The sequence below is a fragment of the Loxodonta africana genome, chromosome 17 (genome assembly GCF_030014295.1).
Source record: "Loxodonta africana isolate mLoxAfr1 chromosome 17, mLoxAfr1.hap2, whole genome shotgun sequence".
Classification (NCBI taxonomy): Eukaryota; Metazoa; Chordata; class Mammalia; order Proboscidea; family Elephantidae; genus Loxodonta; species Loxodonta africana.
Window position 1 is genome coordinate 59,478,077 of NC_087358.1, and position 140,316 is coordinate 59,618,392.

Consider the following 140,316-nt stretch of genomic DNA (forward strand, 5'->3'; position numbering starts at 1 on the left):
AAGATAAATTGCACTACATCAAAATGAAAGACTGTTGTGAAGAAAGGACATTTTTGAAAAAAAAAAGCACAATGCACATTCTACTCCAGTGCACATGGTTCATTCTCCAGGAGAGACCACATCTTAGGTTACAAAGCAAGTCTTGATAGATTTAAAAAGATTGAAATCATACAAAGTATTTTCTCTGACCACAGGGAAGCAAAGCTAGAAATCAATAACAGAAAAAAAAAAAAGAAAACCTGGAAAATACACGTGATTAAACTACCAATGGGTGAAGGAAGAAATCAAAAGAGAAATCACAAATTTCTTAGAGTCAAATGAAAGCACAACATACCAAAACTTATGGGATGCAGTGAAGGCAGTACCTGGAGGGAAACTTACAGCAATAAAATACCTACATGAAAAAGAAGAAAAACCTCAAATTAACAGCCTACCTCAACAACTACAGGAACTAGAAACAAAAGAGCAAACTAAACCTAAACCTGTCAGAAGAAAGGAAATAACAAAGGTCAGAGCATAAATAAATAAAAGAGAAAACAGAAAAACAGAGAGAATAAATAAAACCAGAAGTTGGTTCTTTGAAAAGACCAATAAAATTGACAAACCTTTAGCTAGGCTGACAAAGATACAAATAACCAAAATAAAAAATGAAAGAGGTGATATTACAAATGACCCAATAGAAATAAAAAGAATTATGATGGAATATTGTGAACAACTATATGGCAAAAACTGGATAACACAGATGAAATGGACAAATTCTTAGAAGCACACAACCTACCCAAACTGACTTGAGAGAAAATAGTCTCAACAGACCCATAACAAGTGAAGAGATCAAATCAGTGATTAAAAAATCTCCCAACAAAAAAAGTCCTTGACCAGATGGCTTCACTGGGGAATTCTACCAAACATTTAGAGAAGAATTGACACCAATACTATTTAAACTCTTCCAAAAGATAGAGAAGGAAGTAATACTCCCTAATTCATTCTATGAAGCAAACATAACCCTGATACCCAAACCAAACAGATACCACAAGAAAAGAACAACAACCAAAACTACAGGCGAGTATCTCCTATGAATACAGATGCAAAAATCCTCAACAAAATACTAGTGAACAGAATCCAACAACATATTAAAGAAATCATACACCATGACCAAGTGGGATTTATTCCAGAAATGCAAGGATGGTTCAGCATTAGAAAATCAATCAATGTCATACACCACATCCATAGAACAAAAGAAAAGAACCCCATGCCCATCTCTATGGATGCAGAAAAAACATTTGATAAAATCCAACGCCCTTTCTTGATGAAAATTCTCAAGAATATTGGAGTGGAAGGAAAATTCCTCAATATAATTCAGGGCACATATGAAAAGCCAACGGCCAACATTATACTTAATGCAGAAAGACTGAGAACTTCCCCCCTTGAAATCAGAAACAAGACAAGGGTGATCACTCTCACCACTTCTGTTCAATATTGTATCAGAAGTTCTAGCCAGAGCAATAAGACAAGAAAAAAGAAATAAAAGGTATCCAAACCAGAAAAGAAGATTCTCTCTCTGCACAGATGATATAATCCCATACATAGTAAATCCCAAAAAGTCCACAAGAAAAGTTCTAGACCTAATAGATGAATTTAGCACAGTTGCAGGGTATAAGCTCAACAAAAAAATCAGTTGGATTTCTATGCAACAGTGATGAGAAATCTGAAAGGAAAATTAGAGAAACAATTCCATTTATAATAACATCTAAGAGAATAAAATACCTAGGAATAAATCTCACCAGGGACGTGAAGGACTTACACAATAAAACTAATGAAACACTGCTGTAGGAGATTCAAGAAGACTTAACTAAATGGAAGGATGTTCCATGTTCATGGATTGGAGAACTTAATATTGTTAAGATGTCAATACTACCTAAAGCAATCTATAGATTCAATCCAATTCCAATCAAAATTCTAACAGTCTTCTTTACAGAAATGGAAAAACCAATCCTCAACTTTGTATGGAAGGGACAAAAACCCAAATCCATTGCTGTCAAGTCAATTCTAACTCATAGCAACCCTACGGGACAGAGTAGAACTGCACCACAGGGTTTCCAAGGAGTGCCTGGTGGATTCGAACTGCCAACCTTTTGGTTAGCAGCCATAGCACTTAACCACTACACCACCAGTGTTTCCATATGGAAGGCAAGAAGACCCAAATAGCTAAAAAATGTTGAAAGAGAAGAACAAAGTAGGAGGACTCACACTTCCTGATTTTTTTTTTAATTAACTTTTATTGAGCTTCAAGTGAACGTTTACAAATCAAGTCAAACTGTCACATATAAGTTTATATACACCTTACTCTGTACTCCCACTTGCTCTCCCCCTAATGAGTCAGCCCTTCCAGTCTCTCCTTTCCTGACAATTTTGCCAGCTTCCAACTCTCTCTATCCTCCCATCCCCCCTCCAGACAGGAGATGCCAACACAGTCTCAAGTGTCCACCTGATACAAATAGCTCACTCTTCATCAGCATCTCTCTTCTACCCACTGTCCAGTCCCTTCCATGTCTGATGAGTTGTCTTCGGGAATGGTTCCTGTCCTGGGCCAACATAAGGTTTGGGGACCATGACCACCGGGATTCCTCTAGTCTCAGTCAGACCATTAAGTATGGTCTTTTTGTGAGAATTTGGGGTCTGCATCCCACTGATCTCCTGCTCCCTCAGGGGTTCTCTGTTGTGCTCCCTGTCAGGGCAGTCATCGGTTGTGACTGGGCACCAACTAGTTCTTCTGGTCTCAGGATGATGTAGGTCTCTGGTTCATGTGGCCCTTTCTGTCTCTTGGGCTCTTAGTTATCGTGTGACCTTGGTGTCACACTTCCTGATTTTTAAACATACTATACAGTTACAGTAATCAAAACAGACTGGTTCTGGTATAACAATAACTACATAGACCAGTGGAATAGAATTGAGAGTTCAGAAATAAATCCACACATCTATGTCAGATGATTTTTGACAAGGTTGCAAAGTCCATTTGATGGGGAAAGAAGAGTACATTCAATAAATGGTGCTGGGAAAATTGGATTTCACAGGCAAAAAAATGAAACAGAATCCATGCTTCACACCATACACAAAAACAAATTCAAAATGAATTAACTATGTATGCAAATTAAAACGATAAAATTCTTTTAGAAAAAACAGGGGCAACACTGTCAGGCCTAGCTTTCAACAATGGATTATTTAATTTAATAACAAAAGCAGAAACAGCAAGAGACAAAATACATAAATGAGACCTCGTAAAAATTAGAAACTTGTTCACCAAAAGACTTGGCAAAAAAAGTGAAAAGACAAGCTACCGATTGGGAGAATATCTTCAGAAACCACATATCTGACAAGAATCTAATAGGCAAAATATATATAAAACTACAACAACTTAACAACAAAAAGACAACCCAATCATAAAATGGGCAAAAGACTTGAACAGACAGTTCACCAAAGAGAACATTCATATGGCCACCAAACACATGAAAAGATATTCAACATAACAGCCATTAGAGAGATGCAAATCAAAACCACAATGAGATACCATTTCACTCCCACTAGGATGGAAACCCTGGTGGTACAGTGGCTAAGAGCTACGGCTGCTAACCAAAAGGTCAGCAGTTCAAATCCACCAGGTGCTCCTTGGAAACTCTATGGGGCAGTTCTACTCTGTCCTATTAGGTCGCCATAGTTGGAATCCACTTGATGGCAACAGGAGGATGGCTAAGCTTAAAAAAGCAAACAAACAGAAAATAACAAATGTTGACAAGGATGTGGCGAAATTGGAACCCTTATCCATTGCTGGTGGGAACACAAAATGGTACAGCTGTTGTCGAAAACAGTGTGATGGTTCCTCAAAAAACTAAAAATAAGACTACCATTAAAAAAAAAACCCCGTTGCTGTCAAGTCACTTGGGACACATAGTGACCCTATAGTCCAGAGTAGAACTGACGCATAGGGTTTCCAAGGAGCGGCTGGTGGGTTCGCACTGCCAGCCTTCTGGTTAGCAGCCGAACGCTTAACCACTGGGCAACCAGGGCTCCAGAACTACTGTATAACACAGCAATTCCACTCCTACGCATATTCCCAAAAGTCTTGAAAGCAGAAACTCAAAAAGAGAACTGTACGCCAATGTTTATTACAGCACTATTCGCAATAGCCACAAGATGGAAACAACCTAAATGCCCATCAACAGATGAGTGGATAAACAAAATGTGGCACATACATACAGTGGAATACCACTCAGCTAGTAGGAGAAATGAAGTCTTGATACATGCTACGGCATGGATGGAGCTTGAAAATACCATGCTGAGTAAAATAAACCAGTCACAGAAGGACAAATATTGACCTCAATTATGGAAAAAGACAAGTATAGAGACCAAAGTTTATAAGTAGTTACCAGGGGTAGAACGGAGCAGGAAAAGGGGAATCAACAGTGATGGAAATGTTGCATTGATTAAGGGTAGGGTTGCACAGCCATTTATTGTAACTGCTGTCACTAAGTTGTAAAAAGTTGAATTGGCAAAAAAAAGAACACCATCAAGAAAGTGAAAAGAAACCTTCGGCCATTTTCTGCTAAGGATTTAGAAAATGTCTATTCAAGTACTTTGCCCATTGTATGATTGGGCTGTTTATATTTTTGTTGTTGAGTTATAGTTCTGTATATAATCTGTATACTAAATCCTTAGCAGATAATGGCCGTAGGACATTTCTCCAAAGAAATGTCATATGAAAAAATAGCTCAACACATTAGTCATTAGGGGAATGCAAATCAAAGCCACAATGAGATACCACTTCATACCCACTAGGATGGTTATGATCAGGAAAATGGAAAACAACAAGTGTTGGTGAGGATGTGGAGAAATTTGAACGCTCATCCATTATTGGTGGAAATGTAAAATGGTGCTGCCGCTGTGGAAAACAGTTAGGCAGTTCCTCAAAGAGTCAAAGAATTACCACATGACTCAGCAATTCCACTCCTAGGTATACACCCAAAAGCCTTTAAAGCAGGGACTCAAACAGCTACTTGTACACCAAGGTGCAGCATGATTCACAATATCATTGCAGCATGATTCACAATATCCAAAAGGTGAAAACAGCCTGAATTTCCATTAACAAATGAATGGATAAATAAATATGGCATATACATACAATAGACTACTACTCAGCCATGAAGAAAACTGAAATTCTGATACAGGCTACAATATGGATGATGCTTGAAAACATTATGCTAAATAAAATAAGCCAAACACAAAAGGACAAATAATACATGATCCCATTTACATGAAGTAGCTAGACTAGATGTCAATAAAGACAAAAAGTGCATTTGTGGTTACCAGGGGCTGAGGGGAGGAAAATTGGGAATTATTGCCTAATGGGTATAGAATTTCTGTTTGGGGTGAAAAATGATAGTTGCAAAAATAAAAATAAAAAATATATTTAAAAACCACAAAAAGCCTCCTTTTACCCACTAGGAGGGCTAAAAAAAAAAAAAAAAAAAGACAGATAAAGCAAGTATTGGTATGGAGAAACCGGAAACCTTATACATTGCCGAAGGAGCTCTGGTGGCACAGTGGTTAAGCATTTGGCTACTAACCTAAAGGCTGACAGTTCAAATTCATCATCGCTCTGGGGGAGAAAGTTGTAGCAATCTGCTTGCATAAAGAGTACAACTTTGGAAACCTTATGAAGCAGTTCTATTCTGTCCTATAGGGTCATTGTGTGTTGGTATCCACGCCACGGCACACCACAAGAACAATACACATTGCTGGTGGGGTTATAAAATGGTGTAGCCACAGCAGAGAACAGTTGGCAGTTCCTCAAAACTTAAACATTAAGTTACCATGTGAACTGGCAACTCCACTCCTACGTATACAGCTAAAAAAAAAAAAAAGAAAGGCCACGAGAAACTTGTACAGAATGTTCACAGCAGCATAATTCAGGGGAGTCAAAGAATGAAAAAACAAAAAAACCTTGTATGTCCCTCAATTGATGGGTGGATAAATAAATTGTGGCATATCCATACATCAGAATAGTATTTAGCCATAAAAATGAATGATATACTAATACATGCCATAACGTAGATGAACCTTGAAAAAAATTATGCTAAGTGAAAGAAGTCAGACACAAAAGACTGTATATTGTATGATTCCATTTATATGAAATGTCCATAGAGACAGTAGATTAGTGGTTGCCTAGGTCTAGGGGGACGGGGAGCTGCTGGGGGATGTGGGGAGTGACTGCTGATGGGTACGTGGTTTCATGTTGGGGTGATGAAAATGCTTTAAAACTGATTGGGTGATGGCTTTTCAACTTTGTGAATACACAAAAAATACTGAATTGTACACTTTAAGTCAGAGAATTGTATGGTATGTGAATTGTATCTCAATAAATCTTTTAAAAATACATAGGATTACAAGCAAAACAATTGTTTTGAAATAGTTACGAGTATTTTTAAAAGTATAAAATAGTATTATATGTGCTTCTTTATATGTTAAATAAGATCTAGAAGGGGATCAAATGACTACCATAATTTCAAAAAACTATGAACATAACTGATATTTTGAGATATTTGCAATAAATGCCATGAGATATTAAAATATTTACCATTTCTAGTGGTAATAAAATCACAGGTACTGTCAATACTATTGTGGTTCATTGCCAACGTTCATAAAAGGAAATATTAAGTTTTAGTTACAGGTTAGTGAAAGTAAAGATACAATTTTTTCCCATCTGATTTCTCAAATCCTCTGATTTTTACCCACAAACACTATGGGAGTCTGCAGACCCCACAGTAGTAGTACCTGAATTAGAAAGGAAACCCGTAATAAGGTTAATATGGAAGCCCAAGCCTGTGGTGGTGATTCCGGCTAAATTATAGGGGGATCTGGTGGTGCACTGGTTAAAGCGCTAGACTGCTAACAAACAAAGGTTAGCAGTTTGAATCCACTAGATGCTCCACAAAGAAAGATGTGGCAGGGAGTCTGCTTCCATAAAGATGACAGCCTTGAGAATCTGCTGGGGCGGGTCTAGCCTGTCCTATAGAGTTGGCAATGGGTTAATAGGTAGTAGGATTGAGAAGAGTGGGTAAATTATAGCCATACTTTGGGAGCAGAGTCTATATGATTCAGCAATTGAGCGGATGTGTGCAGTAAAGGAGATGGAGTAAATGATGCTGCCTGGGCTCCTGCTTGTGTAACGGAGTGGCCAGTGAGCCATTCATGGAGACAGGAAATGTGGAAGGAGCAGCAGCTTGAGGCAAGCGAAATTGCAGGAAAGTGAAGAGTTCCATTTGGAACGCGTTTACTATGAGGTATATTTATGGGACATGAGTGAAATAGCCAGTAGAAAATTGCATATATGGTTCTGGAGCTCAGAAGAAAAGGATAGAGTAGAGATACAGATTTGGGAGTCATCAAACCAGAACGGGATGCAGTGGCACAGGAAGCACATGTAGGGATGGAAGACGGCCAAAATTAGAAGCTAAGGCACCTGCAATGTTTAAGGGAAGCGGCAGAGGTCTAGGAAGCTGCAAAGATGACAGGTGGAGCAGTCAGAGAAGTAGGAGGAAAACCAAGAGAGTTATTGGATTCCTAGCACCAAACAGACTCAGGACACACGTAAAAAATTACACACTAAGTTTATATACTAAAGACATTTTTTCACTCAAGCAACTACAAAACAAGGCCAGGCAGTTGCTGATGTTCTGAAAGATAAAATAAGGAAAAAGAGAGGACACGTTTAATTACTTTAATTGGGTGCATTACAATTTCTTCCTTCTACTTAATAAATTAAAAAATGTCTTTTCTTGGAGTTAAGGGTAGAGTATAGAATTTCTCAAGGATTTCACAGGCCAAAGATGTGCATGTAAACTATTTTGTACACTTCAGTGTTTTATTTGCTCCAGCAAATTAACAGACCAACTAAAAGAAAAATTCCAAAATACGTGAGTAATTGGATTACTCAGAGAAAATTGCTGTGAAATTATAAGACAATGTATTATTAATAGGGAGTCCCTGGCTACTGTAAATGGTTAATGCACTTGGCTATTAACTGTTATAACCTAAAGGCTGGCGATCTGAGTCTACCTAGAAGTGCCTCAGAAGAAAGGCCTGATGATCTACTTCAGAAAAATCAGCCATTGAAAACCCTATTGTCTTGGTTATCTAGTGCTGCTGTAACAGAAATACCACAAGCAGATGGCTTTAACAAACAGAAAATTATTTTCTCACAGTTTAGGAGGCTAGAAGTCTGAATTCAGGATGCTGGCTCAAGGAGAAGACTTCCTGTCTCCTCCAGCTCAGAGGAAGGTCCTTGTTTATTTGAGCTTCTGCTCCTGGGCAATCTTCATGTGGCTTGGCATCTCCCTTCCCCCATCTCTGTTTCTACTCTGTTTCTAGATCGCTTGTTTAAACTCTTTTATATCTCAAAAGAGATCGACTCAAGACACACACTATACTAATCACTTCTCATTAACATAACAAAGACAACGCATTCCCAAATGGGATTATAACTACAGGCATAGAGGTTAGGATTTGCAGCACATATTTTGGGGGAACATAATTCAACCCATAACGTTCCACCCTTTGGCCCCACAAAATACATGTCCTTCCTACATGCAAAGCACATTCACTCCATCACATCATAGCAAAAGTCTTAAATCAACTCCAAGTCCAAAATCTCATCTTCTGAATCATCTAAATCAAACGTGGGTGAAGCTTTAGGCATATTCCATCCTGGGGCAAAATTTTTGTTCATCTATGAACCTGTGAAATCCAGAATACAGGTTATCTGCTTCCAAAGCACGATGGTGGAACAGGCACAAGGTAGACATTTTCATTACAAATGGGAGAAATTAGAGGGAAGGAAGGAGTAACAGGCACCAAGCAAATCCAAAACCCAGCAGAACATATTATATTAGCTCTCAAGCCTTGAAAATAATCCTCTCTTCTCTGAGATCATCTAGGCAATGGCCCTGCCCTCCAGACTCTGGATGTTGGCCATGCTTTCTGGATTCTGGGTGGAGGCCTCTTGGCTGTGAGCTTCAGCTCTGCCTTCCAGGCCCATTGGGATGGCAACTCTGCTCCCTTAGCTTTGGACAGCCCCATTCTCCTAGTCCATCCAAGTGGCGACCCCACCCCCTCAGCCCCAGCAATCCCTGTTGTTTTGCCTCTTGGTCATGACAGCCCTGCCCTCTCAGCTTTGGGGAGCAGCTCTGGAATTTATGAACAGCAGGCCTACATCTGGAACTGAGTTGATGAAGAGCTGTCTCTTTGAAACCTAGGAGGCCCTGGCCCCACCCTTTGAAACCCAGCAGGCTGTGCTTTCACCCTTTGAAATCGAGGCAGTCCTGCTTCCCGTGCTCCCTCCAACAGCCTGCTGACCTCCAAGCTGCTCCAGGGATGATCCTTTTCTTTTCTTGGAGGACAGCAGATGCAGAGAATTCCAAGAGGCAGATAGCATTCTTTCCTTTTGTTCTTTCTCTATCGTCTATGGTGTAAGCTGATAGGTTTTCTGCCATGGTAGTTGGTTAGATTCATCAGTCACAGGCTTAATCTCTTTAACAAAAGATTGTGTAGCCGCGTCTCTGGTGAACATTCTAGGACATGTGTCCTTAGTTTGTACAACAGAATTTTCCAAATTTTGTGTGACCGGACACTGATTCTCCCCTGGCACAACCTTCCACTTCACTGGGCCACCTTCAATTTTTAACAACAGACAGATATCTAGGTTTAGCTGTCTCAAAGGTTTAACATCTGAACTATTGTTGTGTATCATTCCATGCTTGTATAAAAGAAAAAAAAGTATGAAGATTTGTAAAGGTCTAGAATGAAGTTCTTACAAACATATAAATTAAGATAATTCATGGGTTCTGGTACCAAAATCTTTAATCTTGAGACTATCCTCTATACTGCCCTGCCTATCTTACTCTTTGTCTTCTTGGCATCACGCCCATGATATATTATCTGAATGTACTGAGGCAGTTTCTGCTTTTATAATGCCAAACAAAGCCCAGGAAGTGAGCTAATTGTGATATAACTTCTTTTAGACAACATCGTGGGACAGTTTACTGGTGGATATTGCAACCATGTGCATGAGAAAAGCATTCAGAGCTGCACAAAGGAAGGGTGTAATGAAGTATTTATGATAGGCTACACCTTGGAACTGAGCTCTTGTATGGTGGTGACTATCCCCAGTACCTATGGCTAAAGCTACAGAAGAGAAAATGCGTATAATCTACAAGTAAGATCCCCAGAGGCTAGCTACCATTACACAGTCGACACTGACTTTTTTCCCAGCTACATTCATGGCTAGGTGAATGGCCCAGATAAACTGTCTTATTGAACTCATAATAATGAGTTTTCTATGATAACTAAGTTTTTTTATTTTTTATTTTTTATTTTTTATGATGACTAATCCAGTTTAATAAAACCCTTCTCAATAAAAAAAAAAAATTTTTTTTTTCTCAATACCTGCTCCTAAAATGTGAGTTGGGGGAGGGGAGCAGGAAGTGCCAGATTTCAAATCTTTTCAGAGATAACCTCAATTTTTGTAAGACTACCATCATTTGGTAATTTAACTTGAAAGTTAAGCAACAGGCAAGGAGAAGAAAAAGAGTAAGTATTTAGGCTGTAGCAGAGCTCTGCAGAGTTCTTTGTTTTGCAGTGATTATCTTTCAAAACCTCCTTGCCAACTTGGACAAAAAAATCAACTGAATTCATTGGTGCTGTGGAAAGGTGGGGAAATTTGGAGGAAATATGAAAGTCTTGTTAGTGGAGATGCGTGCCATGCTGCCTTTCCCTCCCCTCCCCCCAGCTTTTGTTGGCTTGAACAGATTTGTGTTTCCTTTCTAAATCTCTGCCATCTTCATAAAAGATAACTGAAAACCTCTTTCAATGCTCCTTCTGTATTGTGAGAAATGTGATTTATAATGGAATCATTATCCCATAGTTGAAAATATGGTTTAGTCTTCTGGGAAAACATACGCATCAGAATGAACTTGTAGCTCTGGAGGCCAGTGGTTGCTATAACAACCAGAAAAAAATGATGTAATAACAGCTCTTCCTCAAAGCTGGAGAACTCGCTAAATGATCAGAGTTGTAAATGCAGATGCTTGTCATATAAAAGCAGCAAACACATTCATTTATTTCTTCGTTCCTTGGGCACTGACTGCATATATGGCACTATGCTAGGAACTGATGAAAAAGAGAGGCGTGGGTCCTCCCGTGTTGGGAGAGTACGTTCTAGGGAAAGAGACAAACACTAAAGTGTAAAACAAATCAATAAACTGAATAATTCTGGCATGTGAGAAGGGCCCTGTCGTCGTTACTTGCTGTCAAGTCAGTCCTGACTCATGGCAATCCTATGTGTGCAGAGTGGAGCTGTTCCATAGGATTTTCCAGGCTGTGCCCTTTCAGAAGCAGATTGCCAGGCCTGTCTTCCAAGGCAGCTCTGGGTAGGTTCAAACCGCCAACATTTCTGCTAGCAGTCAAGCACTTAATCATTTGCACCATCCAGGGACTCCAAGAAGGGCCCCTACTGGAAAAAAATCGGGCGTGATCCTGACCTAGCAGCGAAGTGCTGCTCCACTTTAGAATATGGAGGAGAACCTGGTCATAGCATATATCATACATACATGCTGTCTTTCAGCTTTTAATAAAGTGAAGGAATGAAGAGTGAAATCTTAAAGTCTTTATGAAAATAATTGAAGAAAAAAACACGGAACTGCTAACTGAAGCATTATATATTTTTTGCTGACAGAGTTTAACATATACGATTTCCAGAATTCCCCTTGACGTGGGTTTCATACGAAAATAATGAAACTTGCTGATCTTAGAAAATAAGAGTTGTGTGTTTTAATAATGAGTATTGTTTCATACCAGCTTTATTTGTGATAGCAAAAACTGGAAACAACTCAAATGTCTTTCATTGGGCAAATGGTTAAACAAACTGGTATATACACACTTCATAGTGTATGTGGTATACACATACTATAGTGTGTGTGTATATAATGTATAGCAAAACATATATATATATACAACATATAGCAATAAAAAGGAAATTGTTCTTTAAATAATAGTTTTATTGGAATATAATTCATATACCATAAAGTTCACCTGTTTAGAGTATAAAATTCAGTGGTTTTTAGTACATTCACTATACAAAAACTGGTTAAGATATCTAAGCTCCTTAGAGATTTGTGCAACCATCATCACTAATTCTGGAACATTGTCATCACCTGCAAAAGAAACCTCATCCCTATTAGTAGTGGTTGCCACTTCCACTTAATGCTCCATTCACCCCATCCTCTGGACCTAGACTACAATGAATCTATTCTCTGTCTATATGGGTGTGATCGTTAAGTTTGTGTGTCTACTCGGCTGGCCATGATTCTCAGTGGTTTGGCAGTTATGATGTAGTTTGGCAGTTTTATAATGATGTGATCACCTCCATGATGAGATTTGATATAATGTGATCACCTACTTGATGGGATCTGCTGTGAGTAGCCAGTCAGTTGAAAGGAAGTATCCTTGGGGGTGTGACCTGCATCCAATATAAGTGGACTTTCTGGCAAGGCCCATGGGCTTTTGCTTGCGCTGGATCCTGCAGCTGGCTCCTGTTTGTCTGGTCTCTGGTTCTTGGGACTTGAGCTAGCAGCTTACCTACCATTTTGCCTGCTGATCTTGGGATTCATCAGTTTTTGCAGCCTGTGAGCCAGGGCCCTGCTGTCTGACTTGCTGATCTTAGTTCACCAGCTCCTACAACTGTATGAATCAGCAGAAGCCTCCAGCCTGACCCACATTCCATCCTCTACAACCACATGAGCCATTTCCTTATTATGCTTTACTGGTTTTGCTTCTATAGAGAATCCAGCCTAAGACAATGGGTTTGCCTATTCTGGATAGTCCATATAAATGGAATCATGCAATATATGGCCTTCTGTGTCTGAGTTCTTTAACTTAGCATGATTTTTCAAGGTTCATCCATGTTTTAGCATGATGTATCAACACTCCCTTCCTTTTATGGCTAAATACTATTCCATTGCATGGATATGCAGTGAAACCTGTGAGAGCTGAAACTCGACAGGTCTATCTTTTTTTTTTTCTGTGTCTCAAAATTCTTCCACTTTTGACAGGTGCAGCCTTACCACTTTTCTCTCTGTATAAGTGGAAAATATTTGAGTTTTCTGCTTTACATAGGTTTCCACCTTACATAGTTTCCGGCTTTTGCAGTTTTTACTGCGTGACATTTTGTTTATCCATTTATCAGTTGATGGACATTTGGGCAGTTTCTATTTTGGGGTTATTATGAATGATGCTGTTATGAACATTTGTTTACTAGTTTTTACGTGGACATATGTTTTCAATATCTAAGAGTGAAATTGCTGGGTCCCATGAAACCATGACCCTAAACCTCCAAACCAAGAAACTAAATCCTATGAGGTGTGTGGTTGTACATAAGCAACCTCAGCAGCTACTTTTTTTTTTTGGTCACTGTTGTAAATATGTCTATCACACAAGTTTTGCCAATCCAACTTTTTGTAGGTGTACAACTTAATGACAGCACTTACAATAATCACCTGCAACCCTACCCTTAATCAATGTAATTTTTCCACCACTGTAAACCAAACTCAGTACACCCTAAGCAAGAATCCTCACTTTTCCCTTCCCTTCTGTCCCTGGTAACCACTAATAAACTTTGATCTCTATACATTTACCTTATTTTTTATATAAGCGAGGTCAAACAATATCTGTCCTTTTGTAACCGACTTATTTCCCTCAGTGTAATGTCTTCAAGCTCCATCTATATTGTAGCATGTGTCATGACTTTGCTTCTCCCATTGGCTGAGTAGTATTCCACTGTATGTATGTATGTACCACATTTTGTTTATCCATTCAGCTGTTGATAAGCATTTCAGTTGTTTCTACTTTTGGCTATGGTGAGTAGAATGTGCACAGATTTTAGGTTTAAATTTAGATTGCATTTTGAAATAAAATATGACATGATTGTATCTTTAAATTAGTATTATAACACTATGGAAATTGATTCAGATTTAGAAACTATTTTATTGTTCCTCAAACATTCATTGAACTCATATTCAATGAGTAACAGAACAGAAAATTTGGGAAAGCACATTTTATTATTCGACATGTTTAATATCATAACCATGAATTTAAATATAAAAATAATTTGACATTTATTCAATTTTTTTAATGTTCTGATTGAGATTACTAAATCTGAAATGAAATGGTAAAAATATACTAAAAACACAAATACTATAAATACTAAATTTAATACTAAAAAATAAGTATGATATAATCCTAAAAAATAATGTTATGTGTTTTAATATACATAAACCTTCAAAACCCACTGCCGTCGAGGCGATACATAAGAACTTATAATTTGATCACTGGAAATTTTGGTGGGTTCTATTTTGAAATAAAACAATATTTATTCATTTCCTTTCTCAACTGTCCTAAATTTATTTTGCTTCAAGTCTGGGCCTCTCTTTATTCAGAGTTCCGAGTAAGGGGTCCAGAAATTCCAGACTCAGTACCCTAAGGTGTATCAGAACTCAATTGGAGGACAAAATAAATCTCAAGCAGGATAATGGTGATTTTACTTTCCAAGTCCTATGTTTGAGATCTTTATCTCAAACACACTGGAAAAATGGTATAGATTCCATCATAAATGCTATTCAGGGTACAAGAGGGTATACTAGAATGCCATGCTTTAGGAGACAGAAAACATAGTTCTAATTCAAGTTTTACTAATAACCTAGGGACCCTAGATAAATCATTTAAAGTTCTTTGAGTTTAAATAAGAAAACTGGGCTCTGATATTCTATGATTCTAATTGATGAAAGAACCAAGAATCAACTTATGACCAAGAACAAAACATAGAAATTAAAAACATTTAAGGATTTTTTTTAAAAAAAATAGAAATTTCAGTAATATATCTTATACTGATAATATCTAGGCTATGCACAGCTCTACTTCACAATGATACTTCCAGTATTAACTTTTTTTTTTTTTTAAATAACATATTTTCGGTGAAAGTTTACACAGCAAATTAGGCTCCCGTTTAACAATTTCTACACAAACTGTTCAGTGACATTGGTTACATTTTTCACAATGTGTCAGCATTCTCATTATTTCCATTTTGGTTGTTCTGTTTTCTGTAATCTAATTTCCCTGCCCCCTTACCGTCTCATGTTTGCTTCAGAGTTGACCATTTGGTCTCATATAGCTGATTTTTTAAAGGAGCACAGTACTCATGGATAGTATTCTTTAAGAGCCAGTCTGCTATTTAGTTAAAAGGTGACCTCAGGGGATAGTTTCAGTTCAAGGTTTAAAGGGTATCTCAGAGTGGTAGTCTGTGGGAGTCCTCTAGTTTCAACTGGTCCAGTAAGACCAGACTTTTTAAAAATTTGAATTTTGTTCCACGTTTTTCTCCCATTCCATCAGGATGCATCTGTTGTGGTCCTGATCAGAATGGTTGGTAGTGGTAGCCAGGCACCATCTCGTTCTTCTGGTCTCAGGGTTAAAGAGGCCATGGTTCGTGTAGACTATTAGTCCTGTAGAATAGTTTCTTCCCTGAATCTTTGGTTTTCTTCTTTATCTTTTACTCTGGATGAGTAAAAATACTCTGGATGAGTAGAGACCAATAATTGTATCTTGGATGGTGGCTAGCAAGCTTTTAAGACCCCAGACACTACGCACAAAACTAAGATGTAGACTACAAGTCCAACACCAATTCCTGACAAAAACCCTCAATAAAATAGGTATACAAGAGAAATTCCTCAACATAGTAAAGGGCATCTATACAAACCAACAGCCAACATCATTCTTAATGGAAAGAGGCTGAAAACATTCCCCTTGAAAACAGGAATAAGACAAGGGTGCCCTTTATCACCACTCCTATTTAACATTGTGCTGTAAGTCCTAGCTAGAGCAACAAGGCAAGAAAAAGAAAGGCATCCAAATTGGTAAGGAAGAAGTAAAACTGTCCCTGTTTGCGGATAATATGATACCATACATAGAAAACCCAAAAGACTCCATGAGAAAACTCCTGGAATGACTGGAATAGAAAGATTCAGTGGAGTAGCACGATACAAGATAAACATACAAAAATCAGTTGGATTCCTATACACTGATAAAGAGAATGATGAAAAGGAAATCAGGAAAACAATACCATTTATAATAGCCCCTAAAAAAAAATAAATAAATAATACTTAGGAATAAATCTAACCAGGGATGTAAAAGACCTGCACAAAAAAAATTACAAAACACTACTGCAAGAAACCAAAAGAGATGTACATAAATGGAAAAACATACCATGCTCATGGATAGGTAGACTTAACATTGTGAAAATGACAATTCTACCCAAGCAATCTACAAATGCAATGCAATCCCAGCCCAAATACCAACAACATTCTTTAAAGAGATGGAAAAACGAATCATTAACTTTATATGGAAAGGGAAAGGGCCCTGGATAAGTAAAGCACTACTGAAGAAGAAAAATAAAGTAGGAGGACTTCCACTACCTGACCTCAGAACCTACTATACAACTACAGTAGTCAATACAGCTTGGCACTGGTACAATGACAACCACATTGACCAATGGAACAGAATTGAGAACCCAGATGTAAATCCATCCACCTACAGTCACCTGATCTTCTCAAGGGTCCAAAGTCCATCATAGGGTGAAAAGTCAGTCTTTTTAACAAATGGTGCTGGCAAAACTAGATGTCCATCTGTAAAAAAATGAAACAGGACCCATACCTCACACCATACACAAAAACTAATTCAAAACGGATCAAAGACCTAAGCATAAAACCAAAAATTATAAAGATCATAGAAGAAAAGATAGGATCAACACTAAAGGCCCTAATACATGGCATTAACAGTATACAAACCACAACCAACAACACACAAACTCCAGAAGATAAGCTAGATTACTGGGATTTTCTAAAAATTAAACATGCGCATCAAAAGACTTCATCAAAAGAGTAAAAAGAGAACCTACAGACTGGGAAAATAATTATGGCTATGACAAACCCGACAAAGTTCTAATCTCTGAAATCTACAGGAAAATCCAACACCTCTACAACAAAAAGACAAATAATCCAATTAAAAAATGGGCAAAGGAAATGAACAAACACTTCACCAAAGAAGACATTCAAATGGCTAACACACATGAGGAAATGCTCTTGATCGCTACCCATTAGAGAAATGCAAATCAAAACCACACTGAGATACCATCTCACCCCAGCATTACTGGCAGGAATCAAAAAACAGAAAATAACAAATGTTGGTGAGGCTGCTGGGAGATTGGAACTCTTATGCACTGCTGGTTGGAATGCAAAATGATACAACCATTTTGGAAAATGATATGGCACTTCCTTGGAAAGCTAGAAAGAGAAATACCATATGATCCTGCAATCCACTCCTATGAATATATCCTAGAGAAATAAGAGCCATCACACGAATAGACATGTGCACACCATGGTCATTGCAGCATTGTTCATAATAGCAAAAAGATGGAAACAACCTAGATGCCCATCAACAGATAAATGGATAAACAAACTATGGTACATACACACAACAGAGTACTATGCAACAATAAAGAACAATGATGAATCTGCGAGGCATCTCACAACATGAATGAATCTGGCGGGTCTTATGCTGAGTGAAATCCGTCAATCACAAAAGGACAAATACTGTATGAGACCACTACTATAAAAGGTCGTGAAAAGGCTTACACACGAAAAGAAACAATGTTTGATGGTTATGAGGGAGGGGAGGGGTGGGGATGGAAAAACACTTAATAGATATGTGGAAACTTCGGTGAAGGGTAAGACAGTATACAATACTGGGGAAGCCCGCACAACTTGTAAAAGGCAAGGTCATGGAAACTCCACAGACACATCCAAACTCCCTGAGGGACCCAATTGCTGGGCTGAGGGCTATGGGTCCATGGTCTCAGGAAACATCTAACTCAATTGGCATAACAGAGTTTATAAAGGAAATGTTCTACATCCTGCTTTGGTGAGTAGCATCTGGGGTCTTAAAAGCCTGTGAGCAGCCATCTAAGATACTCCACTGGTCTCATCTCATCTGGAGGAAGGGAGAATGAAAAAAACTAAAGACAGGCAAGATTAGTCCAAAGGACTAATGGACCAGAACTACCACAGCCTCCACCAGAAACTGAGTCCAGTACAACTAAATGGTGCCTGACTACCAACACCAACTTCTCTGACAGGGATCACAACAAAGGGTACCAGGCAGAGCTGGAAAAAAATGTAGAACAAAATTCTAACTCACAAAAAAAGACCAGACCCTACTGGCCTGACAGAGACTGGAGAAAACCCTGAGAGTATGGCCTCCACGCACCCTTTTAGCTCAGTAATGAAGTTAACTCCTGAAGTTCACCCTTCATCCAAAGATTAGACAGGCCCATAAAACAAAATGAGACTAAAGGGGACACTGGGCCAGCAGCAAGGACTAGAAGTCAGCAGGGGACAGGAAAGCTGGTAATAGAAAACCCAAGGTCAAGAAGGGAGAGTGTTCACATGTCATGGTGTTGGTAACCAATGTCACAAAGCAATATGTGTACTAACTGTTTAATGAGAAGCTAGTTTGTTTTGTAAACCTTCCTTTAAAAAAAAAGTGTCATTTTTTCTTGCGTATGTCTTAGTGACATCATTTACCTTGATCAAGCTGTGCACACCTCACCCACATTCGTTGTTACCTTTGCCACCACCAAAAAATAACAGGTGTCTACTTTTTTTTTTTTACTATTTAGAGAGTGATTTCTGTTCTCCTCCACCCACTCATCCCTTGTAACCACCAGTGAACATTGGTTTCTGTGTGTATCCAGTCTTAAATGTTTTTGCAACTGTTCAAGGCATTTTGATTGGCATTATGAGAGATACAAAGATGAAGGAGACTTTATCACCTCTGCTCTCATGATGCTCACCAGTTAGCAGGTCACCTTCTCAAGCCCTCTTCCCCACACTGCTCCATTTCTTTCAGCAGAAAACCTTGTCTCCTAATTCCAAGAGAGAATTAAGGTTAGAGGTATAAACTACCACAAGTTTAAAGTCATACCTAGTAACTCATCTCCCTCTACGTTATTCTCTCCTTCTTCCTCCAATTTTGGAAGAACAGAGATTCTGGCTCCCATCCCAGTATAATTCTGCCTCTTGTGCCCATGGTCTATCCCTCCCTTTCCCTGAGTTTGTTCTAGGTCCAGACCTGTCTCATTATTCTTTCTAGTGGCTTCTTGCCTGAAGCCTAGTAAAGTGTTCAAGACTCTAACCATAAAATAACAGCAACAACAAAACTAAAAGACAAAACCTAGATCTTCTCTCCCTCCCTTGTGGAGAACAACCCGTGCTTGCTGTTGCCACTTTCTCATATCTCACCATGTTAAAAAAAACCATGTTAGGGAAGTTAAATTACCGTTGAAACTGTGCCAATTATCTTGTGGATGTCCAACATTCTGGATTTGACTAACTGCTTCTTCATAGTGTTTTTAATTCATCCTTCTAGCCACTGTGTTCCCTGTAAAGTGGATGTTAGTTCTAATGACTTAATTAGATTGAGGTCAATGTTTATGGCAAGATATTTCTTTATAAGAATATGAGGTTTCTTTTTGTTATCATGTCTCAAGAAGGGCTGTGGAGCTTGAATTTGCCTGTGACTTTTAGAGGTGGTCGAGCCCATATTTGGCATGTGGCTAACCAAAGCTTCATCCCATTTACTCTAATCCATTCCTACCAGGCTTCTGCCCCCAAACAATTGTTCAGCTTAAAATTCTTAGCAAAATTCCACCAATCACCTTCTGCCTGCCAAATTAAATTTCTGTAATGTGACATGGTTTACCACACCCTGAGAGTGATATGGCATAGTGATTAAGAGCTCGGCTCCTGGGCAAAATGTTAGCGGTTTGAATCCACCAGCTGCTCCTTGGAAACCCTATGGGGCAATTCTGCTCTGTCCTATAGGGTCTCTATGAGTTGGAATGATGCCACAGCAACGGGTTTGGTTGTGTTAGTGAGTTGATTACCGCCGTGGGAAACTGAGGTTCAATCCAGCAGGGGATCCTCTGAGGATCCATATAGAATGTATTTCAGAATTGTTCCCTTTGAAGGTTGGAACACTGATGCACTTATCCACCACCTCCCACGCTCTATTGCTTAAGCATGAACTGGCGACATTAACTTCCCCCTAAACTCCTGGGCTGTGGTTGCAGAAGCATTGCCCAAGAGAGCAACTACACCTTCAGAGAAAGTCCTGAGGCCAAAAGCCAAGCAGGTGGCCTGTTAGCATGTTTGGAGAGTGTCCATCACAGCTGCAGCTGACATCAGAGGTGGGACAAGGGGCTGTGATGTTGAGTCCCCAAATCTACTCTGCCTCTCATAGCCCCCAGTGCAGTGAACAACAGCACTATCCACCTAGTCACTTGTTAAAAAAGTTAGACTACTAATTGCTCCAGTCCATTCCCTTCTTCCTTTTAGTAACAGTGAAACCTTCTGGCGGGATAGGATGAGTGAGCAAAGCTGGTAGGTTCCCAGAGGAGAAGGAGAGGGAATTAGAGAAGAGTTTAGGGGTTTTAGGGAGAGGATCCGGGACTTTGGAGGCTTAATTTCTGCCACTTCTGGAATGAGGTGGGAAATAGCTGGGCTGATAGGACTTAATGGCAGAGGATGCAAGGAGTATTCGTGTGTATGTTTGTGTGTGTGCGTGTATGTGTGTGTGTGTTAAAGGTGCTGAGGGTTACAGTTGTTTGTAGAAAATCATTATTCAGCATGATATGAAATGTAAATGTTGGCTGTGAATTTTTTGTGGGGAAAAGTTTACAGGGAGATTTGAAATGACTGTCATAGCAATGGCACTCGCATGGTGTTGTGAAATGCCTGTATCTGAGTACAGGGTGTCTAAATATGTCTATACTAAAATATATTACTTTATTAGTCTACTTAGCAATAGAATCCCCTGAATTTTAGCCAAACTAAAGCTAGTGACAGTATTTCCCAGTCTACCTTGAAACCGTATGTGGTAATATTACATTCTCACTAATAGAATTCAAGCAGAAGTGATACAAAAGCCCTTTAAAATAGAACTTTTTGCCCTCCATTTCCTCTCTTTCCCTTTTTCTTAAGGCTGAAATAGAGATACAATTCTGGTGAACTTGCTTTGCCCACGAGGATGACAACTTAATAGGGCTTGGGGGAAAAAAGATGAAGGAAACTGGGCCATGAATGATCTCATAGGGCAGAACCATCCTGCCAACACTTGACTGCTCCTTCTGGACTGAATGCAGAGAAACAAGTCTCTATGTTATCGTATTTTGGGTTTCTTTGGTATAGAAGCTTGGCCTATATCCTAACTAATGCAACACCCAAGCAAGAAACTTGGGAACCAGCCTACATTCCTTCCTTTCTTATACTCCCCAGAGCTCACTCACACCCCAAACATACAATTAGAGGTCCAGATCAATCTCTTTAACCTCCCTTTGTATCTATTCCTTCCTTATCGAGCCCCCAACTGCTGCCTCTCTTGAAGTCCACATCATCTGTCACTGTCTGGAGGCTATTTTACCCAGCCACCCTTGCAGCTAGGCGTGGCCATGTGGACTAGAACTTTAACTGTTCTCCTTGCCCCCACCATCTTGTACTGTGAATATATCCAGCAGAGGGATCTCAATAAGACATAAACTCAGTCATGTCGAATCGCCACTTAAAAATTCTCAGTGACTTCATGCTGTATGTAAATAGTTCACACACTTTGGCATGGCACACAAGGCCTTCAAGATCTGATGCCTACCAATTTTCCAGCTTTGCCCACCCCAAGCTTCTCCTCATATCCTAGGATCAAGACACATTAAATTACATGCTGTATCCTGAATATGCCCACCTTTGGAACCCTGTTGTCTCCATAGAGTCAGACACTTTATTGATCTTATCTCCCTCCCAGAGATATTATAAAATACTGCCTCTTTTCACTGGGGTTTCTAAGCTGGTAAGATGTGGGTCTTGGGAGTTCTGGCAATCATTCTGCCCGCCATTTCATAAAATTTAACTTGAGAGATGGTGTGTCAGATTGCTATTTAAAATTTAGTGACATGTCTTCTTCATTCTACAAGAAAAAAAAATTGCTGTCTAGTCAATTCCAACTCATGGCAACCCCATGTGTGTCAGAGTAGAACTATGCTCTATGGGGTTTTCAATGGCTGATTTTTTGGAAGTAGATCACCAGGCCTTTCTTCCAAGGTGCCTCTGGGGACTTGAACCTCCACCTTTTGGTTAGCAGCCAAGCATGTTAACCACTTGCACCACTAAGAGACTCCATTCTACTAGAAGGAACCACTGAATTTTAACTGGATATATGGTGATACAAAATAAAGACTACCACTCCCAACCACCCTTGCAGCTAGGTGTGGTCGTGTGGTTAAGATCTGACAATGTTATGTGACCAGGAATGATATACACAACTTCCCTTACAGGGTCATGCCCTACCCTTCCCCTTTCTCTCTTCGTAATAGCTGGAATATGGGCATGATGATGAACCAGCTTAGACCATGTGAGCTAGGGCAATACCCTAAAAATAGCAAAACACAAAAATAGTAAAGCCTGGGTCTCAGATGACTTTCTAGATCAGGGCTGACATACCAGATTGGACTTCATATGAGAGAGAAACTTGTACCTTACTTAAACAACTAGTGGGTCCCTGTACATATAACCACACCTAGATCATATCTAATACATAAAGTGAGAGAATGCTATTGCTCCATGATATCATCTCTGTACAAAGAAAGCTCTGAGGACATTCAGGCTCTGGATCACATGGTGCGTGAAATGAGAAACATTGTGTGTTTTTCAGATACAGTAAGCAAAAAAAAAATTTTTTTCCTTAAGTTGATCTAAGATTCTGTTGTTTGCAGCTGAGCATCCTGGTTCTTCTCTCTCTTTAGAGCGCAAACATATCCATTTTGGAAGATGTTGCCTTTCATTTACATAAAGTCTTGTTTGCTAGTTTTCCCAGAATTAAGGAATTGTTTGCCCTAAAAGAAATTCCCGATAGAGATATGGTGGTTCTAAGAAGCTAAAATTGCCTTGTAGGTGAGAATGTAAAAGGTTTACTCCACTGGAGAAAGGTGACCCCCTTCCCCATTAACTAGGCTGTTTTAGGAGAAAATAGCTCTGATATGGAAGGAATGGTATGCAGTAGCGTGTTTCCTATTCACACTCTGCCTTGGACCGCGTTGAGTCCACAAGGTTAGAGATGTGAAAAATGGAAGGTGATGAAATAGATCCAGGTGACAAAACAGTCCGAAGTCCAAGAAAGGGCGCCCTTCTCCATTCTGCACGAAACCTACCGCTTCTTTAGTCCTCTTCCATACCAGAAGGTTTGCCAGCTTCTGTGAACGAACCTTTATGATTTTTTTGCCATTAAAAAACGGTCTGTATATATTTAGCCCTCTTTTCAATTCTAAAATAGCTTACCAATGAATTCTCTTGGGGTTGCTAGCTAAAGCCACATTTTCTATAATCTTGCCTCCTAATACTTTCCTGTTTATCATATTTAAATGTTCTTTTAATGTTAGTTGGAATGACAAAAAGGGTGTTGAAGATTTTAAGCAGATATAGGAAAGACACTTGATGAGAGGACAGAGGCAAGTAAAGCACCTAAAAAGTCAGCAACATAAAATGATTCCAAGAGTTCAAACTCAAAGCAGAATGTACATGTCTCATTCAATGATAATCAGACTTTTGGATTTCAAAGACCAGTAAATTTTCTTTTAGAGGACAAACATAGGGTTCCACCTTTTTACATTTCCAATTTATGAACGTTAAATCAAACAAACACAAATGAATACTTAGTTTTACATCTCATTGTATTTTCCCACTTCAGCACAATATCAGGCAAAGGATCCTGGTTTAAAGAGCGTGAATAGCAAATTGACTGTTTTTATTGACAATATTTTAAATACGTTCCTTGTGGATAGATATTCTTTTCCAACCACCTGTCTACCTGTTCATTATGAGATAAAAAACTTTGGCTGCTTAGACATATTTCTAATAAATAGCTGTGTCAGCGATGTGAAACGTATTTTGCTTTATGACTTGATATGTACACAGCATTCTTGGATATATCACTTTTATTTATATAATGCTTAATTTTTCAAAGTTTTCATATACATTAGCTCATTCAATTGACTCCTTTAGATCATTCAAGTTATTTAAAATATTCTCATGTTAATCACCATGAGGAAGTTTAAGTTTCAGAAATAAAATGTCAACTTGGCCTTTCTTCTGAGGTAGGCATTTTCACATCCCTTTCAGATGGTGAATGTACGTATGTGTATCTTTATCTCAGTTTTAGGAATGGCATAACATTATGTACTCTACCCTTGACAACATTTGAGCTATGTGCCTTATGAAAAAATGCTAATTCCTTTTATAGACATGTTCTTGGGACTGTGTCACAGGTGTTCTTTTCCTGGGTATGTGGATGAACTTCAGAAGTGCCATGACACCATTTGAAATTATGAAAATACGAACATGTGCCTTTTTCTGGAGGTATGGATCAAAAGCTTTGTCAGATTCTCAATACAATCCAGGTATGAAAACAGAAAAAACGCTGTTGAACTAAAGGAAATAGAAGGGAACTTGGAGTCTGTTAGTGTCCTCCCAAAATTCATGTCCACCCAGAACCTCAGAATGTGCCCTTATTTGAGAACAGGGTCTTTGGAGATATAATCAGTTAAGAATCTCGAGATGAAATCATTCTGGATTTAGGGCAGGCCCTAAATCCAATGACTAGAGTCCTTGTAAAGAGAAAAGGTCATGTGAAGACGAAGGCTATGCCCCCGCCTCAAACCAAGGGACACCAGAGGCCCTCACACTAGATGCAAATTTTAAAAAGTTAATTGCTAAATTGCTCTTTTATTTTATCCTTTTGGAAACACCGATGCCATTTATCCTTTGAATTTCGGGTATCTGAAATAATTTGCGTTCTCTGAGCTTTTTAGAATATAGGCACATATATATAAAAGACAGTAATGGTCATTTTAAATCTTACAAATAGTAGTCCTGTAAGCCATATTGAGCATTTGCTAAAAGATGTGATTAACTGGAAAACTGAGACAAGGGTGCTTTCCTGTCAATTAGGAATTTCAACACTACCTAGTTGTGTCATTCACTGACTAAGCAGAAACACTGAATTAAGAAGTCAGGAGGCCTGGGTTCTAGTGCCAATTTTATTTGCAACTAACCACATACAAATCTCTTACCTATAAAATAATGGTTAACATCTACTCCAATTCACAAAAACGTAAATTATGAAAACTGTAAAAACAAAATGCTTCCCAAGAAAAACCTCATGGTAAATGAAGATATTACTACTATTTACTTTTGGCTTTAACTCAAAGGCTGAAAATGACAAATGGGAGAATTTGTCTTTCATAAATTAGCTGCATACCTTAATTCTGCAGATGGATGATCTGGTTGAGATAAGCATTGTCTTATATTTCAACTTTATAAAACAAAAAGCTATCAACAAGAAATTACTGATGAAAAAGTTGGCCAAGAAAATTACACTATCGAGAAATAGCTATGTTAAAAGCAGTGCTTATAACATCCTGATATCAAATGGGACAAAATTTAGTTTTAGGCCACTAAAGCATGTTTGCCCTTTTGAAAGAACACATCGATAGGGCAAGCATATCATTTCACTAAAAGTAATGTTAAACAGGAACGTCCTGTAGATTCTTCTAAAGGCCAATCAGAATGGCTAAGAAAACATTGTTTTTCCTTATCTTTTTCTCTCTCTCCCTCTTTTTTTTGTCCTCTGACATTTCATTAAAAAATTCAGTTCCCCATACCAGAGCACACTCCTCTGTACTCTGCCAGAGTGAAAGAAATGATAGCATTCTGTCACTAGAGAACAATCATACACGAGGGATTAGCGTGTTATCAAAAAAGAAAAAGATTCAGGAAGATCATTCTAAATGGGAATAGAAAAATTAATACACTATAAGCATCTGGCCATTTATCATGTATATGTATCAGGCCAACCATATGTATTACAAGCCTTCAAAAGGTAAGCACCTGTATTTTCCTGTACCTAACAATGTCAGTTTTGTGCAATTTAGTCTCTATTCTGGACTTTCCCTTACATTATGGTGACTCCTCCCCCCCAACCCCCGCCAAAAAACACTGGACCATGATTCACATAAAAACACGGAACAGATACAAATGCCATAATAAAATAACCATGTATACCACTTCTTAGGGAAATATTTTAGAGGAAACATACTTTCACAGTTGGCCCCAAATGCCATCATTCACTTATGTTCTTTAACTGTCAACTTTTAATACAAAAATACCTTAAAGCTGATAATTAAGAACATTTACAGGGACTTCCAAAACTGACAGAATATTTCAATGCTATACACAGCTTAAAGTTTTAAGGTTTTTTGCTGGCACTTGATTTCATAGTTGATAGACACAATGACTACTGATCTCAATAAAATACTGTTTTTAGCTTATACATATTTTCAAAATCCCGTAGTACCTCACAAAAACAGTAAAGAACAAACCACATTCTAATCAAGAGTCCTCTAAGATGAGCACCAAAACTATAGTCAAAAGGTTTTAGGAAAGCAAAGCTTTTAGTCAAGGCGTGACCAATTGATAAAAATTTACCTTACCCAATATGTCCAATGAAAAAAAGGATCATTACTCTGATTCAATAAAACATCTATCAGGTATAGATCAAAAATATGAACCTATAAAACTTGTTCCTTTTTTTTTTTTTTTTTTGGTTTAGAAGGGTTTTTAAATGATTGGTGACATTATCAGAATGGCTTTTTTTTAAGATAGAAAATAGAGATCATTTAGCAAATGCACATTTTATATTCCAAATTAAAACTGGAATTTCTTTCAAACAGTGAAATCCTGATTTTTTAAAAATCTTCCATGAGCTAGTAAGGCCATTCTGTACATTATCAAAATGAAATCACTATTCAATAATCTTAACGCACATATCCACTTTTTTTTTTCTCTGCAAAGGGGAGGAGAGCCAAACAAAAACTTAACAAATTATGTTTAACTTAAATATACATTTTTAAAAAAACAACTAGTTTAAAATTTTGGAAATCTACTGCTTTCATTATTGTGAAGGAAAATACATACCTTCAAAACCCTACCTAGCAATTCGTAGTCCAGTAAGTTTTCTATTATAAAAATTCAAATAAAAAGTTACTTTGCTTGCACCACTGAACAGAATTTTAAAATGAACGGACTAAACTAGGATAATTAAATTATAAACATGCTAATTAATCAAAATAATCCACTGGTACTTTAACAATGAAAAAAATCTCCAAGCATTTTAATCGATTATAGAGTTTAGTTTTTTCATAGAACTTTTACTATTTTAATTTTGGACTTTTAGCACGGTAAATTATTAAATAGGCTGATTTCATGAACTGTTTAAATTTTGTAACTTTAAGTTAGTATTTCAAAATATTACCCTTTCTAAACCAAATCTGTGGTCTTACTCAAATTTTTTTTTTTTTTTAGGAAAAAGAAGGCTCTTTTTAAGATACATTCCAGAGCAGTAGAAACGCCTTAGTATTATTTACAATGAACCCTGCTGATCCTGTGCATTTCGCTGAGGCGCTACTTGCACCCAGACTTCATCATCAGAAAAAGAACTTGAGCTTCCTGACTCAGAGTCCAGCTCACTAAATCCATCTAAGTCCCACTCAGTACTAGACTCACTCCGTGCATCATCTTCCTCAGTGATGAAACTCTGACCAGGTTCAAGGCAGGAAGGATACACACGAGCACAGAGGCAAATAAACCCAGAGTCAAACTGCAAGAGGCCTAACATGGTACCGATGTTAATCCACTGGTCTTCTCTGGTATCATATTCATACACAGTCACCCTGTTCTTTTTCCACTGTGGAGTGGTCGAGGTGATGAGCAGCAATTTTTGGCCATGATTGACAATCTGATAGTTGTGGGTCTCTGAGTCCAAGGGAATATTACTAATACGCCTCCATTCTCCCCTGGCTGGGTTGTAGACCTTCATGACCGGGATGTCACAGATACAATAGATCTCATCATTGAAGACACAGGCTTCCTGAAAGTCACTACGTTTAAGAGAAGCACAGTTCAGCCACATATTGTGGCTAGGATCATAGCAGAGCATGCGTTTACTATTTACAGCATAAAGATAGTTCTGAACCACTATTAGTTCAAAGGAATAGAAGGAATGGGGTACAGGAGCCACCAGAGCCCACTGGTTCCTCTGAACACTATAGCATTCCACTTCCTTCAATTTAACACCAGTAACAGGATCTCGTCCACCCAAAATGTAAATGTAGCCATTGAGGTATGCCACATCCATGCCCTCACGACACAGCAAGCGGTCTGCAAGTTGCTGCCAACTATTCTGGGCCGGTTTATATACCCAGAGGTCTTTCCTGGGCTGGGCAGCTAGATAGATGTCATGGTCTGGAGAGACACAGACAGCTGAGGAGGTGATGGTCTTAGTGTGAGCCAGGCTGGTCAAAGGTGAAGGCATTGTGTAAATGTCCCCTGAGTATGGGTCATAGCAGAGAAAAGGATCTCTGGGGTGTCCAAAGAAAATCACCATCTCCTTGGCACACATACCCATCCTCTGGGGTGGATTTTCTGCTGAAGATACAATAGAGCCGGTGCTGCTGTTTGGTGTGGGCACCACAGTCTTGTACATCGTATCACCATAGCGCATTTGTAGGGCCCCTTCAATAACGTCCAGACAATGCTTCTTCACAATGGGCTTGGTCAGCAGCCCTTCCAGGTAGTCCTGATCCTTTTCAGTGAAGTGTGTCCAACGGACACACTTGAAAACTTCTGCAGCGCTGGGACCACGCTCTTTGGGAGCAGCCTCCAGCCACTGAACAGCCACATGGCACACAGTCCGCTCACTCTCTATGTCCAGACTATCCAAGCGCAGGACAGCCAGCAGCTGGGCCAGGGTCAGATCTGCCAGAGTCTCCTCCCGATTTGAACCCATTCTACTGAGCTGCTTGAAGTTGTGAGCTATAAAGGACTGGGCCTGAGACCGCAACTTGTGATGGTCGAAGGCGTCTGCGAACTTCAGGATGGCGGTGCAATTGGTCAGGTCGAGGCGACGGGCTAAGAAGGAGGCGCAGGCTTCCCGCACATACTCGAGCTGAAGCATGTCAGAGGCCGCATAGAGGCGCTGCACGTTGGCCTCGCTCAGCGCCACGCGGCCCGTGTAGCAGTAGTCAACCAACACCTCGAAGGACTCGGCGTCCACATCGTGCATGGTCACACTCGCCTGCTGGCTCTCGTACATGCCGCCCGTGAACATACTCTTGAAGTATGGGCACGCGGCGGCCAAGACGTTGCGGTTGCAGGAGAAAAGGCGACCCGTGCCAGGCCCACTACCAGGTGTCACCACCTCGATGGTTACGTCGCATAGCAGACGCGCGTCGTAGAAAGACTTGAGCTGTGCCAGCAGAGCTGCTGAATGGGCCGAGTCCTTCAGCTCCTCTGGGCCGGTGAAAAATGCCGAAACCGAGGGTTTGGAAATCCTCTTGGGCCGTCTCCCGCCGCGGGGGCTAGCGAGGCGGCGAGAGCGCGGGGCTTCCTCCCGGGACTGCATGGTGGAGATGGCGGCGTACTGAGGGCGAGAACGATCGCAGCCAGCGGGCTCTGGCTCCTCCTCACCCTCCTCTCGCTGACGTTATTTGCCGGGCCCCAGAAGAGACTGCGGCACGGGCCGCACTTAGTGAAGTCAGCCCTACACCGCGGAGCTCCCTCGATTTATCGCTTAGACAGTGCCTGACTCACCCTCTTTCAGTTTCACGCCCTTTGGCCACCTCAGCACGCCCTCACAGGACCCGCCGGATAGAGCCGAAAGAGCCGCCACTGCCGCGCTGGCAACACCGGTAGACACCCAGGAGAACTACCTCTCCCAGGGTGCCTCTCGCGCCCCGAGGCATGCTGGGGCCATTCAGACCCAAGGGAAGGGCCTGACGGACAGGAGCCGCTTTGCATGTTGGGAGTAGTAGTTTGAGTAATATCGCGAGATTTCTAGGAGTTAAACTGGTTTAAAAGGCTGTCAGAATTACTGGCAATTTTCCTCGATTTCATGGTTAAGAATATTGACCTTGCAGATCAGATTAGACGCTCCTTACTAATCTTCATAAAACTGTTTCCTCTTCCTAAAATGGATATTTCATATGGTTGTATGAGGCCTGAACGAGACACCTTGCATCGTGCGTAGGGCGCTTTATTAAATATTTGATAAGTAGAATAATACAGTGCTTATTCAATGCTTAACATATAAATATTCCATAAATGTTAGCTCTTATTTTAGAATTTATTAAAAATGAGGCACACACTCATTTGAAATTGTGAGTTTTTAAGAAAAAAGCTTGCATATTTCTGCAAAGGAATCCATTCCGGTTTTAAATATTGCATCTTTTGGATAGTTCAGAAGGGTATGACAATAGTTTAAATATTACACAATATCTGTAGGGTCTTTTAGATGTTCTTGAGACTATGTGGAGGTCCTATAAAACAACATTTATGGATGGCCTCAAATATGCAAATCAGCCATAAATACCTGATTTGGTCTCATCAGATCAACATTTTATCTCGTGGAAAGAAAGAGTATTTTCATTAAGCTCTTAATATGAATGTTTTCAAATTGTCTAATACAGCTCCTTTCACTGCTACTCCACAAATCAACTGAAGGTTCTGGAATTGTATTTATTAAGCAGTTTTAGAGTTTTAAATACAAATATTTCAACAAACAGATCTTGTAATGTACCTTACACCTTGTCAGTTCTACACGTCCTAACATTCCTTGACTTAATACAGTTTAGTCTATGTACAATCGTGTTTTATACATGCACTGATCAACATTGTTAAATCATCAACATAAACACTGCTAAGTCATTGATGGTTAAGTTCTTTGTATCTTCCCTTACTGTGTTGTCTGGCATAGATTACCTTTCACAGAGTCCAAAATATTAGTAGGCTCTATGCCCTAAGGTCTAGAACAGTGCTGTTCCATAGAACTTTCTGCGATGATGGAGATATTTTCTAAATATATAATGTATATTTACATGTTAATATTTATAAGTATTTTATATTTATACCAATAAGGTAGCTACGAGCCACACATAGCCCTTGAGTACTTGATGTATGGCAAGTGCAACCTAGGAACTTAAGCATTTTAAATTTTAGCAACACCACATTGGCACCAATGCAATTTGATGGGGGATAGAAAGTCTTTTCAACAAATGGTGCTTGAACAACTGGATCAGTATATTTAAAAAAAAAAGTAACCTTCGACTGCAATATTTCACTATAATTAATTTGAGATAGATCTTAGTAAACAGAGAAGTAAAAATTATACAGCTTCTGAAAGAAAATATGGGAGACTTTCTCTGTGATCTTGGAATAGGCAGAGATTTCTTAGGACACAAAAAAACACTAATTGTAAAAGAAAAAATGATAAAACAAAACAAAAACCAAACACACTGCCTTTGAGTCGATTCTGACTCATAAAGACCCTATAGGACAGGGTGGAACTGCCCCATAGGGTTTCCAAGGCTGTAAATCTTTACGGAAGCAGACTGTCAAATCTTTCTCTGGTGGGGCAGCTGGTGGATTCCAACGACTGACCTTTTGACTAGCGCTTAACCACTGCGCCACCAGGGATCCTTAGCGTAATACTTCTCAGAAATAAAAAGGAAACAATCTTTGATCTGCACAATAATGTGGATGAGTCTCAAAAATATTTTTATTATGAGCAAGAGAAACCAGACGCGCCAGAGTACATATTGTATGACAATTTATGTGATGTTCCAGAAAAAAGAAAATAAACTATGGTGAACAAAAATCATGACAGAGGCTGCCACTGTTAGGGGATAAGGGTGATGGGTTGCTGGGCTGATTGAAAAGGAACATGAGAAAGCTTTCAGGGATCCTGGAAATGTTCTTTTCTTGATTGGGCTGCTGGTTACACAGGTGTATACAGTTTGCCGAACTCTTTGAACTCTACACTTAAGATCGGTACATTTTAATGTTAAACATATCTCAATTAAAAAATATATACAGCATCAATTTGGGGAGAATTTTTGTTGGTGTATATTTTACTTTTGCTTAATCTTTTCTGATGTATATTATTAGGGTGATTACGAATTTAATACCAACATTGTTCTTCATAAAGCAAGTAACAGTAGTTTCTTGTGCACATGGTGATTAAAGGGTTAAACAGTGGTGCTACTAGGGTTGTTGTCACCCAGTGCGCTAACTCATGGTGTCACCCCTCCATGCTGATTATCACAATATTGTAGCTAAAACACCAGAAAAATTGACAAAATCAGCAACTATTAAAAACACCAGCAGGAACAAAAACAACACCATGTGATTGTAGTGTAGGCAAAAACCATGTGATTTGAAGCACCATTGTAATTAGGTAGTAATGACAAATCTGATCTGAATGTATTGGAAGGTTCAAAAAATAAACTAGCGTACACTTTTAGACTTGTGGGTATATTGATCCATGTAAACTGGGCTTATGGAAAAATGTTTTTGTTGTTATAACCAACTACAGAGATATTTTTATAAAAAATAAATTTCTGCTGAAACAGCACAAAAAAAATAGTCATTTTGGTGTCACCCCCCGTCACTGGGTGAGGTCCACACCCCCCACAGCCCCCTAATGATGCCACTGGGGTTAAAAGAAATAATAAGTGAAAATTACTTAGAGAGTGCCTGCACACAATAAATGCTTAGCAAATGGTTTCTATTATTACGATTACACATACAATCATAATTCACTATATATATGACTCCACCCTATTTCCTGTGAAGCCACCAAATACAGCTCTAGAAGCCTTATTCACTAAACTGTTGTCTAGGGTATTTGAATATTTTGGCTTAGCTCTTACCTTCCGCCTCTCAAATTTTTAACTCTAAATATCTACTTGTTTCCCTTCCTTTCTGTGCACAGAAATAAAACTCTGCTCCAGGAATAGGGAGAATGTGTGATTCTGTTCTAACAGATTCTAGAGCAAGGGCTGTAAGTGATCTAGAGATAGTCTACAAAATCCCATCTAAATTGAATAGTCTGATTATCTGAATATGGAATCCTTAATACCTCCCCAGACCTATGAATGGCATACATTAAATCCTATACCACAGATAAAAAAAACGCAAAAACATAGAGATATTAAAATGGTAGATTATATATTTAAAAGGTTATGTATATTGATGTGTGTCATTGCTTCTGGAAACCCTGGTGGGGTAGTGGTTAAGAGTTCAGCTGCTAACCAAAAGGTTGGCAGTTTGAATCCACCAGGTGCTCCTTGGAAACCCTATGGGTAGCTCTACTCGGTCCACTATGAATCCGAATCGACTCGATGGAGACAGGTTTGGTTTGGTTTTGTTCATTGTCTCTACAGACATTGATATCTACTGATTAACAACCTTACTAAATGTATAGTGAAGTTTTCCCTTCAGTGTTCTATTGCAGATGACATTGGCAGTGATACAAAATCTTGTTTTCATATTCGATAACATATCTGAAAAAATACCAAATAATTAATATATGGGTTTAAATAGGAAAGTGTTACAATATCCTAAATTCATTTGATGAAACCTTGTTTATTTAGTTGTACATGTGAATCCATTGGTTTGGAGTGATCAACATCTAAACTAGACATGAACACTTATGACTAAATATGTCTTTCCTATCTGACCTCAGCTGGGGCCTTCTCTATTGACTCTTATCAAACATATACCTGTGGAACCTTACCTTAAATACATCCACCAACTTGCAGCCCTCCCCCTTTACTTCTTTTGAGTTAGGATTTCCATCTTTAAGAGGATGAGAGTATTGGGAAAAAGAAGGTGAGAAAGAGCCTGTTGATTCTATGTATATCATAGAAAATATATTCAATGATGCCCATATTTCAGAGACTTAGTCTTCTGGAAAAGACCAATCTTGAACCCAGGTTGGTCTGAGCAAGGATTATATATAAGTTACGATTCAATGCAGAAAAGGTAAATATGAATGATAGAGAAGAGTTTTTCCTGTCATAGACAGGATAAGAGAAAATGAAGACTAATGGAAGCATACGTGTAGGAGAATAAAATTAATTTATGTTTGCAGGAAGATAGTAAACTCCAACTGAGAACTTGTGTATTGACACTACTGCCTGACTAAAGTATATACTAGCTAACCACCCCATAGAAGTAAGAGGTGAGCTACATTTGAAAGCCCTAAATGCGAAGGATCTCCCAAAAAGTCACGAAAGTGATAAATTCTAACAGTAATTTTTTTATACTATTAATTTTTTTTTAATAATCTGATATTCAACTAGAGCCCTGGTGGTGCAGTGGTTAAGAGTTCAGCTGCTATCCAAAAGGTCGGTAGTTCATATCCACCAGCTGCAACTTGGAAACCCTGTGGGGCAGTTCTACACTGTCCAATGGGATCACAATGAGTTGGAAGTGACTTGATGGAAATGGATTTGGTTTGGTTTGGTTTGATATTCAAACAGAGTGTAGAATCTGTTCACTCCTTTTTTTCTATATTCAAACCGACTCTGCACTGACTTTAGTGACTGGCTACCACAAAAGTTTTTATGGGTCTCTTCTCCTTCTACTGGAAAATGGATAGTCAGTGGGCAACCCCTAGTGAGTGGGCATTATTTAGTGGCTGCTGTTGTTGTTAAGTGCCGTTGAGTCAGTTCCGACTTATAGTAACCCCATGTACAACAGAACTAAACTCTGCCTGGTCCTGTGCCATCTTCATAATCATTGCTATGTTTAAGCCCATTGTTGCAGCCACTGTGTCAATCGATCCTGTTGATGGTCTTACTGTTTCGCTGACCATCTATCTGCTTTACCAAGCATGATGTCCTCCTCCAGAGACTGATCCCTCCTGATAACATGTAAATTACATGAAATGAAGTCTCACCATCCTTGCTTCTAAGGAGCATTCTGGATGTACTTTTTACAAGACAGATTTGTTTGTTCTTTTGGCAGTCAGTGATAAGTTCAGTATTCTTCGCCAACACCATAATTCAAAGGCATCAATTCTTCAATCTTTCTAACTTATTGTCCAGCTTTCGCATGCATATGAGGCAACTGAAAATACCATGCTTGGGTCAAAGACACCTTAGTCTTCAAGGTGACTTCTTTGCTTTTTAACACTTTAAAGGGTCTTTTGCAGAAGATTTACCCAATACATCGTTTGATTTCTTGACTGTTTCTTCCATGGACATTGATTGTGGATCCAAGGAAAATGAAATCAATCTTTTCTCTGTTTATCATGATGTTGATTATTGGTCTGGTTGTGAGGATTTTTGTTTTACGTTAAGGTATAATCCATACTTAAGGCTGTAGTCTTTGATCTTCATCAGCAAGTGCTTCAAGTCCTCTTTATTTTCAACAAGCAAGGTTGTATCATCTGCATATCACAGGTTGTTCATACTCCTTCCTCCAATCCTGATAGCATTCTTCTTTATATAGTCCAGCTTCTCAAATTATTTGCTCCGTACACAGATTAAAACCCCCACATGTCTGTCAGTTTGTCATAATGTGGGGGCTTGCGTGTTGCTGTGATGCTGGAAGCTATGCCACCAGTATTCAGATACCAGCAGGGTCACCCATGGAAGACAAGTTTCAGCTGAGCTTCCAGACTAAGACAGACTAGGAAGAAGGACCCGGCAGTGGACTTTATTATTATTATTATTGTGCTTTAAGTGAAAGTTTACAAATCAAGTCAGTCTGTCACAGAAAAACTTAAATACACCTTGCTACATACTCCCAATTACTCTCCTCCTAATGAGACAGCCCGCTCCCTCCCTCCACTCACTCTTTTCGTGTCCATTTTGCCAGCTTCTAACTCCCTCTACCCCCTCATCTCCCTTCCAGGTAGGAGATGCCAACATAGTCTCAAGTGTCCACCTAATCCAAGAAGCTCGCTCCTCACCAGCATCCCTCTCCAATCCATTGTCCAGTCCAATACATATCTGACGATTTGGGTTCGGGAATGATTCCTGTCCTGGGCCAACAGAAGGTCTGAGGACCATGACCACCGGGGTCCTTCTAGTCTCAGTCAGACCATTAAGTCTGGTCTTTTTATGAGAATTTGGGGTCTGCATCTCACTTTATTATTTTAATTTTTTCTTTTTTATCCCACTGCTCTCCTGCTCCCTCAGAGGTTTCTGTTGTGTTCCCTGTCAGGGCAGTCATCGGTTGTAGCCAGGCACCATCTAGTTGTCCTAGTTTCAGGCTGACGTAGCCTCTGGTTCATGTGGCCCTTTCTGTCTCTTGGGTTCGTAATTATCTTGTGTGCTTGGAGTTCTTCATTCTCCTTTGATCCAGGTGTGTTGAGACCAAACGATGCATCTTAGATGGCCGCTTGCTAGCGTTTAACACCCCAGACACCACACTTCAAAGTAGGATGCAGAATGTTTTCTTAATAGATTTTATTATGCCAATTGACTTAGATGTCCCCTGAAACCATGGTCACCAAACCCCTGCCCCTGCTATGCTGGCCTTTGAAGCATTCAGTTTATTAAGGAAACGTCTTTGCTTTTAGTTTAGTCCAGTTGTGCTGACCTCCCCTGTATTGTGTATTGTCTTTCCCTTCACCTAAAGTAGTTCTTATCTACTATCTAACTAGTGAATACACCTCTCCCACTCTCCCTCCCTCCCCCACCTTGCAACCACAAAAGAATGTTTTCTTCTCAGTTTAAACTATTTCTCCAGTACTTATAATAGTGGTCTTACACAATATTTGTCCTTTTGCAACTGAATAATTTCACTCAGCATAATGCCTTCCAGGTTCCTCCATGTTTTGAAATGTGTCACAGATTCCTTACTGTTCTTTATTAATGCGTAGTATTCCTTGGTGTGAATATACCATAATTTACTTATCCATTCATCTGTTGATGGGCACCTTGGTTGCCTCCATCTTTTTCCTATTGTAAACAGTGCTGCAATAAACATGAGTGTGCATATATCTGTTCGTGTAAAGGCTCTTATTTCTCTAGGATATATTCTGAAGAGTGGGATTGCTGGATCATATGGTAGTTCTATTTCTAGCTTTTTAAGGAAGCGCCAAATCTATTTCCAAAGTGGTTGTACCGTTTGACATTCCCACCAGCAGTGTATAAGTGTTCCAGTCTCTCCACAACCTCTCCAACATTTACTATTTTGTGTTTTTTGGATTAAGGCTGGCCTTGTTGGAGTGAGATGAAATCTCATCGCAGTTTTGATTTGCATTTCTCTAATGGCTAGTGATCGTGAGCATTTCCTCATATATCTGTTAGCTACCTGAATGTCTTCTTTAGTGAAATGTCTGTTCATATCTTTTGCCCATTTTCTAATTGGGTTCTTTGTCTTTTTGTAGTTGAGGTTTTGCAGTATCATGTAGATTTTAGAGATAAGGCTCTGACTGGAAATGTCACAGCTAAAAACCTTTTCCCAGTCTGTAGGTCGTCTTTTTACTCTTTTGGTGAAGTCTTTGGATGAGCATAGGTGTTTGATTTTTAGGAGCTCCCAGTTATCTAGTTTTCCTTCTGCATTCTTAATAATGTTTTATATGCCATGTATTAGGACTCCTAACGTTGTCCCTATTTTTTCTTCCATGATCTTTATCGTTTTAGATTTTCTATTTAGATTTTTGATCCACTTTGAGCTCGTTTTTGTGCATGGAGTGAGGTATGGGTCTTGTTTCATTTTTTTGCAGATGGATATCCAGTTATGCCAGCATCATTTGTTAAAAAGACTGTCTTTTCCCCATTTAACTGTTTTGGGGCCTTTGTCAAATATCAACTGCTCAAATGTGAATGGATTTATGTCTGGATTCTCAATTCTGTTCCACAGGTCTATGTATCTGTTGTTGTACCAGTACCAGGCTGTTTTGACTACTGTGGCAGTATAATAGGTTCTAAAATCAGGTAGAGTAAGGCCTCCCACTTTGTTCTTCTTTTTCAGTAATGCTTTACTTATCTGGGGCCTCTTTCCCTTCCAAATGAAGTTGGTAATTTGTTTCTCCATCTCATTAAAGAATGTGGTTGGAATTTGGATTGGAATTGCATTAAATGTATAGATCACTTTTAGTAGAACAGACATTTTTATAATGTTAAGTCTTCCTATCCATGAGCAAGGTACTTTTTTCCACTTATTTAAGTCTCCTTTGGTTTCTTGCAGAAGCTTATTGTAGTTTTCTTTGTATAAGTCTTTTACATCTCTGATAAGATTTATTCGTAAGTATTTTATCTTCTTGGGGCCTACTGTAAATGGTATCAGTGTTCTTTTTCTTGGTGTAGAGGGATCTGATTTTTGTATGTTGGTCTTGTATCCCAAAACTCTCCTGAACTCTTCTATTAGTTTCAGTAGTTTTCTTGAGGATTCCTTAAGAGTTTTCTGTGTATAAAACCATGACGTCTGCAAACAGAGATAATTTTACTTCTTCCTTGCCAATCTGGATGCCCTTTATTTCTTTGTCTAGCCTAATTGCTCTGGCTAGGACTTCCAGCACAATGTTGAATAAGAGCAGTGATAAAGGGCATCTTCGTCTGGTTCCCGTTCTCAAGGGAAATGCTTTCAGGGTCTCTTCATTGAGCATGACATTGGTTGTTGGCTTTGTATAAAAAAAAAAAAAAAATGCCCTTTATTATGTTGAGGAATTTCCCTTCTATTCCTATTTTGCTGAGAGTTTTTATCATGAATGGTTGTTGAACTTTGTCAAATGCCTTTTCTGCATCAATTGATAAAATCATGTGATTCTTGTCTTTTGTTTATGTGATAAAAAAAGATGGATTACATTAATTGTTTTTCTAATGTTGAACCATACCTGCATAAAAATGTTGAACCATACCTGCATACCTGGTATGAATCCCACTTGGTCATGGTGAATTAGTTTTTTGATATGTTGTTGAATTCTATTGGCTAGAATTTTGTTGAGGATTTTTGCATCTAAGTTCATGAGGTATATAGGTCTGTAATTTTCTTTTTTTGTGATGTCTTTACCTGGTTTTGGTATCAGGGATATGGCGGCTTCATAGAATGAATTTGGGACTATTCCATCCATTTCTATGCTCTGAAATACCTATAGTAATAGTGGTGTTAACTCTTCTCTGAAAGTTTGGTAGAACTCTGCAGTGAAGCCGTCCAGACCAGGGCTTTTTTTTTGTTGGGAGTTTTTTTGATTACCTTTTCAATCTCTTCTATCGTTATGGGTCTATTTAGTTGTTCTACCTCTGTTTGTGTTAGTTTAGGTAAGTACTGTGTTTCTAGAATCCATCCATTTCTTCTAGGTTTTCAAATTTGTTAGATTACAATTTTTCATAGTTATCTGATCTGATTCTTTTCATTTCAGTTGGGTGTGTTGTAATATCGCCCATCTCATTTCTTATTTGGGTTATTTGCTTCCTCTCCTGTTTTTCTTTACCAGTTTGGCCACTGGTTTATCAATTTTGTTGATTTTTTCAAAGAACCAGCTTTTGGTCTTGTTAATTCTTTCAATTGTTTTTCTGTTTTGTATTTCACCCTAATTTTTATTATTTGTTTTCTTCTGGTTCCTGAGGGTTTCCTTTGTTGCTCTTTATTTGTTCAAGTTGTAGTAATAATTCTTTGATTTTAGCCCTTTCCTCTTTTTGTATGTGTGCATTTATTGATATAAGTTGACCTCTGAGCACTGCTTTTGCTGTGTCCCAAAGTTTCTGATAGGAAGTGTTTTCATTCTCATTGGATTCTATGAATTTCTTTATTCCATCCTTAATGTCTTCTATAATTCAGTCTTTTTTGAGCAGGGTATTGTTAAGTTTCCAAGTGTTTGATTTCTTTTCCCTGCTTTTCCTGTTATTGATTTCCACTTTTACGGCCTTATGGTCAGAGAAGATGCTTTGTAATATTTCAATACTTTGGATTCTTCTAAGGCTTGCTTGATGACCTAATATGTGGTATATTCTTGAGAATGTTCCATGTGCACTAGAAAAGAAAGTATACTTGGTTGTTTTTGGGTGGAGTGTTCTGTATATGTCTGTGAGGTCAAGTTGGTTGATTGTGGCATTTAGATCTTCTGTGTCTTTATTGAGCTTCTTTCTGGATGTCCTGTCCTTCACCGAAAGTGGTGTGTTGAAGTCTCCTACTATTATTGTGGAGCTGTCTATCTTGCTTTTCAATGCTGATAGAGTTTGTTTTATGTATCTTGCAGCCCTGTCATTGGGTGCATAAATATTTAATATGGTTATATCTTCTTGGTGTATTGTCCCTTTAATCATTATATAGTGTCCTTCCTTATCTTTTATGATGGATTTAACTTTAAAGTCTATTTTGTCAGAAATTAATATTGCTACTCCTGCTTGTTTTTGATTGTTGTTTGCTTGATATATTTTTTTCCATCCTTTGAGTTTTAGTTTGTGTCTCTAAGTCTAAGGTGTGTCTCTTGTAGGCAGCATATACATGGATCGTGTGTTTTAATCCATTCTGCCACTCTTTGTCTCTTCATAGGTGCATTTAGTCCATTTACATTCAGTGTAATTATGGATAGGTATGAATTTAGTGCTATCATTTTTATGTCTTTATTGTGTTGTTGACAGTTTCTTTTTCCCACTTAATTTTTTGTGCTGAGTAGCTTATCTTTATGTATTATCCTTTCCTCATATTTGTTGTTGATTTTGTTTCCACTGAGTCTCTATTTTTTTCTTGTATTTTATTTTGATGAGTACGATTGTTTGTCTCCTTTGTGGTTACCTTATTATTTTCCCCTATTTTTCTAAATTTAAACCTAACTTTTGTTTCTTTGTATCGCCATATCTTCCTCTCCATAAGGAAGATCTATGATTACATTTCTTAGTCCCTCTTTGTTGTTTTAATGTTGTCTTCTTTTATATAATAACATCGCTGTTATCCTGTTTTGAGCATTTTTTTTTTTTATAACCTTGCTTTGTTTTTTTGATTGCCCTGTCTGGGTTGACTTCTGATTGCTCTGCCCAGTATTCTAGTCTTGGGTTGACACCTGATATTATTGATTTTCTAACCAAAGAACTCCCTTTAGTATTTCTTGTAGTTTTGGTTTGGTTTTTACGAATTCCCTAAACTTCTGTTTATCTGGAAATGTCCTAATTTCACCTTCATATTTAAGAGACAGTTTTGTTGGATATATGATTCTTGGTTTGCAATTTTTTTCCTTCAATTTTATAAATATGTCGTTCCATTGCCTTCTTGCCTCGTGGTTCCTGTGAGTTTATCCTTCTTGGCTCTCCTTTGTAAGTGACTTTTCATTTATCCCTAGCTGCCCTTAAAATTCTCTCTTTATCTTTGGTTTTGGCAAGTTTGATTACAATATGTCTTGGTGACATTCTTTTAACATCTACCTTACGTGGAGTTTGATGAGCATCTTGGATAGATATCTTCTCATCTTTCACGATAACGGGGAAGTTTCTGCCAACAAATCTTCAACAATTCTCTCTGTATTTTCTGTTATCCCTCCTTGTTCTTGTACTCCTATCACTCGTAGGTTATTTCTCTTGATAACGTCCACATGATTCTTAAGTTTTCTTCATTTTTTAAAATTCTTTTATCTGATTTTTCTTCAAATATATTAGTGCCCAGTGATTTATCTTTGAGTTCAGAAATTCTGGCTTCTATTGCTCAGTTCTGCTTCTGACTTTCTACTGAGTTGTCTACTTCTGTAATTTTATTGTTAATATTCTGAATTTCTGATTGCTGTCTGTGTATGGATTTTTCCAGCTTATTAAATTTTTCATATGTTTCTGAATAATCTTTCTAATTTCTTCAATTGCTTTATCTGTGTGTTCCTTGGCTTGTTTTGCGTATTGCCTCATTTCCTTCCTGATGTCTTGAAGGGTTCCGTATATTAATCTTTTGTATTCTGGCTCCGGTAATTCCAGGAATGCACTTTCATCTAGAAGATCCCTGGATCCTTTGTTCTGAGAGCTTTTTGAGGTGATCATGGTCTGTTTCTTTATGTGACTTGATATTGACTGTTGTCTCTGAGCCATCTATAGGTTATTGCACTAGTTTATGCTTCCTTACTGTGGCATAGCTTCTTGCTTTGTTTTGTTTTGACATACACAAATGGGTTTATTGAGCAAGCTAGCTTGATTATTTTCACCTTTGGAGCTCTGACGTCTTATCCCAGATGGCTAGAGCTGTTATCAGGTATATTAATCTAGAAGTCTGTTCACTTTTCTTGTATGAATTCAGCTCAGGTGTCCAGGAAGCTGATCATCAAGTATGTGGTACAGGGTCTGTCCTACAGTCTCAGAGGGGCAGGGGTGATTGGTAGATGTACCGGTATCTGATTGCAGCGGGTGGTTATGCTCTGAACAAGGCAGGGGGCTGAGAACCGACCCCCAAGTATCTCTGAGGGAAGCGCCTCCCTGTTCCCTAGAGCATGCTGGTGGTGGGTTCTGCAGACGGACCATGGGCAACCAAAGTTTTTGGTTGTAAGGACTGGGAGGTATCAAGTATCCTTGGACCCATGTCGCGGGTGGCCTGGTGACCTGAGTGGAGCTACCAGTCCTTAGGTCCCTGATTTGGGTAGGTGAGGACCTCGTTTAATAGGCAAAGCAATGTCAAACATGAAACACCCACCTCTCCACTGCACAGCTGCAGCAGTTGGAATCTGCCAACAAGGGCTTTTTCTCCCAAAATAGGCCCACACAGGTACATGCAGAAGGGAAAGCTGCTCAAAGTCCACGGACTGTTTATGCCTGGACAGGGGTCACTTCTATTTTAAGCTCCCCCAGGATGAGGAGCTCGCAAGTTATGTTTTCCCTCAAGTGTAAATTTTTTTCCTTCTCCAACTTCAGGAGAATGGCTCTGGATGCTCAACAGGGCCTACCTCAGGCCCAGGGAATTCAGCCACTGAAGCCAGCTTGGGGGTGGGAGGGTGTGATGAAATATACGCAAGTATTTAGCTTTTGCCAAGAGCACCATTCTTCTCTGGTTCTGGAGGTGTGAATAGGCTTTGAGGCTGGCTGCATCTCCCTGAGGAAACTGCGGCCAAACGCTAGTAGCAGCCCACCGCTGCCATTCCGGGAATGGTGCCTGAGGGCTTCCCGTGATTCAGGTCTGGTAACTCCTCTCGCTTCTGAATGATCACTTCCTCGCTTTGCCCCTCAGTTCGTTTTCTAAGACTGCCTCTGTAGCTCAGGGCTCCCAGATTGTCACAAATATATTCATTTCACTTGTTTTTTCAGGTTGTTGTAAAGAAGGCTTGCCAGAAGCGTCTGTGTATTCCACCATCTTGGCTCCACCTCCGGCAGTCTACTTCTGAAAAGCGTTAACCAGTGAAAACCTTATGAATAGCAGTGGAACATTGTCTGATATAGTGCCGGAAGATAAGCCCCCCAGGTTGGAAGGCTCTCAAAAGATGAATGCGGAAAAGCTGCCTCCTCAAAGCAGAGTCGACCTTAATGATGTGGATGGAGTAAAGCTTTCAGAACCTTCATTTGCTGATGTGGCGTCACTCAAAATGAGAAGAAACAGCTGCAAACATCCATTAATAATTGGAACCTGGAATGTATGAAGTATGAATCTAGGAAAATTGGAAATCATCAAAATGAAATGGAATGCATAAACATCGAAATCCTAGGCATCAGTGAGCTGAAATGGACTGGTATTGGCCATTTTGAATCAGACAATCATATAGTCTACTATGCTGGGAATGACAACTTGAAGAGGAATGGTGTTGCATTCATCGTCGAAAAGAATGTTTCAAGATCTATCCTGAAGTACAACACTGTCAGTGACAGGATAATATTCATACACCTACAAGGAAGAGCAGTTAATATGACTATTATTCAAATTAACGTACAAACCACTAGGGCCAAAGATGAAGAAATAGAAGATTTTTATCAGCTGCTGCAGTCCAAAATTGATCGAACACGCAATCAAGATGCATTGATAATCCCTGGCGACTGGAAAGCGAAAGTTGGAAACAAAGAAGGATCAGTAGTTAGAAAATATGGCCTTGGTGAAAGAAACAACGCCGGAGATCAAATGATAGAATCTTGCAAGACCAACGACTTCTTCATTGCAAATACCTTCTTTCACCAACATAAATGGCAACTATACACATGGACCTCGCCAGATGAAACACACAGAAACGAAACTGACTACATCTGTGTAGAGAGACGATGGAAAAGCTCCATATCATCAGTCAGAACAAGGCCAGGGGCCAACTGTGGGACAGACCATCAATTGCTCATATGCAAGTTCAAGCTGAAAGTGAAGAAAATCAGAGCAAGTCCATGAAAGCCAAAATATGACCTTGAGTACATCCCACCTGAATTTAGAGACCATCTGAAGAAGAGATTTGACGCACTGAACACTAGTGACCGAAGACCAGACGAGTTGTGGAATGACATCAAGGACATCATCCATGAAGAAAAGCAAGAGGTCATTGAAAAGACAGAAAAGACCAAGATGGATGTCAGGGCAGACTCTGAAACTTGCTCTCGAACATCGAGCAGCTAAAGCAAAAGGAAGAATTGATGAAGTAAAAGAACTGAACAGAAGATTTCAAAGGGCGTCTTGAGAAGACAAAGTAAAGTATTATAATGACATGTGCAAAGAGCTGGAGATGGAAAGCCAAAAGGGAAGAACACGCTCAGCATTTCTCAAGCTGAAAGAACTGAAGAAAATTCAAGCCTCAAGTTGCAATAGTGAAGGATTCTATGCGGAAAATATTAAACAACGCAGGAAGCATCAAAAGAAGATGGAAGGAATACACAGAGTCATTATACCAAAAAGAATTAGTCAATGTTCAACCATTTCAAGAGGTGGCACATGATCAGGAACTGAAGGTACTGAAGGAAGAAGTCCAAGCTGCTCTGAAGGCATTGGCGAAAAACAAGGCTCCAGGAATTGATGGAATATCAATTGAGATGTTTCAACAAACAGATGCAGTGCTGGAGGTGCTCACTCGTCTATGCCAAGAAATATGGAAGACAGCTTCCTGGCGAACTGACTGGAAGAGATCCATATTTATGCCTATTCCCAAGAAAGGTGATCCAACTGAACGTGGAAATTATAGAACAATATCATTAATATCATACGCAAGCAAAATTTTACTGAAGAGCATTCAAAAAACAGCTGCAGCAGTATTCAGGCCGGGAACTGCCAGAAATTCAGGCCGGATTCAGAAGAGGACGCAGAACCAGGGATATCACTGCTGATGTCAGATGGATCCTGGCTGAAGGCAGAGAATACCAGAAAGATGTTTACCTGTGTTTTATTGACCATGGAAAGGCATTCGACTGTGTGGATCATAACAAATTATGGATGACATTGGACAAGAATGCGAATTACAGAACACTTAATTGTGCTCATAAGGAAACTTTACATAGACCAAGAGGCAGTTGTTCGGATAGAACAAGGGGATACTGATTGGTTTAAAGTCAGGAAAGTTGTGCGTCAGGGTTGTATTCTTTCAACATACCTATTCCATCTGTATGCTGAGCAAATAATATGAGAAGCTGGACTATTTGAAGAAGAACAGGGCATCAGGATTGGAGGAAGACTCATTAAGAACCTGCATTATGCAGATGACACAACCTTGCTTGCTCAAAGTGAAGAGGACTTGAAGCACTTACTAACGAAGATCAAAGAACACAGCCTTCAGTATGGCTTGCATCTCAACATAAGGAAAACAAAAATCCTCACAACTGGACCAATGAGCAACATCATGATAAACAGAGAAAAGATTGAAGTTGTCAAGGATTTCATTTTACTTGGATCCACAATCAACAGCCATGGAAGCAGCAGTCAAGAAATCAAAAGACGCATTGCATTGGGTAAATCTGCTGCAAAGGACCTCTTCAAAGTGTTGAAGAGCAAAGATGTCACCTTGAAGACCAAGGTGCACCTGACCCAAGCCATGGTATTTTCAATTGCATCATATGCATTTGAAAGCTGGACAATGAATAAGGAAGACTGAAGAAGAATTGATTTCTTTGAATTGCAGTGTTGCTGAAGAATATTGAATATACCATGGATTGCCAAAAGAATGAACAAATCTGTCTTAGAAGAAGTACAACCAGAATGCTCCATAGAAGCAAGGATGGCGAGACTGAGTTTTACATACCTTGGACATGCTGTCAGGAGGGATCAGTTCCTGGAGAAGGACATCATGCTTGGCAGAGTACAGGGTCATGGAAAAGAGGAAGACCCTCAATGAGGTGGATTGACACAGTGGCTCAAGAGTACAACGATTGTAAGGATGGCTCAGGACCGGGCAGTGTTTCGTTCTGTTGTGCATGGGGTTGCTATGAGTCGGAACCAACTCGACGGCACCTAACAACAACAAGAACAACATACAGATTGAATAAGTGTGGTGAAAGGATACAAAACTGATGCACACCTCTCCTGCCTTTAAACCATGCAGTATCCCCTTGTTCTGTTCCAACAACTGCCTCTTGGTCTAAGTACAGGTTCCCCATGAGCACAATTAATTTTTCTGGAATTCCCATTCTTCAAAATGTGATCCACAATTTGTTATGATCAATACAGTCGAATGCTTTTGCAGAGTCAATAAAACACAGGTAAACATCTTTCTGATATTCTCTGCTTTCAGCCAAGATCCACTTGACACCAACAATGATATCCCTCCTTCCACGTCCTCTTCTGAATCTGGCTTGAATTTCTGGCAGTTCCCTATTGATGTACTGCTGCAACTATTTTTGAATTATTTTCAGCATAATTTTACTTGTATGTGATAGTAATGATATTGTTCAATAATTTCCACATTCTGTTGGATCACCTTTCTTTGGAATAGGAACATCTATGGATTTCTTCCAGGTAGCTGTCTTCCAAATTTCTTGGCATAAATGAGTGAGTGCTTCTAGTATTGCATTCATTTGTTGAAACATCTCAATTTTGCAAAACCAATAACTGACTCATTGGATATATCTTTTTTCAGCAATATAAACAGCAACTATACACGTGGACCTTCCCACTTGGAATACGCAGGAATCAAACTGACTACATCTGTGGAAAAAGACAATGGAGAAGTTCAATATCATCAGCTGGAACAAGGCCAGGGGCGGGCTGTGAAACAGACCATCTGTTCATATGCAACTTCAAGTAGAAGCTGAAGAAAATTAAAACAAGTCCACAAGAGCCAAAACATGACCTTGAATATATACCACCTGAATTTAGAGATTATCTCAAGAATAGATTTGACACATTGAACACTGATGACTGTAGACCAAATTGGGGGATGACATCAAGGACATCATACATGAAGAAAGCAAAAGGTTATTAAAAAGACAGGAAAAAAAAAAAAAAGATCAAAATGTATATCAGAAGGAACTCTGAAACATGCTCTTGAACGCAGAGTAGCAACAGTGTAAGGAAGAAATGATGAAAAGAGCTGAACAGAAGATTTCAAAGGGAGTCTTGAGAAGAAAAAGTATTATAATGAAATGTGCAAAGACCTGGAGTTAGAAAACCAAAAGGGAAGAACATGGTTGGCATTCCTCCAGCTAAAAGAACTGATGAAAAACTCCAAGCCTCTAGTTGCAATATTGAAGGGTTCTATGGGAAAAAATTGAACAACACAGAAAGCATCAAAAGCAGATGGAAGGAATACACAGTCACTATACCAAAAAAAACTAGTCAATGTTTGACCATTTCTGGAGGTAGCATATAATCAATAACTAATGATACTTGTCTTAGTTATCTAGTGCTGCTATAACAGTAATCCACAAGTAGATGGCTTTAACAAACAGAAGTTTATTCTCTCACAGTCTAGAAGGCTAGAAGTCCAGATTCAGGGTGCCAGCTCCAGGGGAAGGCTTTTGTCAGCTCTGGAGAAAGGTCTTTACCATCTATCTTTCCCTGGTCTAGGAGCTTCTCAGAGCAGGGACTCTGGGTTCAAAGGACTGGCTCTGTACCAGGCACTACTTTCTTGGTGCTGTGAGGACCCTATGTCTCTCTGCTCACTTCTCTCTTTTATGTCTCAAAAGAGATTGACTCAAGATACAATCTAACCTTGTACATTGAGTCTTGCCTCATTAACATAACCACCTTTAATCCTGCCTCATTAACTTCATAGAGGTAGGATTTACAATACACAGGAAAATCACATCAGATGACAAAATGGTGGACAATCACACAATATTGAAAATCATGGCTGTTTTAGTCATCTAGTGCTGCTGTAACAGAAATACCACAAGTGGGTGGCTTTAACAAAGAGAAATTTATTCTCTCACTGTCTAGTATGCTAGAAGTCCAAATTCAGGGCATCAGTTCTAGGCAAAGGCCTTCTGTCTCTGTCGGCTCTGGAAGAAGGTCCTTGTCATCAATATTCTCTCAGTCTGTGAGCATCTAGTGCAGGAACCGCAGGTCCAGACCTCTGTTCCTGATGCTGCTCTCCTGGTGGCATGAGGTTCCCATGTCTCTCTGCTCACTTCACTCTTTTATTTCTCACAAAAGATTGGCTCAAGACACCATGTAATCTTGTAGATCTCATCAATATAACTACTGCTAATCCATTTTATTATATCATAGAGATAAGATTTATAACACATAGGGAAATCACATCAGATGACAAAATGGTAGACAATCATACAACGGAATCATGACCTAGCCAAGTTGACAGACATTTTTTGGGGATAGAACTCAATCCATGACAATGGCCTAGTCAAACTGACACACATTTTTGGGAGACACAATTCAATCCATTAACAGTACTGAAGGAATAAGTCCAAGCTGAACTGAAGGCATTGGTGAAAAACAAGGCTCCAAGGATTGATGGAATATATAGCAGCAGACAACCTATTTCAAGGACCCCTGGTGGCATAGTGGTTAAGTGCTCAGCTGCTACCCGAAAGATCAGTGGTTCAAACCTACCATCCACTGGGCGGGAGAGAGATGTAGTAGTTTGTTTCTATATTTACAGCCTTGGAAACTCTATGGGGCAATTCTACTCAATCCCATAGGGTCGCTATGAGTCAGAATAGACTAACAGACAATAGATTTGGTTTTTTTGGTTTCACCTGTTTCAAACCTATCACATACTTTCAGACATAATTCATTTTAACTTTTTATTGACTGTCAATAGTAGTTTGTTGATCTTACGTTCCCTGACTCTAATTCAAATTTAATTTTAAAATACTTCTAAAGTATATATTGGAAATAAAGTTTGTTGTTTCTTGATATTCTAAAGGTGTTGTGCATATGAAGCAATAAACTTTGGCTTGCAGAATTTTTACAACAACCCTAATATATCTTTGGCTTATATGTTCATTTCCCAAAATTTTCTACTAACAGTTAAAAGATGCCAAGTTTATCTTTGTACCTTGGGAGACTAATAGTCTAGGTGAAAGAAGTGAGATAGTGAATTTAATTGAATCCCTTTGTATGAAAATAAAGTGTATAACAACTGATCTTATTCATTAATTGAATAATAGATCCTCTAGATCCTTGGTACTCCAAGTGTTGTTGTGGACCAGCAGTATCCATCGACACCTGGAATCTAGTTAGAAATGTAGAATCACAGGCTCCAGACCTCCTGAATCAAAATTTGCATTATAACATGATCCCCAGATTTGTGTGTATACTGAAATTTAAGAAAAACTGTCCTAGATTTTTGTAGGTTTATAACTCCTCATTTAATTGTTTTGACCTTTTTTTTTCTTTCTTCATACAATGTATGTGTTTTTAAGAAAAGCCAAAGCTAGTGAAAGGCGGAAGGTCAAAGGCCTCCATAGTTAATACCACTGGGCAGTGGTAGGAGTTTAACTGGGTACTTTAAGGGGTCCCTCACATTGGCTAAAGAAATTTTCCCTTTTTCATTTTATTGTTCTTGAAAATATACACAGTAAAACATATCAACAATTTCTACATGTACAGTTCAGTGACAATGACTACATTTTTCAAATTGTATAACTATTCTCACCCTCCTTTTCCAAATTGTTCCTCCTCCATTAACATAAACTCACTGCCCCCTAAGCTTAGTGTCTGACCTTACAGGTTGCTATTGTCAATTTGATCCCATATACGCAGTTCTTTAAAAGAGCACAATGCTCAAAGCAAACATTCTTCACTAATTAAGCTAACCTAAACCCACCATCACCTATTGTTTTTTTTTTCTGGTTCCAACCCCTGCTGAGAATTTGCATTTCTAACAAGTTCCCTGATAAGAATGTGCATTTTCATCCCAGATATAAAAGGGGATTCTTAACGTGTAACTTCCTGGGAGCTTGTTAGAAATGCAAATTCTCAGCAGAATTTCAAATGGGAAGAACCTGGTTTGAAAACCTGGTTTAAAGATGACTTCAAGGGTTATTTTTAGTTTAAGGTTAAGTATTTTTTTTTTTATTATCTCAGGGCAATAATTTCAGGGGTTCATCCAGCCTCAATGGCTCCAGAAAGTCTGGATTTCATGAGCATTTTAAATTCCATTGTACATTTCTCCCCCTTTTGATCAGGATTCTTCTAATGGGTTCTTTGATCAAAATGTTCAGTAATAGTAGCCAGGCACCATCCAGGTCTACTGAGTACTTTCTCTTTTGTGTTCTTTCACTGTTAGACTCTTTCCTTCCTTGGCATGTATAGAATGTTAACACTAATCACTAAGTGAATGAATGATAATAAACTAAAGCCCCTTTCTCTTGCTTTCCCTTTTACAATTGCTTACTTTTTTAAATTAATAATTCTGTTTTGCAGAAATCATGATTTGCTGTTTAAGTATTACTGTTCTTTTGAGGAAAAGAAAGCAAAATTTTTAAAATGACATGTGATCTCTTACCTGATGCCCTGTTTCACACGTTTAATATTCGTATTTCCTGGAATAAATGTTCCTGTTATGTACAATGACTGAGAATGATCATAGTTCCTGTGTTTGTAACACTTACATCCTAATTTCTTATTAAATTCAAAGTTTTCTTGAATTAAATCAGATTTTCCAGAGACAATAATTATTCCTTAGGGCAAGGCCTACCCCCAGGGAAATGATAATAGTATTGATTCAAATACGATTAAATTATCTCTCAACTTTGAAAAAGTGGGAAGAACAAAGGAAAGCTTTCTTTACAGAATGCCAGCTAATAAATACAGAAAGAATGAAAGAATTAGAACGTCATCATTTTGTAATCCCCATGTAACGGAGCAAAGCAAGATTCATTCATTAATGGATGCTAAATCCATGAAATAAAAGGTCATTAGGTGTGTTAATTATGTATTACTGTGTAACAAAATACCTCAACATTTAGCAGCTGAAAACAACAAGCATTAATTCACATGAGGGTCAGGTATCTGAGAGCAGCATAGATGGGTGCCTCTTGTTCAAGGTCTTTCCTAAAATTATAGTTAAGCTGTTGCCCAGGGCTGCAGTTTTCATAAGACATGACTAGAGCTGACTTACTTCCAAACTCAGTCATGAGGTTGTTGGCAGGCTTCAGTACCTAGAGAAGGATGTTGAACCGAGAGCCTCAGTTTTATCACACTATGTTGGCCATCCCATGGAGTTGCTCACAGCAACCTAGCTTTCGTCTTTCTCTCAGTGAAAATGGTCTGTGAGGAGAGAAAAGAGATGGAGCCAGAAGCCATAGTCTTTTCATAACCTAACACCAGACTTAACATCCCACCACTTCTGTCCTATGTTTGTTGGGAATAAGTCCAGTGCACATTCAAGGGCAGGAGAGTACACAAGTGCATGAACGCCAGGAACAGGAATCACTGGGGTCATCTCGGAGGCTACCTATCACATTGAGGCATAAAATGTTTATACGACGCCAAAAGCATTATCCCACAAACATACTAATTAGTAAGGAGAAAATGCACCATTACAATGCAGTTATGTTTGTGATCAAACTTAACATCATTAGTAATGGGACTTCTCAACATTATGTGTTTCTAGGTGTGACACAATACAAACTGTACAGTGTCATCTATGAAATAGTCTTGCCCAATGTTTAACCTGAATTTAATTAATCTTTAGGTTTAACTTTAGTTTATAGCACACTGAAGGCGTGGATGAAAGTTACCAACACCATGAGGCAGCAGCCACACAAATCCAGAATGTAGGCTATCCTTCAAAACAACTTTGCTGGACTCTTCAAAAAGCCAGTATCACGTGGGAAAAAAGGTAGAGGGTTTATCTAGAAACTGAAGAGCCAACCAAATGCAATGTGTGAATCTTGATTGGCCCTGGACTGGACAAAACAAGCAACAGTTAAAAAGGTATTTGGGAACAACTGAAGAAATTCTAGTAAGAAATAGCCTTTTAATATTATGTAATTTCAGATTTTACTAGGTATGATAAGCAAATTATGATGTTCTAGGAGAACGTCCTTATTCTTAGGGGATGCATACTGAAATATTTTGGAGTAAAGTGTCATGAAGTCTGTAACTAACTTTAAACAGCTCAACGAGAATCTATCAAATAAAAAAACAAATCCTGATTTAGTAAGGAGGCTATTCAAAAGGAGTACCGCAGAGGGCAGGGAGAGAGAGACTACTCCAACAGGGACAATGCTCTGATGGGAAGATCAGCAATCATCTTAAAACTTAGGAGTAAAGGCTTTTTCTTTTATAAAGACAAGCGTAAACAAGGTTAGAAAGGACCAGGTGTGGGGAAGTGGGATGAAAGTGTGGCGTGATCCGATAGTAGAGAAGTATTTTACACGGAGGCCTATTCTCCAGGACGGGTCCTTAAGGAGGGCTAGTCCATTGGCTCAGCTGAGGGTGGGCTGTCAGGGGCCTGGGGAAGGGAAGAAGCCTAACCAAAGTTTAGTTATCAAGCATTTTGTTCACATTGATTGACCAGGAAAACCAATTCAGCTTATCGTTTATGAGGCAAAGACCTCATCACAGGTTAACAAGGGGGCATCCATGAGTCTTCTCTAACTTGTGTGGGGACAGGTGGCTCCTGGCAGTAAGCTGTTTTCTGGAACACAAAGGATGGCGATGGTGGGGAGAGTTCTTAACTATCAATGCTTTCTAGGGTCACAGGACTCAGGTAAAATTCAACATTGTCACACCACACAGGTGTGTGTGTGTAGAGCGAATAAATGTGGTAAAATGTTAACAGTAGTTAAATCTAGCGCTCACTGAACTTACATTTTTTAATTTTTTAAAATAACTTTTCAGTATGCTTGAAAATTTTCAAAATAAAACTTTGGGAAAAAATGTCTTTACCTTCAAATAATGCCATTTCAGCTAGTCTTTCCTGGCATACTCCTTTTTTTACTCAAGAAACTTTCCCAGAACAATTACTAAATACATCATGCCACTTGGCATTACAATTTATGATTTATGTTTGGCTCTTTCACTCAACTGGAAGTTCCTTAACGTAAGGACTGTTTTATAAATCACTGCACAAAACTTACTACAGTGAGTTACTTACCTTAGACCACCTGTTGATGCTCATTAAGCCAAAGAACAATAAGAAATAGAAGCCACACAGAGTTTACTTTAAATATTGGTTTGTAATTTACATGGTACAGAATTCATTCAGCTTTCAAAGAAATTTATAATCTTTTTCCTGGGGATGTTCACTGTTACTGAGGGGCTCAAATTCTTCCCAATTTGTATTTATGTGTTACTTAAAAGTAGAACTTAAAGTCCTAACTTTGACATGATAAATAATACTTTGTCTTTAAGTAAAGGCTTTATAAAAAAACTTTATAACCTTAAATCACTAAATTTTACATTTTCCTGAACTGAAAAATTTTTTAATTTATTAAAAAAACATTTGCCACACTGCGGGTGGAAATGTAAAATGGTACAACCACTTTGGAAATCGATTTGGCACTTTCTTAAAAAGCTAGAAATAGAACTACCATACGACCCAGCAATCCCACTCCTCGGAATATATCCTAGAGAAATAAAAGCCTTTACATGAACAGATATATGCACACCCATGTTTACTGCAGCACTGTTTACAACAGCAAAAAGACTGAACCAACCAAGATCCTCATCAACTGATGAATGGATAAATAAATTATGGTATATCTACACAATGGAATGGTATGCACTGATAAAGAACAGTGATGAATCTGTGAAACATTTTATAACATGGAGAAACCTGGAAGGCATTATGCTGAGTGAAATTAGTCAGTTGCAAAAAGACAAATATTGTATAAGACCACTATTACAAGATCTTGAGAAATAGTTTAAACTGAGAAGAACAAACTCTTTTGTGGTTATGGGTGGGGGAGGGAAGGAGGGTGGGAGAGGGGTATTTACTAAACAGATACTAGACAAGAACTACTTTGGGTGAAGGGAAGCACAACACTCAACACAGTGGAGGTCAGCACAATTGGCTAAACCAAAGCAAAGCAGTGTCCTGAATAAACTGAATGCTTCGAAGGTCAGCGAGGCAGGGGCAGGGGTTTGGGGACCACAGTTTCAGGGGAAATCTAAGTCAATTGGCATAATAAAACCTATTAAGAAAACATTCTGCATCTCACTTTGAAGAGTGGCGTCTGGGGTCTTAAATGCTAGCAAGTGGCCATCTAAGATGCATCAGTGGGTCTCAACCCACCTGGATCAAAGGAAAATGAAGAACACCAAGAACACAAGATAACAATGAGCCCAAGAGACAGAAAGGGCTACATGAACCAGAGGCTACATCATCTTGAGACCAGGAGAATGAGATGATGCCCAGCCACAACCAATGACTGCCCTGACAGGGAACACAACACAGAACCCCTGAGGAAGCAGGAGACCAGTGAGCCGCAGACCCCAAATTCTCATAAAAAGACCAGACTTAATGGTTTGACTGAGACTGGAAGGACCCCAGTGATCATGGCCTCCAGACCTTCTGTTGGCCCACTACAGGAACCATCCCCAAAGCCAGCTCATCAGACATGGATTGGACTGGACAATGGGCTGGAGAGGGATCCTGCTGAGGCGTGAGCTACCTGGATTGGCTGGACACTTGAGACAATGTTGGCATCTCCTGCCTGGAGGGGAGATGCAAGGATAGAGGGGCTTAGAAGCTGGCAAAATGGTCACAGAGAGAGTGGAAGGAGGGAGCGGGCTGTCTCATGCGGGGGCTGAAGTAATTGGGAGTATGTAGCAAGTTGTGTACAGGTTTTTGTGTGAGAGACTCTCTTGATTTGTAAACTGTCACTTAAAGCACAATAAAAATTATTTTAAAAAAAGGAAAAAGAAAAACACACACACACACACAAAAAACAGTTGCCATCGGGTTGACTCCAACTCCCGGACACCCTATGTATGTCAGGGTAGAACTGTTCTCCAGTGTTTTCAGAAGCTGATTTTTTGAAGCTGACTGCTGGGCTGGGCCTTTCTTCTAAGGCGCCTCTAGGCGAACTCTAACCACCAGCTTTTCAGTTAGCAGCCGAGGACATTAACCGTTTACACCATCCAGGGACTTTTTATACGGCTAAGAAAAGGCATATAAAGAGATCAAGTGATCTATTCTAACACCTATAACCAATTCTCAATACTTTCTCTTTTTAATGATGCATGCTTGTTTTCTACTTGAAGAGCTGGATTGCGCCTTACAGGAAACCTAAAATAAACTTTTAGATTAAGAAATGTGACTCGATTCATTAAAAAATATTTGTAAGTACTATGGACTTTTGGAAACCCTGGTGTAGTGGTTAAGTGCTACGGCCACTAACCAAAAGGTCAGCAGTTTTAATCCGCCAGCCGTTCCTTGGAAACTCTACAGGGCAGTTCTACTCTGTCCTACAGGGTCGGTATGAGTCGGAATCGACTCGACGGCAGTGGGAGTGGGTGCACTTTTAGCTGTACTTTATGAAAATTCATTAAGATTTCCACGCCTCAGTCTTCTTCTTGATCTAGGTCCATTTCATTTACAATAAATAATAAATCAGCATTTATTTTGCTGATTTAAGGTTTTTATCCAAAAATTCAGCCATGGCTTCTTCATCTGCTGATTGAAGCAGTCTCTGAATTAGCTGATCCAGGGCCTTCTCACCACACAGAAATTCCTGATAAAAGACAGAGGTATTATGAAAATCTGGTTACTAGAAATAAATGACAAACAAAGCAAAGAGTTACGTGTATTTACTTCATTTCCTTATGTTGTTGTGTGTCACTGAGTCGATTCCCACTCATAGCAGTCCTACATGACAGGGTAGAACTGCCTCATGGGGTTTCCCAGGCTGTAATCTTTACAGGAGCAGATCACCAGGTATTTTCTCCCATGGAGCTGCTGGTGGGTTTGAACTGCTGACCTTTCAGTTAGCAACTGAGCTCTAATGCAACTGAAATCCCTCCTCTTGCAGAAAACTTTCTAGTCCACACTAAATCTATTCTTTCTTTAAACTCCTATAATATTTACTGTGTTTACCATTCATGAATTACCCTTCAAAATTTTAAACTTTTTTGAGATAAAATTTACACACAATAAAATGAACAACTTTTAATCATCCACTTCGATGAGTTTTGACAAATATATACCCCTGCATAATCAGAATCCTAATCATGATGTGGGATATTCCCATCCCCAGAAGGTTCCCTCGTGGCCTTTTGCAGTCAGTTTCCCTCAGTCCAGGCAACCACTGATCTGTTTTCATCACTATCGTTTTACCTGTCCCAGAATACTATCTAAATAGTGTCATACAGTGTGTATTCTTTTGTGCGTAGCTTGAACGATAGAAGCCATGCCTGGACTGATGGAAACTGACTGCAAAAGGCCACGAGGGAACCTTCTGGGGATGGGAATATCCCACACCATGATTAGGATTCTGTTTATGCAGGGGTATGTATTTGTGACTCATTCATGTTTTTGCACGTACCAGTAATTTTAGTTTGTTCCTTTTTATTACTGAGTAGGATCCTACTATAAGGATATACCACAATTTATCCGTTCACCTATTTATGATCATTTGGCTTGTTTCCCATTTTTTGACTGATTCTTTTTTTTAAGTCAGGTTTTTTGGAGTATAATTTGCATATATTAAAACTCATCTTTTTTGGTGTAGTTCTGAGTTCTGACAAATGCATACAGTCATGTAACCAATGAACAGTCTGGACATCTCCTGAATCAAACTGTCACTTATATTTCTATTTATCACTGAACACACAGTTGTTTCCATAATCTGACTCTTAGCTTTGTGTATCTTTAGATCTGTCACGGTCATTTTCACCACAGGGGTTTAAATAAACATTGTTCCTTTGCCCTTGGACCAAGCCCAGATAAGTGGAACACAAAAGATGAAAGGAAGAGAGAAACATTTTTTAAAAGTAGTATTCCCCATAGAGTTTATTCATTTTATGGCCTTGATTAAATTACTGCTACTTCAGTTTGCTCTACCACTGCTTTTAGAACTGTTCTCAATATTAGTAAGGTATAATCTCTGAAGCAGGGTCACTATGAGTTGAAATCGACTCAATGGCAACATGTTTTGTATTACTACATCTTCCTCCAGTTAGGCAGATAGACTTAATTAGCAGCTGCATTTCCTTGTAGGTAGGTAGTGAATGATTCTCCTTGCATTTCCCTTTCAGGCAAAAAAAAAAAGGGGGGGGGGGTCAGGGAGAGAAGAATGTGGAAAAGCCAAATAGGGTACTCTAATTTTAAAAGTCAATCAAAATGTATATCAATTATCATACTGCATACTTGTTTAAAACCTCTAAAGGTATAATCTTTATGATGAACTATCAGACAGAGACATACACACACACACATCTGATTATTAATTCAAGTTCACCTTTTGGAATGAATTTATTCTTCATTCTGTCTTTCCAATAGGCTGTTCTTCATTCTGTCTTTCCAACAGGCTGGTTAGTGATTATTAAAGCCAACCTGTTACCATCAAGTTGATTCTAACTCATAGCTACCCTATAGGATAGAGTAGAACTGCCCCATAGAGTTTCCAAGGCTGTAATCCTTATGGAAGTAGACTGCCACATCTTTCTCCCGTGGGACAGCTGGCGGGTTCAAACTGCTGACCTTTTGGTTAGAAGCTGAGTGCTTTAACCACTGTGCCACCAGTGCTCCCTATTAAAGCACACTAATATAATTTTCCTTATTATTTTTGAGTCTGGCAAGATAGTGCAGTTAGCAATAGCATGCCAGTATTTTGGCTAAAGTCATATATTTTACAACTCTAGAATCTAAATTTGGATGTTTCACAGCTGAATACTATACTGTGCACCTAGGTGCCCATGTGAAAAATAATACTGGTTACAACAATGTGGCTGTCTCAGGAAAAACCATCTCCACTACCAGAAAAACAACGGAAAGAACGTGGTGTATTAGAACAATATGGCTAAACATATTTTGTTATTACTGTGTACTTCCTGAAGAAAGGGAAGTTAGCAAATATTTCCTCCATTTCTACTAGACTACTATGTTCATATGCAAGGAAGCCTTAAATTGCCTAGAAGACAGAGGAAGTGGCATAAGATACACAGAAATGTATACATATGTCAAAAATATACTAACTACAACAGGCAAGTATATAGAGATCAAAATTTAACTAGTGGTTACCAGGGGTGGTCAGAAGGGAGGGCAAAAGGAAGACACAATGCCTAGGGAACACTGAGCATTTGTTAAGGATGCTGGAAAAATTCAGGAGTGGTTAATGGTGATGGTTGGATAACATGATGAACATAATTGTCATTAAACTACACACGTGATGATTGTAGAAATGGCAAATGTTCTGTCACCTATACATTTAGCTCAAAGTAAATAAATAAACATCTCCATTGTAAAATTAAGACTTTGAATTTGAGTATGGAATGGGACAGAATCAAGTAAAAGAATCGACATAGCACCAAGAATAGGACCCAAACTTTCTGTCTTCTGCCTTTTCTACATAGCCATTTATGGGAACTTGTTCACTTTTCCCCTTCAACAGAAGTAAAAGGGAAAATTTTTGTGTTTCCTTATTCATGTATAAATGTTAGTGGTCCTGGTTACAAGGAATTTCATTAGGTTAATGTTCAAACCATCTTGACATGGTCTTTTCCTCAAGAGTAAAATTGTAATGGCTGAATTTAATGAATACAAATTGTGGTAGGTAGAATTCTAAGAAGCTCCTTGGTTTACACGACTCGTGTGATTTCCTCCCCTTAAGTGTTAGCAGAATCTGTGAATATGATGGGATATCACTCCCATGATTAGGTAACTAATCAGCTGACTCTGAGTTAATCAAAAGGGATATTATCTAAGTGGACCTGAGCCCTTCCTGCAAGAAGAGATTTGAAACATGAGAAGGCATATGGAGGGGGCCACATGGCAAGCAACTGTGAGTGGTCCTTGCAAGCTTAAAGCAGCCCCCAGCTGACTGCCAGCAAGAGGATGGGGACATCAGTACTACAACCTCAAGGAAATGGAATTCTGTGGACAACCACACGAGCTTTGAAGAGGTCCCCAAGCTCCAGAAAGATGTGCAGTCTGGTCAACACCTTTGATTCCAGCCTTGTGTGAGACCCACAAGGCCATTCCTAGACTTCTGACCTACAGAAACTTAATTCTTATAATTTCTAATAGAAAGCGAATATGCACGTGTACATGTATGTTGAATGTATGTTAATACACTGTCACTGCAGAACAAAGAATTTGGAATTGTAAAAGATAATGTCATTTCAAAATGTTACAAAGACCATATTTCTGACCAAACTACTAATAAAAATGTTTGCAAATTTTAGGAGACTAATATAAACTGGCTTAGGGGTTTTTAGTCACTTGGTAATATTTTCTAGTTGATTCCAACTCACAGCAACCCTACAGGACAGAGTAGAACTGCCTCATCGGATTTCTGAGGAACGACTGGTGGATTTAAACTGCTGAACTTTTTGGTTAGCAGTCCAACTCCTAACTACTGTGCCACCAGGGCTTCTATTTTAGAAGAGCTCTCTAAAACTTGACTATACATCCTTCAAAAATCAAAGGTATATAAAGTATGTGATATAATGTTGTGTCCCGTTGAATCAATTCCAATTTGTAGCGGCCCTATATGACAGAGCAGAACTGCCCCTTAGGGTTTTGTAGGCTATAACCTTTATACTCAGTAATATTACCTTAATATCACGAACTTCATATGCTATCCTGTGGTCAGTGACTCTATCCTGGGTGAAATTATATGTCCGTATTCTCTCTGATTGGGCTCTTGTTCCCACCTGTGCCACGACAAAAAACAATTTGTATTTTAACTTTACAATTACTTTAATTACCGTGGAAAAAGTATTTGCAATTGACTTTTAACAGTTTAAATTAAAAAATCATATATATAAGTGGGAGAAACAAGAAAAGGCAGAACTTAACATTCAAGACTACACAGGTGTAAAGCTTAACTATGGAAACAGAATCAATGTTTCTTTGCTATGCCAAATTCCAAATATTTCAACCAAATTAGTCATTTCTCCACAGCAATCAGTTCCTCCTGGTGTCTGTGACACTACCATGTTCCCATTCAAGCAGGAAATGCTAATATTCAGCAATGTAACACTTTCTGGGAGCTTACTATCTGCTGGGTTCTGATAACACGGAGGGGCGGCGGGGGCACCTTTGACTCATTCCATTCTCTAACTGCCCACTTCCAACTGGGTCTTTTATATCCTGTCCTTTCCATTTTTACTATCATTCAAGGGCTCATTACTTTCACCTATGTTCCTGCAAAAATATCTTGATTAGTCTTCTCTGTTTAATTGTGTCATCCTGCTTAGTCTTCCTAAAACACGGTTTTCTGTTAAATTTTCTTTGGTTCTTTTTTGTCTGCTATGTAGACAAAACTCAACTCAGCATTTAAGGCATCATAATGTGGCCAACCTCCCCAATGATATTTCTGAAAATTATGTGAACCTCTAACATGCTGCTTATTATCCCATATCATTATTACGTGTCTGTTAACTCTGCTAAAACACCATCTCAAGGAATGTACTTTCCTAACAATCTCCTACCATCTCTGCCTTTCCTGGTCCCAACAACTGAAAAGTGTTACCTTCCTCCTGTGAATCCAACTGCACTGGTAATCCTCCTCACAGCACACACAATTTCTAGTTTCCCTTATGCTACAGTTATTTGTATTCATCTTAGTCTCCTTATCTCCCCCTACCTCCCCAACACACCACACCTTCTCTCATCTGCTTTCGCTTTTTAAGATTAATACCAAAAAAAAAAAAAACCCAGACATTTCCATAATTCATTTTCTTAACTCCTAAGGCAAGCAATATGAAACTGAATTCCTAAACATGGCTGATTATCAGGGGAATTTAAGAAAAATTGCAGTTACTAAACCCAACCTCATATATACTAAGTAATCAGAGATTATGTATTTTTGAAACATTTCCTAGGCCATCCATTCTGACGATCAGTTGAGTACGGAAACTGCTATCCTGAAGCACGATATTAATGCTCAGGGCCCACCCCAGATCCATTATATCAGAATCTATAGGGGTAAGTCCTAGGGATCTACAAAGCCCTTCAGATGATTTCAGTGCAACCAGGGTTGAGAACCTGGCCCAGGATAAAGCCTTCCATGTAACAGCCACTGTATATATTGGCTGAAGAAAAACTTCTAAAAGCATTAGAAATTCCTATAAAGAAATTTCAGGCCCTAATATATGGCATAAATAAAGTATCAAACATAACTAAAAATGCACACTTGATACAAGATGAACTAGATAAATGGGACCTCCTAAAAATTAAATACATAGGCTCAACAAAAGACTTCTGCAAAAGAGTCAAAGGGGAACCTACAGACTGGGAAAAAAAATTGCCTACGACATATCCGAAAAGGGACTAATCTCTAAAATTTATAGGAAACTTCAACATCTCAACAATAAAGAGATAAACAGTCCAATTAAAAAATGAGCAGAAGATACACCAAATAAGACATTCAGGCTGCTGACAAACATATGAAGAAATGCTTGCAATCAAGAGCTATTAGAGAGATGCAAATCAAAACTACAATGAGATACCATCTCACCCCAGCATTACTGGCACTAATTAAAAAAGCCAGAAAATAACAAGTGTTGGTGAGGTTGCAGGGAGACTGGAACTGTTGGTGGGAATGTAAAATGTTACAACCACTTTGGTAAACAGTATGCTGCTTCCCCAAAAAGCTAGAAATAAAAATACTATATGGTCTAGCAATCCCACTTCTAGGTATATACCCTAAGGAAATAAGGGCTGTGATACGGACAGACATATGCACTATCACTGCAGCATTACTCACAATAGAAAAAAGATGGAAACAACCTAAGTGCCCATCAACAGACAGATTAACAAACCGTGGTACACACACACAACGGAACACTACACAACAATAAAGAATAATGACAAATCTGTGACACATTTCACAACATGGATGAATCTGGAGGACACTATACTGAGTGAAATAAGTCAATCACAAAAGGACAAATACTGTATGAGACCACTACTAGAAAGTCACAACAAAAGGTTTACACACCGGAAAAAAAAGAATAAAATGTTCTTTGATGGTTACCAGGGACAGGAGGGGGAAAATTATCAATCAGACAGAAGACACGAATACTGGTGAAAGGAAAGGCAATATATAAGGGGGAAGTCAGTACAATAGGACCAAGGCAAGAGAGGACACTTAGAGGAACAAAAGAATAAAGAGTAACTCCAATAACTACTCTAGCTTAGACCATTCTTCAGCAATAGTATTAACGAACAATAAATTACGCACGGACACATAGGTAGATAGATATCCCAAGAGGCGTGGGAGGATGGATGTAAGGGAACACGCTGACCAGCATATATAGGTTTGGTAGTGGATATTTCTATATACATGATTGTAGATGCAGCTCATACAGAGCTCTTAGACATAACCAAACATCTTGTGGGATAAAGTTTCTAGGTTAGACGACAAAGCACCACAGACACGGGGGCTATCTACGTCAATTGGCACAACACAGTACATAAATTCAATGCTCTGCATCCTACTTTGGTGAGTGGCATCTGGGGTCTTATAAGCTTGCGAGCGACCGTCTAAGATACAACTCTTGGTTTTTTACCATCCAGAGTGAAGGAGACCAAAGACTCAATGAAGTAATCTGTCCAAAGGACTAATGAACCACATGAACCACAGCCTACATGACCCCAAAACCATCAGAACTAGATGGTGCCCAGCTACCACTACCAACTGCTCTGACTGGGATCACAACAGAGGGTCCTGGACAGAATGGGAGAAATTTGTAGAATAAAAAAAAAAAATCAAATTCACAAGAAAAGACCAGGCTTGCTGGTATGATAGAGATTGGAGGAACCCCCAAGACTATGGCCCTAAGACACCCTTCTGACCTGGAAATGAAGCCATTCCCAGTGACCACCTCCCAGACAAACAATAGACAAGTATATAAGATAAACGGTAATACCAGACAGGAACACACTCCTTAGAACACTCAATTATAAGATGAGAAGCCAGAACGGTTTAGATAATGAGAATGAAAGAAAATGTGGAAGCCAAGACAAAAATGAGGAGAGTGCTGACACATTGTGGGGAATGAAATCAAGGTCATGAAACACTTTATGCACAAACTAGCAAACAGAAAACTAATTTGCTCTGTAAACTTCCACCTAAAGCACAATTAAAAAATAAAAGAAATTCCAGGCAAGTAGACAAGTGATTTTGGAAAGACGGGGACAGGGAGGTCTTTTCTGGCCTCTGAATCAGACTGCTAAGGAAGAAACACACAATTTGCAAAAGGCCAATTTTGAGTATTAATTTAAAAAATTACTATGTGGAATCCCTGGCACCCAAACGTAAAATGACAAGTAAATCTTAACGTCTTTTATTAATTCAGATGTGCCAGGGTTCACAGTGTTTATGTTACCATTTAGTTGCCAAGAAATTACAGATACAGACACTGATGCTGCTCCACAGTCTGGGATTACCACAGATTGGGGATTAATAGATGATTTAACCTGTCCCTTTTAAGTTAGAATGCAAGTTAGAATGTGGCAGAAGGGCAAAAATGTGAAAAGACTAGGACATTTAAGTGAGAATAATAATCAATGTTAAATGTCAATAAATAATTAATGTTCAGGCTTATACAATTCATCAGCCCAGTAAATTTAATTTACTGAAGGTACACCTACCTGCAAATGACACGAAAGCACAATTATTTCTGCATTCCACTTTCTCTTTAACCTCTCTCAGAGACAAACTTTACTAATGTTTCCAGAATTGAAAATCGTGCAACACTTTATTTAAAGAAATTATCTTTAGTCATTTGGCTTACAATTTACTATTTAAGTACTGCAATAAATACTGTATATACATATACAAAATTCAAAAGCTATAAAAGGGTACATTGCTAGCTGCTGTCGATTCCAACTGGTGGCAACCCCATGTGTGCAGGATAGAACTGCTCCATAGGGCTTTCAAGGCCGTGACCTTTCAGTAACAGGTTACCAGGCCTTTTTCTGGTGGGTCTGAACCGCCAACCCTTCGGCTAGTAGTTGAGTGCTCAACTATTTGAGCCACCCAGTGAAAGAGAAATCTCCCACCTGCCCCTTGTCCCCAGGTTCCATCAACAGGGCCATTTCTTTCAGTGCCATTGATTTGTGATCTCACATAAAGTCGTAATAATAAAAGCATAGGTTTTTAAGCTAAAAATCTGAAAGTCTATTAATTTCCATGAACTTACTATTATTTTAAACCAATTTCCTCCTAAGACAGGCTAGAACCACTGGAGGAAACAAATGGAAAATAACTTTTAGTTTATACATATCTCATCACTGATTTGCAAACTGGCAGGCCCAAATGTAGCCATAATCTGTCAATCCATAAGCATATAAATTATTCCTATTTACAAACAAGCACGTTTCCCTATGTTCTCAGACATTCACAGTCACAGAGGGGCAAACACCACATTTTCTACATAGCACAGGGACTTTTTATACACTTATTAAATTATTACACTAAATTAATCTTACCTGCAGTTTCCTAGCACTTTGTTGTTGACACCTGTCCTTCTCAACAATCTGCTGGTAGAGCTTAGCTCTCAACACACGCAAGGCTATTTCTTTATTTTTTATCTGTGATCGTTCTTGTTGGCATTCTACTACCAGCCCTGAAAAATGATAGGGATCAGAGGTAAACTGAAGCCTCCACAAGCCAAATTAATATAGAACTGAGGAACTTATTAAAGGGGAAAGGTTAAACTGGCAAAGTTTACAAAGAGAAAATATGTTTTTGATTTAGCGCATTCAGAAACCATACATGGGGTATGATAGTAATAGCTACAGGTGGTTGTTGAGATTCTACTGAACTCCCCACATGGGAAGATGAGTCGCATCGCCTGCAGATGGCTGCGGCGTTCTTCCATCCCCAGACCTTGGCCTCTCCCTCCCACTCCTTCAGACGCTTCCGCAGCTCAACAGCACAAACCACTGGCACCCCTGTGCGGTGCTGCTCCTTTCCCTGTCCTACTCCAGAATTCCCCTTTTCCCCTTTAAGTCACAGATACACACAGCTGAAGTTTTAGAAATAACTTCCTATAAAAAAACCAGTAGAATGGAGCTACTCAAAGTCTTAAAAAGGAAGAGTTTATAGTGAGTGTATTTCTCAGTTGTCAAAGTTCTAAATCCAGCTATCAATGTATCTAGCCACACACATTTTGGCTGGCCAAATTCTGGATTTGAGTGGGTTTGGCCTATTTTTTATAGTCAGTTCCTAGCTTAAAACTAGCCCCAAGTAGTGACCCTTGAGAGTTTAGCCTGTGCTCTTCTTATCTGTGGGTCTGTGTCCAGTTCTGCTTTCATTACATTAGAAGAAAAAGGTACTTTTCTTTCTCACCCCCAACCCCTCCAAAAAAAAATTCCTCTCAGCTTAGGCCAGTTGCACTGATAGAGGCAGTGAATATTGTGCTGGAGATTTTTTATATTTCCATAAAATTCTACTCTCAAACTGTTTTCTCCCTGTCTAAATAGGCTCCAGTCTATACCTGCTGGTCCTCCAATTAGAACATACAGGTTTCGCCTCTATTAGTGTAAACTTATTTCTTGATGGCCTTACTGCAGCCATATGGTTGGGCTGGGGGTTACTTGCCTTCACCTTCCATGCATTTGCCTGGAGATCTCTTGAATTTGGTATCTTCCTTTCACCACCCCAAATATGAAAACTTCCATTTCAAGGTGGCCCTTCTTTCATAAGCTTTCCTCGAAATTCCTCTTCTTATCAGCTGACCCTTAGTGATTATTACCTAGGCACCTGCTATGGATTCACATCTACTGGCTCTGATCAGAACGTTTAGCCTAAAACTACTGTTTAGTCCCTCCGTAATTCCTAAGGAAGTCACTTGATTACACATTCTATACACATTCTAGAGAAGTGTATTTAATCTTAAGTGCTCTCCCAAGAAAGAATGAGCTTGAAAAAAAAAAAAAAAAAGGGATGCTGGGTAACAGAAGAGCTGTTGAAACCGCAAGGTGCTGGGGTTGGTAGAGAACTTTATAAAAGGATTTTAGAGAAAATAAATTTTATCAATGTTGTTTCAACACTCTAAAGAAGATTCCAAAATTCTAAGTAGCACAAAGTAGGCGTTTAATATATATGCATTTAATACATATTTGCTGAATTACTAACCATATTATTTAAAAGATTTACAGTTATACATGGAAACAAAATACAATATTTCATACAATCTATAAAGCACATTTTTTCACATTTTAGTATCTCTTAGCTATCTTACAATCACTGGTATGTCATAGCTTAATTGGTAGTGTCTTTTTTATTTTATCATGGTAATAGAAGTTATGTGTCTTTCAATTGATGGTATCTTAGATTCGATGAAAAAAGTTATATAAAACCAAAGGTAAAATAAAAACCCATTAGTCTTAAAACAAAGATGAGAATGTAAGGAGGCAGAAATTTGATGAATGGAAACAGAACAACCAGTATGAAAATAATGAGAACGTCTATGCACTGTGAAGAAAGTAACCAGTGTCGCTGAATAACTTGTGTGGAAATTGTTAAATAGGAACCAAAACTGCTGTGTAAACCTTCACTGAAAACATGATAAAGTATTTTTTTGAGAAAAGGACTATTCTGTATAAAACAAACAAAAAAATCTGTCAGCCTTAAAATGATAAACTGATATAAAAGATTAAATTTACCTCAGAAGAATTAAGTGTTATTGATAATCTATGGGGATGAAGGACAGCACTGTAAGGCTTACAGAGGCCCACTTTCACTCACTAACCGGTAACCAACTGACAAGTCTGCTTCAAAGCACAAACTATACACTTGTCTTCATCTTTGTTCTGGTAAATTTTACTCAAAAAAAAAAAAAGTAACTCTTCCCTGTACAAACATTTAAGCATACCCCTATGTACTACACTCTTCTGGTAGAATATGGGGTTTATATAGAAGTAGTAGAAAAGAAAAAATGTGGTTCTTCAGAGTCCATGGGCATGGAGAAAATGGAGGAATGGCCCAGAAGGCTGACTTTCGATTCTAGCCGGGACATAGCTCCCTTTCTAAGGGTCTCAGAATGGAAGAACTGGGAAAAAGGCTGAGTTTTTTTTTCTTGAAATAGATGCTGAAATCATAGCAACACACAATGTGTGAAGAAGTGGCCTCAAGATGTCATGTACTCAACTAGGGCCACACATACACACACACAGCAATGTGTGTAAGTTTTTATATGAGCACCTGACCTAAATTGTAAACTTTCACTTAAAGCACAATTAAGAAAAAAGATATTATATACTCATAACTACATGGATTATTAAGAGTTAGCAGGCCTTAAGAGAAATGAAGTCTTAATACATGCTACAGTGTGAATGGAGCTAGAAGACATCACGCTAAGTGAAATAAGTCAATCACAAAAGGACAAATACTATATTACCTCACTTATATAAAAGGACAAAAAGAGGCAAATTTATAAAAAAATAGAGACCAAAATTTATTAGTGGTTACTGGGGTGAGAGGGAGGGAAAAAGGGGAGTTACTGCTTATGGAGTACTGAGTTTCGGTTTCTGGTGATGGAAAAATTGCACTGATTACAGGTAGGATTGGTTATACAGCTGATTACAATAAATGCTGTCAATAAGTTGTATACCCATAAAAAGTTGAATTGGTAAAATCTGCATGATAGATGAATTTACATCAATGACAAAAAAAAAGGAACAGCTGCTGAGGCTGCTTATGTACAAACACCTCATAGGATTTGGTTCCTGGTTTTGGAGGTCTAGGGTCATGGTTTTATAGCACATCCCAGTTAACTGGCCTAATAACGTGTTTAATGCTTCTGTTCTACCTCCTAGTTTGCTGTGTAGTGCCCAGGGTCTTAAACGCTTTCAAGCAGCCATCCAAGGCACAACTGGTCCCTATTCGCCTGAGGCAACAGAGGAAGAAGAGTCAGGAATAGGAGGAGGAAATGGAATGTGTGGCTAATTGCCTCCATGAACAACTGCCTCCTTTGCCATGCGACTGGAAGAACTGGATGGTGCCCAGCTACCATTACTGAACATTTTGCTCAAAGATTCCATAGATGAATCCTTACCAAAACGGAGAAAATCTAGACTCCCTGGAACAATGGGGGCTGCGTGAACCTTTGAAATTATTGCCCTGGGATAATCTTTAAACCTTAAACCAAAAATATTCCCTGAAGTCTTCTTAAAACCAAGCAAGAGTTCAGCTTAACTAGTAACAAATACCTGCCTTGAGCATTATACTCTTTTAAGATCTACCTACAACAACTCAAAAGATTAGATAGGAACCTTAGGGGAAAGTGAGTTTTATGTTAATGGTTAGGAACAACTCAGAAAAGGAGGGTGTGAATGGTTGCACAACTCAAAGAATGTAATCAATATCACTGAATTATACATGTAGAAATAGTTGAATTGGTGTATTTTCTATTGTGTATAGCCTCAACAACTAAAAAAAACAAAGAGTTAGTAGATCTTGATATGCCTTGCCTAAAGGGGAAGTTTAAAGGTAAGCTTTAGGGCCTCATGTAAATCAAAGAACAAGATATTAGTTAAATAATTTGGCCCAAGGTTAAGTCTGGGAACACAACGATCAGTGATGTTTTTAAAAGCAGATAATTTATTGCTGCACAGGGTAGTTTTAAATCCATTTATATGTTCTGAAATAGTTTGGATGAATTGTTTGAACTTAGGTTAACTTTTACCCCATTTTTTGTCATTTTTACTTTAAATTCACTTTAAGATAATGATTCCTGTTCTGGACTGCTTACAATATAGAACAATATCGAACAATATAGGCCTTAGTTGAAACACCCTAAAATCTAACAACTTGTGAATTGCTTAAATAAATTACGGTAGTCTCAATATATATATATATTCCCTTTTTTCTGAAAAATGATACATTAGATATGCATAGAGAAGAAAATAATCTGAAAGAATATATACCAAAGACAAATACAATAACAGCTACTGGGTATGGTTATAGGTGTTTTATAATCTTTTGCTCATATGTATATCCTAGTATTTTACGGTTTCTTATAGAATAAAAAATCAATAAAACTTAAGAGAAACTATAAAATTATCCCATTGTTGTGCATTTAGGTTGTTTCAACTTTGCTACTATGAACTGTGCAAAACAAAACAAAACCCATTGCTGTGGAGTCAATTCCAACTCATAACGACCCTACAGGACAGAGAAGAGCTGACCCACAGGGTTTCCACGGAGCGGCTGGTGGATTCAAACTACCAACCTTTTGGTTAGCAGCTGTAGCTCTTAGCCACTGCGCCACCAGGGCTCGTAAACTGTGTGAAGCAGTAATAATCAGCTGGAAAATTAATTTAAAATTTAAAAGGGGCATCTGATTTCAAGATGGTCTCCTTTCTTTTGAAAAATCACACTAAAACAATTAAAAAAAAAAAAACTCCATCTGAAATGAAACTAGGTGACATATGCAATCCCCAAATACAATATATGACAGAAAGTGGATGAAGAATGGTGTTATAGATTGAATTGTGTCCCCCAAAACATGTGCTGAATTTCACCCTTGTATCTGTGGATGTAATCCTGTTTGGAAATAGATGTTTTCTTTTGTTACATTAATGAGGCCACACCAGTGTAAGGTGGATCCTAAACCTAACCACTTGTGAGTTATAAAAACACCAGAACAGACACAGAGACACAGATGGGGGAAAGATACGTATGAAGACAGACACAGACACACACAGCGGATGCATCTACCAGCCCAGGAACTTCAAGGATGGCTGGCTACTAGCAGCTGAAACTGACAAAAAAAAAGAACCTCCCCTCTCCTAAACTCACGCCCTGAATTCAGACTTCTAGTCTCCTAAACTGTGAGAACATAAATTTCTGTTCTGTAAAGCCACCAACTTGTGGTATTTCTGTAACGGCAGCACTAGGAGACTAAGACAGTGGCCTTAGATCCACAATCTCAGTGTCACCTTTGAAGGATACAAGGAGCCAGGCACTAACATAGGATTATTTCCTTCCAAGTGCTGAATCAAGTTTTATAAGATGTGGAAAAAGGTTAAAAGTACACAAGCAAAGGTCATGCTTACCTGTGGGGATGTGGACAAGCCTGACAGCACTATCGGTTGTATTAACATGCTGTCCCCCTGCTCCTTTGGCTCGAAATGTATCTACTCGCAAATCGTTGGGGTCCACTTTCACATCTATCTAGAGCAAAAGGTACAATATAAATAATTCTGCACTTAGTGAACACTTTAATACTAAATTTATTCCAAGATTTTTCAAATAATTACTGTTTTGTGTTAAAATAAGTCATAGTCATTAGGCTAAGAGAAGAAATAACCTACAAAAAAGAATCACAAACTCCCTATTTCAATGGCATGCTATTTTTTAACAATGACTTAAGATGTTTTGAGATCAGTGAGTTATATAATCTCTCATAAATTTCATCATCCATCATCCTAAAATAACCAAACCCAAACTCGCTGCCGCCAAGTTGAGTCTGACTCATAGCGACCCTATAAGACTGAATAGAACTGCCCCATAGGGTTTCCGAGGAGTGGCTGGTGGATTTGAACTGCCAACCTTTTGGTTAGCTCTTAACCATTGCACCATCAGGGCTCCCATCCTAAGATATAAAACACTAAAAAAAAAAAAAAAGAATACGTATCTATTTTTGAAAGGAAGTCTAACATTTTGTTCCATATACATCACTCATTTGTATGAATGAAAGACATCATGGGTGATTTTTCTCTTTGAAAAGTACACTAATAACAGGATCAAGGTTAGCATCTAAAATACCGTTCGGGTGTATTTTTCCCCTAAGATGAGTATTATACAGTGAATTGTTCCAGAAAGCAACATTATACAGTAGGAAGACTATAATATACAGTCAATTCCGACTCAGAGCAACCCTACAGGACAGAGTAGAACTACCCACAGAGTTTCCAAGGAGCACCTGGTGGATTCGAACTGCCGACCTTTTGGTTAGCAGCTGTAGCTCTTAACCACTATGCCACCAGGGTTTCCATAAAGCAAGTAAGTAAACATATATATATGGTGATTAAGAAGTAAGAGTTTTACTCTAAGAGGTTGTTCTTGTTATGTGCCATTGAGCCAATTCTGACTAATAGCCACCCCACGTGACAGAGCAGAACTGCTCTATAGGGTATTGTAGGCTGTAACCTTTATGAAAGCAGATTGCCAGGTCTTTCTGCCATAGAACTGTTGGGTGGGTTTGAACTGTCGACGTTTTGGTTAGCAGCCAAGCACTTAAACCTTGCACCACAAAGGCTCCTTATTCTAAGAGAAAAGACATATAAACACAAATGCAAGAAATTGAGCGGGCCAGCGGGGGGCGGGGGGACGACTCTGTTACTATTAAATCTGAATTGGTAATAATAATATGACCTTGTGATTTAAAAACATAAGGTCCTAGGTTTGTCCCGATACTACTGGCGAAATTTGGACAAGCTTGGGCAATTTGACAAATTTGGACAATTTGGGCATCAAAAAGGAATAATGATTATAATTTATTGAACTAAAAAATAAATACATGAGCCTATAATGCTCTTTATAGATAAATGCCAGATGGGACGATACAATTAGAAATTCACCATTTTCCAACTGCAAACTAAGTAACTGATTCCAGCAAGGAATACCAACTAATGTTAAAATCATGAATAAAAAGCACTGGGAGCAAGATATGTGTACACTAGAGATTACTTATTAATTAAAAAGGGAAAAATATACTTTTACAACGGAAAGATTTTTGTGGTCACCACCTTAACTAAATGCTCGAACTAAGCATCACTAACAGTGGGACAATCTGACATTATGTGCCTTCTGATAAGATGTAACATGAATATAACGTCACCTATGAAGTATTCTTGCTCAAAACATGTAACTGGAATGGAATGGAACATTCAGATATAAATTTCAATACAGTACAGGCAATAAAGGAACAAGTTAAATAGCACCATGGGGAAACAATCAGACAAATCCAGAATGTGAGACATTCTACAAGATAACTGCTCTGAACTCCTAAAAAAGTCAATGTCATAAAAAAATACAAAACTTGGGAGACTGTTCCAGACTTAAAGAGACATAACAACTAATTCCAATGTGTGAAACTTGACTGCATCCTGGTTTTTAAAAAATATGACTAGGAAATTATAAAATGGACTGAATATTAGTTGTTACAGAATTACTGCTGATTTTCACAGATAATGGTATCATGCTTACACAGTATAGGAGAATGTCCTTATTCTTAGAAGATATGTTGAACATTTGGGGGGTGAAGTCTCATGATGTCTGCTATGTCCTTTATAGTTCATTAAAGAAATGTACATACATATGTATAGGAATCAAGCAAAGAGCCTTGGTGGTACGATTAAGCACTTGGAGCTAACTGAAAGGATGGCAGTTCAAACTCACCCAGGACTCAAATGGAGAAAGATCTGCTTCTGTAAAGACCACAACCTAGGAAACCTTATGGGGCAGTTCTACTCTGTCACATGGAATCGATGTGAGCTGAAAGCTGACTCGACAGTACCTAACAACAACAAACAACAGGAATCAAGCAGATATGGCAAAATGTTAACAATTCCTGATTCCAGGAAGAGTTATATACCTACTCATCATTTATCGACTATCTCATTATGTGACACTTCACAAGTATGACAATGGTAAAAATTCTACTATCCAACTATTTTGCACATTTACAACATACATCTGACAGTAACGAACACCAAGGTGCAAGGCGAGAGTCATGCTAGTTGTGATGATTAAGGTTATGCGTCATCTTGGCTGGGGCATGATTCTCAGTGGTTTGGCAGTTACACAGTAATGTAATCTGGCAGTTATGTAATGATACAAGCATCTTCCATTTTCACATAATGCTAATTTTCATATAGTGACCTGGTCTTTGGAACCTAACCATGTTGTTAAGTGAGGAGTGGGTGTACAAGCTTCCATTGTACTATTCTTTCAACTTTCTCCATGTTTAAAATTAAAATTTTTTAAAAAAGGGAAGATGGCTATAACATAAACCCTCCAGAGATATTATATCGCTGACCTCAGTGATACGATATTATCTATGGAATTCATTTTCTTTTTTAAGATAGAACTTAGGTGGCAACATTAAAGAAGCTCTGTGGATTGTTTCTGAAAAGAAGTGACTTCTATTTAAAAAACAAACAAATATCATAGTCATGGATAAAGTGACAACTTTACATGGAGAAGTGTTCAGGATTCCCCATTTGAGACTGTAGAGTTTAATCTGTAACCATGAAAATAACAGATTTTCCTAGAAGCTAAGGCCTCTCCACACAGTGCCTGTTTACATGGATGGGTTGGCAATGCCTCCTGGTGAGGTTACCTCATCTGGTTGAGGAAGGACAATAACCGACATTGTTCCTGTGTGAATACGCTGCATCCTTGATGACAGGCCAACCTCTGGAATTCGTTGAACTCGGTGAATCCCACCTTCATACTTCAAATGCCTGTAGACATTACCACCAGAAATTCGGGCAGCTGCATGATGTAGCCCACCTAGGAATTAAAAAAGAAAAATCCAAATCTAATAAATCCTACTTAGAAAGGGATCATGATCCTACATGTAATTAACCTAAGGCCTGAATGTAAGTATACAGCCTGGGATGAGAACATAAAGTAGGTACGAAACTGCATATTTTCCCAATGTACATGTAAACATATAAAAGGAAACACCAAAGTATTATTTATAGTTATCTCTGGGTAATAGAATAACAGGAGTTTTTTTTGTTTGTTTTTTATATTTTTTATTTCTAATTTTTTAAATAATGAACATGTTTTACTATTACAAACCAGAAAAAAAATACTATTAGGAAAAAAGGATACTGGGACCTTATCTACATTGAACTACCCTATGCAGTCTTAGGCTATTATGGTGCCATATAGAAGAGAACGCTCAAAACATAATTTGATAACGTTGAATAATTCTATAGGTCTTCCCAAGTTCTCAAGAACCTATTGAAATTTAGCTCTTACTTATCTATGGAGTAGGAAGATTATTACACACAAAAAATCTTAAAACCCAGACTAGCTTCTTCTCATCTGATGTTTTTCTCCCATCTTTTTATTACAAAATAATATACAGATACAGAAAACAACATGAATCAAATGGCTTAAACGACCATCACCAAGGTCAAGAAAAAGAACTTCGCCAACTGCCCAGAAGCCCTCCCACCCCAGTCACCCCTGTCCCTTCCCCAAGAGTAAACACTATCCTGACTTTCACAGTGATCACTTTTCTTTAATATAAGTGCTCCACCTAAATGCATATCCCTAGGCACTATAGTTTAGTCTTGTCCATTTTAAAATATTTGATTTTTAAGTCTCTATTATCTACAAATTTGTCATCTATCTCTTTAATTTCCTACAAATTATCTGTTGAAGAACCTGAGCTGTCTGACCTGTAGAATTTCCCACAGTTCTGATTTTGCTGATTGCATGCTCTTGGGGCAATTCTACCTGTTCCTCTGCCCTCTGTATTTGCTGCAATTTGGCAGCTGGATTCAGAGGCTGCATCAGACATATTACAAGACACATGTAATGTTTGGTTGTCTCTCTTTTTACAATCTTGACAGCACTTGATCCATCATTGGGGATGGTAGGAGTAAAATGGTAGGAGTCTAATTCTGACATTTCTTTCTCCTGTGCTAGTTAAAATATGTTTATGAGACACTCTCCCTAATTTACTATTTGATTACTGAGTCCCTGGGTAATGCACAATTAAGTGCTTGGCTACTTGCCAAAAGGTTGACAGTTCAAACTCACCCAGGGGTGCCTCAAAAGACAGGCCTGGCAATCTCCTTCTGAAAGGTCACAGCCTTGAAAACCCTGCAGAGCAGTTCTACTCTGCACACATGGGATCACTATGAGTCAGAAATGACTCAATGACAACTAACAACAAAAGTAACAGTTAAGTAGGAGAGACAGGCTAAATACTTGATTTTGTCCCTTTACTAGTTTTACCAACATATTTTGCAGTATAATGAACTGGGGTTCTTGTAATCCTCTGAAGATGACCAATTTAAAAAAAAATATATCATTATGAACTCAAGGATTTAAGCATATGTGGCACGTTTAAATCAAATGTAATTATTACTGAAGCTCAACCTGTCCTATCTTTGGCCAATGGAAGCCTCTTCAACGTAGCTCTGAAGATCTTTTGAAATGTCTCTAGTTATTTAATAACTTTCCTGCTATGGTATAATAAGATATTCTAGGGTCATTCTGGACATATCTTGCCCCGGAACTATAATTAGTCATTTCTTCAAGAAGCCCTGGTTCCTTTAACAGAGAAATCATATTTCAACACCACAATAAGGCACTAGGGATGTTCACTGCTACTGGGTTGGTCATATTTTCTAGGTCTTTTCAGTAGACCCAAAAAAAAAAAAACCAAACCCATTACTTTGGCCATGGAGTCAATTCCGATTCATAGTGACTCTACAGAACACAGCAGAACTGCCTTACAGGGTTTCCAAAGAGTGAGTGGTGGATTCGAACTGCCAACACTTTGGTTAGCTGTCAACCTCTTAACTACTACGCCACCTAGGCACCTTTCAGGGGACGGAAGTAGGAAATACCTCCTTAGTTTATATTGATGTTGGGAGACAATTCTCCATCAATGTATTCGTGCACATCTGGCAAGTGACTGCCCTTTGTTACAGGCTACCTTTCTAAGGGTGTTTATATAGCAAACAGCTTTGGCAGATAGAAATAATGTCTCCCTCCAGAGCAAAGGGCAGTCTGCTTATAGCCTTACAAGATAAAGTGTCTCTCTCTAGAGCAACAGGCAGGCATGCTTACTGCTCATCAAAAAAGACTAGAGTTCCCTAAACTCAGTGTTCCTCTCCTGTAATGCAAGATATCATCTGCCCTCTTCACGTTGCCCTGTGTGTTGTGGGACTCAGAGAACCAGCACAAAAAATGCCGATGCCCTGGCTATTGGTCTTGCTGTGAGTAATAAACTGTCCTTTGTCTCTGACCCATAAAACTGTGGCAGGCTAACTTGTTAGCTTGCAAATAGGGTAAAATCTCAGTCCCTTCACAGTTCTTGACAATTGACACTTCTGCTTTAAACTCAAGACTACAGAGCTTTTAGTTAACCTACTATTACATTTTTATCTCTTTTTTTCATATCAAGAACCCCAGTTCTCAAGGACAGAGAGAATGTTAAAATTAGGATACCCCATAATTACACATTTGTTTTATACTGTATTACACAACAATCTCAGAATAACAACACTAGTTTTACTAACAAATATAATTAGTAAAAATGTTAAAACTTTTTTGCATGTGCTCTCCCCATTCTCTACCCGTTTTTCAAATGGCTATGCTAGCTATATCTACCTTGTCAGAGCACATAGTTCTTACATACTAGTCTCTCCCTCTTAGCCCTCAACTATTCCTAGTTATAGAGGTTACCATAGCACAGCCATTACAGTGATTGACTGCTAACTGAAAGGTCAGCAGTTCGGATCTACTAGCCGCTCCTTGGAAACCCTATTGGGCAGTTCTACTCTGTCCTATAGGGTCACTAGGAGTCAGAATTGACTCAACAGCAACGGATTTTTTCTAGAGGTAACCATATACTTAATGCTTACCCTAATCCTATGTTGATCCCTCTGCAGTCATTTAGTTGTCTGAAACTTGTTCTCTAGTAGATTCCTCAGAAAGGGCTCATGGGAAGAGTATTTCCTCAAGTCTTGCATACTGATAATACTTTGTGCCCTTTATACTTATAAGTCAGTTTTGCTGATTATAAAATCCTTGAGCGAACTCCATTTTCTTCTGGCACAAAGTGTTATCAAATAGTCTGATGAAAGCCTGACTTTCTTTCCCTTGTAAGTCATGTGTTCTTTGTTCTATATATCCAAAGGATTTTTTTTTCTTTTTCTTTTTTTTAAAGTCCAATAATTTTACTAGACTATGTCTTAATGTTGTTCGTTATGGCAGGATATTTCAGACGTGCTCATTAAACATGTGGTTTCAATTTTTTTTTAATTTAAATTTCAGGAGAGTGTTCTCAAAATATAGGTGTTAGTATATTTGTGGCAGCCAGACTCCAATATGGCCCCCAATGACCCCGCCATCTGATATTTACACCCTTGTGTTGTTCGTTCACACTATACCAGGGCTGGTCTGTAAGATCAATAGCATATGGCAGAGGCAACAGTATGCCAACTTGTGAAATCAGTTATGACGAATTATATTGTCTGTCTTGGTGTTGCCTTTCTCTCTTGGCATCACTCCCTCTGGGTAAAACATGCTGCTTGCTGCAAGTAAGCCCCTATAGAGAGGCCAACATGGTGAGAAACTGAGATCTGCCTACAACCACAGGGGTGACTGGGAAGCAGTTTCTTCAGCCCTATTCAAGTGTTGAGATGACTGCAGCCCATGGCCTGACTCCAATCACATGAGAAACCCTGTGCCAAGAACCACAATTACAGCCACCTCCACATTCCTGACCCTCGGAAACTGTGAAATTAAAAAGTACTTGGTGCTTTAAAGTTGTGAAGTTTGGGGGTAATTTGTTACACAGCGATAGATAACTAATACAGTATCTACTCTCACTCTTTTAAAATCAATATTCAATATTCTTTGCCTATATTCAATATTTGCCATTTTCTCCTGGCTCCTTTCTCTTTCTTCATTTCTGATTAAAAACAACCCTCTTTTTGACTTCTGTTTACTGCTCGTATGTTCCCTCTAATTTATTCCTTGTTTCTAAAAATGATATTTTTATTTCTAATTCTTTCCTGAGTCTGTTACTTCATTTCTAATCTTGTCGAGTCCTGATTGATGAGGTTCTTTTACATCCTATATCATTTTCTTAATGTTACGTAACTTGTTTTGAAACAGTAGGTTAGACTTTTTATCTTTTTGCAGATTCATCCTTCCGGTGTGCTTCTGTTGTCTGTAGGAATGTTATTCTTCTAATTCTCATTTTTCTTATATATTTTTGTTGGGAATTTGACCTTTATGGTGGTTAATATTATGTGTCAATTTGGCTAATCTAGGTTCCTAGTTGCTTGGTCAAACACTAGTCTAGTTGCTATCTAATTGCTATCATGGAGCAGTTATACATGATTAAATCAGTTGGCCTTGGGCAGACCCAATTACCTTCCATATAGTAACAGAATGTAACGAAATCACCTTTAATAATGCAATCAAATGTAATATAATCAATTAATCATGACAGTATAGGGTAGATCCTAAACCTAATCACTTCTAAGTTATAATGACCAAAACAGACAAAGAGACACCCACGGAAAGACAGATACCACATAAGGACCTATCTAAAAGAAAAGGAACACAAGGATTGCCGGCAGATACCAGAAACCAGAGGGCTCACAGAAGGAATCCACATGGCCAAGACCCTCATTTGGACTTTTAGCCTCCAGAACTGTGAGAAAATAAAATTCTGTTCTTTAAAGCCACTCACTTGTGGTATTTGCAGTACAGCAACACCAGGTAACTAAGAAAATCTTGATAGTTTTCTGTTGCTTGTTTTCATGTGAAATTACTTTTCCTGAAGTTTTAGAAAGAGGCAGAGTTCAGGAAGACTTTTTTAATTTGACAGAGTTCTCTTTACTGTTGCTTTTGTGTAATGTTCAAATAAACAGTGGCTTGTGTTCTGGGATTCATGGCTGGGATTCCCGCAAATTCTGAAGAATAACTGTTAGTTATTTGAGGGGTTCCCCATATTTCAGGTCTATCAGATGTCACCTCATTGCTTCCTTCTTCCTCCTGCACAGATGCTTATATCTATGTAGGCCTTGTGGCTGTTGCTGATTTGCCCGCCCACTTATATTTTGGTGTTTTGTGGGGATACCTTGCAGTTGTTTTAGTCAAAGTGCTATTCACGAGTTTTCAGTTTCGCTATTTAGTTGCTCTGCCTGTTTTAACATGCTGATTCAGAGACACTGAAAACTATATTGCCACTGTTGCTGCCATCATCCCAAAACCCCCAATATGCTTATAATGAAGACACACTACAATGCCTTCAGATCTGGTCCAGTTAGGTTCTGAAGCAGCATGTGTCTTAGTTATCTAGTGCTGCTATAACAGAAATACCATAAATGGGTGGCTTTAACAAGTAGGAATTTATTTTCTCACAGTTATGAGGCCAGAAGTCTGAATTCAGGATGTCAGCTCCAGGGGAAGGCCTTCTCTCTCTTTTGGCTCTGGAGGAAAGTCCTTGTCTCTTTTGAGCTTCTTGCTCCTGCGTGATCTTCATGTGGCTTGGCATCTCTCTTCCCCCATTTCTGCTTGCTTGTTTGCTTATTTAATCTCTTCTCTATCTCAAAAGAGATTGACTAAAGACACACCCTATACTAATATTGCCTGATTAACTAACAAAGAAACCCCATTCCCAAACGGGATTATAATCACTGCAAGGTTTTTACAACACATATTTTGATGGGACACAATTCAATCTATAACAGTATGTTAGGCAAAACTTGGATGTTGTTTTAGATTATCCTTGAAAATGCCTTAGGAAAGTATCGTATTGGAGATGATAATACTGTCTCTTAAAAAGTCCAATCCACCACTTGTCTGTCTGTTTGTTGTACTGTAGTGGCTTGCGTGGTGCTATGATGCTGGAAGCTATGCCACCATATTTCAAACACCAGCAGGGTAACCCATGGTGGGCGGGTTTCATCAGAGTTTCCATCCTAAGACAGATTAGGAAGAGAGACCTGGCGGCCTACTTCTGTAAAAGACTGGCCAGTGAAAAACTTATGAATAGCCTCGGAACACTGCCTGCTATAATGCTGGAAGATGAATCCCTCAGGTTGGAAGGCACTCAAAATACTACTGGCGAAGAGCTGCCACCTCTGAGTAGAGTCGACCTTAATGATGTGCATGGAGTCAAGCTTTCAGGACCTTCATTTGCTGATGTGGCATGACTCAAAATGAGAAGAAACAGCTGCAAACACCCATTAATAATCGGAACATGGGACGTAAGAAGTATGAATCTAGGAAAACTGGAAGTCATCAAAAAGAAAATGGAACACATAAAGATCGATACCTAGGCACTAGTGAGCTGAAATGGACTGGCACTGGCCATTTTGTATCAGACAATTATATGGTCCACTATGCTAGGAATGACAAATTGAAGAGGTATGGCATAGCATTCATTGTCAAATAGAACATTTCAAGATCTATCCTCAAGTACAATGCTGTGAGCGACAGGGTAACATCCAAATGCCCACAAGGAATACCAGTTAATACATAACTATTATTCAAACTTCACACCAACCAATAATGCCAAAGATGAGGAAATCAAAGATTTTTTACCAACTTCTGCAGTTTGAAATTGATCAAACATACAAGCAAGATGCATTGATAGTTACCAGTTATGAGAATGAGAAAGTTGGAAAACCAGAAGGATTGGTAGTTGGAAAATACGGTCTTGGTGACAGAAATGACACTGGAGATTGCATGATAGAATTTTCAAGACTAACAACTTAGTCATTCCAATACCTTTTTTCAACAACATAAACTGTGACTATACACGTGAACCTCACTGGATGGAATACACAGAAATCAAACCCACTACACCTGTGGAAAGAGACAATGGAGAAGCTCGATATCATCAGTCAAAACAAGGCCACCGCCCGACTAACAGACCATTAATTGCTCATATCCAAGTTCACACTGGAGCTGAAGAAAATTAAAACAAGTCCATGAGAGCCAAAGTATGACCTTGGGTATATTCCACCTGAATTTAGAGACAATCTCAAGACTGGATTTGATGCACTGAACCCTAATGACCAAAGACCAGATGAGTTGTGGGATGACATCAGGGATATCATACTTGAAGAAAGCAAAAAGTCATTAAAAAGACATGATAAGAAAAAAAAGACCAAAATGGATGTCAAGGAAAGACTCTGAAACTTTCTCTTGAATGCAGAGTAGCTAAAGCGAAGGAAGAAATGATGAAGTACAGAAGCTGAACAGAAGATTTCAAGGGGTGGCTCAAGAAAACAAAGTATTAAAATGAAATGTGCAAAGACCCAGAGTTAGAAAACCAAAAGGGAGGAACACACTGGGCGCTTCTCAAGCTGATAGAACTGAAGAAAAAATTCAAGCCTCGAGTTCCAATACTGAAGTATTGTATAAGCAAAATATTGAACGATGCAGGAAGCATCAAAGGAAGACGGGGAATACCTAGTCACTGTACCAAAAAGAATTGGTCAATGCTCAATACGATCAAGAACCAATGGTACTGGAAGAAGTCTAGTCTGCGCTGAAGACACAGGTGAAAAAAAAAGGCTCCAGGAATTGCTGGAATACCAATAGAGATGTTTCAACAAATGGATGCAATGTTAGAAGGACTCACTCAACAGAATGCAAGAATTACCAAACGATATCATTAATATCACATGCAAGTATTTTACTGAAGATAACTGAAAAACGGTTTTAGCAGTACATCAACAGGGAACTGCCAGAAATTGAAGTGGGATTCAGAAAAGACATGGAATGAGGGATATCACTGGTGATATCAGGTGGATCTTGGCTGAAAGAAGAGAATACCAGAAAGATGTTTACCTGTGTTTTATTGACTATGCAAAGGCATTTGACTGTGCGGATCATAACAACTATGAATAACACTTTGAAGAATGGGAATTTCAGAACACTTAATTGTGCTCATGCGGAATCTGTGCACAGACCAAGAGGCAGTCATTCCAACAGAACATAGGGATACTGCGTAGTTTAAAGTTAGGAAAGGTGTGTGTCAGGGTTGTATCCTTTAACCAAACTTATTCAACCTGTATGCTGAGCAAATAATCCAAGAAGCTAGACTACATGAAGAACGCAGCATCAGGATTGGAGGAAGACTCATTAACAACCTGCGATATGCAGATGACACAACTGTGGTTGCTTAAAGTGAAGAGGTCTTGAAACACTGGTAAAGATCAAGGGCCACAGCCTTAAGTATAGATTACACCTCAGCATAAAGAAAACAAAATTCTTCACAACTGGATCAATAAGCAACATAATGATAAACGGAAAAAATACTGAAGTTGTCAAGGATTTCATTTTACTTGGCTCCACAATCAACACCCCTGGAAGTAGCAAACAAGAAATAAAATGATATATTATATTGGGCAAATCTGCTGCAAAAGACTTCTTTAAAGTTTTAGCAAGCAAAGATGTCACTCTGAGGACTAAGGTGCACCTGATCCAAGCCATGGTATTTTCAATCACCTCATATGCATGCAAAAGCTAGATAATGAATAAGGAAGACCAAAGAAGACAAATTGATGCCTTTGAATCATGGTGCTGGCAAAGAATATTGACTTTACCATGGACTGGCAGAAGAATGAACAAATCTGTCTTGGAAGAAGTACAGACAGAATGTTTCTTAGAAGCAAAGATGGCAAGACTTTCCATTCATTAGATGCCATGCTTATAGAATAATGTAGTGTCAAACCTACAGTACATATCAAGAGACACTAACCTCCACTGCTTCCACAAAGACTATTTTGTGATCATTTAGTTTGGGGCTATTTATGTAACAGTTGACTCCTGTCCCTATCCGTACCTATAGTTACAAAACCAAAAGACTTTCAAAGTCATTAGATATATAAATTTTTATATGAAACTCTTCCTTATTTTGGAATTTAAGGGTTGATATTTTACTCATTGATAACAATGAATAAGATTGATACTTACAGAGTTTTTTTTTTTTATAAACACAGACTATCTAATATTTTATTGTATTTTTGGTGAACGTATACCCAGCAAAACAAGTTCCCATTCAACAATTTCTACACAAAATTGGTTAGAAACTTTCTTTTTAACCTCAGTTTTTAGTGTTGATACAATCAATACATAAAATACAGTCATGCACTGCATAACATCCTTTAGGGCAACACCAACCACATATCTGTCTGATATCCACGGGGGATTGGTTCTAGAATCCCTGAAGGATACCAAAATCTGAGGATGCTTAAGTCCCTTATATAAAATGGTGTAGTATTTGCATATAACCTACACACGTTCTCTCATATACTTCAAATCATCTCTAGATTACTTATAATACCTAATACGATGTAAAATGCTATGTGAGTAGTTGCTGATGCTTACATTTAACACTTAATGTTTTCTCCATCTTTGCAAGTTCAAACAACAAGTGCTGGAAAGAGACTGAGGATCTGTGAAATGGCAGGAAGCTACAACAGGGTATGTCTATACATCATTTCATTCTTGTGGGTTCAGCATAGCACTCTGTGCTTGAAAAATTCAACTTCTGCTTTTTGGAACTTTTTTCCAATTATTTTTGATCTGCGGTTGGTTAATTCGTGGATGCAGAATCCATGATATGGAGGGCCAAATGTATAGCTTTGCTAAGTATATACAGTGTATATGGCTAAGTGCACTGTATTTTTATGCAAATAACATGTGCCTTTTATGTTTGTTTGCACCTATGCCCTCCCTCCACAAGGTATTTTCCTAAGTGCCACTATGCCAATTTTGTTTTACATGTTCCTGTAAAAAAAAAAATACTAGCATAGTGCACTTATGAAAATACCTCACAGGGAGAGGGCGAGGTTGGCAAACAAATGTAGAAGACTCACGTTATCTGTGTGAAAATTCTGTATACAGCTAAGTATATATGCTTGTGTGGACCCAGGAAGAAAAGAGCAGAGGGAGGAAGAAAGAAAGTGGGAGAGGGGGACAGGGAGCCCTGTGCAGATGCAAGGAAGTCACTGGCGGTCAGTGAACCTCAACAAGTCAAGCTGAGCGGTTCGGCTGAGTGGTTGAGCAGCTGCCACACTTGGAATAACCTCCACAACCTGCTCATGGACAGCAGTGAGCAGCTGCTCTTCCAAATCAGTTTAGCGTAGCTGGGATGTGGGGGCTCGGGAAGGTGGGCGCACTGGGGAAGGGGCCACGAGGCAGGGGTGGGCTTAGGAAAGGGCGCGGAGTGGGGGTTCCAAGGTCAGAGAATAAGGATCAGAGAGATGCCCTGGAAATGCCACTGAATTGGGAGGACCGGAGAGGGGGACAGAGGCTGAGGAAGTAAATATACTTTGCTGAGTAGTGTGATGTTCACACAATGTCTGAATCACATAACGTCCTAGAGCACAGAATGTATCATGGACGTTAAGGGATGCATGACTGTATATAAAATAAGGTAGGTGCTTTTTTCCCCTTTCTCTACTTTAGTCTTTCCCCAGCCACTCAGTTCGCGCGAGCGGCGCGGCCTGCCAGAGGGAAAAGTCCCCGGGAGGCAGTGACTGGTCTTGGAGCGGGGAGAGCAGCGTCCCAACCGGGGAGCCGTCCCGCCGGGATTTTGGCAGGCGCGGGCGGGGCGTGAGCTCGGGGATCAGCTACATTCCCCTGAATTGACCCTGGGGCGGTCCTAACCAGTTCGCGCGGGCCCAGCCGGTTCGCACGGGTGGCGTGGCGGCGCAGCCAGTGGAAGAAGTCCCCGGGAGGCAGTGGCTGGTCTTGGAGCGGGTAGAGCGGCATCCCAGCCAGGATGGGCAGTCGCGACTCAGGCGCGGGGAGCTGCTCCGCTCTCCTGAGCTGACCCCGGGGTCGGGGGGAGCCCACCTGGTTCACGGGAGCAGCGCGCAACGCGGCTGGCGGGACAGGGAGTCCCCGGGAGGCAGCAACTGATTTTGGAGTCGGGAGTGCACCGTCCCAGTAGGGGAGCCATAACCTTGGGGGTGGGGCTGACAGCGGAGCATCTGACCATGACGCCAGCAGGCCAGACCCCCCAGGGGGCAATCTCCACACAGCCACTACATATAGGCGACGCGCCCCGCGGAAATCTCAGATATAAGAGACATTCCAAGTAAGACAAACAACTCTGGCTATATTCTGAGGTGCTACACTCCTAGCTCCCTGATCCCTCCCCCACTCTCCCCAGGCGGCTCCATTAACATCCGAATAGCCTGAGCCAGAGGGAGAACTCTGATAGGGATCTGACTGCATTTTTTTTCAGCGGATTTTCTGGAAAAACAAGTTTCCCAGTGATGGCTCGGAGACAGCAGTCCATATCAAACCACATAAAGAAGCAGACCATGACAGCTTCTCCAACGCCCCAAACAAAAGAATCAAAATCTTTCCCAAATGAAGATACAATCCTGGAATTATCAGATACAGAATATAAAAAACTAATTTACAGAATGCTTAAAGACATCACAAATGAAATTAGGCTAACTGCAGAAAAAGCCAAGGAACACACTGATAAAACTGTTGAAGAACTCAAAAAGATTATTCAAGAACATACTGGAAAAATTACTAAGTTGCAAGAATCCATAGAGAGACAGCATGTAGAAATCCAAAAGATTAACAATAAAATTACAGAATTAGACAACGCAATAGGAAGTCAGAGGAGCAGACTCGAGCAATTAGAATGTAGACTGGGACATCTGGAGGACCAGGGAATCAACACCAACATAGCTGAAAAAAAGTCAGATAAAAGAATTAAAAAAAATGAAGAAACCCTAAGAATCATGTGGGACTCTATCAAGAAGGATAACCTGCGAGTGATTGGAGTCCCAGAACAGGGAGGGGGGACAGAAAACACAGAGAAGATAGTTGAAGAACTCCTGACACAAAACTTCCTTGACATCATGAAAGACGAAAGGATATCTATCCAAGATGCTCATCGAACCCCATTTAAGATTGATTCAAAAAGAAAAACACCAAGACATATTATCATCAAATTTGCCAAGACCAAAGAAAAACAGAAAATTTTAAAAGCAGCCAGGGAGAAAAGAAAGGTTTCCTTCAAGGGAGAATCAATAAGTTCAGACTACTCAGCAGAAACCATGCAGGCAAGAAGGGAATGGGACGACATATACAGAGCACTGAAGGAGAAAAACTGCCAACGAAGGACCATATATCCAGCAAAACTCTCTCTGAAATATGAAGGAGAAATTAAGATATTTACAGATAAACACAAGTTTAGAGAATTTGCAAAAACCAAACCAAGGCTACAAGAAATGCTAAAGGAGATTCTTTGGTCAGATGACCAATAATATCAGGTACCAGCACAATACAAGGTCACAAAACAGAACATCCTGATATCAACTCAAATAGGGAAAGCACAAAAACAAACAAATTAAGATTAATTCTTAAAAATAAATAAATAAATAAAATAATACACATAACAGGGAATCATGGAAATCAATAGGTAAAAGATCACAATAATCAAAAAGAGGGACTAAATATAGGAGGCATTTAACTGCCAGATGGAGAGTGATACAAGGCGATATAGAACGATACAAGTTAGGTTTTTACTTAGAAAAATAGGGGTAAATAATAAGGTAACCACAAAAAGGAATATCAACTCCATAACTCAAGAAAAAAGTCAAGAAAAACGTAACGACTCAACTAACATAAAGTTAAACATTATGAAAATGAGGATCTCACAATCTACTAAGAAAAACGTCTCAGCACAAAAAAGTATGTGGAAAAATGAAATGGCCAACAACACACATGAAAAGGCATCAAAATGACAGCACTAAAAACGTATTTATCTATAATTACGCTGAATGTAAATGGACTAAATGCACCAATAAAGAGACAGAGAGTCACAGACTGGATAAAGAAACACGATCCATCTATATGCTGCCTACAAGAGACACACCTTAGACTTAGAGACACAAACAAAAACTCAAAGGATGGAAAAAAATATATCCAGCAAACAATAAGCAAATAAGAAGAGGAGTAGCAATATTAATTTCTGACAAAACAGACTTTAGACTTAAATCCACCACAAAGGATAAAGAAGGACACTATATAATGATAAAAGGGACAATTGATCAGGAAGACATAACCACATTAAATATTTATGTACCCAATGACAGGGCTGCAAGATACATAAATCAAATTTTAACAGAACTGAAAAGTGAGATAGACACCTCCACATTTATAGTAGGAGACTTCAACACACCACTTTCGGAGAAGGACAGGACATCCAGTAAGAAGCTCAATAGAGACACGGAAGACCTACTTACAACAATCAACCAACTTGACCTCATTGACTTATACAGAACTCTCCACCCAACTGCTGCAAAATATACTTTTTTTTCTAGTGCACATGGAACATTCTCTAGTATAGACCACATATTAGGTCATAAAGCAAATCTTTGCAGAGTCCAAAACATCGAAATATTACAAAGCATCTTCTCAGACCACAAGGCAATGAAACTAGAAATCAATAACAGAAAAACTAGGGAAAAGAAATCAAATACTTGGAAAATGAACAATACCCTCCTGAAAAAAGACTGGGTTATAGAAGACATCAAGGAGGGAATAAGGAAATTCATAGAATGCAACGAGAATGAAAATACTTCCTATCAAAACCTCTGGGACACAGCAAAAGCAGTGCTCAGAGGCCAATTTATATCGATAAATGCACACATACAAAAAGAAGAAAGAGCCAAAATCAGAGAACTGTCCCGACAACTTGAACGAATAGAAAGTGAGCAACAAAAGAACCTATCAGGCACCAGAAGAAAACAAATAATAAAAATCAGAGGTGAACTAAATGAATTAGAGAACAGAAAAACAATTGAAAGAATTAACAAAGCCAAAAGCTGGTTCTTTGAAAAAATTAACAAAATTGATAAAACATTGGCTAGACTGACTAAAGAGATGCAGGAAAGGAAACAAATAACCCGAATAGAAACGAGAAGGACCACATCACAACAGAACCAAATGAAATTAAAAGAATCATTTCAGATTACTACGAAAAATTGTACTTTAACAAATTTGAAAACCTAGAAGAAATGGATAAATTCTTGGAAAAACACTACCTACCTAAACTAACACATTCAGAAGTAGAACAACTAAACAGACCCATAACAAAAAAAGAGATTGAAACGGTAATTAAAAAACTTCTAACAAAAAAAATCCTGGCCCGGACGGCTTCACTGCAGAGTTCTACCAAACCTTCAGAGAAGACTTAACACCACTACTACTGAAGGTATTTCAAAGCATAGAAAAAGATGGAATACTACCCAACTCATTCTATGAAGCTACCATCTCCCTGATACCAAAACCAGGTAAAGACATTACAAAAAAAGAAAATTATACACCTATATCCCTCGTGAACATAGACGCAAAAATCCTCAACAAAATTCTAGCCAATAGCATCCAACAACACATCAAAAAAATAATTCACCCTGATCAAGTGGGATTTATACCAGGTATGCAAGGCTGGTTTAATATCAGAAAAACCATTAATGTAATCCATCACATAAATAAAAGATAAAAACCACATGATCTTATCAATTGATGCAGAAAAGGCATTTGACAAAGTTCAACACCCATTTATGATAAAAACTCTACCAAAATAGGAATTGAAGGAAAATTCCTCAACATAATAAAGGGCATCTATGCAAAGCCAACGGCCAATATCACTCTAAATGGAGAGAACCTGAAAGCATTTCCCTTGAGAACGGGAACCAGACAAGGATGCCCTTTATCACCGCTCTTATTCAACATCGTACTTGAAGTTCTAGCCAGGGCAATTAGGCTAGACAAAGAAATAAAGGGTATCCGGATTGGCAAGGAGGAAGTAAAGCTATCACTATTTGCAGATGACATGATCGTATACACGGAAAACCCTAAGGAATCCTCCAGAAAACTACTGAAACTAATAGAAGAGTTTGGCAGAGTCTCAGGCTATAAAATAAACATACAAAAATCACTTGGATTCCTCTACATCAACAAAAAGAACACCGAAGAGGAAATAACCAAATCAATACCATTCACAGTAGCCCCCAAGAAGATAAAATACTTAGGAATAAATCTTACCAAGGATGTAAAAGACCTATACAAAGAAAACTACAAAGCTCTACTACAAGAAATTCAAAAGGACATACTTAAGTGGAAAAACATACCCTGCTCATGGATAGGAAGACTTAACATAGTAAAAATGTCTATTCTACCAAAAGCCATCTATACATATAATGCACTTCCGATCCAAATTCCAATGTCATATTTTAAGGGGACAGAGAAACAAATCACCAAATTCATATGGAAGGGAAAGAACCCCCGGATAAGCAAAGCATTACTGAAAAAGAAGAAGAAAGTGGGAGACCTCACTCTACCTGATTTCAGATCCTATTATACAGCTACAGTAGTCAAAACAGCCTGGTACTGGTACAACAGGCACGTAGACCAATGGAACAGAATTGAGAATCCAGATATAAATCCATCCATGTATGAGCAGCTGATATTTGACAAAGGACCAGTGTCAGTTAATTGGGGAAAAGATAGTCTTTTTAACAAATGGTATTGGTGTAACTGGATATCCATTTGCAAAAAAATGAAACAGGACCCATAACTCACACCATGCACAAAAACTACCTCCAAGTGGATCAAAGACCTAAACATAAAGACTAAAATGATAAAGATCATGGAAGAAAAAATAGGGACAACCCTAGGAGCCCTAATACAGGGCATAAACAGAATACAAAACATTACCAAAAATGATGAAGAGAAACCAGATAACTGGGAGCTCCTAAAAATCAAACACCTATGCTCATCTAAAGACTTCTCCAAAAGAGTAAAAAGACCACCTACAGACTGGGAAAGAATTTTCAGCTATGACATCTCAGACCAGCGCCTGATCTCTAAAATCTACATGATTCTGTCAAAACTCAACCACAAAAAGACAAACAACCCAATCAAGAAGTGGGCAAAGGATATGAACACATATTTCACTAAAGAAGATATTCAGGCAGCCAACAGATACATGAGAAAATGCTCCCGATCATTAGCCATTAGAGAAATGCAAATTAAAACTACGATGAGATTCCATCTCACACCAACTAGACCGGCATTAATCCAAAAAACACAAAATAATAAATGTTGGAGAGGCTGCAGAGAGATTGGAACTCTCATACACTGCTGGTGGGAATGTAAAATGGTACAACCACTTTGGAAATCTATCTGGCATTATCTTAAACAGTTAGAAATAGAACTATCATTCAACCCAGAAATCCCACTCCTCGGAATATACCTAGACATACAAGAGCCTTCACACAAACAGATATATGCACACCCATGTTTATTGCAGCTCTGTTTACAATAGCAAAAAGCTGGAAGCAACCAAGGTGTCCGTCAACGGATGAATGGGTAAATAAATTGTGGTATATTCACACAATGGAATACTACACATCGATAAAGAACAGTGACGAATCACTGAAACATTTCACAACATGGAGGAATCTGGAAGGCATTATGCTGAGCGAAATGAGTCAGAGGCAAAAGGACAAATATTGTATAAGACCACTATTATAAGATCTTGAGAAATAGAAAAAACGGAGAACAACATATACTTTTGTGGTTACGAAGGGAGGATGGAGGGAGGGAGGGAGAGGGTTTTTTATTGATCAATCAGTAGATAAGAACTGCTTTGGGTGAAGGGAAAGACAACACTCAATACAAGGAAGGTCAGCCCAATTGGACTGGACTAAAAACAAAGAGGTTTCCGGTATAAAATGAATGCTTCAAAGGTCAGCGGAGCAGGGGCGGGGGTCTGGGGAACATGGTTTGAGGGGACTTCTAAGTCAATTGGCAAAATAATTCTATTATGAAAACATTCTGCATCCCACTTTGAAATGTGGCGTCTGGGGTCCTAAATGCTAACAAGCGGCCATCTAAGATGCATCAATTGGTCTCAACCCACCTGGAGCAAAGGAAAATGAAGAACACCAAGGTCACACGACAACTAAGAACCCAAGAGACAGAAAGGGCCACATGAACCAGAGACCTACATCATCCTGAGACCAGAAGAACTAGTTGGTGCCCGGCCACAATCGATGACTGCCCTGACAGGGAGCACAACAGAGAACTCCTGAGGGAGCAGGAGATCAGTGGGATGCAGACCCCAAATTCTCATAAAAAGACCATACTTAATGGTATGACTGCGACTAGAGGAATCCCGGCGGCCATGGTCCCCAGACCTTCTGTTGGCACAGGACAGGAACCATCCCCAAAGACAACTCATCAGACATGAAAGGGACTGGTCAGCGGGGGGGAGAGAGATGCTGAAGAAGAGTGAGCTAATTAAATCAGGTGGACACTGGAGAGTGTGTTGGCAACTCTTGACTGGAGGGGGGATGGGAAGATAGAGAGAGAGGGAAGATGGCAAAATTGGCACGAAAGGAGAGACTGAAAGGGCTGACTCAATAGGGGGAGAGCAAGTGGGAGAAGGCAGCAAGATGTATGTAAACTTACATGTGACAGACTGATTGGATTTGTAAATGTTCACTTGAAGCTTAATAAAAGTTAATTAAAAAAAAAAGTACTTTATAATTTCAATGAATGGAGGCCTGTTCTTAGTTTTTAATTTTAAAGGCTGGAAACCCTGGTGGCACAGTGGTTAAGAGTTTGGCTGCTCTACAAAAGGTCGGCAGTTCAAATCCACCAGGCGCTCCTTGGAAACCCTGTAGGGCAGTTTTACCCTGTCCTGTAGGGTTGCTATGAGTCGGAATCAACTCGACAGCAGCAGGTTTGGTGTTTTTTTTTTTGGTATCTTCGGCTGGGTTCTCTAGAGTAGCAAAACCAGTGAAGTGTATATGTAAATATACAGAAAGAGATTTATTTCAAGGAAATGGCTCATACAGTTGTGGAGGCTGGCAAATCCCAAATCCGTAGGTCAGGCTGGAGACTTCTCCTGACTCACATGGTTGTAGGGGCTAATGAACCCAAAATCAGCAAGTCAGGCAGTAGGCTGCTGGCTCAGGGGTGCAGCAGTTAGCAAATCCCAAAATCTACACATCAGGCAGCAGGCTGCTGGCTCACATCCCAAGAATCAGAGGTCTGAGGATGACGAGTCAGATGCAGGATCAAAAGAGGGCACACTTTGCCAGAATATCCGTGTATACTAGATGCAGGCCACACCCCAAGGAAACTCCCCTTTCAACTGATTGTCTGCTCACATCAGATCACGCAACGGAGGATGATTACATAATACCTGCCAAACCACTGAGAACCATGGCCTAGCCTTAATCATCACAGGTACGTAAGTGAAATATATTAAATTTCTCTCTTTTTTTTTTAAAAAAGGGCCTTTTACTTTTAAAAAATCTGTCTTTTATTTTGCCAGTGAGTAAGTACATCTAAAAGAAAGGTTCCCCAACCACTGTTCAGGCTGGTCTCCTTTCCTGGAACAGAATCTCTGTTCTTGTTATCAAGCTCATCTCTTTCATTCTTGAAAGTCCTATTCAAAATATACATTCCAGAGGTCACCGATGACACTTCCCACTATGCTCTTTTATGTACTGCTGCTTCTGATTAGGAGCCCTGGTAGTGCAGTAGTTAAGAATTCGGCTGCTAACCAGAAGGTGTGCAGTTCACATCAAGAAGCCGCTCCTTGGAAATCTTATGGCGCAATTCTACTCTGTCCTATAGGGTCGCTATGAGTCACAATCGACTCAATGGCCGTGGCTTTCTGACCATATTCCCCTTGAACCTCTGTCCTCTCTTGCTTCCATAATACTTTATCACCCTCACTCTTTTTCTGCTCATCTGGCTGCTACTCTTTCTTTTACCGACTGGTCTATCTTTCTAAATGGGGCCATCCTCCAAGGCTTGGTCACCTAAATGTTCACTCTCCAACCTCTCCCTCATTTATTCTCTAAGTATCAGATATTACCTCTGTGTTGAGAGCTATCAAGTATCAAATGGCGATCACCAATTCTATTCTCTCACCAAAGCTCTGGTCACACAACTTCAGCATTTCCTGGGTTCTTTCTAAATGGATGCCCACTACAAGCCCAAATTTAACCATTCGAAAACTACTACTTGTCATTATTTTTCCTGAATGGGCTTTATCTCCCAACTTCTATTTCACTCAGTGGCATGAACGAAGGTCCCAAACTTCCTGGCTAGAAAGATTAGAATCCCTAATGGCTCATCTCCTCTGTATCAGGACAGACCAATGGGATGTAGTGTGGCTTTGCATCAGACAGACTTAAAGTTAATCCCAGGGCTTCCATTGCTTATTGTGTGACCTTGGATTAGTTACTTACTCTCTGAGTCTGATTTCTGCATCTATAAAACAGGATTGGTAACATCTACCTCATAGGTTTGTGAGGGTCAAATAACCCACAATGCACATGGGACACAGTGGGCAAGCAACAGTCCCTGTCGTATCTACCTGGTTCTTAAATTTTGCCCACTGTTCCTCTGAAGGCCTGTCACATGTATCCCTACTCCTGGATTACTCTAATAACCTTTTTGCATCTGCCTTTAATCTAGCCTCTGCAATCCACCCTTCATACTGTTGTCAAAATAATTTTCTTAAAAATATTTTTAATCATATTGTATTCCTATTAATAAAATCAACAGCTCTTCATCTTTGGGTGCCATTGAGTAGATTCTGACTCATGGCAACCCTACATGACAGAGTACAATTACCCCATTGGGCTTCCTAGGCTGTAAATCCTTACGGGAGCAGACTGCCAGGTCTTCTTGGTCACGGAATGGCTGGTGGATTCAAACTGCCCACCTTTCAGTTAGCAGTCAAGTACTTAGCCACTGTGCAACTGGGAATCCTTTAGCAGCTTCTTATTTCCTATAAATTGAGGCTTATTCAGCTTTTAGGGCTATTCAAAATCTACCCACTCAAATCTACTTCCTATTACTTCCCATCACAAGTATCAAAAAAACAAAACACAACAAAAACCAGACCTATTGCCATCATTTGATTCCGACTTAGCAACCTTACAGCAACTCTATATGACACAGTAGAACTGTCCCATAGGGTGTCCTAGGCTGTAAATCTTTACAGAAGCAGACTGCCAGATCTTTCTCCTATGGAGCAGCTGGTGAGTTCAAACTGCTAACCTTTCAGTCAGCAGCCGAGTGCTTTAACCACTGTGCCACCAGGGCTCCTTATCCCTTGATTGGGAATCACAGATATACTCTGGGTAAATGAGCCTCCTCATTGTCCTACACACACACACAGCAGCTCAGCTTGTTCCTTCCCTCTGCTCTCACTGACAGTCCTCCTTCCTGGCCACTGGTTATATTTAGAATCTGTACCAAATACAACTTACTTATGCCCTATACTGGTTTTTATTCCCTTCTTTTGTTTAATTTATATGAATCATCTTTCCCTACTTTGATACTTTGTAATTTATTATTGGGGCCCTGGTGGCACAGTGGTTAAGAGCTCAGCTGCTAACCAAAAGGTAGGCTGTTCAAATCTACCAGCCATTCCTTGGAAACCCTACGGGACAGGTCTACTCTGTCCTATAGGGTGGCAATGAATTGCAGTCGACTCAACGGCAGTGGGTAATTTATTATTGATGACCCTTCTGTCTACTACAGTGTATCACATGATGCAACCAAGGACATAAGACTTACAAATGGATTAAAAGAATGGGAAGAAAGGAGAATTACAGACAGATACTCTGATTTAACATACCTGAGTACAGGTAGTCCCTGACTTACAATGTATTCAAGTTACAATGAACCCCACTTATGACTGTCCGTTGGGGTTTTTTTTTTTTTGGTACATCTTAACATCAGTAATTGTATCACATAACTGATGAAGTTCTTTAAAGCAAAAGCCTTAGAATTTCTTCACTTTGAATAATAGAGAGCAATGGTTTTCAAGGCAAGGTATACAGCTATTCTCCACAGGAGGATTTTTCTCTGGTTCTGATACTCCTTCCTAGTGGGGATGTTTCCCTCCTTCCCACTCTCTTTTCCCAATTAGGGGCCCCGCTTTACCAAGCCTCTGTGACTGATGAGCCTGTATGAGTATTTAGTAGACACAGAAGAAATGTTTTTAAAAATGGGACAACATGGTTTTAGTCGAGATCAGAAGTAAAATAATTTTGAGCATCTTCTACTGATAAAGATACTCAATACACCTACCATAATCAGCTGGTGTATAATTCACAAGTTCAAAGTTCCAGTCTTTATAGCATGAGTAACTCTGGTACATGTCAAATATTTCCCGGGTAAACTGCTGGCAAATATCACCTAAAAGGAAATGCAGAGAATATTCAGTCAACACAAGTTTTTAAGAGAGCCATCCGCAGGTAAAGGCCCTCTGAGTGTAGAGTGACTATTTTCAAAGTTAAACACAATGAAAGGATGTTTAAAGCTATAGTGATGTCAGATCATGGTAAAATTTAAGTACTTTCAGTCTTTAGGAAAATTATTTTACTCTGAGATAATCTTTAAACCTTAAACCAAAAATATCCCCTGAAGTTTTCTTAAAACCAAACAATAGTTTAGCTTAACTAGTAAAAAATGCGTGCCTTGAGCATTATGATCTTTTAATAACTATCTATATGGTATCAAAGTGACAACAGCAACTTGAAAGATTAGATAGGAAACTTTGGGGGCAGTGAGTTTATGTTAAAGGGGGAGAAACAACTCAGAAAAGGAGGGTGAGAACGGTTGTACAACTCGAAGAATGTAATCAGTGTCACTGAATGGTACACGTAGAAACTGTTGAATTGGTATATGTTTTGCTGTGCATATTCTCAACAACAACAAAATTAAAAAAAAAAACAGACAGGAACCATTAAAAATAAAAGTTAATTGAATTAAAAAAAATATATATATATATACATATGTATATATATTTACTGACCTCCAGTAGTTCTTCCAGATGTTACCTCTAAAATCACATCATTTTTATCACATTTATCCTTTGGCACTAGGCTCTGGAAAAGCTGAAAAGAAAAAAAAGAAAATCAGCAGTGGTGTGTATATCTTCCTCGGTACACTATTTTTTAGGAGCCCTGATGGCACGGTGGTTAAAGCACTTGCTGCTAATCAAAAGGTGAGCAGTTTGAACCTGCCAGGTGTTCCACGGCAGAAAGATGTGGCTGTCTATTTCCATAAAGATTTACAGCCTCGGAAATCCTATGCGGCAGTTCTACCCTGTCTACAGGGTCGCTAGGAGTTGGAATTAATTCGATGGCAATAAGTTAGATTTTTTGGTGATACTATATATTACTTGAAGTTACATAAAAGATCCCAAAACGTTAAGAAATCAGTAATTAACAAAATAATATAGCATCTCAATGAAGTCCAGTCCTAAAATGCTATAATAAATACAATATTAGACCTGAAATAAATGCTCAATTCATGTTAACAATGAAGTTACTGTCAGGATATTCTCTTCAGTGCTTTCACATTATCTTAATTTTCTTAAATTCAGAAGTTTAGATCAAAGTACAAAGTGTCCCATTCGATTTTCTTCAGACTTTCCTGCTGATAATTACTTCTGAACACTAGCTTCTTTCATCTAAATAAAGTACAGCTTTGAACATCTTCGTCTGGGAAAAACAGGCTTTTAATAATAAGACTGTTCATTCTCTGCTGCCATAAATTTCAGCAGATGCCACGCCTTGCCTTTTCCACAGAGTCACTTTTTTAAGAGTATGTTGGCTTAAATGGAGTTTCTGAGGAAAAAAAAAAAATGAATTTCCTAATAAAGTAACTAACTTTTCTCTTAAGAAGAAAAAGAATTTTATTATTACCAAAAGGTCTCTCGAATCAAACTAAAAGCACCTAAATCCCCTAACTCTTCCTAAAACCAAAAAAAAAAAAACCAAACCGGCTGCTGTCAAGTTGATTCCAACTCATGGCGACCCCATGTGTGCCAGAGTAGAACTTGCTCAATAGGGTTCTCAATGGCTGATTTTTCAGAAGCAGATTGCCAGGCCTTTCTTCTGAGTTGCCTCAAGGTAGACTCAACCCCCCAATCTTTCAGTTAGCAGCCAGGCACTTAACCGTTGTGTCACCGAGGGGCTCCCTGCCTTTCCGTACTGCCTTTTTTTTTTTTTTTTAAACACTCTCTCTCTGCTGGAAATTATACAGCCTGTGGGAGAGAACACTAGACTAAGAGTCAGACATCCTCCTTCTGCCTTTGATTAGCTGGTTAAATCAGTGATAAAAATAACTGACACCTCCATCTCACCACTACTAGGCACTCAAAAACCCCTTCCTGGATTTCCTGAAGAAACACTGGTGGCATAGTGGATAAGTGCTACGGCTGCTAACCAAGAGGTCAGCAGTTCAAATCCACCAGGCACTCCTTGGAAACTCTATGGGGCAGTTCTACTCAGTCCTATAGGGTCGCTATGAGTTGGTATGAACTCGACGGCAGTGGGTTTTGTAGGTTTGGGATTTCCTGAGTAGGAATGACTGAAGACAGGAGGATAACAAACTGGTATATAGTACCATGTTCTTCACTGTTTTTGTAAACAAGCCACACTTTTAATTAGAAGGAAAAGAAATCACCATCGGAAGAAAAATTTTCCATTTACTTATCTAGGCGATATCAAAACTGAATTTTCTGTTTCAGCATAGCTAGTCACACTAAAAAAACCGAAAACCAAACCTGATGCCATGGAGTTGATTCTGACTCCTAACAATCCTACAGGACAGAGCAGAACTGCCTTACAGGGTTTCCAAGGAGCAGGTGGTTGATTCGAACCACTGTCCCACCAGGGCTCTGCTGGTCATACTAACTGACACTATTTAAAGTATCATGAGCCTTGAGAGACATTAGTATGCCAGACATTTACTTGTTGTTAGGTGTTGTGGAATCGATTCCAACCCATAGTGGCCCCATGTGACAGAGTACAACTTTCTCATATGGTTTTCTGGGCTGTAATCTTATGGAAGCCAGGTCTTTCTCCCACTGAGCCACTGGGTCGGTTCAGACCCTTACTAGACCTAGTTAAAAACTTGTGTTAACCAACTATACCTACACCTATGAATTCATTTCATCCTATCTACAGTGCAAATTTTCAGTTTTAACACATTCATCATGAACTCCCCCTTTTAGAACTCAAAAACCCCTGATTCTTCCCCCATGATGAACTAAATTTCTTCAATGGTATGTGTTTCTTTCCCTGGCAAGGTAACAGACTCAGTTTTGAAATTTTTTTTTAGCTCTAGCGGTCTTTATTTTATTCTTTGACATCACCATCTCTTCCATCTCATTCTGCAGCAAATTATAATACTGAGTTTGGCTTAATCACTTATTACAAAAAAACAAATCAGTTCTCATTGAGTAGATTCCAACTTACGGTGACACCATGTAGGACTATGCTCCAGAGGATTTTCATGGCTGTGACCTTTTGGAAGCAGATCATCAAGACTTTCTTTCAAGGTGCCCCTGGGTGGGCTCAAGCCACCAACCTTTCAGTTAACAGCTGCAAAGACTTATTAAGCTGGTGTCCGGAAAGTATTCTGAGCACCAAAGCACTGTTTAGCAAGGACAATATTCACTTATTACAAGAAAAGGCTTATTAAGCTGGTGTTTGGAAAGTACTTTGAGCACCAAGGCACAGTCTAACAAGAACAGTATCCCTTTATATTAACACTGTTGAGATTAGGCTGCCTGCTAAAACATACCTCATGGTATAACGTGCTGATTTTTTGATCAATAGTTTGCCTTTCTTCTAATGCAAGTTCTTGTAACTGCTTTTCATCTTGTTTATTTAGACCTAAAAACCAGAAACAGAAATAATGGTAAAAGTTTTAAAATACTGAAAAATTCTCAAACAGCCGCCTAATCTTTGCCCACTAAATTTCAGTTGTGAAGGCAAGGGATTATGCAAAAAGAACAATTAGAAGAGCTGGAGATTGTTGATTAACAAGTATTTACTAGGCATATCCAAAAAACTCAAGGTTTAAAATAGTATGTTCTTGCCACAAGGAGCTGGTTATTTGAGTAACTATAAAAATTACATTATTTTATATATTTATGTAATATTATTATATAATTACATTATACATTACTACAAGCAAAAATAAATAAATAAATACAGACAAAAATAGATGTCAAAAGAGACTCTGAAACTTGACCTTGAACAGAGGGCAGCTAAAGCGAAAGTAACACAACTGAACAAAAGCAGAGAAGTTCCCCAGACACATCCAAACACTCTGAGGGACAGAGGAGCTGGACTGGGGCCTGGGGACCACGGTTTCGGGGCACATCTAGGTAAATAAAAATAAAAAAGTGAAAGAAAGAAATGATGAAGTAAAAGAGCTAAACAGAAGATTTTAAAGGGCAGCTTGAGAAGGCAAAGTATAACGAAATGTGCAAAGACCTGCAGTTAGAAAACCAAAAGGGAAGAACACACTTGGCATTTCTGAAGCTGAAAAACTGAAGAAAAAAATTCACACCTTGAGTTGCAATACTGAAGGATTCTGTGGGCAACACACTGAATAATGCAGGAAGCATCAAAATAAAATGGAAGGACCTCCTAAAAATTTAAACACCTATGCTCAACGAATGACTTCTCCAAAAGAGTCAAAAGAGAAACTACAGACTGGGGAAAAAAATTTGGCTATGACATATCTAACAAGGAACTAATCTCTAAAATTTATAGAAAACGTCAACATCTCAATAATAAAAACACAAACAATCCAATTGAAAAATGGGCAAAGGATATGAACAGACACTTCACCAAAGAAGACATTCCAGTGCTAACAAACATGAATGCTCTCAATCATTAGCTATTAAAAAACCATTGCCATGAAGTCAATTCCAACTCATCAACTCTACAGGACAGAGAAGAGCTGCCCCACAGGATTTCCAAGGAGCAGCTAGTGGATCCGAACTGCTGACCTTTTGGTTAACAGCCAAACGCTTAACTACTGCACCACCAGGGCTCTTTATAGAGATGCAAATCAAAACTACAATGAGATACCATCTTAACCTGGCATTACTGGCATTAATCAAAAAAACATAATAACCAATGTTGACGAGGCTGTGGGAGACTGAAACTCTTATATTGCTATTGATGGGAATGCAAAATGGTACAACCACTTTGGAAAATGGTATGCTGCTTCCTCAAAAAGCTAGGAATAGAAATACACTATGATCCAGCATTCCCGCTTCTAGGTATAGACCCTAAAGACATAACAGCAGTGACAGGAGCAGACATATGCACACCCATGTTCATTATAGCATTATTCACAATAGCAAAAAGATGGAAACACCTACATGCCATCAACACATGAATAGATTAACAAACTGTGGTACACATACAATGGAATACTATTATTATTATTCCACACAATGGAATATCATTATTCAATGATAAAGAATAATGACGAATCTGTAAAACATTTCACTACATGGATTAATTCGGAGAACATAATGCTGAATGAAATCAGTCAATCACAAAAGGGCAAATATTGTATGAGACCACTACTATAAAGTAACAACAAAAGGTTTACACGCAGGAAAAAAAGAAAAAACATTGATGGTTACCAGGGATGGGGGCAGGGAGGGAAAATTACCAATTAGATTGAAGACACGAGGTAATACTGGTGAAGGGAAAAACATATAATATGGGGGAAGAAAGCACAACATGACCAATGCAAGAGAGGACACTTGACAGAAACACAAGAATAAAGGACAACTACGGTAACTATTATAACTCAGACAATCCTGCAGCAACAGTATTAGCAAACAATAATTTGCAAACAAAGAATACGTAGGGAGATACTGCAAGAGTTGTGGGAGGATGTAAGGGAACATACCTACTGACAGATACAGGTTTGGTGGTGGGTATTTCTACATACGTGACTGTAGGTGCAGCTCAGATAGAACTCACAAGGGGTATAGTCAGGGAAGCCTCTTGTTGTTGTTGTTAGATGCCGTCAAGTCAGTTCCAACTCACAGCAACCCTACAGGACAGAGGAGAACTGCCCCACGCTATTTCCAAGGAGTGGCTGGTGGATTTGAACTGTCGACCCTTTGGTTAGCAGTCAAGTTCTGAACTACTATGCCACCAGAGCTCCAAACACTTTGTGGGATGAAGTTCCTGGGCTAGAAGACAAGGGACCAGAGACTGGGACATCTATATCAACTGGCACAACATAGTACTTAAAGACAATGCTCTGCATCCTACTTTGGTGAGTAGTGTCTGAGGTCTTAAAAGCTTACGAGTGGCCATCTAAGATACAACAATAAGGCTCTTAACGTCCAGAGCAAAGGAGAGTCAAGAAAACCAAAGACTTGAGGGTACAATTAGTCCAAATGACCAATGGACCACATGAACCACAGCAACACCCTACATGACTCCAAGGCCAGAAGTCCTAAATGGTGCCTGGCTACCATTACCAATTGCTCTGACTAGGGTAACAGTGGGTCCTGGACAGAGTGGAAAAAAAGTATAGAATAAAAAATCAAATTCACAAAAAAGACCAGACTTACTGTTCTGACAGACTGGAGGGGCCCCCAAGACTATGGCCCTAAGACACCCTCTGACCTGGAAATGAAGTCATTCCCAGAGACCACCTCTCAGCCAAACAACAGAAAAGCCCATAAGACAGACAATAATACCTGAGAGGAACATACTCCTTAGAATAATCAATTATATGAAATCCAAAGGGCATTATCTGCCCAAAAGCAAAGACAAGAAGGCAGGAGAGGGTAGAAAAGCATGATGAAAGAAAACGGGGAGCCCATGGCAGAAATGAGGAGAGAGCTGACACACTGCATGGAATGAAACCAAAGTCATGAAATACTTTATGTACAAACTATCAAATGGGAAACTAACTTGTTCTGTGAACTTTCACCTAATCCACAAATTAAAAAAAAAAAAAAAAAAAGGATGGAATACACAGAGTCACTGTACTAAAATGAATTGGTTGACTTTCAACCAATTCAAGAGGAAGCAAGTGATCAAGAACCAATGGTACAAAGGAAGAAGTTCAAGCTGCACTAAAGGCATTGGCGAAAAACAAGGCTCCAGGATCGACGGAATACCAATTGAGATATTTCAACAAACAGATGCAATGCTGGAAGCGCTTACTTGTCTATGCCAAGAAATTTGGACGACAGCTGCCCAGCCAACCAACTAGAAGAAATCCATATACGTGCCTATTCCAAAGAAAGGTGATCCAACAAAATGCGGAAATTATCTAACAATATCATTAATACCCCATGCAAGTGAAATTATACTGAAGGTAAATCTAAAATGGCTGCAGTGGTACATTCACAGGTAACTGCCAGAAATTCAAGCCAGATTCAGAAGAGGTCCTGGGACGTGGGATATTATTGCCGATGTCAGTGGGTCTGGTTGAAAGCACAGAATACCAGAAAGATATTTACCTGTGTTTTACTGACTAAGCAAAGGCATTCGACTGTGCAGATCATAACAAATTTTGGTTAACGCTGGGAAGAATGAGAATTCCAGAACACTTAATTGTGCTCATGCAGAATGTGTACATAGACAAAGGGGCAGTTGTTCAAACACCACAAGGGGATACTGCACGGTTTAAGATGAGGAAATCTGTGCATCATGGTTGTATCCTTTCACCATACTTATTAAATCGGTATGCAGAACAAATAATCTGAGAAGCTGGGCTATATAAAGAATGCAGCATCAGAACTGGAGTAAGACACATTAACAACCTGTCATATGCAGATGACACAATCACGCTTTCTAAAAGTGAAGAGGTCTTGAAGCACTTACTGATGAAGATCAAAGACCACAGCTTTCAGTAAGTATGGATTACACCTCAACATAAAGAAAACAAAAATCCTCACAACTGGACCAATAAGCAACATTATGATAAACAAAGAAAAGAGTGAAGTTGTCGAGGATTTCATTTTACTTGCATCCACAATCAACACCCACGGAAGCAGCAGTCAAAAAATCAAACACTGATTTGCACTGGGCAAATCTGCTGCAAAAGACTTCCTTAAAGTGTTAAAAAAGCAAAGATGTCACTTTAAGGACTAAGGTGCACCTGATCCAAGCCAGGATATTTTCAATTACCTCATGTGCATGTGAAAGCTGGACAACGAATAAGAAGGAGTAAAGAATTGATGCCTTTGAATTATGGTGTTGGTGAAGAATATTGAATATACCATGTACTGGAAGAATGAACAAACGCATCTTGGATGAAGTATAGCCAGAATGTTCCTTAGAAAGAAGGATGGCGAGAGTTTCTCACACACTTTGGGCTTACTACCGGGAAGGACCAGTCCTTGGAGAAGGACATCATTCTTGATAGAGAGTCAGTGAGGAGTGGAAGACCCTCAACAAAAATGACTGACACAAGAGCCGGCAACAATGGGCTTAAACATAGCAATGATTATAAGGATGACACAGGGCCGGCAGTTTTTTGTTCTCTTGTACATGGGGTTGCTATGAGTCAGAATCGACTGGATGGTACCTAACAACAATAATAATTATAGAGATCGGTGATTAATCAAACAGAAGGTTCAAAACAGAACTGATTAATTAAAAATCTAAACCCAAACATGATAAATTTTGGAGCAAATTAGGGTGACCACATACTGTCTAAAGATGGCAGCACTGTGATGTGGGTCCAGCATGGCTTGATCCTCCCAATTTTTCAAAAGTCAGAAATAAGAACTCTTAAATGAAACCTCGTTGTTCATATGCAGCACACATTTTCAAAAAATACCATTTGTGTCAAACAAAACACATCTTCGCAATCTCTGCTTTATATAAACAACAATCCTTTTCACATCATTTCAAAAGCAGAAAATTAAACTACGGGCTTCTGACAAAGGAAGATAACAATGAGATAGTGGCTAAGTATGGTAGATTCCAGGGCCTTAGACTCCACTGCTTTAGATGCCTAGAGACTTCATTGGTCACTGGTGCTGGCTACAACCTGAGACAAATTCTTGATTCCTCCTAATTACAAAGAAGAAATGAAGAGTCTCAGTTACAAAAGAGACAAAGCTGTTTTCAATTCTTTTCTACTCGTGAAAGTCATTAGGGCTTGTTTGAATATTGTGGCTTCATACTTGCCACACTTAACACTTATTACATGCTAGACATGGAGTCACTGGATGATGCAAACAGTTAAGTACTTGACTCCTAGCTGAAAGCTGGCAGATGGAACCCACTCAAAGGTGCCTTAGAAGACAGGTTTGGTGATCTGCCTCTGAAAGGTCACAGCCTTAAAAACCCTATGGAGCAGTTCTACTCTGCATACAAGGGGCTGCCTTGAGTCGGAATCAACTCATCAGCACCTAACAACAGGATTGGCAGCGAAGCGGGGGTTTGGACAGTGATGGCTAAGGGGTACGAATTTCTTTTTATGGTGATGAAATATTCTAAAATTGATTGTGGTGATGGTTGCATAACTTTGTAACTAGGCTGAAAGCCATTAAAATGTGTGGATTTTGTGGTGTGTGAATTATAGCTTGATAAAGCTTTAAAAAATTAATAAACACCTCTCCACTGGTTAGAATGCTCCCCTAGCTGTGATCTACCTGCACAGTATCTACACTTATGTGGATCCTAAAACCTCCTTAGCAGGACATCAAGGCCCATCACAATCTTTGGCTAATACACTGTTCCTCTGCACCAAAAACTACATGCTACTTGGAAGTCCACTGCCATTTCCTGAAACTGCTATACGGTCTCACCCTCCCCTAGCTTTGTACATACTGTTCCCTGTCTGGAATGTCGTTCCTCCTTCTTCCATCAGGGAAATTCTAATCATTCTTCAAAGTCTATATAAAAAGCCTACCCCACCCATTTCTGACAGAACTAATTATATTCTTCTTCGAACCACTACGGAAATCCTGGTGGCATACTGGTTAAGTCCTACGGCTGCTAACCAAATGGTCAGCAATTCAAATCCACCAGGAGCTCCTTGGAAACCCTACGGGGCAGTTCTACTCTGCCCTATAGGGTTGCTATGAGTTGGAAATGACTTGACGGCTATGGGTTTGGTTTTGAGTCACTATAGTGGTTAATTTGTATTGTGAATCTGGCATTTATCACATCATCTTTCACTTATATGTAGTATGTCTTCCAAATTAGATGGAAAACTCCTTACAGCTTACTCTTTAGCCCTGGTGCCTACAACAATGCCTGGCATATAACGCACTAGTTGCTGTCTGGTCAATTCTAATTCCTGGTGACCTCATGCGTTCAGAGTAGAACTGTTCTGCATAGAGTTTTCATATTTTTCAGAAATAGATTACCAGGACTTTCTTCCAAGACCCTCTGGATGGACATGAACTTTCAACCTTTAGGTTAGCAGCCAAGCATGTTACTGTTTGCACCATTCAGAGACTCCTGGCATATAAAAAGTCCTCAGTAAATGGAGGCTGACTAAATGACTAAATGAATGACTGAATTAACCTTACCAAATTCCTGGAAATAAATTCCTTTAATTAAACTACATGAAATTTAGAGCCAGTATTTAGATAATTCCACCATGAAATTCAAGGTGCCCTCGTGGCACAATGGTTAAGCACGTGGCTGCTAACCAAAAGGTCAGCAGTTAGAACCCACCAGTCACTCTGTGAAGAAAGACCTGGTGATCTGCTCCCGTAAAGATTTCAGCCTAGGAAACCCTATGGAGCAGTCCTCTGGGGTTGCTATGAGTCGGCATCAACTCGATGGCATACAGAAATGTCAATCTCGAAATCCTAAAGTGGCAACCCAAGGACATACATACTCAGATTTTAAAAGGTTCAAGATGTGAAAATCAGGTGGAAGTGGTTTTCTTGACCACTAGGTTGGAAGTGTGCAAACTGCTGGAGGATGGGGCCTTGTCGGAGTGGAGACGCTTGGTTCGGTGCTTAAAGTGAAGTAACAATGAAGACATTTAGGCTTATTAGTTGATCATGGTGACAATGAATATTCCATGGTTCTAAGAAACCTGTAAGCTGTTTATCCTAGAAATATTTTCATTCATCAAACATATAAAAATTTGACTAACTCTAAAACAATAGAGTAAAAATTAATGAAAAATCTCAAGGCATATAACACAAAACACAAGCTTTGTTACTCAACTACGGTGTAGTCTCATCCAGGTTTCTGACTCATCCTGTATGGTTTGAGCGCCTCTCCTATTTGCTTCTGTGGAACCCTGTATATATCACACTATTCATAATACAGGAAATAAATATAAAAATATATATATAGTCACTCTCAGTAGACTGTAAGCCCTTTGGCACGGTAGGAAGTATATTTTTATGTCCCTGGTACTTAGGACAGTGCCCAATATTAAGGTCTTCTGAATAAATTAAAGCTTCTGAAATTGTTAATATTGAGTTTAACAGACCCTAGGAACTTCTCAGCAAGCACCACAAGGAGCCCAGTCACGTAGTAGTTGATCTTTAGTAGCTGAAATAAGTTAAGCACACAGAGCATAGACTCCTATCCTTTATAAGTGTACAGCTTATTACCTGTAAGCTTTTTAAGAGACTGAGTTCAATAAAACTTAACTCGAAAAGGCAATACCATACTTGTACATAGATATATCTTTTACCTACTTTTACACATTGATTCTAATTCTTCGATTGCTTGTTCAGCCTTCTGAATTTCTTGATAAATGGCTGCTAGTGGTGCCAACTCAGCATGCCTTTGGTTCAAGGACCTTTGATCACCTTCATTCACAGAGATATGCAGCAAACACTGATCAAGTTTCAGGTACTCCTTGTTGAGGTCCTCCATATATTTCTGTAGGGCTTCATGCTTCCATGGCAAGCTGGTGTCTCGATGACAATGTCTTCTGGATGAATTCTTATGTAACAGAGAATGGAGAATGTGATTCCTATTTTGTCTAAAAATCCACATCCTTGTGTCAAGATCTATGTGTCTAAACCGTTGAGAATGAAGGTGGATGTGATGCCGGTGATAGCCATTAAGCGATGGATGTCTAAAAAGCCAAACACATAGCTGACGGTTCATCTCAGCATCTAAAATATAATAAGCACAATCTGATAAAAATGTAATTCATCACATAAATAAAACAAAAGACAAGAACCACTTGATCTTATCAACTGATGCGGAAAAGGCATTTGAAAAAGTTCAACATCCATTCATGATAAAAACTCTCAGCAAAATAAGAATAGAAGGGAAATTCCTCAGCATAATAAAGGGCGTTTATACAAAGCAAACAGCCAACATCATCCTAAATGGAGAGAGCCTGAAAGCATTCCCCTTGAGATCAGGACCCAGACAAGGATGCCCTTTATCACCACTCTTATTCAACATTGTGCTGGAGGTCCTAGTCAGAGCAATAAGGCAAGAAAAAGAAATAAAGGACATACAAATTGGTATGGAAGAAGTAAAAGTATCCCTATTTGCAAATGATATGATCTTATATACACAAAATCCCGAAGAATCCACAAGAAAACTATTGGAACTAGTAGAAGATTTCAGCAAAATATCAGGATACAAAATAAACATACGAAAATTCAGTTGGGTTCCTCTACACCAACAAAGAGAACTTTGAAGAGGAAATCAACAAATCAACACTATTTACAATAACCTCCAAGAAGATAAAATACGTAGAAATAAATCTAACCAGGGATATAAAAAAAAACATACAAAGAAAACTACAAGACACTACTACAAGAAACTAAAAGAGATCTACGTTAAGTGGAAAAACTGTGAAAATATCAATTCTACCCAAAGTAAGTTACACATACAATGCAATCCTGATCCAAATTTCAATGACTTTTTTTTTTTTAATGAGATGGAGAAACAAATCACCAACTTCACATGGAAAGGAAAGAGGTCCTGGATAAGCAAAGCATTACTGAAGAAGTAGAACAAAGTGGGAACCTCACGCTACCTGATTTTAGAACCTATTACACTGCCACAGTAGTCTAAACAGCCTGGTACTGGTATAACAGATGTATAGACCAATGGAACAGAACTGAGAATCCGGACATAAATTCATCCACCTATGAGCAGCTGATATTTGACAAACACCTAAAGTCTGTTAAATGGAGAAAACAGTCTCTTTAACAAATGGTGTTAGCATAACTGGATATTCATCTGTAAAAAAAATGAAACAAGACCCATACCTCACACCATGCACAAAAACTAACTTAAAATGGATTAACAGCCTAAATATAAAATCTAAAACGATAAAGATCATGGAAGAAAAAATAGGGACAACGCGAGTAGCCCTAATACATAGCATAGACAGAATACAAAACATAACTGACAAGGCACAAACACCAGAAGAGAAACTAGGTAACTGGGAGCTCCTAAAAATCAAACACTTATGCTCATCAAAAGACTGCACCAAAAGAGTAAAAAGACAACCTACAGACTGAGAAAAAATATTTGGCTACAACACATTTGATCAGGGTCTAATCTCTAAAATCTACAATAGACTGCAAAACCTTAACAAAAAAAAGATAAATAACCCAATTAAAAAATGGGCAAAGGATATGAACAGGCACTTCACCAAAGAAGACGTTCAGGTGGCTAAGAGATACATTTGGGAAATATTCATGATCATTAGCCATTAGAAAAATGCAAATCAAAACTAAAATGAGATACCATCTCACTCCAATGAGGCTAGCATTAATCCAAAAAGTACAAAATAATAAATGTTGGAGAGGCTGTGGAGAAACTAGAACACTTATACACTGCTGATGGGAATGTAAAATGGTACAACCACTTTGTAAACCAATTTAAGCACTTCCTTAAAAAGGTAGAAATAGAAATACAATCCAATCCAGCAATCCCACTCCTTGCTTGGAATATATCCTAGAGAAATAAGAGCCATCCTGTGAATAGATACATGCACACCCATGTTCATCACAGCTATTCGCAATAGCAAAAAGATGGAATCAACCTAAGTGCCTATCAACAGAACAAATTATGGTACATACACACAATGAAATACTATGCAACAATAAAGAACAATGAGGAATCTGAGAAACATCTCACAGCACTGATGAATCTGGAAGGCATTATGCTAAGTGAAATCAGTCACGAAAGCACAAACACTGTATAAGATCGCTACTTTAAGAACTCAAGAAAAGGTTTAAACACAGAAGAAAACATTATTTGATGGTTACAAGGGAGGGGAGGGAGGGAGAGGGGAATCCACTAACTATATAAAAAAAACAAAACAAAACAAAACTATATAGTGGACAAGAATTACCTTAGGTGAAGGACAACACACAATACAGGGGAAGTCAGCACAACTGGACTAAACCAAAAGCTAAGAAATTTCCTGAACACAACCAAACACTTCAAGGGACAGAGTAGCAGGGGCGCAGGTCTGAGAACCATGGTATTGCGGGACATCTAAGTCAATTGTTATCACAAAGTTTATTAAGAAAATGTTCTGCATCCCACTGTGGTGACTGGCATCTGAGGTCTTAAAAGCTAGTGAGCGGCCATCTAAGATGCATCAATTGGTCTCAACCCATATGGAGCAAAGGAGAATGAAGAACAGTAAAGACACAAGGAAAATACGAGCCCAAGAGACAAAGCGGACACATAAACCAGACTCCATCAGCTTGAGACAAGAACTAGATGGTGGTCTACTACCACCAATGACTGCCCTGACAGGGAACACAACAGAGTCCCTGATGGAGCAGGAGAAAAGTATGGTGCAGAACTCAAATTCACGTAATAAGACCAGACTTAATGTCTGACTGGGACTAGAGGAACCCCAGAAGACATGGCTCCCGGACTCTCTGTTAACCCAGAACTAAAACCATTTCTGAAGCCAACTCTTCAGACAAAGATTAGACGGGACTATAAAACATAAAATAGTACTCATGAGGAGTCTGCTTCTTAGTTCAAGTAGAAACACGAGACTAAATGGGCAACTCCTGTCCAGACGTGGGATAAGAAGGCAGAAAAGGATAGGAGCTGGTTGAACGGATACAGGAAACCCGGGGTGGAAAGGCAGAGTGTGCTGTCACATTATAGGGATTGCAATTAGGGTCACATAACAAAATGTGTATAAATTTTTGAATGAGAAATTAACTTGAGCTGTAAACTTTCACCTAAAGCATAATAAATAAATAAGATTACAGCCTTGGAAGCCCTATGGGGCAGTTCTACTCTGTCCTATAAAGTTGCTATGAGTTGGAATTAACTCAGTAGCAACAGGTTTGGTAAAGTCCTTCCAACTCTTAGATTCTATGATTCACTGTCTCTGACTGATTTGGGAAATGAAGAAGTAGTCATTCTTCCCGTCATATTAGTAACCACGCATTACTTTATCAGCTAGTCTTACATATTTTAGTAATATGTGAAAGAGACTGAGGTTGTTTTTTTCCTATTATAAGGGACTTTGGTAGTTCTTTAGGAGCCCTGGTGGTGCAGTGGTTAAGAGCTCACCTGCTAACCAAAAGGTCGGGCAGTTCGAATCTACCTGCTGCTCCTTGGAAACCCTATAGGGCACTTCTACTCTGTCCTACAGGGTTGCTGTAAGTCAATGGCAATGGGTTTACAACTAACAAATTTATCAGGAGAATGGGGTTGAATCAGCTATTTTCAAGAAAGTATCTAGAATCTGGAATTAATTATGTGAACAAGCACTTAAAAGGTATGAAATAATCTTGCAAACTTAAGATAATTACATATTCATAGATTTCCAATGCTTGAAGGAAATATTGACTATTATCTTGTCTAATTCTTTCATTTTAGGTCCAATGAAGTCAAGTAACTCAATCATGATCATGATCATGATCATTCGTTGAGTAGAGGCAGAGCTGGTATTAGAATGCAGGTCACCTGTTCAGAGTTCACTGCTACTCATTATCTATTCATCAATCACTCTTCAAAAGTGCTGCCCTTATACTAACACCCTAAAGGAAGAACTTCAAATATTAACAGGTCAATTAAGTAAAAACCTGGTGAAGAGAGGACAATGACGATAATTATGTTAAGTGAGAAAGCACAAAACAGAACAGTATAATCCCAATTATGTTTTTTAAAAAAATTCTACGATATATGGCATACATGTAAAAAGGAATATCCAAATCAAAAACCAAACCCACTGCCATCGGGTCAATTCTGACTCATGGCAACTGTATAGAACAGAGTGAAACTGCCTCATGGGATTTCCAAGGCTGTATATATGTTTTGTTTTTTTTTTAATGTAGCGCAACAGACTGCCACATCTTTCTCCAGTAGAGCAGCTGGTGGGTTCAAACTACCAGCCTTTTGGTTAGCAGACAAGCGGTCAACCACTGCACCATCAGGGGTCCTAAAAAGGTATGCCAAGAACCAAACCAGCTGCTGTTGAGTCAAGTTCAACACACAGGGACCCTATAGGAAAGAGCAGAACTGCCCCACAGAGTTTCCAAGGAGCGCCTGATGGATTCGAACTGCAGCCCTTTTGGTTAGCAGCCTTAGCTCTTAACCACTACATCACCAGGGTTTCCTAAAAAGGTATACAGAGTATTAAAAACAAAATCTAATAAAGAAACATGCCATAATGTCAATAAGATGATCTCTAGGTTTTATGGTTATGGATACCTTTTCCTTGGTTCTATTTTTCAGTGTTTTCCAAGTCTTCCACACATACATCACGTATTACTTTTATAAACAGAAAAAAAAGTTACTTCAAAAAATTACAGGTTAAGTCAAATTGGCTGTGTACAATAGTTATCTGTTCTCTTCCCCTCCAATAGGGATGATTAAAAGCTAAATAAGATACAAAATGGTTTTGCTGAGTAAGGAGAAAGACAAAATGTCCTAAGAAAATTACTTTGGCCCCAACATGCATAAGTTCAAAGTTGAAATGAGGGTCAAAATTTATCAGAATAAACATTTATTATCTCCAATCTTCCTAGTATGTAGGAGGTGCATTCACTTATTAATTCATTTGATCATTTTAAGTCTGCTGAGATAGCATTATTTCCTAGGAAATAAAATATTCAGAGTGGTCTCTAAAATATTCAAAGTTTGCAGGGTTCTACTAACAAATGTTAAAATACTGAATCACATTCAGAAAGGCACAGTGGAAGAATGCACCAACCCCCAAACCTATTGCTGTCGAGTGGATTCTGACTCATAGCGACCCAATAGGACAAAGTAGAACTACCCCGTAGGGTTTCCATGGAGGGGCTGGTGCATTCGAACTGCCAACTTTTTGGTTAGCAGCCTGAGCTCTCAGCCACGGCGCTACCATGTTCCCGATCCCCAGTACTCACATATCTTTTACACTCCTACAGGATTCTGGGTCTTTTTATATCGAGTATCCAGCACATCGGAGGAGACGCAGGTTTTTTGATAATGGACAAGGTAAACGGGTGGTAAGCAAATTTTTCGTTAGAATACTTCTGGTTAAAACGTCCATCTCAGTAGAATGACTCTCAAGGTCATGAGCCTCAATGTTAAGAAAAGCAAACTAAAACGTTTCTACGGTTATCTATACCTGAGGACAGCACTCTTCTCCATCACCCACCACAGTTAACAGGACTACTCTGAGACTCTAGAAACATTTCTCTGCGTTGGCACGTGAAAACTGACACCGAGCCCGCACTTCCGCACAGAAGCAGCGCGTGTAAGCCGTTCTGTGTAACTCAGCATAAGACACGGAATGATTCCATGAGGGACTATAAGACAACAGGAATAAAACTGAGAAAAACAAAAACCCCTTTTAAGGTCAGGAAAGTACTGTGAGTACCTAAGAAAACGAAGACACGACATTACATTTCTTTACTGAAACGGAACCTTCCGTAACCTCCTACTTTTCAGCCCGATAGACCCGGGATCACTTTCACATCCTGGATCACTCCTTCCGGGGTGACGCTAGCTCCCGGTTCCTCTTCCGTCTCAACCTGTCCTCAGAAAACTAGTCCTGTGTTAACAGGAATTACAAAAGAAAAATAACAACGCGATGAGAAAACTCAGGAGACAACCTCTCGTCGCATCTCTTCCAGTACGCGCCTAGGGCTTGGTGGGGCGGTGGGGGGTGCGATGAACTACGACTCTCAACGCCGCCACCAATGCATCCTGGGAGTTGTAGTTTATTCCGCCGCCAGGCTCCCTGCTCTCCCCGCGCCCAAAAGGCGGAGCGTTGGTTTTGATGTTTAGACGCAAACCTAGGAAAGAAGTTCCGTATGGTTCTGGTGAAGAGATCAAGATTTACAATATACCCCACCTGAAGATACAGGTTTGGTGGTGGCTATTTCTACATACACAACTGTAAAAACCCGTTGCTGCTGAGTCAATTCTGACTCATAGCAACCCTACAGGACAGAGTAGAACTGCCGCATAGAGTTAACAAGGAGCAGGTGGTGAATTTGACATACCGACCTTTTGTTAGCAGCCAAGCTGTTAACCGTAGCTGCTGCTTATATGTTAATATAGACAACAGAGCAGAGAAGGGCCAGTTAGGACAACTTCTTAGACGAAGTTCTTGGTCTCCAAGGGGAAGGACCATAGACTCAGGGGCATCTACGTCAGTTGGCACAACATAGCTCATAAAGACTGAGTTCCGCATCCTACTTTGGTGAGCAGCATTTTGGGTCTTAAAAGCTTGCTAGCAGCCATGTATTGGTTTCTTACCGTCCAGAGCAATGGAAAGTGACAAAACCCAAAGACTCGAGAGCAATTAGTCCAAAGGACTAATAGACTGTATGAACCACGTGAACCACAGAAGAACAAGATGGCTTGGCTACCACTACTGAGTCCTCTGACTGGGATCACAACAGAAGGCCCTGGACGGAGTGGAAGAAAATTATAGGAAAAAAAAAATCAAATTCACAAAAAAGATCAGGCTTGTTGGTCTGACAGAGACTGGAAGAATCCCGGAAAGTATGGTCTTAAGACACCTTTGTGACCTGGAAATGAAGCCATTCCCGGAAAATACCTTTCAGCCAAACCATAGGCAGGCCCATAAAATAAAACAATAACACCTGAGAGGAACATACTACTTAGAACAATCAATTTTATGAGCTCAAAAGGGCAACATTTGCCTAAAAGCAAAGATGAAATGGAAGGAAGGGGTGGAAAATCAGGAATAAAGGAAAATGGGGACCCTAGGGCAGAAATGGGAAGAGTGCTGACACATTGTGGCAGATGAAATCAATGTCATGGAACATTTTATGTATAAACTATCGAATGAGAAACTAATTTAAAAAAAAAGATTTACAGTATATGTGAAATAGCCCGTATTATTGACTTCACGGGGATATTTTAAAAAGTTACGACCACATATATAAGAAAGTTAATCATACATGCAAAATACTAACATTTATCACCTACTTGTCACATACCAGAAACCGTTTTATATGGTTTAAATCTATTAATTCATTTAATCTGCACAACAACCCTGTAATACCCAATTTGCAGAAGAGAAAACTAATGTACAAAGAGGTTAAGTGACATGTCCAAGGTAAAAGAACTATCAAGCGTTAGAGCCAAGAGTCAGTCATGGTAGTCTGTCTCAATAGCCTCTGGCCTTAAATTCTGATACTGCCTCCAAAACAAAATAAATAAACAACTTACCCTCTGCCCAAGGAACATTCAGTCATTCACTCAGTTTAAGTATTGAGCACCAGTTTTGTGCTACTCACTCTTTTATGTATGGAGGTTCAGCAGTGAACAGAAGACAAAAATCCCTGCTCATACAGAGCTTGTGTTTCAGTAGGGAGCAAATTTCAAAGGATTCCCATAAGTAATTTCCTTAAATTATCCAATGAAGTCCTTTAATTCTCTCTTTTGATTTTTGTATATGGATATATAACTTAAGAATTACATAACGTATTATTCTATTATAAAAAGCCTTATATATTTTAAAATAAAAATATATGCAAAAATTTATGCACTGTATATGTTATGGGAAACCCTGGTGGCGTAGTGGTTAAGAGCTTCGGCTGCTAACCAAAAGGTCGGCAGTTCAAATCCACCAGGCCCTCCTTGGAAACTGTATGGGGCAGTTCTACCCTATCCTATAGGGTCGCTATGAGTCAGAATCGACTTGACAGCAACGGGTTTGGTATATGTTATTCCTCAATTTTAAAAAAAATCCCTAAAGAAATTTATACTTGGTAGTATAAGCACTGCTCCCCTATGCCATATTTTTTTAATTAATAGACTTAATTTTTTTAGAGCAGCTTTAAGTTTATTAAAAAAATTGAGCATAAATGCCATATTTTTTTTGGAAAGAAAATAATGTGGTATAGCTATATTTATTAATATATGAAGATGTTCACAATATGTTTTAAGTGAAAGAGCATGTTTTAAAAAAACATTTCATTTAAAAAACATGGGAAGTGTATATATTCAAAAGTCCAGTAATATTACAGGTAATCTTTATTTTTCTCTTTATAGCAACCTGTATTTCCCGAAGTTTCGCAGTAAGTATTATTGTAAATGAGAAGGCTATAACATTTGATTGGAAACCCTTATGAGACTCATTATTATGAAAGGGCATTTTATGAAATTAAATACCTTCTACTTCTCCTTTCAAAGTGTCTGATATATGACAGGATAAAATTCCCAGAAATGGTAATAAAAAGGTTTGTCAACTATAAGCATTTTCTTTGTGGAATGAATTTGCCTCCAGCACAGAGAATTTGGTATTCCTCCGAAACCCTAGATGTCCCATATCCTCCGCCTCCGTCTTAGAGCAAGCTAAAACAATATGTGAGGCTGTTTTTGAGATGCATTTAAAGCTGTGCTAAAATCACAAAGGGGTGAGGACTAGGAATTTCATTTAGCTTCCTTTCAAAGACCCTCAGATTGCTTTAAAGATTCAGAGGACACTCTTGTGTCCAGACTACTAACACTGGTTGATTTGAGCCCTTCTGCAGGGATTCCGGAAACCCTGTAGTGGTTACGACCTATGGCTGCTTACCAAAAGGTTGGCAGTTGGAATCCACCAGGCACTCCTTGAAAACTCTATGGGGCACTTGTACTCTATCACAGAGGGTAACTATGAGTCGGAATCCACTCGACTGCGATGGGTTTTGGCAGAGATTCCAAATCAATCAAGTCTCCACTTATGGCTCTCCCTGAGAGTAGTAGAGCATCAGGGCTTCCTCAGCCCTGAGTATTCTTTGAGGAAGTGAGATCAGTATGGGACAAGAGATTGATTCTAGGCTAAATTGGAGCCTCTGGTCAAATCTGGGAAATTTTCAGAAGCACCAAAAACAACATAAAAGCCCAGTACACAAGCCATGACACACTGTGGCTGGCGGCACCTTGATTCTATGAAGACACACCTGGATTTCTGGTTCCCGGGGTTAAGGCACTTTGGTCACTTCCACCATGTTTCAAAAACTCTTGAGACATTCTTCATTGTGAAGACTGGCAATGGTTTGGGATTTTAACTGGACATGTCTCACTATAGAAAAAAATGAAATCAAGAATTTTTTAGCAATTTAATGTTGTTGTTGTTAGGTGCAGTCCAGTCGGTTCCGACTCATAGCAACCCTATGTACAACAGAACGAAACACTGCTCGGTCCTGCACCATCCTTACAATCATTGTTATGTTTGAGCTCTTTGTTGCAGCCACCGTGTCAATCCATCTCGTTGAGGGTCTTCCTCTTTTTCACTGACCCTGTACTTTGCCAAGCCTGATGTCCTTCTCCAGGGACTGATCCCTCCTGACAACATGTCCAAAGTATGTAAGACACAGTTTCACCATCCTTGCTTCTAAGGAGAATTCTGGTTGTACTTCTAAGACAGATTTGTTCGTTCTTTTGGCAGTCCATGGTATATTCGATATTCTTTGCCAACACCACAATTCAAAGGCATCAATTCTTCTTCAGTCTTCCTTATTCATCATCCAGCTTTCACGTGCATATGATGCGATTGAAAATACCATGGCTTGGGTCAGGCGCACCTTAGTCTTCAAGGTGACATCTTTGCTCTTCAACACTTTAAAGAGGTCCTTTGCACTTTTTCGCAACTGGTTTGCCGCCAGGACACAGGTGTTGGTGAAAACTATCGCAAAGTCTAAGCCAAAATGGGAAAGGAAAAGATCCACATCAACATTGTCGTCATTGGACACATAAAAAAAAAAAAAAATTGGACACATAGATTTAGGCAAATCCACCATTGCGGGTCACCTGATCTACAAATGCGGTGGGATCGACAAAAGAACCATCAAAAAATTTGAGAAGGAAGCTGCTGAGATGGGAAAGGGCTCCTTCAACTACGCCTGGGTCTTGGATAAACTGAAAGCTGAATGTGAGCGAGGCATCGCCATTGATATCTCCCTGTGGAAATCTGAGACCAGTAAGTATTATGTGATCATCATTGATACCCCAGGACACGGAGACTTCATTAGAAACATGATTACAATAACATCATAGGCTGACTGTTCTGTCCTGATTGTTGCTGCTGGTGTTGGTGAATTTGAAGCTGGTATCTCCAAGAATGGGCAGACCCGTGAGCATGCTCTTCTGGCTTACACACTGGGTGTGAAGCAACTAATTGTTGGTGTTAACAAAATGGATTCCACTGAGCCACCCTACAGTCAGAAGAGATACGAGGAAATCATTAAGGAAGTCAGCACCTATATTAAGAAAATTGGCTACAACCCTGAAACAGTAGCATTTGTGCCAATTTCTGGTTGGAATGGTGACAACATGCTGGAGCCAAGTGCTAGCATGCCTTGGTTTAAGGTATGGAAAGTCACCTGTAAGAATGGCAATGCCAGTGGAACCGCACTGCTTGAAGCTCTGGATTGCATCCTACCACCAACTCGTCCAACTGACAAGCCTCTGCATCTGCCTCTCGAAGATGTGTACAGAATTGGTGGTATTGGCACTGCCCCTGTGGGCAGAGTGGAGACTGGTATTCTCAAGCCTGGCATGGTGGTCACCTTTGCTCCAGTCAACGTCATCACTGAAGTAAAGTCTGTTGAAATGCACCATGAAGCTTTGAGTGAAGCTCTGCCTGGGGACAATGCAGGCTTCAACGTCAAGCATGTCTCTGTCAAAGATGTTCGTCGTGGCAATGTAGCCAGTGACAGCAAAAATGACCCACCAATGGAACCAGCTGGCTTCACTGCTCAGTTGATCATCCTGAACCATTCAGGCCAAATCAGTGCTGGCTATGCACCTGTGTTGGATTGTCACATAGCTCACATTGCTTGGAAGTTCGCTGAGCTCAAAGAGAAGATTGATCGCTGTTCTGGTAAGAAGCTGGAAGATGGCCCAAAATTCTCGAAGTCTAGTCATGCTGCCATCGTTGACATGGTTCCTCGCAAGCCCATGTGTGTTGAGAGCTTCTCTGACTATCCTCCTCTGGGTCGTTTTGCTGTTTGTCATATGAGATGGACAGTTGCTGTGGGTGTCACCAAGGCAGTGGACAAAAAGGCTGCTGGAGCTGGCAAGGTCACCAAGTCGCTCAGAAAGCTCAGGAGGCTAAATGAGTGTTACCCATAACACCTGCCACCCCAGTCTTAATCAGTGGTGGAAGAATGGTCTCAGAACTGTTCGTCTCAATTGGCCATTTAAATTTAATAGTAAAAGACTGGTTAATGATAACAATGCATCATAAAACCTTCAGAAGGAAAGAAGTGTTTTGTGGACCATTTGTTTCTTTTTTTGTGTGGCAGTTTTAAATTATTAGTTTTTAAAATCAGTACTTTTTACATGGAAACAACTTGACCAAAAATCTGTCACAGAATTTTGAGACCCATTAAAACGAAGTTTAATGAGAGAGAGAGAGAGAGAGAGAGAGAAAAGGTCCTTTGCAGCAGATTTACCTGTTACAATGCATCTTTTGATTCCTGGACTGCTGCTTCCATGGCTGTTGATTGTGGATCCAAGTAAAATGAAATCCTTGACAATTTTGATCTTTTCTCCGTTTATCATGATGTTCATTGGTCCAGTTGTGAGGATTTTTGTTTTCTTTATGTTGAGGTGCAAGTCATACTGAAGGCTATGGTCTTTAATCTTCATTAGTAAGTGCTTCAAGTCCTTTTCACTTTCAGCAAGCAAGGTTGTGTCATCTGCGTAACTCAGGTTGTTAATGAGTCTTCCTCAAATCCTGATGCCCCGTCCTTCATATAGTCCAGCTTTTCGGATTATTTGCTCAGCACACAGATTGAATAGGTATGGTGAAAGAATACAACCCTGACACACACCTTTCTTAACTTTAAATCAATCAGTATCCCCTTGTTCTGTCCAAACAACTGCCTCTTGATCTCTGTAAATGTTCCTCATGAGCACAATTAAGTGTTCTGGAATTCCCATTCTTCACAATGTTATCCATAATTTGTTATGATCAACACAGTCAAATGCCTTTGCATAGTCAATAAAACATAGGTAAACATCCTTCTGGTATTCTCTGCTTTCAGCCAGGATCCATCTGACATCAGCAATGATATCCCTGGTTCCGCGTCCTCTTCTGAAACCAGCCTGAATTTGTGGCAGTTCCTTGTCGATAAACTGTTGCAGCCGTTTTTGAATGATCTTCAGCAAAATTTTGCTTGTGTGTGATATTAATGATATTGTTCTATAATTTCCACATTCAGTTGGATCACCTTTTTTGGGAATAGGCATAAAAATGGATGTCTTCCAGTCAGTTGGCCAGGAAGTTGTCTTCCGTATTTCTTGGCATAGACGAGTGAGCACCTCCAGCACTGGATCTGTTTGTTGAAACATCTCAATTGATGTTCCATCAATTCCTGGAGCCTTGTTTTTCGCCAATGCCTTCAGAGCAGCTTGGACTTCTTTCTTCAGTACCATCGTTCCTGATCGTATGCCGCCTCATGAAAGGATTGAACATCAACTAATTCTTTTTGGTATAATGACTCTGTGTATTCCTTCCATCTTCTTTTGATGCTTCCTGCATCGTTTAATATTTTCCCCATAGAATGCTTCACTATTGCCACTCGAGGCTTGAATTTTTCTTCAGTTCTTTCAATTTAATACAAATTCAAACTCTCACTACTGCAATAGCAAAATGCAATGGCAAAACAAAGATTGTTCTATTTATAGTCTTATAAGCTATTCTCTTGAGAGAAGTAGAATAAGAAGGGTGAAAAAGCAACATTCCTAATTTTAGTTATTCAGATCGGTTCTCAAATTTTTCCTAAGTTGAAAAAAATACTAATAAATGCGCCACCTGCTGGTAATATCGAAACTACTGAACCAAACCAAACCCATTGCCGAGGAGTCATTCTGGCTCATAGCAAGCCTATAGGACGGTGTAGAAATGCCCCATAGGGTTTCCAAGGCTGCCACATCTTTCTCCCACGGAGCCGCTGGTGGGCTGGAGCTGCTGACTTTTGGGTTAACAACCAACGCTTAACGACTGCGCCACCAGGGCGCCTTCTGACGCATAAACCAAAGAAACTCAAACTCACTGCCATTGATTCAGACTCATAGTGACCCTACAGGACTGAGTAGAACTGCTCCATATGGTTTCCAAGGAGCGGGTGGTCAATCGTAACTGATGCCCTTTTGGTTAGCAGCCAATCTCTTAACCACTGAGCCACCAGGGCTCTTTCCAACTCATACCAAAAAAACCCATTGCCTTCGAGATGATTTTGACTCATAGCGACCCTATAGGACAGAGTACAACTGCCCCATAGGGTTTCCAAGGAGTACCTGGTGAATTCCAACTGCCAACCTGTGGTTAGCAGCCAAACTCTTAATCACTGAGCCACCAGCCACCAACTCATAAAAATAGCAACCCTAATTTTTGGGTAAATGAACCGCGTAAACGTAAGAAACCTTGAAATACCAAACTACTGTCTTCCTTTTACTCTGGGGGGGGTGGGGGGCGGGGAGAATAAAAGCAGGTCAAGGCTAACTGACCTCTTATACCTCCTGAAGTAGTATTAGGCTAGGTTGGACTCAGTTTTGTTGACAAGGTCATTTAATGTTGTCTCCGACAGCAATGGGTTTTCCTACAACTTTTTAGGAATTTCATCTCCTCCGTCATCCTAAATTTAAAAAAAATCATTTAGTTTAGAATTTCACATTTTCACCAAATATTTGTTTCAATAAATTTTATTTTTTTATCTTTTTCTCCTGACTTCAAATATCCTTTATAAACATTAAAGTGTTTTCCAGTTTAGATCTAAAATGGTCTATATTGAGACATACAATGTTATCTATACTGTAAAGGCCGAAGAGAATATTTTATAACAACATCAATACAACAAATAAAAACATAAGTAAAGTATGTCTTAGAGAGAGGTAATGAAAAAAACAAAATCAAGAGAGACAGGTCTTAGCTTTTTTTTTTTAATTAATAGACTATTTTTTAGAGCAGTTTTGGGTTTACAGAAAAACAGGAGAAAGTACAGTGAGTTCCCATATTTTCTCCTTCCTCCTAGTTTCCCCTATTATTAGCATCTTCCATTGGTGTGGTATATCTGTTACAATCAATGAACCAATATCAATACATTATTGTTAACCAAAGTCCGTAGCTGACTTTAGGGTTCATTCTCTGTGTTGTACAGTTCCATGCATTTTGACAAATGCATATTGTCCTGTATCCACCGTTATAAACCCATAAAACCACCGTTATAGTATCATATAAAATAGTTTCACTGCTCTAAAGGATGTATTTTTTAAGGATAAAATTATGGCTCCTGTACAAATACTAAATGAAAACACATGCCAAACATTTTATCTAACTTATTAATTAATGAGGGAACCAGTGAGAGTTATAACTGCTCAAAGGAAAATCACAAGACACATAAATATGCCATAAGAAATACTGAAATGAATTTGTTAAATAGATGAAAAACTGGTCAACACGTATGGGGCAATAACCGCATGCATCTCCATTGTACACAATCGGCATTTTTAGGACAAGAGTCATTTACATTATTATCAGTGGTCTACAACTTATCAGAGTTATAAAATAGCTCAAAGGCAAAGAAAGGCAGTTTGCTTAACAGAACACCCTGTAATCTTTTTTGTCCGTGTCAACGTCTTTCCCAATTCTTCCTGACAATACTGACTTCTCTGTCTTGAATGCAATCCCCTGAAATTTTGTTTATCTAACCAGTATTTATTGAATACAATTATGTGCGTGGAGTCCCTTTTATTACGGCAGTGCAAATGCACCAGCTGCTAACCAAAAGTTTGGAGGTTTGAGTTCATCAAGAGGTGCCTTGGAAGAAAGACCTGATGATCTACTTCCCCAGGGTAAGCCACTGAAAATCCTGTGAAGCACAGTTCTACTCTGACACAAATGGGGCCACCATGAGTTGGGGTTGCCTTGACGGTAACTGGTTTAGGTTTAGGTTATTACGTGCTAAGCACTATACTAAGTGCTGGTGATTCAATGGTGAGTAAAAGAGACATCATTCCAGCTGTCATTATCTTTTATAGATCAACTTAAAAGTCACTTCTGTGATGTACCCAGTCCCAGATAATTTCTCCTTTGTTTAAGCTCCCATATTAATTAGATCTCTATTGTAATATTGAAAAAGCCTTCCTTGTATTATACTTAGCAATTTATTTTCCCCACTATATTTTACAGTTCTGGGGAGCAAGTCCAAATTCTGAATATCTTTTGTAAAAGATGATAAAATTTCATTCTCTTCTTGACCAGGTAAAAACAACTACAGGTCAATTAAATATGTTTTTGATTATCAGCTACATGTAAGATACTATGATACGTGCTACAGGAGGATGATCAGTTCAGCAAAGATTTCTTTGAGTACTGACTGTAAAACGTAAGGAATTCCAGGGAGCTGGCTGGGACCCAGGGAAACTAGTTAGTACGTTGAGGGAGGTAAGTTCAGTATAGTGGCTAAATGCCTGAGCTTTGGCGAGATGGCTCTTACTTCTTTTGTAATATCAGGTAAATTTACTTTCTTAAACTTCCATTTTATCATCTGTAAAATGGAGACGATATAATAGTATTTTTCTTATAGGGTTTTCATGAGGATTAAATAAGAAACAGCACATTGTATAACATGCCTGGTACGCTATAAGTGCTCCTAAAAGTGACGATTAGACTGTTGCAGCAATTTGAAAGAGAATGGAGAATGAGGAGAGTAAAGCCCTCAAAGAAGACCAGTTGCTGTCTGGTCGATTTATGGCAATCTCATGTGTGTCAGGGTTGAACTGTGCTCCACAGGGTTTTCAATGGCTGATTTGTCAGAAGGAGATTGCCAGGCCCTTCTTTCGAGGTGCCTCTGGGTGGACTTGAACCTCCAACTTTTTGGGTAACAGCCAAGTGCATTAATGGTTTTTGCCACCCAGGGACTGGAGAGACATTCCTTCCTAAGCACAGATGGACGAAGTAATTCTGCATAGGCCAGCGGCTACTGCTTCTTCCGAGACAGGAAGAAATAAGAAAAAGGGTGGGTACAGGTGGATATTCAACAAATATGGGATGAATGAGTGAAAATATAAGGAGAAAGTGGTGTGCTCCGGAAACTGGCAAGCTAGATGCAGTTGAAAAATAGGTGAATTGAGAATACAGGAGTGAGCGAGCTAGCTCAGACCTCCCGTATCTTGAAGAGTGAATGGCACTTAACGTAGCAAGGAATCAACAAATGTTTGTTGAAAGAAGGACAGAAGGTTGTCATTATAACATGGACCATTCCAAAAAAGAATCTAGTTGGAGTCACTGTAGTCAGAAACTATAGATGTGTCACTGAATTGTACATGTAGAAACTGTTGAGCTGGTGTATGTTTTGCTGTGTACGTTCTCAGCAACAACAACAAAATAAATACAATTAAAAAAAAAAAAGCAGAAGAGACTGACACACGGGGGAGACAGAAAGCATGTGAGGATCATCTACAAGCAGGAGAATGCCAAAGTTCACCGGCAGACACCAGAACCGGCCAAGAGGTTCACAGAAGGAATCAACAGAGCCAAGACCCTTATTCGTACTTTTAGCCTCCAGAATTGTGAGAAAAAAATTTTCTGTTCTTAAATCCCCCCCCCCGCAAAAAAAACCCACAGAAATTACCGGTGTGTTTCACGTCTTCATGAAAACAACAGTTAGTGGATTTCCTTTTTTGGGTTAACACTGGAGGCAAGATGCTGGACCCTCAATGCAATGGCAAAAGGAGGGCTCGTCAATGCTACCCTGACAGGCTACTAGTCCTACAAGCTGGGATCTCACCTTCCATGACATGTATGTCATTCCTGCTGTAACAAGTTTCCTTTGAATTAAAAGAATACTGGTGAATGTCTTCTTGTTCAAAAATAATTAGAAAAAGAAGACAGTACATTGAATTTGCGACTTAAGACGTGGGGCAGTTTTTGATGATTATACGATTTAGCCATGGTGGTGGGTGGCAAAAATAGGGTAGAGGTGGAAGTCTTTGAAGATGAGGCCAAGGAACTGTAAGGCTAGGGTTTTGAATCATCCACATAGACACTGGAATAGCCCAGAGTTAATGCTAAGAGTTGAAGTGGAAAGGGCAATTATTTTCACTCAGCGAAAGAATGAATGAAAGAGTGACGAAGAGGAAACGGAGAAGAGATTGACAGAGCTGGTAGGTATAGACTCAAAGTAAATTTCCTTTTTCTTCAATGAGTATGAAGTATTATGGGTGGAAGGGACAATGGGATGAAAAGAATACTGATGCTTCCCCCACCAATTGCTTTGTTACTTTGTTGCTAGGTGCCCTGGAGTCCGTTTGGACTCATAGTGACCCTATGTACTACAGAACGAAACACTGCCCAGTCCTGCGCCATGCTCATAATCATTGTTATGCTTCAGCCCATTGTTACAGCCACTGTGTCGATCCACCTTGTTGAGAGTCTTCCTCATTTCCACTGACCCTGTACTTTCCCAAGCATGGTGTCCTCCTGCAGGGACTGATCCCTCCTGACAACATGTCCAAAGTATGTAAGATGCAGTCTCGCCATCCTTGCTTCTAAGGAGCATTCTAGTTGTACTTCTTCCAAGACAGATTTGTTCATTCTTTTGGCAGTCCATGGTACTTACAATATTCTTTGCCAACACCACAATTCAAAGGCATCAATTCTTCGGTCTTCCCTATTTACTGTCCAGCTTTCACATGCATATGATGTGATTGAAAACACCATGGCTTGGGTCAGGCGCATCTTAGTCTTCAAGGTAACGTCTTCATTTTTCAATACTTTGAAGAGGTCCTTTGCAGCAGATTTGCCCAATGCAATGTGTCTTTTGATTTCTTGACTGCTGCTTCCGTGGCTGTTGATTGTGGATTCAAGTAAAATGAAATCCTTGACGACTTCAATCTTTTCTCCGTTTATCATGATGTTGCTTATTTATCCAGTTGTAGGGATTTTTGTTCTCTTTGTATTGACATGTAATCCATACTGAAGGCTGTGGTCTTCGATCTTCTTCGGTAAGTGCTTCAAGTCCTCTTCACTTTCAGCAAGCAAGGTTGTGTCATCTGCATAACACAGGTTGTTAATGAGTCTTCCTCCAATCCTGATGCCCAGTTGTTCTTCATATAGTCCAGCTTCTTGGATTATTTGCTCAGCATACAGATTGAATAAATAGGCATGGTGAAATGATACAACCCCGACACACACCTTTCCTGACTTTAAGCCATGCAGTATCCTCTTGGGATTTAACGTCCTTGCTGAAGAGCTGAGTATCAATTGAGGCAAGGAGGTGGAGAGAGGGCTTAGAGAAGGAAGCCAAAGATAAAGCAGAATGGAAAGGTGTGGCACAGAGAACAGCAGTGGGTGACTACTTTGGAGAGAAAGTACAGAGCCAAACAAACAAATAGTAAGAGTACAACAAAAGGAGAGATGACTGGACAGGCTTATAATTTGATAGTGGTTTTGAGAAGCACAGTGGTATTTGCTATTCATAATTCTGACTCGAATTCCTGTGTAAAGATATTTCTGTGCTGACACACATACTTTGTTGTTGTTGTTGTTGTTGTTAGGTGCCATTGAGTTGGTTCCGACTCATAGCCACCCTATGCACAACAGAACGAAACACTGCCTGGTTCTGCACCATCCTTAAAATTGTTATGCTTGACCTCATTGTCGCAGCCGCTGTGTCAATCCACCTCCTTGAGGGTCTTCCTCTTTTCCGCTGACCCTGTACTCTGCCAGGCATGATGTCCTTCTCCAGGGACTGATCCCTCCTGACAACATGTCCAAAGCATGTAAGACGCAGTCTCACCATCCTTGCCTCTAAGGAGCATTCTGGCTGTACTTCTTCCAAGACAGATTTGTTCGTTCTTTTGGCAGTCCATGGTATATTCAATATTCTTTACCAACACCACAATTCAAAGGTGTCAACTCTTCTTCGGTCTTCCTTATTCATTCTCCAGCTTTCACATGCATGTGATGTGATTGAAAATACAATGGCTTAGGTCAGGTGCGCCTTAGTCTTCAGGGTGACGTCTTTGCTCTTCAAAACTTTGAAGAGGTCCTTTGCAGCAGATTTGCCCAATGGAATGCGTCTTTTGATTTCTTGACTGCTGCTTCCATGGCTGTTGATTGTGGATCCAAGTAAAATGAAATCCTTGACAACATCAATCTTTTCTCTGTTTATCATGATGTTGCTCATTGGTCCAGTTGTAAGGATTTTTGTTGTCTTTATGTTGAGGTGTAATCCATACTGAAGGCTGTGGTCTTTGATCTTCATTAGTAAGTGCTTCAAGTACTCTTCACTTTCAGCAAGCAAGGTTGTGTCATCTGCATAACGCAGGTTGTTAACGAGTCTTCCTCCAATCCTGATGCCCCGACTTCTTCATATAGTCCAGCTTCTCGGATTATTTGCTCAGCATACAGATTAAATAGGTATGGTGAAAGAATACAACCCTGACGCACACCTTTCCTGACTTTAAACCAATCAGTGTCCCCTTGTTCTGTGCGAACAACTGCCTCTTGATCTCTGTAAATGTTCCTCCTGAGCACAATTAAGTGTTCTGGAATTCCCATTCTTCACAGTGTTATCCATAGTTTGTTATGATCTACACAGTCGAATGCCTTTGCATAGTCAATAAAACATAGGTAAACATCCTTCTGGTATTCTCTGCTTTCAGCCAGGATCCATCTGACATCAGCAATGATATCCCTGGTTCCGCGTCCTCTTCTGAAACCAGCCTGAATTTGTGGCAGTTCCTTGTCGATATACTGTTGCAGCCGTTTTTGAATGGTCTTCAGCAAAATTTTGCTTGTGTGTGATATTAACGATACTGTTCTATAATTTCCACATTCAGTTGGATCACCTTTTTTGGGAATAGGCATAAAAATGGATGTCTTCCAGTCAGTTGGCCAGGAAGCTGTCTTCCATATTTCTTGGTATAGACAAGTGAGCACCTCCAGCACTGGATCTGTTTGTTGAAACATCTCAGTTGATGTTCCATCAATTCCTGGAGCCTTGTTTTTCGCCAATGCCTTCAGAGCAGCTTAGACTTCTTTCTTCAGTACCATCAGTTCCTGATCATATGCCGCCTCTTGAAATGGTTGAATATTGACTAATTCTTTTTGGTATAGTGACTCTGTGTATTCCTTCCATCTTCTTTTGATGCTTCCTGCCTCGTTTAATATTTTGCCCATGGAATCCTTCACTAATGCAACTCAAGGCTTGAATTTTTTCTTCAGTTCTTTCAGCTTGAGAAATGCTGAGCGTGTTCTTCCCTTTTGGCTTTCCATCTCCAGCTCTTTGCACATGTCATTATAACACTTTACTTTGTCTTCTCGAGAGGCCCTTTGAAATCTTCTGTTCAGTTCTTTTACTTTCTCAACTCTTCCTTTTGCTTTAGCTGCTCAACTTTCGAGAGCAAGTTTCAGAGTCTCCTCTGACATCCATCTTGGTCTTTTCTGTCTTTTCAATGACCTCTTGCTTTTTTCATGTATATGTCCTTGATGTCATTCCACAACTCGTCTGGTCTTCAGTCACTGGTGTTCAATGCATCAAATCTATTCTTGAGATGGTGTCTAAATTCAGGTGGGATATACTCAAGGTCATATTTTGGCTCTTGTGGACTTGCTCTGATTTTCTTTAGTTTCAGCTTGAACTTGCATATGAGCAATTGATGGTCTGTCCCACAGTTGGCCCCCGGCCTTGTTCTGACTGGTGGTATTGAGCTTTTCCATCGTCTGTTTCCACAGATGTAGTCAATTTGATTTCTGTGTGTTCCATCTGACGAGGTCCATGTGTATAGTCACCGTTTATGTTAGTGAAAGAAGGTATTTGTAATGAGGAAGTCGTTGGTCTTGCAAAATTCTATCATTCGATCTCTGGCATTGTTTCTATCCCCAAAGCCATATTTTCCAACTACTGATTCTTCTTCTTTGTTTCCAACTTTCGCATTCCAATCACCAGTAATTATCAATGCATCTTGATTGCATGTTTGATCAATTTCAGACTGTAGCAGCTGATAAAAATCTTCTATTTCTTCATCTTTGGCCCTAGTGGTTGGTGTGCAAATTTGAATAATAGTATTAACTGGTCTTCCTTGTAGGTGTATAGATATTATCCTATCACTGGCAGCGTTGTACTTCAGGATAGACCTTGAAACGCTCTCTTTGATGATGAATGCAACACCATTCCTCTTCCAGGTGTCATTCCCAGCATATCAGACTATGTGAGTGTCTGATTCAAAATGGCCAATACCAGTCCATTTCAGCTCACTAATGCCTAGGATATTGATGTTTATGCATTCCATTTCATTTTTGACGATTTCCAGTTTTCTTAGATTCATACTTCATACATTCCAGGTTCCGATTATTAATGGATGTTTGCAGCTGTTTCTTCTCATTTTGAGTCATGCCACATCAGCAAATGAAGGTCTCGAAAGCTTTACTCCATCCACGTCATTAAGGCTGACTCTACTTTGAGGAGGCAGCTCTTCTCCAATCATCTCTTGAGTGCCTTCCAGCCTGGGGGGCTCATCTTCCAGCTCTGTATCAGACAATGTTCCGCTGCTATTCGTAAGGTTTTCACTGGCCGATGCTTTTCAGAAGTAGGCTGCCGGGTCCTTCTTCCCAGTCTGTCTTACTCTGGAAGCTCAGCTGAAACCTGTCCTCCATGGGTGACCCTGCTGGTATCTGAATACCGGTGGCACAGCTTCCAGCATCACAGCAACACACAAGCCCCCACAGTACGACAAGCTGACAGACAAGTGCAGTACACACACTTTATGTGGTGCCAATTCTAGACTACATCTACTGTTTGTGGTCCTGTCAGGAATAGGTGGCCTTTGCCTAGGGTTCAAAGTTCAATTGATAAGGGAGTTTTGTACCTCATCTGCATCCTTGAGTGAAAGGGTGGCATGTTTAGGCTTGGATTAGGATGCAAATGCCCTCAAGCAGTGGCTCTCAACTCCGGCAGCACATTACAATCATTTGGGAAATCTGAAACACTGTGATGCTCAGGCTCCATTCCACCCCAACTGAATCATAATTTATGGAAGTGGGGCACAGGCATCAGTAGTATTTAAGCTCCGCAAGTGATTCGAATGTGCAGCCAAGGTTGAGAACCACTGATTTCAAATAACTTAGTCTGTTCTTGTTAGCTGCCCTTAAGTTTGGCCCCTAGCTCATGGGGACCCCATGCAGAACAAAATGAAATGCTGCCCGGTCCTGCATTGTCCCCATGATCAGTTGAAGATCAGGCAGTCGTGATCCATAGGGTTTTCACTGGCTGATTTTCAGAAGTAAATCACCAAGACAGTCTTCTTAGTCTTAGTCTAGAAGCTCTACTGAAACCGGCTCAGCATCATAGCAACATGCAAGTCTCCACTGACAGACGGGCAGTGGCTGTGCTTGAAGTGCATTGGCTGCAAATGGAACTTGAGTGTCCTGCAGGGAAGGCAAGAATTCTACCACTGAAACACCTATGACCTTAATTTACAGTCTATAAAATGCGAAACAGAATAAGAAATGAACCTAAAAGAAGGAAAAACTGTTTTGTGGATTAATAGGAGGGAGAGATCACATCTACGAGAAGACTTGGAAAGGCTTTACGAAAGCAAGGTCATTTGAGATGAAGGGTTTAGAAAGATAAAGATAAGGGTACAATTTCTGATAAAACTATCAGATTGAACAAAAGTATGGAGTTTAGAAAGTACCAGGCCTGAAAAAGCCAGTGGTTCCACTGAGATGTAGGTAATTGTAGGTGGAAAATGAAAGAAAATTGGAGAATAGGGATTGAGTTCTGGACAACAGCAGGCGTCTGGAAGTATCGATACACTGAGTAACCCATTTAGAGTCTTAGATTAGAAAAGACTACCTAGAAGTGATGTGTACAATACAACAGGGAAGAGAGAGCCTGGAGGCAGAGGAACCAATTAAGAAGCTCTTGCAATTGTACTTAGTTTTAAGGAAAAGCAGGAATGGAAAGGAGAAGAGAAGAGGGAGAAACATGCCAGATATAGAATCTAAAGGCTGCAGCAACTTGGATATGGGGAATAAGAAAGAGCAGTCACAGTCAATTCTAAAATGTTGATGAGGCTAACTATAAGTATGGCCATGTCATTAACAAAAATAGAGAAGTCAAGATGGAATGCCATCACTAGGGGGGTGTGGATCATACCCCCAACAATGTCAGAGGGGTGACACCAAAAAGATCTCAGGGTCCTTGGCTGTGGGGGTGACAGGAGAGGGCCTGACAAGGCAGTGGCATCACTAGGGTTGGTGTCACCCGTGACCCGGTGCAGTAACTCGTTACCCCCCACACCCCCAGCACCCTCCAGTCAGGGTGCCTTGGCCAATGGGAGAGGAGCTGCAGGGGGGCAGGCACTACAGCCCTTGGCCCTGTGGGGGAGGGGACAGGTGCTCCATACACCAGGTAGGGTTTGTCGGTCTGCCCCGCCCGCCCCTGGCAGCAGTGACACTGAGAATTACTGCACTAACTGACACAAACTCTAATGACACCACTGCCAGGTCTTAGACTTGTTTTATGTGAAGGGAAATAAAATAAATTTTGATTTGACTGTTATGCACTGAATTGTGCCCCCCAAAATATTATGTTGAAATCTGTGGTGGTTCATTTTATGCATCAACTTAGCTAGGCTACCATTCTCATGGTCTGGCCAGATGCTGGACTGGTTGCTGTTCCATAATGTAAAGCAATGTAATGTGATGTGATGTGATGTGATGCACAGATAGTTCCCTGACTGAAAACGTGTTCAACTTACTACTAACTGCACTTACAACTGTCCTTTTGTTTGATACATCTTAACATTAGCAATGTGCTGCAGTATGTAATTTGCTCATGTTATCGTTCTCAGATATTCACTCATAGATGTTCAGTTTTATGATTTGCTGTTCAAAACTTCTGGATTTATAAAGATATTGATAATAAAGGGCAATAATAATGAAAACTAAAAAGAAAATGAGGTATTCAAGTGACATCAGAACCGACTTACGATGGAGTTGTGGAAACAGAACCCCGTTATAAGTCAGGGACTGCCTGTGATGTGATGTAATCACCTTCCATGATGTGGTCTATTGTGATTAGCCAATCAGTTGAAAGGGGAGCTTCCTTGAGGATGTGGTCTGACTCCAGAATAGGAATGGAAGTTCTGGCAGAGCTCACTGTCTCTTGATCCTGCTCTCTTATCATGTCCTGATCTCCAGATCTTGGGATGAAAGCCTACACAAGTCTCTAGCCTACTGCCTGACTGCAGATTTTGGATTTGCCATTCCTGCAATCCTGTGAGCCAGCAGAGGTCTTCAATTTTTTGCCTGACCTATGGATTTTGGGGCTTACCAGCCTGCACAACTGCATGAGCCATTTCTTTGAAGTAAATCTCTCTCTTTCTATATAAATATATATATACGTACATATACATAGATGTTTATATAGCCCTGGTTGTGCAGTGGTTAGGAGCTATGGCTGCAAACCAAAAGGTCAGCAGTTCGAATCCCCCAGGTGCTCCTTGGAAACCCCATGGGGCAGTTCTGCTGTGTCCTATAGGGTTGCTATGAGTCGTAATCGACTCAACAGCAATGGGTTTGATTTTTTGGTATCCATCTATCTGTCTGCTTTCCTGCCTGCCCGCCCGCCGGCCCACCCACCCATCCGTCCATATATCTATCTATTTAACAATCCACTCATAGCGACCCTTTAGGATGGAGTAGAAACTGCCCCATAGGATTTCCGAGGCTGTAAATCTTTACTGAAGCTGATTGCCACATCTCTCTCCCACAGAGTGGCTGGTAAGTTTGAACCACTGACCTTTTGGTTAACAGCTGAGTGCTTTAACAACTGCACTACCAGGGATCCTCTTTATATGTATATATATATATACACACATATATACGTATATATATACACACACACACACATACATACATGTAAAATGGTAATAGTAGTGTCATCAGAGCCTGTCTGACTTCATGAGGGATAATGAGAATCATCATCAGTATAGAGGTGATTCCTATGAGGTGGAGATCAGACATACTTCCACTCTCCAAACTTTTCACCAATTTTGACACTAGCCATCCCTCCCACGGCACTTTCTACTTCTCTGCTGCATTCAATAATCTGATGCAATGGCCACACGGAACTCACGGACATACTTACAGTTACGTGGTTTATTAAGGAAGCAACTGGGTACAACTTGGGATCAGGATCAACAGGGTACAACTTGGGATCAGGATCAACAGGGTACAACTTAGGATCTAGATCAGGAAGCATGTAGGCAGTCGCCCTTCTTCAGTGCAGCACAGCTCTCTCGGTTCCTCTCAGTCATGCAGGCCTCTTCTCTGGCCCCTGAGGACAGGCTTCTCTTGGCCCTGCCATCTGATGCTGCCAGCTCTGCTGCTGGGCCCCTTCTGGGCCTGTCACCACCTTCAGTGTTACAGCTCTTGACCTGTATCATAACTCTTTTAGGTGGTTCCTTGCCTTTTCTCTCTCTCTGATTCTTCTCTCTTCTTTCTTCCTTCTGCTTCTTCCTATTGTTGCTCTTCCTGCATTTTTCTGTCTCAAAACCTATGTGGGTTTGGCTGCATATATACACAACTCCTTGTCAATTTCAAAACACAGCCCCTCCCAGCAGAGAGCACAAACCGACCAATCCCTGCCTGGTAGGCCACAGATACCTCATTTGTATAGCAGGCCACAGACACTTTATTTGCATAGTAGGCTATAGATACTTCATTTGCATAGTCAATTGATCAGTTCCTACAAGGAACATGCCCATCACAGGGCAGGCTACAGTCCAGGACTAGACAAAAAATATCAAACCAAGTTGTTTACAGCTTGCCCAGGAAATGTCAATTAACCTGGATAAAAGTAACAAACCCTCTGGGGAAGAAACTAAGGCTAATGTAACTTCTCAGGGCTTAGGGGAAAAAATCTCTCAAGTTGTTTTTCCGAAGAATCAAGGCAAAAGGTCACATAAAAGTACTCATTTCACCACGTGTCTCACCGGTTTTGCTCCTCTAGCAAACCCTACTAAGACAGAATCTTAACCTATGATTGTAATTCTGTTTGGAAATAGAGTTTTCTTTGTTATGTCAATAAGGCCCTATCAGTGCAGGGTTTGTCCTAAACCTAATAACTTCTGAGTGATATAAAGATTAGGATAGACACAGAGATAAGCCAGCACACATGGGAGTAGATATCACATGAAAATCATCAAGGAACCAAGGATTGTCAGCTACTAGAAGCTCAAATAGATAAAGAAGGAACTCCCCCTAGAGCCACAGGCTGAATTCAAACTTCTAAGCCCTGGGGTTTTGGGTTTTTTGAAGCACTCCACTACTAGCCAAAAGGTTGGTGGTTTGAATCCACCCAGTGGTGCCAAGTGGTGCAGCGGAAGCATGCTGGGCCCATAATCCAGAGGTTGATGGATTGAAACCATCTTCTGCTAGTTTCATTTTTTTGGAGCCCTGGTGGTGCAGAGGTTACGTGTTTAGCTGCTAACCAAAAGGTAGGCAGTTTGAATCCACCAGCCGCTTCTTGGAAACCCTATGGGGCAGTTCTACTCTGTCCTATAGGGTTGCTATGAGTCGGAATCAGCTTGACAGCAATGGGTTTTTATTTATTTTTTGGTTTAGAGGTGCCTCAGAGGACAGGCCTGGCAATCTGCTTCTGAAAGGTTACAACCTCGGGAACCCTATGGAGCAGTTATACTCTGTATTCATGGGATCCTCATGAGTCAGAACTGATTCGATGGCAACTAACAACAAACAGTCTCCTGAAGTGTGAGAAAATACATTTCTGTTTTTTAATGCCACGCACTTGCAGAATTTCTGTCACAACAACACTAAGAAACTAAGACGCTGTTCAATTAGGAAATGCTAACAGGACATCCAGATGGAGATATTTAACAAACAGATGGGAATGGAAGGGTAGGGGGTCAAAAGAAGACTTGAAACTGGAGACAGATTCGGACTCCTTTGCTTGGCGTTAATAAGGGAAGCTACGGGAGCAGGAGAATTTATTAGCTCTGTACCTGCTGCCTAGCACACAGCAGGTGCTCACCGAACATGTTTTATTGCTGTTGTTGCAAAAGAAGGAAGAGTTGTCTAGAAAACCTACATTTAGGAGAAAGAAGAGGAGTTGACGGTGGACACAGAAAACAACTAGAAAGAGAGGCAGGCAGAAATCCTGAATTCTTCAGGAAGAGTAAGTTAAAGAGAGGGTGCTCCACTGTGTGAAATGCTTCTGAGAGGTTAAGGAGACTGTGGACTAAGAAAACTTTTGGATTTGGTGATGAGGTAATCCTTAAACTGTAAGCTCCATGAGGGCAGGGATTTTCATTTGCTAAAAGTCTGCCTGCCACTTTGCAGGTGCTCAATAATAAGTATTAAACAAATGAATTGGTGACATTTCAGAGAACACTTGGCAGAAGCCAAATCTTAAGGGTCAAATAGAGTTGCTTCTTTCCTAGAAGAAACTACATTATCTCTCATCCCGCTCATCCCTTGTCCATAGGCAGAGGAACCTTTTAAAAAATAAAACAAATCATGTTACTTCCTGGCTTAGGATGTTTCAGTGGCTTCCTACTGAACTTGGAATAAAATCGAATCAAACCATCTTGCCAGAGCTGAGAAGCCCCGCAAAACCTGGCCTACCTTTTCAATCAAACTGCACAGCACTATACTCCAGCCACATTTGAACCCGAAGTTCTCACCTATCCCTTTTGCTCCTTGTCTGGGCCAAACATTTTCCCTGTGTTAAGACGTTTGCACTTGGTTCCCTTTTCCTAGAATATGCTGTCCCAGCTTTTTACCTTGTTACCTCCCTTTTCACCCTTTAGGCAGGGACGGATTACCCAATAAGCAAGGTAAGCACATGCTTAGGGCATCAACGAAACAGGGGGACTGTTGTCCAAAGCAAAGACTCGTAGATGCCAAGCAGATAGGACACCAGAAAAATTGAGCACCACGGTGCAAGGGAACTGGCAGGGCACAAAATGAAATTAATACCATCTCATAAATTTTATATACGATAATTATGTACATTTTTTTTTCATTTCAGACCAATCAGGCATAATAACCTCACATTCAGTTCTAACTAGTCAACCATATAAGAACACGCCATCAACACTATAATCACGTGACTCGTGATGTATCTGGTCTTGCACAAAGTTAGCCGAAACGCATCTTCAGATTAAACATACCCTTGTGTTTGTATCACGCTCTTTGCAATCGCTCTCGCCCATGTTGGGTATCAGCAGTAGTCCAATGAACTGTGAAGACACAGCATCAAAGGACTGAAAGTGAGTGTGCAAATTCTGAAGTATTATTTCAAGACAAAAAACACTCATGGAAATCTGCAAAGGGCCTGCCAACAAACATCATATGGCAAACAAATGAAATTATTTCGGACTGCCTTGTTAAATACTATTTCTTTCGACCATCTCAGACCTGAAAAACAGTTACATGTTCCAAATCAATTTTTTTACTTACTAATTTTCAAATATAAATTTTTATATTAACTTTCAAAGTCGAATGTGAATTTTAAAAATTTTATTTAGTTTCAATTACTCAAATTTATTTATTACAATAGAACCAAATTTAAAAAGTGACAAAATTTTATATCCAGGTAAGATGAAATGGCAACAACTAAGTGGAGTGCAAAAATGAAAGCTTACAGAAGATAAAGAGAAAAAGATTCGTCAATCTCTAAAGACGATTCCAAAATTAACTTCCTTTTTAAGACATAATGAATCAGAAGACACTTCTGTTGAATGCTCAAGTTTCATGGGTGCAAATCATTGTACTAGTACCACTAGTGCTGAAATTACTAACAGCAATAAGAATATAACAGAATTTGTTTCAAATTGCATCCATTCCTTGCTGTAGTAAAAAAAATAACAGTGGTGTGGAAGATGAAACTGTTTTAGAATCTGAAATTGTCACATCTGCAGACCCCATAAATTACAGAAATATGGCTCCCACTCTGTAGAATAATTTTTCTTCTAATGATGTAAATTATTGGATCAAAAGAGGGCCAAGTGATCATCGACATCATAGAGGACCACTTGAAAATTCATGTCGAAAATTTCTGGATGGTAAACAAACAAGTTTCTGTAGCCAGAATATATTTCTTGGGTGCAAAGCTAATGGCGAAAATTATAAGAGGGAGTGGCTACTGTATTCTCAATCAGTTGGCTCTGCATATTGTTTAGTTTGTAAACTATTCAAGCCTAATTATTTCATTCCCGATTTGCTATACAGATGGATTTAGTGATTGAAGTAACTCAAATATGATTGATAAACATGAAAACAGTTCAATTCACAGAGATTATACGTTCTCATAATTAAACCGAAGACGTGGTTTTACCTTAACTCGTGAACTGGAAACACAAATTAATGAAGAACATGGGCATTGGAAAGCCATTTTGCAACATGTTGTTGCTATCATTATAACAATCATTGATTGTGGGCTATCTTTTTGAGGAAGAAATGAAACATTTGGGTTCCCACAAAATGGAAATATTGGGGGTTTACTCAAACCGGTTGCTCAGCTTGATCCATTTTTAATAGATCACATCTCAAAAATGGTAACACAGGAAAGGGCAACCCATTTTATATGTCTAAAACAACATGTGAAGAATTAATACACTTAATAAGTGATAAAAGTTCAATCAACTATCCTCAGTGAAATGAGTATACTTCAATATTTCAGTTGTCTGTAGATTCCACTCTTGATCTTCTCATAGAGATAAGCTAAGTATTGTTTTAAGATATGTATCTCCAACAGATGGAAAACCTGTGGAGTGATTTACCACATTTACCAGCTTAAAAAGTCATACTGGTGAAGAAATTGTATATCAAGTACATAACTATTTATGTGAAGTTTGCAAATTGATTTTTCTAAGTGCAGAGGCCAATACTATGACAATGTTGCCAATACGTCAGGTCCTTATGAAGGTATGCAACAGAAAAAGTTTGTATGTAATGAATGTGCTATCTACATACCATGTGCTACGTATTCACTTACTCTTGTAGGACATAGCACAGTAGATTGTTGTCCAGAAGCAGTTGATATTTTTTTCTACTGTTCAGTTACTCTACACACTTTCTGCCACCCTCTATTCACCAACGAGCAATGCTTAAAACTATCTAGGCAACGATCAAGTATTAAAACGTCTTTCTAATACACATTGGGAAGCATATGCTATAGCAACAAGTGTAATCTTGGAACCGTACACTCAGATTCTAGGTGCCTCAGAAAATATTGCTGAAGACCGGACACAAAAAAGACATACCAAAAGAGAAGGTGAAAACATTGCCAACAAAACGCAAACCCTGGAGTACGTATTTACGTTGGTTATGTGGGACAATATGTTGCAGCATTTTCATTGGATGCGTCAAGCTCTTTAAGATTCAGAAGTTAATTTAAAGACATAAGCAGATCTCTACCAGTCATTAATAGGGTATTTACATAATTTAAGAGAGGATTTTGAAAACACAACAAAACAAATAGTGCCAAATGCTGATTATCAGGTAGTTCACTATTGCAGAAGCATCAGAAAGAAACAAATGATGGAAGTCCTCCACAAGTATCATTGGGTGCCAGAAATTAATTTTGTGTAACCACATACTACACCATCATTGACACACTTGAATCTTGCATGAAAAGAAGGGCAAAAGTGTACAAAGTTCTTTCAAATAGATAGTTCTTCTTGAACAATTCCTTCATACCTGATAAAGAATGCACGAAGGCATCCAAGAAATTAGCACAGGCTTATCCTGATGATTTAAATACAAACCTTTAATGAAAAGTATGGCAATTTCATTCTTAAATGAGAACGAAGTTTACAGATTCAGGAAGGACAAGTTTTACTCATGTGGGCGTGTGTGATACCACAATAAAAGATAAAATACCATGCATATTTCCCAACATTGAAATTGCTTTATGCATATGATGCGCCACCAGGGCTCCTTCCTAACTTTAATAATCACAAGCTACAAAACAGAACACTCATTTTCATCCCTAAAGAGACTCAAAAACCCTCAGCATACAACAATGATTCAAGAAAGACTCGATTCATTATCCTTACTATGTACGGGAGTAGATATTGTTCGGCAGCTTAATTGTGATGAAATCACTGAAGAATTTGTGAGAACAAAGAATAGAAATGTTTTTAATTATAACATGTTAGAGACGAAAGACCTATCTAAAAATATAGTAATTTGTTGTAATATTTGTTTTTTGAAAATTAAATTTTCTTTTATGACATCTTTTCATTTGTTTGTTTATAATTACGGCATTTGTAACAAAACAAGCATCAAAATTGAAGTATGAGCCATCTAAAGCAAAATTGGTTAAAGTCAATTTTTCATTGTGGGAAATCAACAGAATTTTACATTGACTGTTGAAACAACTACGTTCACTGCACTATTTTCTTTGCTGTAGAATATTCTTTTTGTAGAAACAGGGGTATATATTAAAAATCTTAATACCTCGCATCCACTAAAATTTTATAATCCAGTTTATCTCATGCTACTAAAATGGCATATGCCACTTTTGGGGATAATCCCTAATATTATAGCCTTATTTGAAAAGAAGTTACATCATGGATAGCTATGAAGCCCCCATTGCCATTGGTTCAATTCTGACTCACAGCGACCCTAAAGGACAGAGTAGAGCTGTCCCATACAGTTTCCCAGTAGCGGCTGGTGGATTCCAACTGCCAGCCTTTTGGTTTGCAGCCAAGCCCTTAACCACTGCGCCACCAGGGTTCCAAGTTATATAAGCATGCAGTACATATATACATATATATTTATACTCATATGTGTGTGTGTATCTTAGCCAGAAATCCTGGTGGTGTAGTCGTTAAGAGCTACGGCTGCTAACCAAAAGGCTGGCAGTTGGAATCCACCAGCTGCTTCTTGGAAACTGTGTGAGGCACCTCTACCCAGTCCTGTGGGAATCGACTCAATGGCAATGGGTTTGGTTTTGGTTTTATATATAACTCACATATTTTGTTTGAATGCGGGAGTAAGCAAAGGAGGAGGCACCACAGATTGTCAGTGTTTAGCTCCCTCACAGGCCTTAATCTGACCCTGCCTTCAGGTCTCTATTCACATGTCATCACTTCCTCAGAGGTTTTTCTAGATCTTTCCTAAGTACCTGGTTTAAACAGTGACCTCCACCACCTCCACTGCCCTCATGACCTTGTTTTATTTCCTTCATAGGACTTCCCATCCTCTGAAATTATCTTGCTTATTTGTTTATATGTTTATTGTCTGTCTCCTCCCATTAGAATATAAACTATACAAGGAGAGAGAGAATGCAAATAGCCGGGCAAATGCAAATAACTGATGAATAAATGTTCTAGAAAAGCAGAAGGGGTGGGAAGGAGAACTCAAATAGAGGAATGAAAGTGCCATTTCTTCCTCAGAAACAAGAGCAAGGAAGGTGGAAGACAGTAGAAACATCAGGGAGTCTGAGGTATAATACATTATGCAATCTAAATTCTTTTCTTATCAGCCTTTAATTACATGGTTAAAATGGTTGTAGAAGTAGCAGCAAATTATTTGATTTTCCCCTGCAGGCTGGCTGTTCAAGAGATGCTATGTACATGGGGTGGAAAAATACTTTTCCACTTTCTTTTCTCCTTGGCTCTACCCAGGCTTAGTAAGAGAATCACTGGGCCATATCTTGTACATAAAAAGTGCTTTGGGAACTATTAAGGGTTTTACAGATGATGTTACTGTGATTTTATTCTGGGCATGATTTTACAGGAGGTACACCTGTCTGAATCATCAGGAAGGAACATTGGGGGTGGACA

General features: G+C 39.3%; 2 protein-coding genes and 1 pseudogene across 10 annotated transcripts; 1 reads left to right on the plus strand and 2 right to left on the minus strand.

Annotated features, from left to right (window-relative positions):
• Positions 1-25,273: 25,273 nt before the first annotated feature.
• On the minus strand, positions 25,274-30,030 carry KBTBD7 (kelch repeat and BTB domain containing 7). The gene has a single exon (XM_003412599.4). The coding sequence runs from the start codon at positions 29,710-29,712 to the stop codon at positions 27,673-27,675; it is 2,040 nt and encodes a 679-aa protein (XP_003412647.1). The 5' UTR covers positions 29,713-30,030; the 3' UTR covers positions 25,274-27,672.
• A 23,501-nt stretch (positions 30,031-53,531) lies between these two features.
• MTRF1 (mitochondrial translation release factor 1) lies at positions 53,532-113,188 on the minus strand. 9 transcript variants are annotated; one of them, XM_064270065.1, is made up of 11 exons: positions 112,422-112,891; positions 111,745-111,804; positions 106,773-107,022; positions 98,894-98,985; positions 96,114-96,195; positions 95,387-95,494; positions 73,842-74,014; positions 70,552-70,669; positions 64,978-65,114; positions 60,093-60,191; positions 53,532-56,050 (listed from the first exon to the last, which is right to left on the minus strand). In XM_064270065.1, exons 2-11 carry the CDS (start codon positions 111,793-111,795, stop codon positions 55,937-55,939), a joined length of 1,224 nt encoding a protein of 407 aa, XP_064126135.1. In that variant the 5' UTR covers positions 111,796-111,804; positions 112,422-112,891; the 3' UTR covers positions 53,532-55,936. The 9 variants fall into 9 exon arrangements, with proteins under 9 accessions (XP_064126135.1, XP_023407013.1, XP_023407012.1 ...); XM_023551245.2 differs by lacking the exons at positions 111,745-111,804; positions 112,422-112,891 and adding an exon at positions 112,924-113,188; XM_023551244.2 differs by lacking the exons at positions 111,745-111,804; positions 112,422-112,891 and adding an exon at positions 112,924-113,188 and having other exon boundaries at positions 106,773-107,198.
• A 3,938-nt stretch (positions 113,189-117,126) lies between these two features.
• On the plus strand, positions 117,127-118,891 carry LOC100658019 (elongation factor 1-alpha 1-like; annotated as a pseudogene).
• Positions 118,892-140,316: the final 21,425 nt, after the last annotated feature.

Excerpts from the sequence above, each read along its gene's own strand:
- KBTBD7 (XM_003412599.4), bottom strand. The coding sequence starts at position 29,712 with ATGCAGTCCCGGGAGGAAGCCCCGCGCTCTCGCCGCCTCGCTAGCCCC.
- MTRF1 (XM_023551244.2), bottom strand. The coding sequence starts at position 107,190 with ATGAACCGTCAGCTATGTGTTTGGCTTTTTAGACATCCATCGCTTAAT. Across the intron at positions 98,986-106,772 it reads ATTAGAATCAATGTGTAAAA|GTCTAAATAAACAAGATGAA; the intron begins GTAGGTAAAAGA and ends TCTGGTTTTTAG. Across the intron at positions 60,192-64,977 it reads AAAGTGCTAGGAAACTGCAG|GTGGGAACAAGAGCCCAATC; the intron begins GTAAGATTAATT and ends GTCGTGGCACAG.